Source organism: Polypterus senegalus, chromosome 13 (assembly GCF_016835505.1).
Source record: "Polypterus senegalus isolate Bchr_013 chromosome 13, ASM1683550v1, whole genome shotgun sequence".
NCBI classification, from domain to species: Eukaryota; Metazoa; Chordata; class Cladistia; order Polypteriformes; family Polypteridae; genus Polypterus; species Polypterus senegalus.
The window spans coordinates 114,210,860-114,355,038 of NC_053166.1; positions in this window are offsets into that span (position 1 = coordinate 114,210,860).

Consider the following 144,179-nt stretch of genomic DNA (forward strand, 5'->3'; position numbering starts at 1 on the left):
TTTATTAATATAAACATACGAGTAATAGTCAAAAGGTTTTTAAAGTATTATTATTAGTTGCTGTTTTAGTCGTCTAACATAGTGTAATCGTTTAGAGCGTCACAATGTCATCTTTGACCTCAAGCATTGGTTCCTGAAATCAAAGTCTTTGTGAAAACTGCAGCTGTAGGAGGATCGGAGGTGGCGTGCAATCGATAATGTTTTCTTGCCTTGGGATGTACATTGTGTATAATATATAATGCAAGTACTCGGTAGTATATGTGTTTTTCTGTAAAACGCTCGGTTTCACCTTAAAATTTTCTGTCGTCGGCATGTTTATGTTACCTTTTAAAAGCTGCGTTTATGTCTGGCTTTGTTACGTGGAGAGAACGACATTCAGCGACAATAGACGAGGACAGACTCGGCCAGCATGAACAAAAGCTTTTATTATGCACGTACTTTCACTGTGAATGTATGGCAGCATGATCATCATGCGGATTAAGCATTTTGGGGCGAAACAATAAATGTCAGTTACCTTGTGTGATTTAACAAAAGGTATACAATGAACCCACGTGACACATGGGTTATGTTTTCTTTATTATTTTAAGGATAAATAACTATGAAGTATAACTATTTGGTCTAATGTAATTTAAGGTATTATTGGACTAAGGTAAACATTTATAAAAATGTTTAATTAGTTTGAAAGAGACCCTTTTAGCAAATAAATAAAACAGCTAGAACATGTCATCATGACTTCTTATATTAATTGCTCCATACTGGCGATTTATGAGGAAAGAAACCACGATAGAAAGATATAACACAGTACTTTGGCTTATAATAATCTTCCAAACATGTGTACTCTTTAAATTCATATTTCATTAAAACAATAAAATGGCTGTAATCTATACATTCATTTTCTGAAGCCAGTTATTCTACAGCAGGGTTGCAGAGATCTGGGGTGTCTCCTTCTAAGTTATCAGTCAACTGTCTCAGATAACACTAATTCTTACACTAATGTCTGAGCAATTAAGAGTCATCAATTAAAAAGCACATCTTTGGATGAAGCCAGAATCCCAGGACAATTTCAATACAGACAGACACTGAGTCTGAATCCAAAACCGGAGCTGTGAAGCAGCAATACTAACTGCTATTTTACTCTGCTATAGCTGTTTTTTCCTTGGAAAGATAAATATAATTGTGTTAATTTTATTTTATGAGGTCATCCAGATTAGACACCACTAAAATTGATCATAGCATTTTGTGCCCCAGGTCATGTATGTACCAATAGAGACCACAGGCTGCAGTTAGGTTCATGTGCTGGACTATGTACACATGGGACAACAAAGACTGAACCCCAAGTAGAAAATTCATGTGCCAAAAGGTCATTGACAGCTCAAGCTGTACCCGGTAACTCAGCCCCACTAGAAATTCCAATACCTTGCATGTATTTTCGCAGGCATCCATCCACTAACATATAATACATCTCTCTGTGCTGAATGCATCCCCTAATGCATCTCCCACCCTCCACTTCATATGTGCCCACCTCTATTGAACTGGTACCCTTGATTCATACTGTAATTACCTGCAGTTGAATTCAGGATAGACTGAGGCACTAACTGTTGCTCCTCCTGTTCTTCATTCTCAGATTAGTTTAAAATTATCTTCTGTCTCCCCTGTTATTAAGTCGAGTCTACTTAACCTTGGGGTTATTTTTGACCAGTCCCTGACGCTTGATGAATATGTAAGATCAGTCAGTGGCTTGTGTTTCTTTCATTTAAGAAATCTCGCAAAACTAAGAAATGCTGTTTCAAAGTCAGAATTGGAGATGTTTGTTCATTCTTTTATTTCCTCACGGCTTGATTACTGTAATGCTCTCTTTACGGGTTTGAGCAAGTCCTCTCTTTCACATCTTCAGTTAGTTCAAAATGCAGCTGCCAGGCTCCTAACTCACACTAGCCGGAGTGATCATATCACCCCCATTTTGTACACACTGCATTGACTCCCAGTGTTTTATAGAATTCATTTTAAAGTTTTGGTACTTACTTTCAGAGCTTTGCCTGGACAAGCTCCCGAGTACCTAACCAGCCTGCTCCAACGCCATACAGCTTGTCAGACTCTCAGATCTGGGCAACAGGGCCTTATAGTTGCTTCAAGTACTCAGCTAAAAACCCATGGAGATCATGCCTTTCAGTCTGTGGCACCATGACTGTCGAATAGCCTGCCTTGTGGTCTGTGTGGAGCCAAGTCTGTTGATTCTTTTAAAAAACAACTGAAAAATTTCTTTTTAAACAGGCTTTTAATCAATACTGAGTAGTTCCATTTTGTTTATTGATTGTTTTTATTGGTTTTGTTCATGTTTTCTTTTAACTGTTGTATTTGTACTGTATTTGCTGTTCAGCACTCTGTGACCTTTTGTCTGTGAAGGGCGCTATATAAATAAACTACTACTTCACTGCTGCTTGATATACTATCTTGATGGAAGAGTCTCCAAATAAAGTGGCTATTGCAAATTCCTCACCACTTTGTATGCCCCATAGACTCCTAGGGTGATTATAGTCATCCCCACACTGCAGAGCACTTCTCTATTTTTATTTAATGACCACACTGTAAAAAACTGCCAGCATTTCACAGGAGTTAACTTTTCACAATAAAATTATGTAATGAACAATGCATTGTGTCATCACAGCAGGCTAAGCCATCTTATGTCACAAGACAGCAAATTACTGTAAAATTATGTTTGGACTGGTCCACTTTGCATTATGAGACATTTTTAGTTCTTGCATTTTTCTAGCATTTCACTTATTTGTCTGGTAAGATGGAAGTTAAAAATGAAATCCTGCCTGCAGGGACACTGATGGAGACTTGTATGATATCACGCAAACATTACAACGTTTAAACAACAAGGAATAAGTTACCAAATAGTAAGGTGGAAATAGAGAAGAGGTTTAGGAAGCTTCAGAACTCAGTTTTATGTAAATTGTAAGGAAAATAGGTGGACACATTGAAAAAAAAAAAACATTAATTATATATTTTCACAGTCCAAAATCTGTGATACTGTAAACAGTTAAAACATCCATCCATCCATTATCCAACCCGCTGAATCCGAACACAGGGTCACGGGGGTCTGCTGGAGCCAATCCCAGCCAACAAGGCAGGAACCTATCCTGGGCAGGGTGCCAACCCACCGCAGGACACACACAAACACACCAGGGCCAATTTAGAATCGCCATGTCTTTGGACTGTGGGAGGAAACCCACACAGACACGGGGAGAACATGCAAACTCCACGCACGGAGGACCCGGGAAGCGAACCCAGGTCTCCTAACTGTGAGGCAGCAGTGCTACCACTGCGCCACCGTGCCGCCCACAGTTAAAACAATTATTTGAAATAATTAAATACACATAAACTTAATTTTAATCAGGTGTTTACCAATTCATTATTTCATGGTGCAAGACTATTTGTGTATAATTGTATTGCTGTAAAATCACAAAAGCACAGAAAACTAAATTTGCATAAAGTTAGTATATTTACATAAGTAACGCTCCCATTGCAGCAACACTGTAAATTGTTCCTAATGACTCGCTCACCTTTGGACTGACAGAAACAAAAATTTAAAGATGGCTAGGAAATTCATTTTTATGTATGCTGAAGGTTATTTTTGTAATTATACTATAGAAGAGGATTTCTTTTTTTTTGATAAACTGGAGAACCTGTGGCACACACTCCATTACAAAAGCAACTGTTCCTTTTCCACCAGATGCCATGAAATAGCTTTAATAAATATTAATGTTGTGTCACTGGATAAAACTGACGGCCTTGCATGTCTGACAGCAACATGAGTGGTAACTCAATTGCTACTCATTTAACTAATTATTAATTATTCATTAATTGTTAATTATTTAACATGATGTCCTTACATTGATGGATTAAAGACCAGAGATCCACATGACCATCATCATCAAATTCTTACATGTGAAGCCTGAAAACCATGAGGACTGATTGAGATCATTGATGATAGGTAGAATGCCTAGAGGGGGCTGGGTGGTCCTGTGGCCTTGAACCCCTGCAGATTTTTTTTTCTGTCCTCCCTGGCCATCGGGCCTTACCTTTATTCTATGTTAATTAGTATTGCCTAATTTTAATTTTTTATATTACATCTTTTTTCTCTTCATCCCGTAAAGCACTTTGAGCTACATCATTTGTATGAAAATGTGACATATAAATAAATATTGTTGTGGTTGTTTTTAAACTATTAGGTTACAGACAAATATGTTTTTCTGGTTTTACTGTCTTCTAACTAAAACTGATTTAGTAAATTTACAGATAATTACTGCATACTAAATTGCAGTACTAGTACAGTTAAAATGTAAAAAAACAGAAAATTACTGTAATTCAGCAGCAGCATATTGCTACATTACATTAGGTTTGTGGCCCAGTTTACTGTGAAGTCACATAGTACTGTATTTTTGTTGTAATATGCAGTAATATGATATAGTAAAATACTGTGAAAGTAATGCAATTAGTAGCCAGTAATTTACAGTAAATTTATGGTCAGATTTTTTACAGTGTGGACAAGGACAATATAACATTTACGTGGTTATTCATGTTTCATTAGTCAAGGCTTGTTTGCCAAATGTCCTTCTGGGGATATAACTTTGAGAATGAGCACCACAAAAGGGAAAGCACACCAATGTTCATGCTTTGTCACAAATATCCTGTGCCCTGCACTGTGAAAAAGTTGAATTTGACTCAGTTCTCCTTTAACCAGATTAGCATTGATGGTTTGAGAAACAGGGGGTGGAGAAGCAGGTGGGCTGTTAGCACCTTCTGATGTGCAGCTATACTGGAGGGGGGAGAGGGCTGCATGATCTATTCTGGCATTTTGGGGGTAGGGTGGGGTGGATGAGTAGCTGTGAGGGAGGGAATGGGGGCCGGTGAGTTTGTGACAAGTAAAGCAGGAGCAGGGCAATCGAACCAACTGTAGAATAGATTGAACTCATTCGATCACTCCACATGGTGCTCTACTCTACAGCTGTTCCTTTTTTATAGCTGTATGGTAAAAAAAACAAATAAGCAGCAGACAGAAAAAGGTTTGGGGATGGCCACCTCGTATACTGAAAAATCAGCAAAATAAAAGAAACACCTCTTTACAAAAGTGGAGCTCACAACTGAACTGACTAACAGGTTGGAGATGGATTCTGTGTATTGGAAATGATGCCATCAGGGGTTGCCGGAAGTGAAATCAACAATGGGTGGACCAGTGGTGATGTCATTGGGAGGCAGGGTATTTGGTTGAACTGCAGAGGATTAAGAGGAGAGAGGACCAGGTGAAAGCGCCAACTCCTTGTCTGGCTGATGAGTAACACCTGCACACCAGGGCTATTCAATTACAAATTCCCTTGGGCCAGATTTTCAAACCAAGAAATTTAGCTGGGCCAGACATTTTCAGTGGCCAGTAAGCAGCAGGTAATGACAAATTTTAAATCAACACAAATGAATGTATTTTAAAACAAGTAATGTTTATTCATTGTTTTTTCTTTTAAATTTGGTCACATCTGCACCGGCAATCGTAAACGCCAGAAGTGACTGTAATCTGTTGGACCCTTGAGCAAGGCCCTTAACCTGCAGTTGGTTTGTCCTGGGTATGACATTAATCTGCATTCAGCACTGGAAGCAGGTCATCCAATTGACAAGGAAAACTTGGGTGTTGGAGGCAGGATTGGCTTGTTAAGCATCCCTTACATTTACAAACAGAAGGTCAATTGTCCTGTTTTTTCTGGAGTGGCAATCAACATACTGAAAGAAGGAAGGCAGAGTAGAGTTCAGTGTAGTATGATTGAAATCGCCAGAGATTGTAATCAAAGACTCTGGGTGTTGCATCTGGGGGGTATTCCAGAAAGCTTGGTTAACTTACCATTTGGTAAATCATAACCTCTGGGTTGATTTACCCCAAACCCGCATACCATGAGTATGGCGGTTCCAAAACACCTGAGAAGAGGAAGTTCAATCAACCTCCTACTGGTTACCCAGAGTTAATGCGCGTGCACCGTGCATACATAAAGACGTTTTCAATGGATCGCCGATTTCACGAGTCAAACGGAAGATCAAGGAGAAAAAAGCGGCGGCATATTTCACAGAGGTGGAGTTGGAGGTGTTAATGCAGGCGTTTGAAGAATTCAAGCCTATCATAATGAAAAAAAGTAATACGGCTGCATCGGCTAAAGAAAGAGAGTTGGCTTGGCAAAAAATAACGGACAGAGTAAATGCGTGAGTGTATTAAATTGCAAAATTGACATCGCCTCCCTTTTATTATACTGTAAAATAATGAAACACCCCTTCCGCACCCTTTTCACTGTTAAATCACTTTGAATGCATTCACTTTTCCTGCCATTCATTTCTTTAGGTTAAAATAACAATGTGTATTGACTAGGAATATATGGTTTCTTATTTAATAAGGTGTAATCCGTCTGGATGCAGAAGAACTTTGAGCCAAGTCAAAATGAAACATAAAAACATACTGCAAAAAGGTAATAGTTGATTAATGTTATTAATGTTTTTATGCAGGCTGACTTTATTGAACTTTATTGAACACAAAATCCAGTTCTTACCTGCACATTGATACTATGAATAGATTTCCTATTAACATAGTCTCCCTCATTCATTGAAGGAGCTTTAATAGGAATGTGGGTGCTGTCAATGCACCCAATTACATTTGGAAACCCTGAAATAGAAAGTCATATAGGGAAGTATCAAGTGTGTCTGCAGGATGAATACATCTATAGATATAAATAGTATGACTACATATTAAATATGCGTCATGAATTTTACTACAAAGGACAAACCTGCCACTCTGTGGAATTCCTCTTTAATTACACGCAGAGGTTTATGGCCAGGGAACTGTACAAACGTGTGTAAGAAGTGTTTCAGTGCCAGACATACTGTGCGAATGGCTCTACACACAGTTGCCTTTCCGACATGCTCTGTATCGCCCACATTATACAAAAAATGCCCTGAGGCAAAAAACCGAAGTGCTATGCACAGAATGTTTTCTGTGCTAAGCGCAGACCCGCGGTTTGTGACATGTGCAATATGCGGTGCCAAGAGATGGGTCAAGTAAATTAACGATTCTTTTGAAAACCGATAACGCTCTTTTAAAAAATCATTTGGAAATGAAAAGACATCAATACGCGGTCTTATTACTCTCTCCCGGCGGAAAAAACCTCGGATAATTTGTGCTTCCACGTCCACAGGATCATCATCAAAAGGGCACGCCATGCTCAGTAACCTTCTGAAACAAACATACCCTGGAACATAACCTGCTCGGTGGCAGGTTATCTTCAGAGAGTAAGCTGCTATGGTTACATACATACCCAGAAAGTTACCTCCGTTTTTGGAACCGAAAGTTGAGGTTATCCACTAACTTACCCTTAAACTTACCCGGGTATGTCACATAACCTGCTTTCTGGAATACCCCCCTGAAGTCTTGCAATGGTAGCGACTATGATGTCACACGCCTTCCTTGTGTTCATCCATGGAGGAACATAAACAACAACAACAATGATGGAGTGAGAAAGCTGTCTGGGCATGTAGTATGAGCATACACCCACTGCTAATAGCTCAATGTCCCAACAGCAGATTGTTTCCTTAGTAGTTACATGCCCCGGGTTACACCACCTGATGTTAATAAACAGTGCGAGTCCCCCACCTTTGATTCTGCCACAACATTTAGCATCCCTGTCATCTTTTACAGATGTGAACCACCTAGAATATCAGGAATTCTGTTGGTTAGCTATGTCCGTCAAACACAATCAACTCCACTCTTGATAGACCTGATAGTCTTAAATTATTGCTGCTTGCTCATCTGTCTTGTTGACCAGTGAGTCTATATTCCCAATTACCACAAATGGAATAGATTGTTTATACTGTATTTACTGCGTTTGTTTGCAAGCTTTGCCTTTACCTTAGCGCCGGCCCTACATCCCCAATACCTGAGCCTCAGTATTTCCAGAATGATCTGTACTCTGCCAGGACATCTTTTCATTTGGAGTGTGAGTAGCTCTTCCTTTGTGTAAACAAATTTCCTGCTGCTCACTTGTGTTGGAAAAAGATTAATAAAAGGACCCATATTCAAAGTATACTTAAACAAAAGCACTGCATACGTAGTAGACAGACAGTCGAGAAGGAGGTCTATGCTATAAGAGAGAGAGGTTAGGAGCACACACTGATATAGTGCATTGCTGCACCCACCACATGACAAATCAACTCAGGATTACCAGATTAGGACCCAAGTGCAGCAATGCAGTGGGTTACATCTCAGCACCACACTGCTTCTGATGGAATGGAAGAGTGTGAGGTTTTTTTTAAGGTGGCTAGAGTTCCAATTCTGCCACCAACCCCTAGGTTTTTCGCTGCAGGTTGGAGGGCCTACAAGCAGGGCTGGCTGCAGATTAACATCATACCCAGGACGGAGAAATTGCAGGTTAAGGGCCTTGCTCAGGGGCCCAACAGAGTAGAGTCACTTCGGGCATTTACGGGATTTGAACCGGCAATCTTCTGATTACCAGTGCAGACCCGTACCTCAGAGCCACCACTCCACCCTACGCAAAGCAAAGAAAAAAAAAACAAACAGTGTACGCAGATAGAAATACTGGCTAGTCTGCCAGTCATGTCTGTGCCTGGAGATAAACTCCAAACAGACCCTGGGTCTTCCATGAGGTCTCCTCCCAGTTGGCCATGCCCATAAAACCTCCGCAGGGAGGCATCAACATCAGATGCCCAAACCACTTATACTGGCCCTCTTGATGCAGAGGGTCAGTAGTTTTACTCCAAGCCTCTCTTGAATGTTTGTGCTTCTCTAAGGTAGCCCAGCCACCCTGTGGAGAAAAAGTTATGTCAATCTCACAATCCCTTTTCCCTAACTCATAAGCAAGACTTTGAGATAATTAAATTCCTCCACTTGGAAACAGTCCACCTCTTCTCTACTAAGGATCATGCCCTTAGATTTGGGGGTGTTCATCCTCATCAGAGGCAATTTATACTCAGTAATAAACCATTCCAATAAATGCTGGAGTTCACAACCTGATTAATCCAACAGGGCTAAGTCATTTGCAAAAAGCAGAGATGCAATTCCACTCACCTGGCTGTACCTCTATATGCTGTCCAGAAAAATCATAAACAGGATAGGAGACAAAGCATATTCCCATACCCAATGGAAACGGTGCTGGTCCACTGATCCACTGTTCCACTACCTGGAAAGAATTCAAATTGCTCCTCTCGGATATGAGGTTGCATGACTCTTTTCCAGTATCCTGGCATAAGCCTTTCCAGGGAGACTGAAGAGTGTGATCCTGTGATAACTGGAGCACATACTTCAGTACTCATTATTAAAAATGCAGACCACCACCCCAGTCTGCCATTCTGAGGGCACTGCTTTCAAAAACCACACAACATTGACAAGGTGTTTTAGCCATGACAGGTCAACAATGTCCAGAGCTTTCAGCATTACCAGGCAAATCACATCTACCCCAGGGGCGTTGCCACTGCAGAGTTGCTTAAATACCTCATTGACCAACCTCAGCAAATTGATCATTGATCCCCCATCAGCTTCTGGTACTGCCTCATCCATCCATCCATCCGAGCATGTCTCCATTGGCTTAAGGATCTCCTTAAAGTGTTCTTTCCCATGTTAGATACAAACTTAGTTTGGGTCAGCGTTTCTCCACATTTGCTGAGAACAACCTGGTTGAATCCCTGACCTCTTCTTCTGAATTGTCTGATAGTATATCACAGCCTCTGAGTCCAGTTGATAGTCACTTTTAATGGTCTCTCGGAACTCCTCCCAAACTTGCTTTCTTGACTGCCAAGGCCCCTGCATTTTTTGCCTGTTGGTACCCCTCTGTCGCTTTGGGAGTCTCTCATGCTAACCATACATAGTAATATGTCATTCTTATGCCATTTTTGAGGCAGGCTTAAGAAAATAAAACTATCCCCCAAAAATTAGTCAATCCCTAACACATCCAGTAAATGTTCTAAAAAAGCATAGGGCATTTGGCTAGAGTTCAGTATACCTTCTGCCAGCTTTTGAACATGGACACACTCTTTATTTATTATATGAAATATGTATACTTATATTTTAAGGAGGCTTCCCTACATCTGAGTAAGCGTTTTGCTAAAATTACTAAAAAGGAGAAGAAATAAAAAAATCAAACTCCCGGCTGTATTCTGTCTCCACAACAACAGCAACACTTGTAATATAGAGTGTCATCCTAGCCTGGATGCCAGCCCAACAAATGGACACTATTAAACACATACTTGAACACATGCACATCAGGGTATTTCTAGAGTCACCTGAAAGTAACAAGGTTTTTGCTTTTGTACTGTGGGAAGAAACCAGAGTCCTGGTATTGTGGGAAAAAAATGGAATTACTGAACAGAAATACAAAAATCAGTACTCATTCAAAAACATCTGTCTTAATTGTACAACATTATTTGTCTTTGCTCATTGGGCATACCTAAAAACTACTTTTACGTGTACCTGAGTAGGCTCCACAGTGCTTCAATGCACAAGTGACATTGCTCTTTGGTGTTAACTATGAAGGCTTGATCTTTGGAATCCTATATAGGGAGCACAGAAAACTATGAAGTAACATTGCTGATTTTTGCATTTTCATATAGAGGGGGATAAACACTCTTAGTTCATATTTTTGCACCTGTAAGCTTGGAGCAGCTACACAATAATTTAAATAAAAAAAGGAATGAGAAAAAATATTATGACAGTAAAGATTAAATAACAGACTTTCACTTGTAGCACTCTATAATTTAACTGCTATTATACTTTATTTTAAAATAAAAACACATATCACCTACCTTATGTCCCTATCATGCCATGTTGCTGCTGTTATTTAATCAACAATTGAATAGTTAATTTCTGGTGTCTAATAAAGAACTTCTTGCTGGTCGATGTTTTTACTGTGATTCCATACACCTCTCATGTTGTGTCCTGAGGCTGTGCAGACTGTCCTGCAATTTCCATTTTAAAAGATTGTTACACTCTGAACACTTCACAAAGCCTTTTAATGTCTAATCCAGAGTAGTTCCACAGAAATGACAAACCAAGATGTTTCACATTTACCCGCTACAGGGCACCAGAATTTTCCATCTTTTAATATAAAGCAGCGCTAAGCCGGAGTCATGCCAGTATGAAAATAACACCCCTCACAATCTTGCAATTTAATTGTATGCATTTTAAATGGGCACAGGAGATAACTGAGGTGCTATGAAGCATGCATAATGCACAAAGATTACAGTTTTCACCTCTATGGTTTGTTACATTCTCCAATTTTACTACCTGAGGTGTCAGGCAATTTTATAACCCACACCTGAGGAACACCTGCACTATATTTTCCTAAACCAGTCTTGAACACAGGTGAAAGGTTGAAACCGCACTCGCACCCATGCAAATCTCTGTTTCATGTTCTCCTGAAAGACTAAAGTGTACTCTACCATATTGCTAGCATACAGTATATATCTTAGGGCATAGATAGGCATCATATACTGTAGACTATAGCTGTTCAAAGGCATACTGTCCTCTATTCATAATGGTTGGCTTTGCTCGTGTGGTGATGAAAACATCTGTTTAAGTAGAATAAACATCTCAAAGTATGAAATCTACCTCAGAAAATCACCTTTGTGAGTGAGGTTCTTGGGATGTGGTCAGTCTGGCACTGCAGCCAATTTAATATGATCCTAGATGAACCATGTGTCCTATAAATATCGCTGCCCTAGGGTGCTGCCCAGCTGACTACTTTGAGCTTCAGGCCTGTCATGTCATAAGCTCCAGCATACTAAAAAAATTCCAGGAAGATGATATTCAAAGTGCCATAGATCTTTTTCCATTGACAACAGTTTTGATTTTAGACACTTTGTATAGCATGTTTAACCAGGCACTGCAGAGGTCACATAAAATAAAGCAACTCTGAGACACAATCAGTTGTAACATTAATCTTAAGAAGGACATATAAATCCATTTGAGTCATACTGTTCAGTTCCCTGGATTCCACTGAGAACCAGGAACCATCTTTTTATCCTATAAAGAATGGCTGGAGTTGACCAAGAGTTGCTAGATGACTGAGTAGTACTTGTGTTTGCTATTGCTTTTACCAGGTCACTATAGCTTGCATTATCCCTGTCATCCATCGATAAAGCAATGTGATGTGTAAGGTATCCTAGTAGTCTACTATATACCTGATTTGAATGAATTCTTCAAAATCATTTACAGCAAACAGTTGTTCAAACTCCATTAGCAGTTTTCACCACCAGGTATTTACAATATCTATTATTATTGTTAATTAACAATCTTAACAACCGGAAATGACAGGTTATCATACTGACAACACAATGGCAAGAATAGGATTAACACATTGTGGGTTACACAGTTGACTTGCATGTCCTTAATTCAACAGATGTTTTCTGTCTAAATAGGTTTGGCTGCTCTCTTTTTCTCAGCTTAGTTTTTTTTTTAACTTGTTAAACACACCTTTGGTAAGTGCCAGTTTTCCCAGTAACATACCTTGTCTTAGGCTTGGTTGAACAGAATGGTGATAAACTGGAAAATGTTCTACAGGATGTCATTTATACCAGTAGCACTAGCCAGGAAAGACAACCAAACATGAGGAAGACACCACATATATGCTCTCCTCACTTGCACAAGCTAGTATAGACAACCGGTAAACATTAATTAAATTAATTCTGAGACCAAAATGTTGTCTTTAGTAGTTTGTGAAAGGCTGGTTGTGCCAATTTGCCTTTTAGTGTATTTTTACTTTTCTTTTTCTTATTATGATGGAACGGTTTATTGCATGTGATGCACTAGTTTCTCACAGTTTTGTTTAGTTTCAAAACTATACAAAATATTTATTTCATTTCAAAAATGAAATATGTATATGTTTTGGTGGCTGCCTTTGTGGAGATCTGATAAAAGGGTCCTTTGTGTAATTAAGTGGTAATTGATGATATTTTATACACTGAAAAAAGCATTTAAAGAAGGTACTGTAGGCAGGTGTTAGTAGATTATTAAGGGGAAGAACTGTCACAAACAAATTATCAGGTACAGCATCTCAGCAAAAGTTTTCATACCATACAGTGTTATGAACATATTGACAATTGGCTACCACCCAAAAAAGAACCAGCATATGGTAGTCCTGTGTTTGAAAACAGACCATTAATAAAAGTATTAATGAAAATTGTGCAGAACAGGAGAGATGCCACGGTCAGTCAGTTATAAGCAGTATACAACATTGATGCTGTAAAAGAATGCTCTCTTCCTTGAGTACGTCAGCTGATAACTAAGGTAAGTCTCATTGCCTGTCAGTGAGCAATAAAAAGGCAAAGCTTATGGAGTACAATCACTGTACAGTAAAGGACTGGAACAATATCTTCTGCCCTGATGAATCCTGAAGATGGCCAAAATGATGTGTCCACTAGTCAGTCACACCAAGTGAAGGGAATTTGGGCTAGAGGCGGCAGCAGTATAAAGGTGCTGGTTAAGTTTTCATTGAACATGCTGGGTTCCATTTGAGTGCCACCCTATTTTTTAACATTGTTGCATTGTTTGCATTGCCAGCAATCTTTGCTTCCACTTGGGAGACGGCCATCATCTCAACTCACTGAAAAATAAGTCTTGTAGTCCATATCTGTCGTCCCTGTCTTTAGCATGGGAAAGGCGCTACTAAAAATTATTATTATTATTGCCTGGATTGCGGCAACTATATGGGTATAACACTACTCTCGATGCCGGGTAAGGTACTCGCTGGGCTCATCCTCAATAAGCTCCGTGATCACTTGCTCACCTACCAGCAACTAGAGCAGTCTGATTTTATGCCTAAGAAGTTCACCATCAACCTCATCCTAGCACTGAGGGTTCTCATCAAGCGATATTTGGAAACGTAAATACCGGTAGAGTTTCTTTGCAGCCTTTGCTGATTTTATTAAGTGTTCGACTCAGTTGATAGACCTGCCTTGTGGGATATCCTGAGACTTTGCGGGATCCTCTCAAGGTTGCTGGATATCATGGCCAGTCTGTACACTAGTACTGTGAGTGCTGTGCAGAGTGGAGGCAGGACCTCTGAATTTTTCCTAGTTGATTCTGGAGTTCATCAGGGGTGTGGTCTTGCTCCTACTCTCTTCAATCCTTTGGTGCCACTACTTTTACAGTGTCGAACGAGAGGTTGCTCACAGAGTCCCAAATGAGACACATTCCCTGCATTATGAGGGAGCATCAGTTACAGCACTATGGCCATATGGCACAATTTCCCAAAGGTGATCCAGCTCACAGGGTCCTTATTGTTGAGGACCCGTGCAGCTGGACCAGGTCAAAAGGAAACCCATGCAACATATGGCTGTGACAGATAGATGATCATCTCCAGAGGGTGGGACTGGACCATGTGTCTGCCTTGGGGGCTGCCAACCAGGATCCTGAGCTGTTTTACTATGTGGTGGGTGTGGCAATGCGCTGTACCAGTGCATGCTCCCCATCCTGACCTGACCTGTTGTCAATAATGTTTTATTTATCATATATTGTCCTTGTGTTTTTTCTATGTAGTTTTTGTATGCTGTAACATTGCAGCTTCCACTTTAAATCAACAAAGTACCTATCTGTTCATAACAACACAATATCCATCTTCAACCTGCTTTTTCAGCAGATTAAATTTATATAACATTGAGGTAAAAAAGTTCTGGAACTGCTCCAGTTGTTGAGGAAGAGGAGCAAACTGCATGGAGTAAAGTTTCACCAATACCGTAACACAAAGTGGAAACAGTATGGTCAAGGAATCCTTTGTAGCAATATGTTGAACATTTTTGGATTCCTCTTCAGTAGTGGATGAACAGGAGGATAAATGAATAAACATGTTGTTTATTTAAATACATAGGGCAAAATTATTCCAATATTAATTTTATGAAGGATAGGCAGTTAAACTGTAGTAATTCAAATTGAAGAGAAAATCTTCCCTGATTAAATTTAAGAAATATGGTTTAGAATATAATAAATGCCTGGCATAGGTTTAGTCTGGATTTACACAGTTACATTGACATTTACTGCGTCTAGTTAATGCCCCTTTTGTCATGCACAACTTCAAAATCACAAGCATTCGTTAAACTGGAGCAGGAGTGGAAAGGGATAATATGATTATGATTTTCTCAAGGTTACACAAGTGTAGGCAATACATATTGTTTTACAGTTTATGCAAAAGTGCTTTTTGTCTTTAGTAAAAAATAACTTATTCTTTCATTAATTTGAAATGTCCCATTTGATACTTCAGTGCTGCAGAACAATTCATTTTCATTTTCTCAAGCATGAGCAATTGCACTGTAGCTTAAAATATCAGTGAAGTTTTTGGAATGAAAATTTTGGTGGGAGCAAATGGACTTAGGAGGGAGAAACTGTTAGAAAAAGTGAGGTAATCTTAAGAGGTTGTGAAGAAGGTGTGTGTGCATATGAGTTAGTGAGTGAAAGAAACAGAGGGAGAAAAAGAGAGATGATCAAAGCACTTAAAAAACAGAGGTTACGAGTCCTCCGCTTAAATCCATTAGCCAGTACATAACAGCTCATGAGTTCTTGATCCTGGCTTGGATCAGCTCATGGAGTTCTGGCAAGTGATAGCAGATGGTGTTGTTTCTTGCCACAAGAGCGGGTAATATGAAATTGCAGGCAATGGATGCAGCATAAAGTAAAAAAAACAAAAAAAAAAAATTGGAGCTGCACTGAAGGAACACAGAAGATCATATTGGCAGCAGCGGTGTTAGAGGGAAGCCAAGAAAAGAGATGGCCTTCAATAAACCCCACATGAGGAAGAGAGCTAGGGACACTGCATTTCCCAATGTATTAGGCCATCAACTCTAGTAAAGATAAAATGTCACCTAAATGATGCCATGAAAAATAACAGAAAATAAAGATTTGTTAAAGATACCTCAACATCAGTATCAAATACTCAATACTGAAGAGCAGAGGAATATTCATACATTTCCTATTTTTGTTCAATGGGCAAACTGCTAAATTGTACTGTAAATAAATAATCAATATGATTCATGGTAAAGATAATGGCTGCTGAAAACACACTCCCTTTATACTGCATCCCAAAAAAAAAATCAACCAATGGGTCATTTAAAAGGGTTCAATCCTTCAAGCTCTAAGGTGGGACTGAAAAGTTATTTCTGCATGTGCAAACACACAAGCAAAGGAATGCCATGAACATTGTAGGGTCAAAACGGCTGCCCAACTATCCCAGAAAAAAGTTAGTGGTGCTAGTCACAAAGAAAATGATACCCCAAAAAGGAATATTTTCCTAGATAACACCATGCATTGAGTATATCATAAAAAACTGTAAAAGTTCATTATGATTACTAAGTTTAATTTACTACAAACATTTTAACAATACATTTTATTACTGATGTGGGTTTACGACTTATTTAAATTTTTGCACAACAGTGCCAACTTTTGAGAAATAGGGAGTAGTGCCCATTTGTTCTTAATGTATTATAACAACATTATATTGTTATTGAATTTCTTGTACCAGAGAAGTAATAACAATGAACAGTCACAGACGATGAAAACTATATTTACAGCCAGTGTCGTTGATGAAAGAACTACTATTCATTGAGCTCCACATACTGCAGGTTTTGAGTAAACGCCATCGATTTTGTAATAATGATGAGGTTACTGAAGAGATGAAGTGCCCGTGAGCACAGAATTTAGAATGGTGTAAGATAGGGATACATGTTCTTTTTTCACCAGTTTAAGTTTGTTGAAGCTGATGTAGAAAATGAAGAATATAGAAAATATGTCTGCTTTTTCCATAAGAATATAAACACAATTCTGTAATAAATTAATAACAATACAAATTGTGTTAAAAAAACTTACTGGGCATTCTTCTTACATGACAACAAAAATGTTCAGGAAAGTTTCTCTTTGCTTCAGTTTCTTTGCTACTAAAGTCTGGTTGATCCATGACCAGCAATGTAGAACTACAGTAACTAGCCAAAAACTGTAGTAAGAGAAGATCAATTCAGAATAAAAAAACAGAACCAATTCTTCAGAATGCATGCCCATCTCTTCAGAATTCACTTTTAAATCATTATCATCAGTGTGTAAATTCACTTATGTGTCACTTCATAATGACCATGAGTTATATGTCATCAGAATAAGGACCAATATGAACCGAGTTTGTGATTAAGTATTTTGATTTCTGTCATTATCTAAATTGATATTGTACTAAAATAAACCATCTAATTATACATTTTTTGTTTCCATCCATTTATTCCCCCATTATCTAGGCTGTCTAGATCCATTCCAGGGTTACGGGGTCTGGATCCCATCCCAGCATAACTAGGTTCAGAGTGGGGACCATCCATTTACAGGGTACCAATTTCTCAAAGGGAAATGGATATGTACGTAAGTAAACAATTTTTCAAAATAAAAATTTGTTACATCTCTCTCTCTCAGTGCTGCAGAACAATTCATTTTCATTTTCTCAAGCATGAGCAATTGCACTGTAGCTTAAAATATCAGTGAAGTTTTTGAATGAAAATTTTGGTGGGAGCAAATGGATTTAGGAGGGAGAAACTGTTAGAAAAAGTGAGGTAATCTTAAGAGGTTGTGAAGAAGGTGTGTGTGCATATGAGTTAGTGAGTGAAAGAAACAGAGGGAGAAAAAGAGAGATGATCAAAGCACTTAAAAAACAGAGGTTACGAGTCCTCCGCTTAAATCCATTAGCCAGTACATAACAGCTCATGAGTTCTTGATCCTGGCTTGGATCAGCTCATGGAGTTCTGGCAAGTGATAGCAGATGGTGTTGTTTCTTGCCACAAGAGCGGGTAATATGAAATTGCAGGCAATGGATGCAGCATAAAGTAAAAAACAAAAAAATTGGAGCTGCACTGAAGGAACACAGAAGATCATATTGGCAGCAGCGGTGTTAGAGGGAAGCCAAGAAAAGAGATGGCCTTCAATAAACCCCACATGAGGAAGAGAGCTAGGGACACTGCATTTCCCAATGTATTAGGCCATCAACTCTAGTAAAGATAAAATGTCACCTAAATGATGCCATGAAAAATAACAGAAAATAAAGATTTGTTAAAGATACCTCAACATCAGTATCAAATACTCAATACTGAAGAGCAGAGGAATATTCATACATTTCCTATTTTGTTCAATGGGCAAACTGCTAAATTGTACTGTAAATAAATAATCAATATGATTCATGGTAAAGATAATGGCTGCTGAAAACACACTCCCTTTATACTGCATCCCAAAAAAAAAATCAACCAATGGGTCATTTAAAAGGGTTCAATCCTTCAAGCTCTAAGGTGGGACTGAAAAGTTATTTCTGCATGTGCAAACACACAAGCAAAGGAATGCCATGAACATTGTAGGGTCAAAACGGCTGCCCAACTATCCCAGAAAAAAGTTAGTGGTGCTAGTCACAAAGAAAATGATACCCCAAAAAGGAATATTTTCCTAGATAACACCATGCATTGAGTATATCATAAAAAAACTGTAAAAGTTTATTATGATTACTAAGTTTAGTTTACTACAAACATTTTAACAATACATTTTATTACTGATAAATAGGAGTAGTGCCCATTTGTTCTTAATGTATTATAACAACATTATATTGTTATTGAATTTCTTGTACCAGAGAAGTAATAACAATGAACAGTCACAGACGATGAAAACTATATTTACAGCCAGTGTCGTTGATGAAAGAACTACTATTCATTGAGCTCCACATACTGCAGGTTTTGAGTAAACGCCATCGATTTTGTAATAATGATGAGGTTACTGAAGAGATGAAGTGCCCGTGAGCACAGAATTTAGAATGGTGTAAGATAGGGATACATGTTCTTTTTTCACCAGTTTAAGTTTGTTGAAGCTGATGTAGAAAATGAAGAATATAGAAAATATGTCTGCTTTTTCCATAAGAATATAAACACAATTCTGTAATAAATTAATAACAATACAAATTGTGTTAAAAAAACTTACTGGGCATTCTTCTTACATGACAACAAAAATGTTCAGGAAAGTTTCTCTTTGCTTCAGTTTCTTTGCTACTAAAGTCTGGTTGATCCATGACCAGCAATGTAGAACTACAGTAACTAGCCAAAAACTGTAGTAAGAGAAGATCAATTCAGAATAAAAAAACAGAACCAATTCTTCAGAATGCATGCCCATCTCTTCAGAATTCACTTTTAAATCATTATCATCAGTGTGTAAATTCACTTATGTGTCACTTCATAATGACCATGAGTTATATGTCATCAGAATAAGGACCAATATGAACCGAGTTTGTGATTAAGTATTTTGATTTCTGTCATTATCTAAATTGATATTGTACTAAAATAAACCATCTAATTATACATTTTTTGTTTCCATCCATTTATTCCCCCATTATCTAGGCTGTCTAGATCCATTCCAGGGTTACGGGGTCTGGATCCCATCCCAGCATAACTAGGTTCAGAGTGGGGACCATCCATTTACAGGGTACCAATTTCTCAAAGGGAAATGGATATGTACGTAAGTAAACAATTTTTCAAAATAAAAATTTGTTACATCTCTCTGTTATAAAAAAAAAATCCTGGAGAGAAACAGTAGGGCGACAATACGTGATCTTCACGTTAAGATCACAGAAGACACTTAAAAGACCCGCAAGACTAGAGAGATTGGCCACGGAGCGTCTCTCGGGGACCTTAAACATGAGACTTTGTGCCAAGAGATTGACCCAAGACCGTCTCACGATGACGTAGAACATGAGATTCTTGCAAGACACTCCCTACTTACAAATAAATAAGACAAGGGCAGCCAGCCACACACTCAGTCGTATTTTGACTTTGAGTTCACACAGATCCAGGGCTCTCAGCGCATATAAAGCATATAAGGACAATACGTTATAAATGAAAAGTAGGCGACAAAGCGAAGAAGAAAGCAGCGCGGAGAAAAGAGACTCAAAAGTGTTGGGGAGACAAAACAGAAAAAAATAATCTAGGTGCAAATTCAGAAAATAAGGAAAGTAATTATTAGTCCGGAACAAGTGAAATTGAAAAAAAAGGATGTCCAATCAGGACGTTGGTGCTATACACATGCAGAGCAGGTTAGAGATTATGAAAGTAATGATAAGTAATTATCAGCCCAGAAAAAAAAAAAATCTGTAGGGATTCCAGACCATGAGACCGCCCAGTCCCCTCTGGGCATTCTACCTAATATAAATGAAACAGTCCTCTTTGGATTTAGGATTCTCACGGAAGGGCTTGATGATGATGATGGTCACGTAGACTTCTGCCTTTTAATCCGTCCATCATTGTTTGAGCATCATGAAGCTTTGAAACCGGAAAAAGAAACAGAAAAGAAAGTAGGGGTCAGTACCAATTTTAGAGCCACCCTGAATAGTTATTTTGAGGAGATTGAATATATAGAGTATCAGAATTAAGTTAAATTACGATTAAAATGAAGTTATAAAAAGGCCATGTTAAAGTAATGTGTTTTCAGCAGTGTTTTAAAGTGCTCTACTGTATTTGCCTGGCGAATTCCTATTGGCAGGCTATTCCAGATTTTAGGTGCATAACAGCAGAAGGCCGCCTCACCACTTCTTTTAAGTTTTGTTCTTGGAATTCTAAGGAGACACTCATTTGAAGATCTGAGGTTACGATTTGGAATATAAGGTGTCAGACATTCCGATATATAAGATGGGGCGAGATTATTTAAGGCTTTATAAACCATAAGCAGAATTTTAAAGTCAATCCTGAATGACACAGGTAACCAGTGTAGTGACATTAAAACTGGAGAAATGTGCTCAGATTTTCTTTTCCTAGTTAGGATTCTAGCAGCTGCATTCTGCACTAGTTGCAAACGATTTATATCTTTTTTGGGTAGTCCTGAGAGGAGTGCATTACAGTAATCTAGTCGACTGAAAACAAACGCGTGAACTAATTTCTCAGCATCTTTCAGTGATATAAGCGGTCTAACTTTACTTATGTTTCTTAAGTGAAAAAATGCTGTCCTAATGATCTGATTAATATGTGATTTAAAATTCAGATTACAGTCAACAATCACCCCTGAGCTTTTTACCTCCGTCTTGACTTTTAATCTTAACGTATCCAGTTAATTTCTAATAGCCTCATTGTATCCATTATTGCTGATCACTAAAATTTCAGTTTTCTCTTTATTTAACTCGAGAAAATTACTATTCATCCATTCTGAGTTACTAGTCAGACATTCTGTTAGTGAATCAATAGAATCAGGGTCATCAGGAGCTATTGATAAGTACAGCTGTGTTCAATATATTTGTACTAAGGAAAGAAATGAATAAAAAGTAATGAATTGTTTTATATAGCAGAGGCTACAGAAACAGTAATTATACAAAATGATAATCATCCATGTGCAATAAGACTAAAAGTTACCATTCAGACTTTTTTTTTTAATAAACAACTCCTGCACTTGCAATGACAATAAAATCAACAACACTGCAAAATTTGGTAAAATTATTCTGACTACTTAAACATTAAATGCACCAGTTTTACCCGGCGATTTGTATATGTTGTCTGTGTACAATGAGCCCTTCTGTATTTTCTCTGATCAGTTAATATGTCACATCTTTACTGTTCAATATTCTGAGGAGCTGAACATTGGAACTTTACTATTAGGACACCCATCTCAATAAACTGAGATGAAACAGCAGGCTTTCCAAGTTATTATGAGACTGGAAAAAACCACACACTCTAGTTTTCATTTCCTATATTCACCAGGTATGTGATATCTTCTAAGAATATCAACAAATTCACAGGGACCTCTACAGCAATGTTCCTAGCTTCAAATTTAATAAAGACTGAATTATTCAGGGTAATTCTTGACAGTCACATATTTCCTATTTCTGTTTATGACTTTGGCATCTAACATCCTTAACATGCTGCATGCATCTTAAAAGATTTACAGAATTATTTCAGCTCTGATAAGGGTGTGATGACTTGCAGATTATTTAATACATTTATGCTGAGAGCACTTGTTTCATTTTTTTTAACAGTTCCTTGTTTTGATCCATATCTTTGAGTGATTCAAGTAGCATCCCCACTGAGCTGTGCAGCTTTTCCCAGAGGCCTCATAGCAGGAATAAAGGACACACTGTTTTTACATGATTCAGTCACTTTATTTTGCCACACACAAGTGCTTTGATGTCTCAGGCAGTGCCAGCTGACATTAACAATTGTATATACACAAAAGGAGGAAAGCAGTCAGGTACTGTGACATTGATCACTTTCAGAAAAGAAATGCCTTTCAATGTGAAGTAAATGCCAACTTACCTTTTTTTGTAAGATGATGTGTTTAAATGCATGCATGGTTTAAGTTGTTTGCTTGGGTTTCGTTCTTTCCTTTTATCCCTCAATTCAGAATGTTTTGTGTAAATCAGTGAATCACTGGTGCTTAATTAATCCATCACATAACCAACCAACCAGTTATTCACTCACTTAAGTAGGCAACCAATTGAACTCTGAATGACTGACGCACTGAACCATCCACAAACAATTAAAGTAGCCATCCAATCCTCCATACTCAATCTAAGACTCAAGCAATCAATTAACCATTTAGCCACTAAATGAGCCAAGTAAACAAGTGTACAGGTAATTGAAAATACATAATATGTTACCACTTTGAAAATCACTCATTTGAAAAAAAAAAAAAAATTTTTTTTAAATTGAGAAACAAATTTAACAACTAACCAACCAATCATCTACTCACAAACGAAAATGTTTTGGTCATTCAATTAGTCATTAACAACCAATCACCTCACTCATTTAATCTATTTATTAATCATCAATGGAAATCCAGCCACCAAGAAATTACTCTGTATGAGTTTTTTTATATTGCGTCATACAAATATTACAGTTTTCAAAAAATCACTTCAAAGAAAAGCTCACATCACATTCATAGCTCCATTGTCATGTGTGGCCACCATCAAGAAGTGCTGTAATGTAAAATGTTTCAAAAATATTGCCACTGCTCTTGCATCATTTGCTGTTGGTGAATGGACAAAAATATTCATGTGTAGCAGTAGGAAGACATGTCATGTTTACTTTGAGATTCCCCACATTTAAGAGCATTATGACCTGATTTAAATACAATAATTGCCCACCATTCCTCTGTACCCTTACCCATTAATTAACCTGCCTAATATGATACATTTTTTAAATGGTTGGAGAGAACTGATGAATGATCTGAAAGCAACAAAACAAAGAAGTAAAAAAAAATACACACACAACAGAAACATAACCTAGAAGGTTTTTCATTTACACCTCCCACTAACCTAATTGTTTTTCTTGACATATTCATACTGTGAATACTTAACATGCCTAGTGACATGATTTTAAAGTAACCCATCTGCATTTTGTTCATCAGGTAAGTATTAAAATCTTGTGAACTACACAGATAGATAGATAGATAGATAGATAGATAGATAGATAGATAGATAGATAGATAGATAGATAGATAGATAGATAGATAGATAGATAGATAGATAGATAGATAGATAGATTACTGAAATGTTATGCAATATACTAAACAGCCTATAGCTCAAAAAGTGTCGTCCTAATGCTTTGCAATACAAATCTGATGTAATACAACTGTCATTTATTTTATACTTGTAAAAATATTATTTAGGAATATGCACATAACTATCGAAAATTGTGTTGTCAGTTTTACTACTTGAAAAATCAGCTGACATTCTGTCATGGGTAATTAGGTAACATGAGTCAATTTGATTAGACATAATTTCATTATGTAGAATGTTAAAGGATACATCAATCAATATAATATTAGATCTGTCAATTAGTCAATCTATGTGTTTATTTTATCACTTTGCTAGTGATAAACTGATTATGTCTTGGAAATGAGTTTATTCATACTGAAAATGAGCTGAAAGAATGAAATACATTATCTTGCCTGGCATATGTCAATCTGTCAAATGCTAGAATGAATTTTGAATGGTTTAACATGTTTCTAACTGCCAAAATTTTTCTATTATTACTTTGCAATATTTATTTATATTTCTTTACCTAATGTAAAATAAGGGGTGAAATATATAGCCATGTATACAGTACAGGGGTTCTGGGGTAAAATCAGGCATCCAGTGGCTGACAGTATGGAGTTTATGTACTAAGCATCTCCCATATCTCCCAGTTTTTAATTTGCTTGTACTACTATTTTCTTTTCTAATCCCAATAATATCTGCATGGTTTTCTGATTTTTCTAAGCTGGCAACTGGTGAAAGTGATTATGAGTTTGTGCATTTATGCACTCTGAGAGGTACTTTCACCACAACCAGGATTGGTTTATTCTTTTGTGCTTAATGCTGAATGGATAGATACCGGTCTATCATTTTCCTGAATTGTAGGTATAAGAATGTATGTTTATTATATTACAACATAACATTTTCAGCTCTGCACAATCCAAGGAGGTGATTCTTATCCCAGCAGAATTGGGCAGGAAATAACACTCAACAGCTTGCCAGTTCATGACAATGTCCCACCACACTCACACTCATGTAGGCCCAAAGGGAATCCCCAAATAACCTTATCTACACATCTATGAGGATATGGAAGGAAAACTGAAGCACCTGGAGGAAAACCCATGCATGGGCAGAACATGGAAACTCGAGTCGGACAACAACTCAGCATGGGATTCGAACTTAGGATTCTAGGTTCATGAGGCAGCACAATCCACTGTACTACATTGCAAAATACTATATTATAATTCCGTTGAGTACATGTGGCTTAATCCTAGAAAAAAAAATTGAAACCAAGCATACTATATGTTCATCTTATTAATCACGATGTATACAGTATACTAATACAGTAATAACAAATAAGTATACTATAACGTTGAAATTGTAACTGTTTTAGAGCAATGCTTTCTACAGAATATATCATATAAAATTAAATAAATATGGGTAAAGACCTCTAAATTCCACTGTGACAAGTTGGCTCACTAGTTGAATAGCTATCCTTTGCAAAGAATGTCAGGTTTATTATATGACACAAGCATTCAAAGTCTGAGAAAACAGAATGAGTTCTTTTAAAAAAGCACAAAGAATCAGTATGTTCACTACTTTCTACTAATATCACCCAGATTGATATTGGCGTGCAGGATAAAAACTGAAAATTCATGAAACTCCCCTTAATATTAACCTTAACCTGCCTTTTTCTAATTAAGCACAAGCTGTACTTTGAAAGAGCCAAGTGCTTTATTAGATGGAATGTTAGTAAAAAATAACAGCTGGTATTATCTGAAACCTGGCAATCACATAAGCCATCTATTGGCTTCTGCACATGTGTGAATGTGGACACCAGTAGGTAGCAGAAATAATCAAAAGTCTTGGGAACATTTATAAACTTGCCTTGGCATGTTCAGCCTTTGGTTGACTCTTTAAATTGTTAGTTCAAGATAGCAGGTTTCTGTCTGGCAAATTCAGATCAGCTTTGCTCTCTTTTAAATTTCTTTGACTTTTTATTTTAAAGTTTACATTGGACAGAAAATGGCATCTCTGAGATGTCATAAAGTTCTAGACTTATTATGTTCAATAAGATGATTGTTGTCACACTGTTAAGAGCAGTCAGACAGCCGTCACTAGTCTGGACAGCAGGTGACAACTAGGGAACAACATCCTAATGCATTCATTTAGAAAAGAGGTCTTGATAAAGGGAACTGTGCTGGAAAACTGGTGTGGTTGCTGATTGTGGGCTGTTGTCCACTCTCACCTAGGTGAATAACAGCATGAGTGGACATTGTCTTAGTACAGTGTAATTCAATATAAAATTCTGGTCCTATTTGTAATTAGAGTTAAAGTATAGGTTTGTAATACCCAGCCTCGTGAATATCACATCAGAGGCAGTTCTTTGAAGAAAAGTCTATGGTTCATAGAAATACTGTACATACCCAAATATGATAGTTTTGATATTTATAACAATATAGGATACATCATATTGTATCATTTTTTTTTACTTCTTAAATTTTGTGATTGCTATTCTTGTATGTGTATTTTTTTTCACTCCTTTTTATGTCTGATTCTGACAATGATACTTCTTCATACATATGTGACAGGTGACTAGGTCACAAACTTACAGGTTATCTAACCTAAGCACAGTTAACACTAGAATCCCTGAAGCCTGCCATTAAAGACATAATGCTCGGCCACCTTCAATTTCTTCACACCCCATCTTCATTGTCTTTGTTTTGCAAATGTATCGATTAGCACAAGCAGCCTGCTATCCCATCAACCCACCGATGCAGCTGAAGTTCTCCCAGCTCAAGTCTGTTTATCTGGGTGTGAGGTGTCTGGAATTGTATAGGATAAATAATATATTGTAATTTGGAATATATACATTTCATGTGTGTTCCATGTCTACAACGATCTGATTAAATGTAGGATGACAGAAAATGCGAGGCAAAAAATGAACAAATACTTAAAACAGAAACTTTTTTCATGTAGAAGATAACCAAAGAAAATGAAATCATTCAATTTACATGTTGCTATCAATGAGTAGAAACCTAAGCCAAATATCAATCAACAGAAAGTCAAGATGTATGCTTGGCTGGTGCAGAGGTAAGAACTGTTGCCTCATTATCAAAAGTTTGTGGGTTTGAGCCTGGGTTCTTTTCTGTTTTGAGTAGTGAACTGCTATTATTATTACTATTACATAATAAAACTTATTTGATTTGAGTCTTTAACACCCGGTGTAAATTTTTGCTTCTTATAAAATTTTGTGTTTTTTTTTAAATTCAGTTTTATTATTTCAGTCACGTTCCCGTGATACAATGAACTTGCCTCTCCCTTTCTGAGTTGATGGTGTTTATCTCCGCTCTTTTTTCAAAAGCAGCAATGACCACAGTTGGTCCTGTGGTTAATGCCTAGTCAGAACTATTTGTTGTACCTGAAATCAAAGCTACAGTACCCTGTGACCGCTATCAGATTATCATGTGGCATTTGCACTTTGACAACAAAGACACCCGTGCAGAATGTGTGAAAAATTACAGATTTGCTGCAACCTGTGACATCTGGCAACATTTTGTTGAGAACTGTGTTTTGAGTTACATCCCAGGGCAACATATTACAGCTGAGGAGCAGCAGTTTCCAATCAAAGTCTGTTGTCCTTTCTTGCAATACATCTCAACCAAGCCTAAAAAAATTTGGCATAAAGTTTTGGATTGCAGCAGATTGAGAGACAAAGCACATGTGCAATGTCACTCCTTATTTAGGAAAAGATCCCAGTCATCCCACAGGGAAAGATATTCAAAGATTGTGGTCATAAAGCTTATGGAGCTGTTTCTGGACAAAGGCAGAAGCGTAACAACAGACAAATTGTTCACTTCACTTTTGCTGGCTAATAGACTGCTGCACCGCAACACAACTCTGCTTGGCACTCTAAGTAATGTCTTTCAGGCCCAACCTCTTATAAGTAGCAGAAAGCAGAAGCACAGGGCAGCAGCGAGCAGAAGCCCAGAGCAGAGGCATCTCCCACACGCACATAGCTCTTCACAAACACCTGAGTAAGTTCAACTGGAGTAAAGCCGTCATCAGTCAAGGAGTAGTAACCGTCAGTGAGAAATCAAAGTCAATCTTCCAGGGGGTGGTTGAAGCCGACGGTCTCTTAGTGATTCAGCTGAACGCGGTAAGGGCCACAAGCACCAGTGTTACTGCACAAACAGAGAAGATGATCTCAGCGCTAAACGTAAGTTCAATCTGTTTCCTTCCCCTTCAAGGACATGTTTATATGTTTTATATGTCACCAATTGACCCAGAACAGATTTTCAGCACTCTGCAGTGTGCCTGTGGATCCTGAGAACAACAAAGTGCTCATAATTGGCGATTCCATAGTAAGGAATGTTAGAATTCAAAACTACGTTAAACCAGCAGTTAATGTTACATGCCTCCCAGGAGTCAAGATTTCTGACATAGAGGCCCAATTGGATCATATTTCTGATGATTAAGTATCTACCTTATTTCTGCATGTTGGCACTAATATTTATTTACAGCAATCTGAGGTATTAAAGGGGAAATTCAAATCTATGCACCAAAGCTAAAAGAAAATGTCAGAATTTAATTGTATCTGGTCTCTTACCAAAAATGATATAGAGGGGATGTGATTAATAGCAGATTGTGTTCTCTTCACTGCTGGCTAGAAACCTGGGGCCTCATGTATAAATAGTCCGTATGCACAAAAATGTTGCGTATGCCTCTTTCCACACTCACATTGCGATGTATAAAAACTACTGTTGGTGTAAAGCCACGCACATTCTCACGCCAGCTCAAACCATTACGTATGCAAGATTTCAGCTTGGTTTTGCAAACTGCCGGCACCCAGCGTCAAAGCAGTGCTACTGTTCTGGCGGGGTTTCCAATTATTTTTTACATTCACATCCCTGATGCAGCTTTATAAAATACATTGAAATTAACAGCATATCGTTTATTAGTTTAAGGCATCTGATTGTAATTAACCTGTAACAATATAATGGTCCACGGAATAGCCAAACTTTGTTAGTCTCAGTGCACCACTCAGACTATTTTAACCCACTATATCTAAATGTGGATTCACAGCTCAACAGCTGATCGGAAAGAGGATTACCGGGATACAGCATCTAGCACACGCTGCCTCTGCCATGCGCACAGTGTATTTGAACTTTTCCCATATGGCAAATACTTCAGAGCCTTTGCTGTAGGTAGGGACCTTGCAGTTCAGAAACAGTTTCATCCCAAGAGTTCTAAATGCACTCAATCATTCAATCAAGTGCTCCTGGTAGAACTGCTTATGCTGATAAGTACAATTACCTCACTGTAAACTTGCATTTAGTTGTAATATTGTATAGACTGAGCCACTTTATGAATCATTTCACTGTCTGCATTATATGTACATGTATATTGTACGTAGGCATTCATATTGTATATTTGTCATTGTTTTTTATTGTATTATTATTAATATTATTACTGTTATTTCATCATTTTATAGGAAAATATGTTTATGGAGGATTTACATATTGAATCTCATTGTACAATAACAATAAAGGAATTCAAATCAATTCAATAGAAGAAGGTGCGTATTTACATATGATGATGACTGGCTCCGAAGTCGATTTAGATTTCCAAGCGCTATCTTCTTGGAGCTCTTGATATCATTTTTAAGATGAAATGCAGTAAAGTACATAAATAACATTATACAGATACATTTTGAACTTCATTTTAATAATGTATACTGTTTTTAGGACTGGTGCAACACTGGATGGATAAATGGATGTAATAATTAAACATGTACTATGAAGATATTTCAATGTTCCTGAAAAGTTTTGGAGAATCAGCGTTCTAAGCTTACAGATGGTTTATTATTGTGTGGTGATTGGTTACTCGGAGAAAAAAAGGAAGGACAGGAATTGGGAGTACGCTTGAAATAGACAGTACTGCTGCAATGAATTATTTCATCGAGAGCCATGCAACAAGCAACTTGCCGGAGGCAGGAACAATCCCTGGACTGCTACCACTGTGCCACCACACCCTCATGTTTAACATGCTTTAATTCCTATCATCATGAAAATATCAAGTATACATCTTAGTATGTAAATTATTCAGAGAGCTGTAATATCAAGAATGTAATGTATTCTGTGTCATGTTGACGCAAGAGAAAGCCCATTTAAGAAGTACATAGTGATTCACACACATAGAGTACATAGAAGAACACATAGAATATGAATCATTTAATGTGCTACTTTAGTTACGATGGGATTTGAGAAACTAGTAAATTAAACGATGTTAAGATTAAGTTTATGACGTTCTACTTTAATGACAAAATAAACTATGTGATTAAACTGAAAGTTTCTAGATTAAAGTTGACATTTCAACCTTTTTTTTCAACTGTGTTCCTATTTTTTTCTTTTTTCTCTCTACCTTAATATGCTTCCATATGACACTTAGACGGTGAGCTACAACTCACCTTTTCAGGGCGACTTTGATATCTGACCACTTCTTTTTTTATTTTGGGCACTTTCTGAACTTGAAATTTTGAGTTTCTCCGCCACTCAATGTCACTCGATCAACACCTTTTATTATTTATACAACTGCTTTAACTAAAAAATAGTATGCTTTTTCTCGCCTCCACTTGGTATTCACTGAAATTCTTCTATTTTCCCTGTGCTTTTGCCATTGTCTTTTCACAGAAGGTAGAATTTAAGCAGCTATTTATATTGATTTGCATATTCTGGGAGAAGTTGGGGTGGGGCAGCAGGCGCGTGCATGTGCTTTACATTTCATGACGACCAGATTTTATGTAGCGGAAGGACGTGGAAGGTGGTGTATGAACAGATTTATGCATCTGGATTTTTTTGTGCGTACACACATTTCTATTTTTGTCCTTGAATTCTACACACGGCGTTATACATGAGGCCCCTGGTGTGCAAATAAAACCATTGCCTTTGTGAACAATTAGGACCATTTTTGGGAAAGGCCTGGATTTTTCAAAAGACAAGGTCTTCATCCTAGCTGGAGGGGATATTTTGTATTATCCCAAAATATGGCAGCAACATTGCCTGACTGACTGATTAGAGCATAATCCAGGCCACCATTGTGTGATCTTAAATCAGGAGCTGTTGTTTAGCTCATATGTTACTTTCCAGAAGCTGTTACCCATAATTCCTGTTGTAGGGCATCCAGTAAATTTATTCATGATGCAGACCTTATATTACTTGATAACCAAAAAATAAGGTGCATAATTAGACCAAGAGATAAAACCAGACCTTCCACCGGGGCACCTGTAAAAGAAACTTAATTCAAATCAGTTCAGAAAGAAGTATGCAGTCTCTTGGAAGTAAAGCTGTTTTGGTAAATGATATCGTATTAAGTACAAAATCTGATCTGTGTCTTTCACTGAAACTTGGCTTAGTAAATCTGACACTGTTCCCCTAGCTGAGGTGTCACCAGATGAATACACATTCCTTCATAAATCTAGAGATTCTGGTCGAGGAGGAGGCTTTGGAATAATTCATTGTGGCAAAATTGAAATCACTTCTAAAATGTACAGTAGGTGTGTTCACATCCTTTGAGGCATTCATTTTAAATATTAGAACAGATTTAAACACAAATACAGTGCTAGTCTACAGACCACCAGGGCCATATTCATTGTTATTGTGACTGAATTTGGCAACCTTTTATCTGACTTTGCTATAGTACTAGGGTGTTGTACTATTTTAGCCATTATGAATGTAGTGAAACGTCAAGTAAAACAACACCTTTTATTGGCTAACAAAAAAAGATTACAATATGCAAGCTTTTGAGGCCCGAGTTGCCTCAAAAGCTTGCATATTGTAATCTTTTTTAGTTAGCCAATAAAAGGTGTCATTTTACTTGACTTCTGATTTGGCTATAAATTATGACCATGTACTGTTGATGGGGGATTTTATTGTACAGAATTAAATAGCAAATGTTTTACTTAGTTGTTAAATTTAGTAGGATTTTGTCAGATTGTCAAAGGTCCAACTCATAATCATAACCACACATTAGATTTAATTATAAATGAAAAAGTTGAAATTCAAAATTTAAATATTACTCCATTAAATGAATTTATTTCCGATCACTACTTAATTACGTTTGAGTTGGTTCTGCCTTTACCAATACACTCACAGATTAAAACAAAGACAGTGCGACATTTAGATTGTAATTCTGCTTCACAATTTATAGGTACTTTGTGTAACTCAAGTTTAATTGTGGAAAACCATTTTGATCAGTTAACATCAAATGTAAACATCACATTATAATATGACCTTGAGAGATACTCAGGATGCAGTTTCACCCCTTAAAACAAAAGTGATTAAAGCACATAGAAACTCTCCCTGGTTTAATGAGAACACTTGAGCTCTTAAATTAAGAGTGTTGAAAACTAGAGCGCAGATAGAGAACAACAAAGCTGCAGGTCTTTCAAATTGCATGGACAGAGTGTGTTAAAAATTCAAAAAAGCTCTCTTTAAAGCTCATCACACAACTTTTCTAAAATAATAGATAGCAATAATAACAATCCTTGGGTACTGTTTAGAACAGCGGCTGATTTAACAAATGGGAATTCACATATACAGTGGTGTGAAAAACTATTTGCCCCCTTCCTGATTTCTTATTCTTTTGCATGTTTGTCACACAAAATGTTTCTGATCATCAAACACATTTAACCATTAGTCAAATATAACACAAGTAAACACAAAATGCAGTTTTTAAATGATGGTTTTTAAAAAAATCCAAACCTACATGGCCCTGTGTGAAAAAGTAATTGCCCCCTGAACCTAATAACTGGTTGGGCCACCCTTAGCAGCAATAACTGCAATCAAGCGTTTGCGATAACTTGCAATGAGTCTTTACAGCTCTGGAGGAATTTTGGCCCACTCATCTTTGCAGAATTGTTGTAATTCAGCTTTATTTGAGGGTTTTCTAGCATGAACCGCCTTTTAAGGTCATGCCATAGCATCTCAATTGGATTCAGGTCAGGACTTTGACTAGGCCACTCCAAAGTCTTCATTTTGTTTTTCTTCAGCCATTCAGAGGTGGATTTGCTGGTGTGTTTTGGGTCATTGTCCTGTTGCAGCACCAAGATCGCTTCAGCTTGAGTTGATGAACAGATGGCCGGACATTCTCCTTCAGGATTTTTTGGTAGACAGTAGAATTCATGGTTCCATCTATCACAGCAAGCCTTCCAGGTCCTGAAGCAGCAAAACAACCCCAGACCATCACATTACCACCACCATATTTTACTGTTGGTATGATGTTCTTTTTCTGAAATGCTGTGTTCCTTTTACGCCAGATGTAACAGGACATTTGCCTTCCAAAATGTTCAACTTTTGTCTCATCAGTCCACAAGGTATTTTCCCAAAAGTCTTGGCAATCATTGAGATGTTTCTTAGCAAAATTGAGACGAGCCCTAATGTTCTTTTGCTTAACAGTGGTTTGCGTCTTGGAAATCTGCCATGCAGGCCGTTTTTGCCCAGTCTCTTTCTTATGGTGGAGTCGTGAACACTGACCTTAATTGAGGCAAGTGAGGCCTGCAGTTCTTTAGACGTTGTCCTGGGGTCTTTTGTGACCTCTCGGATGAGTCGTCTCTGCGCTCTTGGGGTAATTTTGGTTGGCTGGCCACTCCTGGGAAGGTTCACCACTGTTCCATGTTTTTGCCATTTGTGGATAATGGCTCTCACTGTGGTTCGCTGGAGTCCCAAAGCTTTAGAAATGGCTTTATAACCTTTACCAGACTGATAGATCTCAATTACTTCTGTTCTCATTTGTTCCTGAATTTCTTTGGATCTTGGCATGATGTCTAGCTTTTGAGGTCCTTTTGGTCTACTTCTCTGTGTCAGGCAGCTCCTATTTAAGTGATTTCTTGATTGAAACAGATGTGGCAGTAATCAGGCCTGGGGGTGGCTACGGAAATTGAACTCAGGTGTGATACACCACAGTTAGGTTATTTTTAACAAGGGGCAATTACTTTTTCACACAGGGCCATGTAGGTTTGGATTTTTTTTTTCTCCCTAAATAATAAAAACCATCATTTAAAAACTGCATTTTGTGTTTACTTGTGTTATATTTGACTAATGGTTAAATGTGTTTGATGATCAGAAACATTTTGTGTGACAAACATGCAAAAGAATAAGAAATCAGGAAGGGGGCAAATAGTTTTTCACACCACTGTACATTGCAAAATTCCAACAGACATTAGTAGTACAGAGTTTATGAACTTCTTTAATGAGAAAATTAATATAAGATCTCAGCATCACAGTGTATACTGCATACTGTCTTGGCAGACCCTGTGTCACATTGCATTCAACACTTTAGAAGTTTTAATCCTGTAACAGAGCAGGAAGTGTTGATTTTAATTTCTAAAATGAAACCTACTATTTGTTCCCTAGATCCAGTGCCAACAAAACTAGTAAAAAGTGCAATGGATGTTCTGGCAGCACCTTTTGTTAGCATTATTAATAGTTCATTTTTGCGTGGCACAGTACCTGATGCACTAAAAGTGTCAGCCATAACACCATTACTTAAAAAGTCAGACCTAGACCCACACATACTTAATAACTACAGACCCATTTCAAATTTACCCTCTCTCTCTAAAATGCTTCAAAAAATAGTCACCAATCAGCTTCAGTCATTCCTTACGCATCATAATTTATTTGAGAAATTCCACTCTAGCTTCCGCACTGGTCATAGTACAGAAACAGCACTAGCGGGTGTTGTAAACAACATTCTGGTATCCTCTGATTTAAGGAACCTCCACTGTAATTACTTCAGCATGGCACTGCTGCTATGATCAAAACATTAACATGGTGAATTGCTCTCGTACTAAAGTGACTTTTGCTCAGAGGTGGGTAGAGTAGCCAAAAATTGTACTCAAGTAAGAGTAGCGTTACTTCAAATAATATTACTCAAATAGAAGTAAAAAGTAGTCATCCGAAAAATTACTCAAGTAAGAGTAAAAAAGTATTTGGTCAAACGACTACTCAAATACTGAGTAACTGTTTGTTCATAATAAATTATTTATTTTTTTTTAGAAATTTTGTAATAAGACAGACAAAAATATAAAATAATGTGCAAATTCTGCTATTTCTAAATAATAAAATAAAAAATGAGTAAAAATAAATAACATATTTACAAAATAAAGATGCAAAAATAACACAAAGTTCCAAATCTCAGTTTTTCACAAAAAAGCTTTTGAAGCCAATACCTACAGTAGGTAACGTGTATGTTTGAACAGTGCAAAATACTAACAGTGACAAAATACACTGTGCACTGACAGTAAAATACTACATATTCACTTGCCCTGCAAATAGCACAGCTGATAGAAAATAACATTAGAACAAGGCAGCTTGTGCATGTACAAGAAGTCTCACTTTACCTTGACTGTCTGTGTCTGTGCATGTTTGGTTAAAACGTGCTTGTTCTTCACTCAGTGAAGTGACGTAAGTACATCAGCATGAGTTGCCTCTCATTTTTCATGTACAAGTGGAACCTTGGATTGCAAGTAACTTGGTTTGCGAGTGTTTTGCAAGATGAGCTAAAATTTTTAATAAATTTTGACTTGATAAATGAGTGAGGTCTTGCACTACAAGTAGTCCATATACGCTTTGTCTGCTGAGCATCACGTGATCACAACTGAGCTAATGGTTCTTCTCTCTCTCGCTGCAGGATTGTGGACAATCGTCAGTCGGCGTGCCTCACTCATATAGTCAACAGCCATACAAGCGTATACTGTTAACTACAGCATTGTGACCATGTGTGTGCTGTGACGTGTGAGTCCCAGTCTTGCACCCCAAAACATGAAGCTGAGTCTCAATACTTTAGCAACACCGTCTTTATTCAGCTTTAAACAGGAACAGCGTGGTTATTTATTGTAGCGGGATCTGCCACTCTCTTATACACAGGCACAGCAGTCAGGCAGGGTCATGCCCAGGTTAGTTGCCAAGTAATACTGTGCCCTGCGTATTTATAATGTTCCTTGTATCACCCATCAATAGCAGGTGCTTATAGCATGACTGCGATCTTTTTGAATTTGCTTTTAAGGCGAACTGCTACATCGCTGGGTGCCTGTGGTTGCATCGGGACAAGAGTTTAGAAACTCACTCCCACCAGCCATGATTCTTTTCAAAGGTAAAGTGCAGGTTAATTTGTTTTATGTATTTTTACTTTATATTTTGTATTAATCATTTTTATATGAATAGTTTTGGGTTGTGGAACGAATCATCTGAGTTTCCATTATTTCTTATGGGGAAATTTGCTTTGATATACGAGTGCTTTGGATTGCGAGCACGTCTCCGGAACGAATTATGCTCACAAACCAAAGTTCCACTTGTATTCTTTCTTTCCCTGTCCGCTGTCTGTGAGGAGTTTGTGCCGATATGCCGCCACAGTTTGTGTGCGGTCATGTGACTGCGTGGCTATGTCTGATTTGTGAAACGGAGCCATGTGATTATTGTTGCTACGTCTGATTGATGAAACGGAGTCTTGTGATTATTATTGCTACATCTGATTGGTGAAACAGTCATACAGTAGATCCCCTGGCGTCTAATTGATATATCTAATGGAAAAAAAGTAATGATTCGAGTGTTGCCCAATGTAGCGGAGTAAGAGTAGCGTTTCTTCTTCACAAATGTACTCAAGTAAAAGTAAAAAGTATGGTGCAGTAAAGCTACTCTTAGAAGTACAATTTTTAAAAAAATTTACTCAAGTAAATGTGGTGCCAAGTGGAGTTGCGTTGTAGTTCAGCAGTCTATTAGCCAGTGAAAATGCTGTGAAGAAGCTGTCTGTTGTTACGGTTCTGCCTTTGTCCAGAAACGGCTCTATAAGCTTTATGACCACAGACTCGTAAAGTCTTTGCCCTTGGGTTGTAACTCAAAACACAGCTCTTCACAAAACGTTGCCAGATGTCCGAAATCGCAGCAAACCTGACTTTTTCACACATTCTGCACGGGTGTCTTTGTTGTCAAAGCGCAAATGCCACATGATAGTCTGATAGTGGTTACGGGAGATCACTGCTCTTGTGAAAATAATGGAGATTAACGCCATCAACTCTGAGTGTGAGAGGCAAGTTCGTTGTACCATGTGTACGTCACTGACAGAACAAAACTGAATAATAAAAAAAGCGCTAAAATTTACCCTGGGTGTTACTGATTCAAGTCAAATGTATGTTTTTATTACATTATAGCAATAATAATAGCAGCTCACTACTCAAAACCTGAAGCACCCAGTCTTGAACCCAGAACATTTTAGTTATAAGGCAGCAGTTCTTACCTCTGTACTATTCAAAAATATATCGGTTGACTGACGTTTGAGCTTGGTTTTGTAACTCAGCAATACGTAAATTGAATGTTTTTTTTTTTACTTTGGTTATATTCTTGAATAAAAGCGTATGTGTTAATTTGATACTAGTAACGGCGTACTGCACGTTTAGCATTCATTTCTTTTCTGCTTCTTCTTTTCTTTCTTCTGCATCTTTTCACGTTAAAACTGATTAAGTCAGTGTTTTTGTTGCAATTACTTAGTATTTTTCATTAATTTTTTACTTAAGCTGGCACTTAAGTCTTCAATCTACCTCAAGAAAGATTTAAGATAGGAAGAGGTAGAGGAAGTGACGGCGAAGGGGGTAAGGATGAGAACGGCGTCTGTAAGCATGCGCCGCACGGCTGCCCTGCTGCTTGCTGCTGAGAGTTGATTCTACAATAAAATAAAGCAAAAATAAAAAGAGGAATAACCTTGGAGGTCAATCATCACCCCAAAAGTGGATAGTAGATGTCATGTAGTATATGTGTTCCAAATTTCATTGGGGTCTGGGGGGCTGTCAAAAGGCACGGACTGTTAAAGCACATTACGGCACTCCTTGTGTGATTTTTGGCTTTACAAAAATAAATTTTATTGTACTGTATTGCAAATAAAGTGGGACTTCTGCATGCAGCTAAAGTCACTTTAGTATGCGAGCAATTCTCCATGCTAGTGTTTAGATCTGGCAATGCCAATCTGACAGTATATGCGCACAAAAAGAATGAATCTGTCTGCATTTTCAGTACCACGCACCATAACAGAAATTGGGCAAGATCGGAAAATAAAACGTGTTCAAATGACAACTCATGTGCAGTTTTCAAATAATTAAGTTTTCATGCATGGATGTGTGTGTGCATGCACAAGAGAGGCAGAAACAGATTTGAAGTCATTCAGGTGATTACTGGAATATAAAATAAACTCTTTCGCAAAGGTATAACAAAACAAGTGTGCTTTTATTCATGAATCTGTATCTTGTGACAACAAGATACCAAAAAGAGATGATTCACCAGCATTTGTGTGTCTGCTTCTATCCCTTCAGCGATATGTTTCATAGGTAGAAAAAATTTACACCAGGTATTACAGACTCAAATCAAATGTATGTTTTTATTATAGTAATAATGATAGCAGTTCACTATTCAAAATGGGAAAGAACCCAGGCTTGGATCCACAACCTTTTGATTATAAGTCAGCAGTTCTTATCTCTGCTCCAGCCATTTTAACTTTGTGCTGATTGATATTTGGACTTTGGTTTTAACTTATTGATGGCAACTTGTAAATGGAATGATTTATTTTTCTTTGGTTATATTCTTGAATAAAAGCACACTTATTTTGTTATACCTTTTGTAAAAGTGTTTATTTGATATTTGAACTTCAGTTTTAATACACTTCATGTCAGCATGTTGTCATTATTACTATAACATGAAAAAAGTTTCTGTTTTTGTTATTAGTTCAGCATTTCTTGCCTCACATTTTCTGTCATCCTACATGTATCCAGATCGTTGAAGACATGGAACACACATGAAATGTCTGTATTCCAAATAACGATATACTGTATTATTTACCCTATACAATTTCAGACACCTTACACCCAGATAAACAGATTTGAGCTAGGAGAACTTCAGCTGTGTAGGTGGGTTGATGGGATAGCAGGCTGCTTGCTGTTGATTGACATATTTGCAAAACAAAGATGCTAATGAGGAGGTTCAAAGGAATTTAAGGCAGCCTTATGACTTTTTTCATAGGCTTTAGGGATTCTAGTGTTAAAATATCCGACTACAACACCCAGTTTTATTAAGATTCTGGGAACTCTTGAAATTTAAAGATAATAGCATACAGGTTTCTTAAAATTGGGTGGTGAGTAAATACACAATGAAAGATACAATAGCAATTTCGTACCAAAAAGATAAAAGTACAAATCGAAAAATATCAGGAGCAAAAACCTTTTAAAAAAGTAAAGCACCAGTTCACACTCTCAAATCCATTTAAACATAACAGTGGAGGATACAACCTTTGATGCTGCAAAGTCCAAGTTGCACACTGTATTAACACAAAGATGTCTGTAGACAGGTTATCTGTGTCAGTCTGAGAGATGCAAACAATCCTCATATCTTGCTATAAAACTCTTGTTTCTATTCAAGCCATGTTGTAATGTATTAAATTTTAACACGAGTTTAACTTCCCATTCTTTTCTCTCTTGCTGTGTTTTGAAGTTGCCCATAAGCACTGTGACTTTAAAGTCCCTCTCACAGTGTCCATGGCTGTTGAAGTGGGCCGCTACAGGAGCATCTGTGTTAAACATGGCAAACCAATATTTTTTTGAAAAACTCATCACAACTTCAAAGGACTTTGTTGGACAGTTATCTTATCCAAAGATCTTGACCATACATTGCTCTTCTCTCTCTTGTTAAATTAATCTTAGCTTGAATGAACCTATTAATTTTTTACATTTAAGATTTTTCATTTAAAGATTTACCAATGTTGTTTCTTGTCCTAGTGTGTGGATATAAACACATGGAACTTCAGTTTCTGTATTAATGATCCAGCAATTTTCAGGATAAGCCATAATGATCAATGTTTGACAATTTATACTTGAGGTCCTGGTTGTTAGGTCTTTATATAGGAAATTGATATATTTTATGGAATATTAACTTTGACTTTGTTCATAAAGGGCTTAATCATATAATACCCAATCTGTATTAAAATTACATTTGTTTTTCTTAATTGATTGACAATATTTGTGTTCTTATACGCTAAAAACTAATTTTGAATTGTTTAACATTTAGGTCGAGAAAAGCCCACTAAGAATTGTTAATAAAAGATAATTCATAAATTGGTATTATAGACCCCCCTTGTTATTGTTCAATATTGAAATTATTTTTCAACTGAATTATGTAAGACCTTATAATGGCTTACTCTCTCTCATGAGTATGTCTGTCACTGCCAACTTTAGTTTGTGGTTGTTTAGCCTGTTTACCGGACCCTTAACAATTCTTTCTATATTCAATGTTTCCTACAAATATTCAATAATAATAACAGAAAAACAAAATCCCTAAAACAAATAACTAAAGATAAATAGATGCAAATAAAAATGTTGAACTCATGAACTGATGATGCAAAATAATAAATTACAATCAACCAAAAACAAACAGCTGAATGGCAAGGTCCAGTTAATCATATTTTAAGGGTGTTTTTGTAAAATATGGAACATAAATAGCAGCTTTAAACTCTACCAGAATAAATATGTGATGGAAAATATCAGTATACCACAAACAGATAAAAATACATATCCCTGATTACATCTATAAACTGAGACAGACCTTTCCCGCTGACAGACTTTATAATAGATGATCTGTATTAGTGAAAATCACAATTTAGACCTGCTGAAAATCCAGTGAGAGAGACAACTCTTTCTTTAGGATTGGAATCCAGTAAATTCTATTGACTTACCCTGGCTTCAGCCATAATGTTTTTTCAGACATGATCACTAACAAACTCAAACAAAACCTTTTCATAAATGTGTCCTGGTCTTTATTAATCCTGATTTTTGCAGTCAGTTCCAGAAGCTATATGGAGACAAAGCTCAACATTTAGGTCCTTCTTTTTAGCTATTATGTTTCATTTTTTTAAAAACCTTAACTATCAAGGGGATACATAAAATCATCACAAAATTAAGTGTAATGTTTTTATGTTATGTCCAACTTTATACTAGTACTATGAAAAAAAATTCTAAACCCAACCCTAAAAAATATTTTACAAGACAATCTGTTTAGCTTAAAAAACATTGTAACCATCTCTCTAAAAAATGACAAATGCCAGCTGCTGCTAGATTGAATTTTCTAGAATAAACCAAACCTATGATCCACATCCACTATAGCGAGTAATAGCTGCTGTCACCCATTGAGATCACATTTTGCAGAGATTTCCCTGGGTACAGCAGGTCATTATGTGATCATATGTTGATGAATGAACAAAACAAACAACAGCATGAAGTGCTACTATATTGAGCTGCTATACACTCTTCTAAATATAAAAATATTTGTTTTTTTATTGCCATACTGATTTCTGCCTTTACTTTATTCATGTCTGGCCCACTATAATGCTATCTCTTACACTTGTCAATGCACAGTGCAGAAGTATTACCAGAAACTTTGGAAAATGAAAATGTCTCATTCCCAAGCAGAAATGTTCTTGAGTGAACTTACTGTATAGTTACTGCTCAAAGTTTTTGATGCCACAGATACGCACAATGTGTGTGCTATTAAAATTGGATAGGGTTGTGCAGCTTGGAAAAATGTGTTAATACTTGTACAGTAATTCCTTTAAGTATGAAAACTGGTTGTTGTTGGTTGCATAGAATAATTACATCTTGTGACTGATCTTGTGTAACCAGCAGAGAATGCAAGAGAAGCTGCTCACCAGTAGGCATCTATACATTGAGTTGGTGGTCTAGAGATAAGTTGACAAATAGCAAGGAATATAAGTGGCCAAATAAAGAACAAGAGAAAGTGAAGAGGCCTGGCTAATTTGTATGGATAAGTGAACAAAACATCTGAAGGGAGCATCATGATTTATAACTAATGCTATTAGCCCTCTTCACACTTCTGCATTTTTTTCCGGGAGGATTCATCAATGCATAAACTCTCTTCTAGTTAACGTAAAAAATGGCTGAACACTAGCAAAGAGCTTCTATAGTATTCCTCTATGTTCAAATTCTAAATGAAAACTCCCTGTCTGAGTTTCTACAGCTTTTCCACTGATGAAACATAGTAAAAAGAACAGATCCACACAATCAAAATAGATAAAAGTCCACTTTTTTATATGCCATTACAGCAATTACAGTATGTTTGTAGTCAGCACTTTAAATCTGATGAGTAAATAAAGTTAACTGGAACAACTTTGGTGTTGTACTGATATCAGAATCAGCTTTTGAAAGGGCAAATGGTTGTCTCAGAGTTAACATATGCGAGTCTGTATTTATACAGGGTGAGCCAAAAAGAAGTACCACATTTCAAACGCTTATCCTACAAAAACGCTACAAGATAAAATACATTTCATTATGACACAAGAAAGGGTATTTAAAGCAGATTTTTTTTTACAAAAAGCAGTGTTTTAAAAATGATGTGTTCAAGGTGTTGGCCATCATTAGCGATACACTTGAGATGATTTCTGAACGCTTGCATGACTTGTTCAGCCATTTCAAGAGGAATAGCGCTGATTTCATGGCGAATAACGTCCTTGAGGGCTTCAAGTTTTTGAGGTCGGTGTGTGTATACCTTCGACTTGAGAGTCCCAAGAAGAATTTGCACGGAGTGAGATTAGGCAAATGTGAAAGCCACCCGACATCACAGGGAAATCAGCTTCCCCGGAAACATCTCTTGCAAAACTTGCATGGATCTCTGCACCATTTGAGCTGTTGCTCCATCTTGGTGAAACCAGGCATCCACCGCATCAATTTCTTCCAGCTGGGACCGCAAAAAGTTCTCTAGAATTTCAAATTAACATTCTGAAGTGACGGTGACCATTGCTCCCACCTCCTCAAAAAAGTAACGGCCTACAATGCCAAATTCTACAATGGCGCACCATACTGCAACATGCTTACTGGGTCTCTGAAGAAGTTCACAAGGGTTGGTTTCAGCCCAATAGCGAAAAATGTACTTATTTACACAACCATTCAAATGGAAATGTGCCTCATCGCTGCACATGACAATGGCATCTTGATGAACGGTTTGCAGAATGTTCGCACACAACTCTCTACGGCTCACCCACTCTCTCTCACTGAGTTCCTGCACTACCATCATGTTACATGGATGGAAATTAAAGTCCTCATGCAGAATCCTCCTCAAAGATGTGTTGGAAATGCCTAAAGCAGAAGCATGTTTGTGCAGTGAATGCCTAGGAGACTGCAAAATTGGTGCCCTTACAGCTTAGATGTTTTTAGGTGTTTGTACAGTCTGAGGATGGCCTAGAGATTTTCTGTTCAATGTTGTACCTGTCAGTACCCGTAGTACATTCAGAAGGCACATTGTGTAGTGATGATGGATTCATTGTTTTTGAAGAACGCTTTGACAACAAATACACAATGGGCACCGGACCAAGGCATGTTGCTGGCTGAAAATATAAGTGATCACATATCAAAGGACCCCCAACCCACTCGGGTGCCTCTACCTCGCGCAATGACCTTTGAGAAATGTGGTACTTTATTTTAGCTCACCTTGCAGAAAAAAACCAGGGGCCTCATGTATAAACAGTGCGTACGCAGAAAAATGCTGCGTAAGAATGTTTCCACGTTGAAATTGCGATGTATAAAACCTAAATTTGCCGTAAAACCACACACATTTTCACAGTAGCTCATACCCTGTCGTATGCAAGTTCTGCCCTCGGTTTTGCAGACTGGCGGCACCTAGCGTCAAAGGAGTGCTACTGTTCCAGTGTGTTCCTTTCTTATTTAAATCCATATCCCTGACACGGCTTTATAAATACACTGAAATTAACCGCATATTGTTTATTAGTTTAATGCATCTGATTGTAATTAACCTGTAACAATATAATGGTCCACAGAATGGTCAAACTATTCTAAATACAATAGCTGCTTTAGCGTTGTTACTCTCACTGCACCTTCTTTTTCTTCTTCTACTTTCAGCTGCTCCCGTTAGGGGTTGCCACAACGGATCATCTTTTTGCATATTACTCTCACTGCATCACTCGGAGTATTTATATCATTGTATCTGAGTGGGGAATCACAGCTGTACAGCAGCTGATCAGAAAGAGAATTATAGGTATACAGCATCTAGCACACACTGCCTCAGCCATGCTGTCTATTGAACTGCTCTCACACGGCAAACGCTTCAGAGCCTTTCCTGTACTGACCTCGTGGTTCAGAAACAGCTTCATCCCAAGAACTGTAACTGCACTCAAACAGTCCATCAAGTGTTTCTTGTAGAATACTTTATACTTATAAGTACAATTACCTAACTGTAAACGTGCGATACAGTTATAATATTGCACAACCTGAGCCACTTTATAAAGTGCGTATTTACATATGGTGACGATATAATTTTTTAAGATGAAATGCAGAACAATATTTTTATTATATTATATAGATAAAACTTTAACTTCATTTAAATCCATATTGTTAATAATTAAACATGTGAGGACACGGTGCAGCAGCATTACATGTGCATTACTTTGCAAACTGACCGGGATTTATGGAGTTGAAGAACGTTGAAGTTGGTGAACGCACTGATTTATGCATCTGAATTTTTTTGTGCATACGCACATTTCCGCTTTTGTCCTTTCACCATGTTACAGTGTGAATTCTACGCAAGGCGTTATGCATGAGGCCCCAGGTGCCTTCCTGATGGAACACAATATGTAAGCAGCACCTGCTCTTAGTCAGTATATAAAACTTAACGTAACTGCAATGTTATTGAATTATTTTTTTCTGACTATAAGTTCAAATGCTGTATGTCTACATATTTCATGTCGGGAATCTAATAACTCACACACATCAACCATGAACAAATATTTGAAAACAATGTGACAAAAAATGATTGCTAGGAAAACATAGTATTAAATATGGTTATTTTAAAACTAATTTATTTTGTTTATTCTACATTGCAATACACGTTTGCCATCTTTGACCAGTTTTGAAGCTTTTATTATGTAGTGCTTCAACAATACCTCTTTTGCAATAATCAGTTATTTGAAGTGAAAATACAGAAGTGGGGTACACTCCATCTATTGTTGGCAAACTATTAGGTTGTAGATTTACCCATTAATGAGTCACTTCCAAATTTTGTGAAATAGACAAATTGCAACTCTATGATTCATTGTTCTTGGAGCTAGAATGCTGAACTGGAAACTGTCAAAAACATTAAGTTATTTACATTATGTTTTGCAATCTTTTTTATATTCATTATTATGTTATATACCAGCCAATCTAAGAAAGGTAATGTTAATTTTAATATTCACACAAATGTTTCCTTAATTTGAATAGAAAATGAGTTTTATATAGTTACTTAGATAATGTTTCTGTAATAATAGAATGTTAATGCTAACACTCCTAGTTGGTGTACCTAAGAAAGACATCCATCAGTTGCAATTAGTCCAGAATACTGCAGCAAGCCAGAAAAACAAAATCTGAGTACATCTCACCAGTTTTAGCGTCATTGCATTGTTTACCAGTGTCTGTTTGAATTGAATTTAAAATACTAATGACACAAAAAGCTTTAAATAATCTTGCTCCTTTTCATAATTTTAGAATGACAAATGAGGGATACATTTTAGTTCTACCCATAAAAAACTATACATGCACAGAATTATCATACTCCTAATGAATGTGCTATATTTACTATATTATCTTTACTTTTCTCTGTTGGTTGGTTCTTCTGAGGTGGTGTTCTGCACTTAAAGAAATGTAATAAGATATTTAAGCCTTAAACAAACATCTTATGCATGTACTTAAACTTATTGTATTATCATTTTTTTATTATGGTGTGAATTGTTTTGCTTTGAATTTTACTAAAACTTTTAAAACAAAGATACATGGATGGTGGAATTATTTGCATATGTGTCACAATCCTAGCCTGAATCATTCTATGCAGTAAACAGAAGCAGCAGAATTTTGGAAACCTTGAACAAACGCAGCTACACTTTATTTTTTAAAAATCCACAAGACCATTTTGTTTGTTTCTTTATGGCCCTGTTATTAAAGGGTTGCCAGCAGAATTGTTGTCATGTGGTTAGCCACCAATGTTACTGTATGTTACAGCCAGAATTTATTCCCTGTTTCATGTTTATTTTCTGCTTTATTGTTGTTTTTGACTTATTATTTTTCTTCTTTTACTGTTATTCCTATTAGTTTTGTTTTTTTAATGTTTCAATGATGTACTGTATTTTTAAATGTACTGCCATTCTGTATACTTTTTGGTGGAACTCCAAGGGGAAGGTCCACCCTGATGTCACTGCTGCTGTGTCCTCCTTCTGGCTTTATAAGTCATCCAGAAACAGGACACAATAGTGGTTCATTGAGATACTACGTATTGCTGTGTATTGGAAGTTTTCCCTTGATTTTCCAAGTTATTTATTTTGCTACCATCTGTTTTTGGATTCTGCTGTTTAAATAGTGATTTTGGTCTTGGTTCCCTGGATTGTCTTTTAGGCATATCTTTTTAGCTCTTTAAGAGTGTTTTTCCTTTTGTGCTCTGTTTTTATGAATACACCTTATTTATAATGATTCAGCATTGCAGTTTATTTCCAAGTCAAGAGTTTTCATGCTTCCTCTTCCTTGTAAGGCATTATTTGTAATTTTTTTAAATTTAAAGAAAGCCTCTGATCTTTAGGCTTGTGCAGGCTATAGCCTGCAAGTAGCAGTTTGGAGACTGGCTGCCTTAGGGTGAGCTTTTTCTGGGCAGAACAGTGACAGTCCTGGCCTGCTTTTTTGATCTATTTTGGAGGCTTCACCCACTTTCATTATGTTTAGAACTCATAATCATAGCAATCAGCACCAAGGTGATGTCACGTCTCCGACTACAGAAGGTGGTGACAAGTAGGATTGACTCAGTTATATTTTATAGTTGAGGGAAATTCTCAGTTGGTTTGGCTACAACCATCTATTTTTTTATCTTGAAATTTAGTGCTGGTACTTTCTGCAAGAGAAGAAAGAAGATCAGAACATGAACATTAAATAAAAAAAGCTTTGCATGGTTGCCAGAGAAATAAAATCTCAGCATTCTTAACAGAGGACTGATTCATAGTATTACACTGGCCACTAAACATAAATACTACACACGACATGATTCAATATTTGATAGGGCACTTCATAATAACTTTAATTACTTTCATTAATAAATTGTTACAATAGATGAATGATTTCAATTTTACACTAGGTACTGTTAAAAGTTCTACCATTAATGAATAAAGGATTTGTAAAGATGTGAAGAACTACACACTTTTTGTTAATGACCTAATAATGATTTATTAAGTGTCATCAATGTATGAATGATCATTTATTGATATTTACAAGTATTTTAATGTTAATGAAATGATTATGTGTTAAGCAATATATAATGTTTGTGGATGAAAGTTACCAAAAAGTGTTATTAAATATTATTATATATCTCAATCATGCAATATATTTCTGTGTAGCTGTGTCTATGGGCTGCATATGCATTTTCATTCTCTGTTCAAAAAAAACAGACAGAATTCTCTTTTAAGCAATTTTCATCTTGATAGAAATGCAAAGGTGACTTAAAAGCAAAGAAAATAGCTGCTTTGGAGTAGTGGAGCTGAGTGGTTTCAAGAGGTATTTCTTTTTCACTTTTCCATACTGTTAGGAGAGGCAAATAGCGAAATGGTGGGAACTGAAAGACACCCTTAATGACAGTACTACTGACTAGTCTCCTGCTAGATGACTGGAAAAATGTAAACAAAGAATAAGCATAGCCAGTGTCCATGTTATAAAGGAGCTGAATACACACAAATACACACATTATATTGATAAGGACTGTCACAGTCAGAGGTGAGACTGAAATCACCAGAGCCTCTGAGGAGAAATCTCAAGTTTGAATAAGTCTGAATGTTTTTAAATAGAGAGAAGAGAACAAATTCAAAAGTGTATGGGTAATAAGGAGGACGTAATGGGATGAATGAACATTGTAATGTCTGGTGAAGCTGATTATCAGAAAGTGAAAAATCTTATTAGTATGAACTAAGCAGGGAAAGTAAATATTTGGGGTCTTGGTTGCGTGTGGTTTTACAGTTCCCTCTTCTGTTATTACCTGCCAAATAAATTTGTGTGGGTGTAGGGGTGTGTGTCAGCTTTGCAGGCCGAGACGGCATGGCGCCGGAAGAAAAGTGGCAGCCGGCCCGGGAGGGCCGGGCGTTTTCTTTCTCAGGCAGGGACATGCTGGCAGCACGGCGGCAGCCGCGAAGGCTTGCTCAAGACTGCTTCATGACCGAGAGAGGCGGGACCAAGGAATATGGGCCAGAGGAGAGGGCCCACAGGAAGTGGCCGATGTCGGAGGCTGCAGCCTTGTGCCCTCCGGGCTGCAGTGCGGGATCTTCTTTACGGGCGGATTTGGTGAGTACAGCCGACTCCGACAGCAATGTCTGCCGAAAATGGCTTTCTAATGGCTGTATGCTTGCTGGCGAGGGGAGTCCGAGAGGACGCAGAATGGACACGGCTGCTTAGTGCCCGGGTCCTAAGCGCGCTCCGTCCCGAGTTGGCTGCGGCCTCGCTGCACTGTAGGGACGCAGACGGGAAAGGGGCTTGTGTTTGTTAATGTTGACGCGTTGCTGGGTAAAGACTCCATCATCGAGAGGGACACGGAAGCGCGGAGAGGGTGCCGAGAACTGCCCGTGCATGGCACGAGCTGGGTGCTTTGGCAGCGGTTCTGCCCCTGTGTTCTCTTTTGTAGGGACGGACCCGGCGGGCTATTCAGCGGAATGATCTCCTGCCGGTGCGCAGCTGCGCCACAGCTGGAGGAGCCTACGGGGAACAGGTGGCTCGGAACAAAGGGCGGAGGTCTCGGAGGGGTGCCGACCGGGAGGCCCGGGTGCCGGTAAAGGGGAGCACAACCTGTGCGAGGCACAGGATGCACCATGGGTTGGTGCTCAGATTGTGTCTCCGCCCCTGTCCCTGCTAGGAGTGCGGGCCGGACCCGGTTATCCTCGGTGGGACCCGTTTGGGACTTTGCTGCCCTCAGGGACGGGTCGCTCTTTAGTGGTCTCGCTGGCTGTGGGGCACTGTCAGGGATGCCAGGGGCCATGACCCGGCCGGGACGCCAGGAGGGACCGGAAGAGGGTCAGAGCCCGGCCTGGATCACGTGGGGTTCGCCTTCCGGGTTGCTTTGGGGGCCACGGGTCAAGGGCATGCCTTGGGACTTGTTTCCCCAGCACTCCTGCCACACCAGGAAGCCACGCTGGGGCGCAACGAAGGTATGCCGGGAACACCAGGTGCTCATCCGGGTCAGCTATAAAGGGCCGTCTCCCTTCATTCAGAGCTGGAGTCAGGTGGAAGTAGGACGAAGCAAGAGGAGGTGTGATGGCCAGGACTGTGACTGTTTTGGGGTATTGTGCACTGAACTGGGTCTTTGTGACCAGTATTTGGGGGTCTTGGTGACCAAAGAACTGTAAATAATTTATAATAAAGTTTAAAACAAGATGTCCGCCTGTCTGTTCACATGATAAAGAATGAAAAGGTACATTTATAGAAAAAGGTGCCGAATGGTCTTAGGCCATCCAGGACCTATTTATATGTTTTTTTATAGTATACTTTTCACATTTTAAAAACCTTTACTCTTGTCATGGTTTACTTAAAATTACTGTAACTGTTTAGATTCAATCTCACAATAAGAAGTAGGAACAAAAACAATAGTTACAGTAAGTATGTGTAAGCCTGCAACTAACAATTCTGCCATTTTGCTAATTGCCTGTAAACCCCAAGCTACCATATTCATTAAAAAGAATTCAATTTTAATTCTATAAACATTCCCAGTTTTCAGCCTTTCATCAATAGATCAGAAGTTGAAGTACATTCTGTGCTTTTCTCACTTATGATATGAAGAATCAGTAGTTTGCAGAATGTTTAGAGTTTTAACCAAAACAAAATGCTGTGATCACATTACCCCTCACTTGGATTTTCTACACTATCTGTCAAATATTCAGTAATTATCTGAACTCTGCCTCTGACTTATAATGCCATTTGCTCCAATCCTCAATGATAATTAGCTTCTCCGTATACAACATATAAACCTGTGTGAAGAGCAAACTGCCTGAAGTGCAATTTAATTCCTTTGTATGTGTTAAAGATGCTAAATTACATATTATGCTGAGCTCCTAAAATTCTGAATAATTGCAACTTTGGTAAAAGCTTCTTTCATATTTTGGGTTGTTATGTTTGAATAAATAATCCTTATGGAAATTATGATTTACCACAAAGAGTGCATTTGAAAGAATTTCACCTTACACAGAACTTTACACTAAAATTAAGTTATAAGTGACTAGAAAGTTTTTCAGAGGATTCCTAATTCAGTCTTGGCCATCTTGCATGGCCATTTATGAGTTTTTCCTGTTTGCTGCTTTCTATTAAGTATGTTGTAGATGTCACATGGGCTGGACAGGCATTCAGGCCGGGAAGGAAACAGGAAGCAGACCCAGAAGAAAGAGTTGGTGGACAGCCCCTGTAAAAGAAGTGATATTGCTGGGGAGTTTTTTTTTAATTTCCCCAGCACGCTAGATGACAACAGTCCTGGGTATCCAGTCCCAGTGGGAAACCAGTAGGGCATGCTGAGAAATGTAGTCTGGCAGTGCAGCCCTGCTGGGGTCACAGGGTGCCGCAAGAGGGCGTTGCAGGGAAGCAAGCTCCCTATTGTGATGATGGACTTCCGTGTGACCCAGAAGTGCTTCGATCAGGCAATCACCCTGGCACTGGAAGTACTCCCGTGTCTGTAATAAAAGGGACTGCACTCCCTTATCCAGGCGAGTCGGAGCTGGGTGGTAGAGAGGCAACACTTGACTGGAGGAGGGCAGTGCGGTGGTGAGAGAATTATTGTAGAGAGAGAGAAACCAGTGTTTTGTGCTAGTGTAACAATTTTTGGAGGTATTTATAATAAAAATCTTCCTTTATTTGCACCTGAGACTGTGCTTGTGTGTTTGTGTCAGGTTTTGGGCTCGCTGGCGCCCTGGTTTCCATCACAATGTATAAAAGACTGCTCTTGTATCACCAAGAGAAAGATTTGAAAGGCACCCAGAGGATGAGAGTCCAAAGGATGCAGACAAGTAGTGTTCCACTTGTAGCGCTGCCACATAAATATAATATGTTTTCTGCTGTCGATCGGGTGTGGTAGGGAATATGCTTACATTCGGAGATTGACAGCGGTGCACCAGAGGTGGAACTTCTGGTTTTACTGTTTTCTTTCGGGAGTCATTTGCATAAAGCGCACCGTTTTTAAGAGAGAAGGGAGAAGCAGAGAAAAGGAAAAAGGAGAATCGGAGAGAAAAAAGTAGATTAGTTACTGCACTGGCCATACAAGAAGTCTAGGAGCTCCTACAGTCCTGGCAGAAGGTGGAAGGTATTCTTTTGATCGAGGAATCAAACGTTCTGCTAATTCCTCCGGACTCGGGTGAGCTATTTCAAAGGACTTATATTGTATCATGGTGCGGGATCTTTTATGACGAAGAGGTGACTGTGATAGTAGTCTGCAATTTCCAGGACACCTCGTTTGGCCTGCCGGCAGTTGCAGGACAGAACATTGGACATTTGTGGATCTATTTATCATCTCTTGAAGGGGAACTGGGGGAATTAATATTGTTATTGTGTAAATATATGTATATATTTGTGGCGCTACATGAATGTTAAAGTGCCCAAACCCTGCTTTATTGCATAGATAATAGTGGAGCCTTTTAGAGTCCATAATTACTCCCCAAAGGTGTGACACTTCCAAACCTGCTCCAAACTCATTTGCTGCCACTCTAAGTGCTGTCTGGGATGTATATCAATAAACAGCAGAGTGCCTCATGTCCGTCTGCTTCAAAACATGCAGAGTTGTATTACAGATGTGCTACATTTGACCAAAGCAGCCTAGAAAGTTAACAGCTTTGGCTACTTGTCTCTGTGTTATTTCACGAAGATTCCAATTGTGTGGGTTTCTCTTTCAGGAAGGGTAAAGTGCAGTGCAATCTTTTAATTTGCCATTCGAGCTGAAAACTTTGAGCTTTATTTGACAAATGAGGTGTAAAATCATTATTTCTATGTGTCTTTTTTCCTTTGCTGTTGTCAGTGAGGTTTTTGTCAGTAACTTTTTTGTTTTGATTATTTATTATATATTAAATTAGGATATATTTCCTCTGCACTTTGTTATAAGGGAGTGTGTCAGTGTAATATGTAGCAGGTAAACTGAACCACTTCTCTTAAACTTTGTCATATTTGCTTTTGGTTTGGGAAAAGTGGGGTTCGATACGTTCGTGTTTCTATTGAGCAATTTTTTTCTCCCTGTACAATACTGTCATTAAAATTGTTTCAAGTGCATGTTTTTTTCTGTCCCTTTGGTAAGGTTACCTTGGATCAGATTGTGGTTTAGGTTCATTATGAGTTTTTAAATAGAGAAATAGCAATGAAAAGTTACATTTCAACGAAAATAACTTGTAACCTTAATTGGAGCCTTCATTTGGGCATCCCCTTGTGCCTGAACCAAGTTATTATGGGGGTGATTCTGTCATAATAAAAATGTCCTATCAAATTGTTCCAGGGGATCCCCACGCCTTTGTTGACTCCACAAAGAAAGTTTGGGTGATCAGGTGCTTTGCCCAAAGGCTACAGTGGATGCTTCTTCTTTTTTCAGCTGCTCCCATTAGGGGTTGCCACAGTGGATCATCTTTTTCCCTATCGTCCTGTCCTCTACATCTTGCTCTGTCACACCCATTATCTGCATGTCCTCTCTCACCACATCCTTCTCTTAGGCTTTCCTCTTTTCCTCTTGCCTGGCAGCTTGTCTTTAAAATAATTTTCCCAATATACCCAGCATCTCTCCTCTTCACATGTCCAAATGAAGGTAATCTCTCTGACTTTGTCTCCCAACCGTCCAACCTGAGTCGACCCTCTAATGTATTCATTTCTAATCCTGTCCATCCTCGTCACAGCCAATGCAAATCTTAGCATCTATAACTCTGTCACCTCCAGCTCTGTCTCCTGATTTTTGGTCAATGCCACCGTCTCCAACCCATATAACATAGCTGGTCTCACTACCATCATGTAGACCTTCCCTTTCACTCTTGCTAATAACTGTCTGTCACAAATTACTCCTGACACTTCTCCACCCATTCCACCCTGCCTCCACTCTCTTTTTCACCTCTTTTCCACAATCCCTGTTACTCTGTATTGTTGTATTTAAACTCATCCACCTTCGCCAGTTCTATTTCCTACATCCTCATCATTCCACAGACCTCTCTCTCATTTACACACATGTATTCTGTCTTGTTCCTACTGACCTTCATTCCTTTCCTCTCTACAGCATATCTCCATCTCTCCAGGGTCTCCTCACCCTGCTCCCTACTATCGCTACAGATCACAATGTCATCAGCAAACATCATAGTCCACGGGGACTCCTGTCTAATCTCATCTGTCAACCAATCCATCAACATTGCAAATAAAAAAGGGCTCAGAGCCTATCCCTGATGTAATCCCACCTCCATGTTAAATGCATTTGTCACACCTACTGCTGACCTCACCACTGTCACACTTCCCTCGTACATATCCTGTACAACTCTTGCATACTTCTCTGCCATTCCTGACTTCCTCCTACAATACCACAACACCTCTCAATGCACCCTGTCATATGTTATCCCCAGGTCAAAAAAGACGCAATGCATCTCCTTCTAGCCTTCTCTATACTTCTCCATCAACACCCTCAGAGCAAACATTGTATCTGTTGTGCTCTTTCTTGTCATGAAACCATACTGCTGCTCACTAATCCTCACCTCACTTCTTAACCAAGCTTCCACTACTCTTTCCCATAACTTCATGCTGTGGCTCATCAATTTTATCCCCCTGTAGTTACTACAGCTCTGCATAGCCCCCTTATTTTTAAAAATCGGTACCAGTACATTTATGCCCAACAGAAGCATTTATGCCCAACAGTGTTTAAATGTAGTACAAGGAATTTGTGCAGTTCCTCACATATTGTTGCCTGTGACCCCAAGTGAGAGGTTCGAGACAGTCAGTGATGTGAAAGTGCTAGAAATGAACATGGTACAGTGAAGATTATTGGCAGTATACAATTAGGTGCTTGATATGTGTGTAACTCTTATGGTTCTCCCACTCCACTTTTATTTTTGTTGTACTTCTATTTCATACTGTTTGGGGGAGAGAAAAAAAAAGTATTGTGTGAAAATGCTGCCCTCAATCGCGAATTCCATGATGGCGGTGGTGGTTCTTTTTCTTCTTCTTCTTCTTTTAAACCGGCCACCCTTTTAGAAGTCAGCCAGCCCTTTTTCTAGTTTATTCCTATTAGTTGCTTATTGTGATGGCATGTTACCTTATTATGTTCTATTTCTGTCATTATCTACTATCTTGTAAGATGTTCTCTTATGATTCTCGTGGCCTGGAACCCCTGCAGATTTTATTTTTTTCTCTAGCCGTCTGGAGTTTTTTTTTTTTTGTTTTTTCTGTCCTCCCTGGCCATCGGACCTTATTTTTATTCTATGTTAATTAGTGTTCCCTAATTGTAATTCTTATTTATTTTGTCTTTTTTCTCTTTCTTCATCATGTAAAGCACTTTGAGCTACATTGTTTGTATGAAATTGTGCTATATAAATAAATGTTGTGGTTGATGTTGATACCTGGGAGATAATGGAGTGCCATTATTGCACTTCATTTTCAACTTGCCATTGAAGTTCAAGTTCATTCTGCAGTTTGCTATAGTAACAGAGTTCTGTGCAGAAGTCAAGAAATCCATCCATCCATCCTCTTCCGCTTATCGGGGGTTGGGTCGCGGGGTCAGTAGCTTAAGCAGAGAGGCCCAGACTTCCCTCTCCCCGGCCACTTCTTCCAGCTCTTCCGGGAGAATCCCAATGCGTTCCCAGGCCAGCTGGGAGACATAATCCCTCCCGGTTGGACGTGCCCGGAACACCTCACCAGGGAGGCATCCAGGAGGCCCCCTGATCAGATGCCCGAGCCACCTCATCTGACTCCTCTCCATTCGGAGGAGTAGCGGCTCTACTCTGAGCCCCTCCCGGATGACTGAACTTCTCACCCTATCTTTAAGGGAAAGCCCAGACACCCTGCGGAGGAAACTCATTTCAGCCGCTTGTATTCGCGATCTTGTTCTTTCGGTCACTACCCATAGCTCATAATCATAGCTGAGGGTAGGAACGTAGATCGACTGGTAAATTGAGAGCTTTGCCTTACGGCTCAGCTCCTTTTTCACCACAACAGACCGATGCAGAGCCCGATCACTCCGGATGCCGCACCTATCCGCCTGTTGATCTCACGGTCCATTCTTCCCTCACTCGTGAACAAGACCCCGAGATACTTGAACTCCTCCACTTGGGGCAGGATCTCTCCCCCAACCCTGAGAGGGTACTCCACCCTCCACCGAGGACCATGTTCTCAGATTTGGAGATGCTGATTCTCATCCCAACCGCTTCACACTCAGCTGTGAACCGTTCCAGAGAGAGCTGATGAAGCAAACAGGACAACATCATCTGCAAAAAGCAGTGGCCCAATCCTGAGTCCACCAAATAACACCCTGGCTGCGCCTAGAAATTCTGTCCAATAAAGTTATGAACAGAATCGGTGACAAAGGGCAGCCCTGGCGGAGTCCAGCTCTCACTGGAAACGGTCTCGACTTACTGTCGGCAATTAGGACCAAGCTCTGACCCCGGTTGTACAGGGACCGAACAGCTCTTATCAGGTGGTCTGGCACCCCATACTCCTGGAGCACCCCCCACAGGATTCCCCCTAGAGACACGGTCAAATGCCTTTTCCAAGTCCACAAAACACATGTAGACTGGTTGGGCAAACTCCCATGCACCCTCCAGGATTCTGGTAAGAGTGTAGAGCTGGTCCACTGTTCTGTGACCAGGATGAAAACCAAACTGTTTCTCCTGAATCCAAGGTTCGACTATCCGACGGAACCTCCTCTCCAGAACCCCTGAATAGACTTTTCCAGGGAGGCTGAGGAGTGTGATCCCTTTGTAGTTGGAACACACCCTCTGGTCCCCCTTTTTAAAGAGGGGGACCACCACCCCGGTCTGCCAATCCAGAGGCACTGTCCCCGATGTCCATGTGATGTTGCAGAGACGTGTCAACCAAGACAGTCCTACAACATCCAGAGCCTTGAGGAACTCCGGGCGTATCTCATCCACCCCGGGGGCCCTGCCATCAAGGAGTTTTTTGACCAGCCCACCTCAGAGTCCCCAGGCTCTGCTTCCTCATTGGAAGGCATGTTAGTGGGATTGAGGAGGTCTTCAAAGTACTCCCCCCACCGACCCACAACGTCCCGAGTCGAGGTCAGCAGTGCACCATCCCCACCATATACGATATTGGCACTGCACTGATTCCCCCTCCTGAGATGCCGGACGGTGGACCAGAATCTCCTCGAAGCTGTCCGAAAGTCGTTCTCCATGGCCTCTCCAAACTCCTCCTATGCTCGAGTTTTTGCCTCAGCAACCACCGAAGCCGCATTCCGCTTAGCCTGCTGGTACCGATCAGCTGCCTTCAGAGACCCACAGGTCAAAAAGGTCCAATAGGACTCCTTCTTCAGCTTGACGGCATCCCTCACCACCGGTGTCCACCAACGGATTCGGGGATTGCTGCCATGACAGGCACCGACCACCTTACGCCACAGCTCCGTCAGCCGCCTCAACAATAGAGGCACGGAACATGGCCCATTCGACTCAATGTCCCCACCTCCCTCGGGACGTGGTTGAAGTTCTGCCGAGGTGGGAGTTGAAGCTACTTCTGACAGGGGACTCTGCCAGCCGCTCCCAGCAGACCCTCACAACACGTTTGGGCCTACCAGGTCTGACCGCATCTTCCCCACCATCGAAGCCAACTCACCACCAGGTGGTGATCAGTTGACAGCTCCGACCCTCCCTTCACCCGAGTGTCCAAGACTTATAGCCGCAAGTCCGACGACATGACCACAAAGTCGATCATCGAACTGAGGCCTAGGGTGTCCTGGTGCCAAGTGCACATATGAACACCCTTATGCTTGAACATGGTGTTCGTTACGGACAATCCGTGATGAGCACAGAAGTCCAATAACAAGACACCGCTCAGGTTCAGATCGGGGCCATTCCTCCCAATCACGCCCTTCCAGGTCTCACTGTCATTGCCCACGTGAGCATTGAAGTCTCCCAGCAGAACGAGAGAGTCCCCAGAAGGTATGCCCTCTAGCACCCCCTCCAGAGACTCCAAAAAGGGTGGATACTCCAAACTGCTGTTCAGCGCATACACACAAACAACAGTCAGGACCCTTTCCACCACCCGAAGGCGGAGGGAGGCCACCCTCTCGTCCACCGGGTAAACCCCAATGCACAGGCTCCAAGTCGGGGGGCAATAAGTAAGCACCTGCTCGGTGCCTCTCACTGGGGGCAACTCCAGAGTGGTAGAGAGTCCAGCCCCTCTCAAGGAGATTTGTTCCAGAGTCCAAGCTGTGCGTTGAGGTGAGTCCGACTATATCTAGCCGGAACCTCTCGACCTCGCGCACTAGCTCAGCCTCCTTCCCTTTCAGAGAGGTGATATTCCACGTCCCAAGAGCCAGTTTCTGTAGCTGAGGATCAGACCGCCAAGGTCCCTGCCTTCGGCCACCACCCAACTCACACTGCACCCAACCTCCTTGGCCCATCCCATAGGTGGTGAGCCCACGTGTTTGAGGTCAGGAAATCACAAAAGAAATAAGCAGGGGCCTCATATAAAACCTTGTTTAGATTCCATACTAAAATTCTTCTTATGTTAGAAAGATAAGAACAGTGTATGCACAAAAACAAAAAAAATCAGGTGTCACACAAAGTACCTTTATAAACCTCAGATCAACTTAAAATAAGCATGCATGTATGCAATTTTAGCCACTCACTGTCACCTCCTGCCAGTAACCATGTTTGGCTTTTTTAAAAAAAAAATCATGATCTAATCATTATAGTAATCATTATGTACATTTGGCCATGTTCCTGTGTGAAATTTTTACTTTTAAGCAATTGAAGAACATGGATTAAACTTAAGTAAATTTGAACTTGAGGCATTACTGATTTTTCGCAGAGGTGAAGGAATAGCTGGGGAACTCCCCCTAGAAAGCAGGTCAGAGTTAAAGTATTAGTATAGTATAGTATAGTATTGCTGTCTTATAGTAAGCAGTTTGTGGGTCACACCCTGGGAGCTCCATGGGAAGCACCATATTTCACCCCAGTTTCCTCCAACTATCCAAAGACGTGCAGCTTAGGTGAACAGGCAATGCTAACTCATCCTCTGATGTGTGTGCAAGTGTGTGTGAGAGTATGCCCTGCAATAGACTGACACACAGTCCAGAGCTGGTTTGTGCATTCCGCCTAATATTGAGGCTCAGGCTCCTCAAACTCTAAACTGAATTGAGTGAGTTTGAGAATATGTCAACATATTATAAAGCAGAACAAAATCAAAATAAAGCCAACTCTTGAATGCATATTTGGCTAATTATATTGTTTAAGTTATGTGCTCCTGAACAAATTTTGTGAAATATTTATTTTTATGCCTTTGAAAGAAGTGCTTTTGTTTGATGGGCAATAAACTTAATTGTGGATTACAAAAAAACAGAAACATTTACAGGTAGTGGAGCTCTTTAAAAAAGGAATATGCAGAAAATAAAATAAAGAAAATAAAACGATTGCAAATGAACCCTCCACTGAGTAAAAGAACATCATCAAGAGTATTTACTCTATATTTCACCTTTAAGGGTGACTACTATGTCAAAGTACATAATCAAACATTACGACAGATTTGTGCATCATGCCCCCATATGTACATTGGTTTAAATGAGTAAAAGCTCATTGATATGAAAATTTATGTAACATAGGGCAATAAATCAGACATGTAACTGTTTTAACTGTTTCATAGATGGCACAAAGTAGCAAAATATAACAGTCTTCAATCATTCTATTGACTTCCCGTGCAATACTGAAGGAAACATTTAAATCGTCAATACTTAAAATATTGAAGTACAGTACATAAACAATTGCACTATGCAAAATTATCTTTGGATAAACACCACTTCCAAAATAATCTGAGTAAATAGAATACATTAAGTTTAATTTATATAATTATTTTAGAGTGCACAATTTATTCCACATATTGAATGTAAATGGGTGATCTGCTTATGCTCATACAGGGTGGTTTATATGGGATACAAAACCATAAAAACTAGAAAGGAAACAACACAACTCCAACACAGAAAAGGTACAGAAAAGAAGCCTGCATTTCTAAAGCATGTTACTTGTACTGTTCTCAGATTTTAGTTTAACAAGTAAAACAGACCCTTTGACTCCTTCTTTCACTTTAACAGCAGGTCTAACTGGGAAGCAATTTAATATAGTCTTTGGATTTCATCCTAGGATGACAAGTCACAAAAATTCTTCTCAGATTAATGTCAGATGACATCTTTTCAGTGATATGTATTCTGTAAGTATGTCTCTGTATCATTGTAGCAAGCAGGTGAAACCACATCAAGTTCCAGAAGTCTCCCCAGGGGTTTCTTTTTATTAACATCAAGATGGCTATTTTGGGGGGATTTTGATGGATGTTTATACATATAAAGTGTTTTACAGAAAAATCCAAAGATATATACTGTTTCTGTTCAAAAACTCAGGCTTCATTCCGAATGCTTCTCAAAGCCCAACAAGTTAAACAGCCATATGTTTGTCATGCTGTCAGCATTGAGCTGAAGCCCACAAAAACATTTGCTGCTAGACTTTGTCTTTGCTGCAGGATTTGGCTTGGCTGCTATCTCACATAAATCTGCTGCATTGCAGATGGACTTGTGATGGGGGCTGCAACCCGCAGAACACTAAGGCAGGCCATTCTCTGTGTATATATTAATATTTATTTTTCCTAACCACGAATGAGTTACTCAAGCAAACATGCAATCATTGAATAAATGTTAACCTCGTAATAAATTGGATATCTTCTCTGTTTGTCCAAAATATTGCTCCACAGGCCATATCCTTAAGTTTCTGCACGTGCCATCTGCATATTCAGAATCTACTGCAAATCCAAGTATTCAGCTCTGAGCTCAGTTTCTTTTAACAAACAGCAGCAATTCTTACCCATTGACATTTTTTCACATTGTACTGCTGAATGGAGGGTTTTATAATTCAAAGATCAAACTTATTTAATTTAATAATGCCTAATCACTACTTTATACAGATTGAAGAACTCAGACTGCAAATATAGAGACACCTAAAAGACATGCATTAGGAAGCATGGACACCCGTTTGCAAGTAAGCAAGCATAGGCATATACTGAAAAAGAATGGCAACAAAGGCAAAAAACATAAATTCAACAATCATGGGTAAACATAAGCAACTGGTGTCTGTCAGGTTCAGGAAGGCATTGCAACTTACTTACTTTACACATTCATTTAGGTTGCTTCAACAGGAACTTTGCAAATGGGAGTGTTTGAATGAACAGTGGAGCTTATGCTTATAAGCTGTCAAGTCTTCTTTGTAGAACAATGTGTTTCTACAATATGGACATTGGTAGATGAATATTTCACACTAAGAGCCGCAGGAGATGAGTAGTCTGACATCTTCGCTAACACTTGGATGCACAGCCAATGGCACTCTAAGTTTTAGTTAAAATTAAGTTCAGGTTTATTGACACATGAATACAGCACAATGATATTCTGACTTTTATTTTTCCATTGAACTAATGATAATGGTATGACACAAACAACAGAAAATGAATACAAAACTGTCTTTAAAAACGTCTGATAAAAGATGCAGTATGTTATATGCAGAGCGTGAAAAAAACAACAATGATGTGAGAGTTTAAACAAGAGATAAAAGCATAAAATGGGCCACAGTTTTTGCCGGGACTCCACCCCTGATTTTTGTTTAATTTTTTTTAGCATCTGATTATTCCGAGTGGCAGCATGATCCATGATGATGAAGAGTGCTCACAACAGACCCACTGTTCCCTTTACACTTGACAGTAAGTTAGAATTGATCAGATTACACTACATTGAATTTTTTTATTAAAGATTTTACTTTTTGAAAGAGTCAAAACCACCTGCACGTCGATGCTACACACTCAGCATTACACACTTTCTGTGGTATGTTGTGTGTGCTGTGGCAGGTGGCTGGATGTGGTCACCAATCAGCCACCTACTTAAGGAGCTGCCGCCCTGCAATCAACGCTGGAGTCAGGTGAGGAGGAGGACGATGTCGTGGCAGAGGAGGCGAGGAGAGGCCCGAGTGTGTTGTGGGACAAGAAAGTGGCTAGTGAGAGCCTGGACTTGGGAAGACAGTGGCTGTTGAGAGCCTAGACTTGGGGGGGTTTGGTGGCGGTGCACTTGACTATTTGTAAATATAACTGTAAATAAACGTGGGTGATGAGTGAAACGGTGTCCACCTGTGTGTGTCTGGGCCGCTATATTTCACAGTGCGTAATAAAATACAATACTGGGAAAATAAAAATGGCAGATAATGCAAAAGTGCTAAGCCACAATGAAAAAGATTGAAGTGCCACAAAGATGTTTTGAAATTTTATGGTTCATGCTGAGCTGCTCCTGCTGAAGAGATGGTAATAAAAGAATAACTGATGACATCATTTTTGAGCGAGATAAAAATTAATAAGAAACTTTCATTGTTTCTTCTCAGTAGACATGACTGAAATAAATGCAACAGTAACAGTGCATGCAGGGAAGGATTGTAAATGATTGTAAATGTCACGTTTATTTCAGTGATTATTAGTCAAGTTGTCTATAGAACAGAGACAGCTGTTCACTCCAGACAGCAAAATTCAATAATGTCAATTTTAATGGCAGCAGGATAGAATTTTTTGAGGTGAAAAGAATATATTAGAGCAATCCACATCCCTGGTGCTAAAATATTGCAGAGGAGGTAGACAATAAAATGGCTGACTCTCGGAAAATGTTTTGCTTTTCCCCCCTCCTAAACCAACATTAATATGCTGTTTTACAATATGAATGTGATCTCAAGATGGAGATCAATATTCGATAACATTTCTTGGTTTGGAAAATGGACATAGTCGGTACGTTTTAAGGTTTTTGATATCATGTTTTGATACCTATTTTATATCACAAGAACAGCATTAATTTATTTTAATGTATAAAAGATATTTCACTTTAGAACAGTTTCATTTGGCAAATTAATACATACAATAATTGTGAACAAAAAAGTTTGACTGAGGATGTTCTTAAGCTTCTGTAAATGCCTACCATTGCATTAAAGATCACTTCCGTAGCAAATCATAAATAAAAAATAAAGCAAATTCAATAATTAGAAGTTCTTCTCAGTCACTTCCTGAGACTTAAGATGATGATCTGAAGTAACTAATTTGTTAGGTATGTTGAAGTTTATGGGACACATAATATACTGTATATATACAATATTATCTAGGGTGAATGGTGTGAAATTGTTGGGTGGGCTCAGATTTTATTGGTGATTATGTCTGGTTATAAAACTCTAGTGCACTACTTGACTTACTCAATCATAAAATGCGAAAATAATGTCTAGGATTTTGAATGGGTCACCCATTGTTTCAAGCCTAGATAAATGATAAAAATGATCTTCGAATATAAAATGCTGAATTTCAGCTTTCTATAATTGTATACATGGTGTCTTAGTGATAAAAATAAGGTTATAAAGCTCAAGGATGATGGATCAGTCCTTATTACATAATTATACTCTGACCCGTAAAAACACCTATTGAGCTTGGTAATGCCTATTAATCACAATGTACAAATGTGTGGAAAATGCATAAATATGAAAAGTCTATTGTCATCTTATAGATAACAGAAGCACTAATCTGGTATCAGGCCTTTATTTTAAAATTCCAAATAATACCATCACCATTGAAAAAGAGACCCTTTTAGAGAACAGATGGTATGGATTTTGATGTATTCACTATCTGGATTTAATTAACTATATTTATACATTTCTGAACAATTTCTTTTTTGAAACTCTCGGCTAAGTAAATTGTATTAGCTACAGTGGAATAGTGTGCAGTAATTAAGTGCCGATGCCTCACAGCTACAGAAAACTGGCTTCAAATCTCAGGTTGGTTAGTGTGTGCGAAAGTTGCACCATCTTTCTGTGTATATATTGATCTCCTCCAACATTTCAAAGATGCATGTGCTTGGTATTACAGTGTATTCAGAAAGTATTCAAACCTCTTCACTTGCTGTACTCTTTATTACATAGTATATACTAATAGGGTGTTGTACCGTGTTAGCCATTATGAATGTAGAAAAAAGCCAAGCAAAATTAATCCTTTTATTGTGAAGAAGGGGCCTGAGTTGCCTTGAAAACTTGTATATTGTAATCTTTTTAGTTAGCCAATAAAAGGTGTCATTTTGCTTGGCTTTTCTCTACTTGCATAGTACATTTAATTTTAAATGGATAAATTTGCCAGTTTTGTCCCTCAATCTACACTCAAGCTATAATGGCAAAGTAAAACATGTTTGCAGAAAGTTTTGCAAATGCATTGAAATACTGAAAATCAAAAGTGAACTCTTTCATTCATTTAAGTATCCAGACCCTTAATCCAGTACTTTTTAGACATCTTCTGGTTTTTCTACAGATATTTTATCTCAAAAACAGATTTGTCATTTAGCCACTTCATCATTGTCTTGGCTCTACGTCTGGGTAATTGTTATGCTAAAAGGTGAACCTAGTTTGGTGCCCTAGTTTGAGGTAATGTGCACCCTGGAATAGACTTTTCATCAAGGTCCTCTCTGTATTTGACTAGATTCATCCTTCTCTTAATTCTGACCAGTCTCTCTTCCACTGCTGCTGAGTAGCACCATTATAGCACAATGCTGCCACCACTATGCTTGATTGTAGAGATGGTATCAGGCAGGGGATGAATGGTGCTTGGTTTTTGTCAGACAAAGTGCTTGGAGTTCTGCCCCAACAGTTACATTTTTGTGTCATCAGATCAGAGAATCATTTTCCTCATGCTCTCAGGTGTCCTTTAAATGTCATTTGGCAAGAGTGGCTTCCATCCAGCCAGATTGAGTTGAGTGCTGATGAGATGGTTGTCCTTCTAACAGGTCCACGCATCTCAGCAGTGGACTTCATAAGCTCTGTTAGAGTGACTTTCTGGTCCTTTGTCACCTCCCTAACCATGGACCTTATTGCCTGGTTACTCAGTTAGGGTTTGAGTACTTAAATAAGTAAGAGATCTCAGTTTTTGATTTTTAGTACATTTGCAGACCTTTCTGGAAATATGTTTTCATTCTGTCATTATGGGTAATTGAGTGAAAATTGATCGGTAAAAATGCCTAATACTGTATATCCATTTAACGTTAAATCTATGACACTATAAAGTAAAGGGGTCTGAATATTTTCTGAATTCACTGTAGCTCAATCTAAGTGAGGAAGTCCTTCCATATACTGCTATCATGTCCAGAGTTAGTTCCTGCCATAGAATCATCAAAGACAGAAAGTATAAGGAAGGACAAAGTGAATCCATTGCGATTCCCAGCCAAAATAACAAACATTTATCATCATTGTGTTACAAATCTAGTTCCTGGGTTACATTTCTCTTTCTTCATTCTGTATCAAATTAGATTTAAGAGCACCTACTTAAATAACAGAACACAAAATGCTGTTCATACACAATGCCAGCTGTCTGTGGTCATATTGATAAAATCATAAGTACAGTATATTACAGGCAGGTGATCTTATTCTAATTCAAGATATTTAATACCTACCAGTTTCAACAAATGAGTGTAACAACATAAGTTTGAGAGATGGAAGCAAGAATTACATAGGTGAGACTGCCAGGGCTGAGGATGCTGTCTGCAGTTTAAAAGCAGAGTTTCAATTCTATACTATGCACCAGAGAAAAAAAAATAAGTTCATCATCTGTGCCACGTGCAAAGTTCTCATTTGACTAATGACATAGTCAGATGGCTAACATACCTCTCATATTTATATTACACCAGTGAATCATTCTTTACTCTTTTTAGATTCATTCCATTGTCCTATTATCAGCACCCCTCATGGTGTGATAGAGGAATAATAAGATAAAATAAACAATTGGCTTGGATTAATCTGTGAATTACTGTGACCTATAGAATAATTTTAAGGCATACATCACTTGAAACCATCACTAACCCTTTTGCCTAGAACGGATCAATTATTAATTAAAGAAAAAAAAAGTCCCTGCCATTGGAGAGCTGCTTAATATAGATAATAACGTGCATTTTATTTCCCATTCCTCAGGCCTGCTTAAATTAAAGTATCTGCCCCACGTATTATCCATCTTCCCCATACAATTTCTACAAAGTATTTAAGGCTAATTGATGACAGAGTCCTTGTCTTCTGCAAATGGCAGGTACACATGATTGCCTGCACCATAATGACTTTATCAATTTGTCAAAGAAAGCTTTATAAGACAACTGAATACAATGGCTAAAGTATCGTATGTAAGAAAAGAAGTTATAATCGCATTGACAGCAAGGCTATAATTTTATTTTTGAAAAGAGCACATGCTCTGTTAAGTCTGTTAACAAAAAAAAAACTAGGAATAAATAGCCTTATGTAGCAAACCAGTTTACAATTCAGAGATAAAAAATGGTTTGTACATTGTTTTGACACTTAGTCCATCACTAAAGTAACATCTTTAATCTGACAGGTTGTCGCTGCCAAGTTAGCAAAACTGGTGGACTTCTAAATGCAAAAAGAAAGCTTTAAATTATCCTAATGGGTTACTGTGTATATTTATGCCTGAATATGTGTAGGGAAATATGATTTTATTACGTAATAGAAGTTTGGTAAAAAAACATTTTATGGAGAATAAGTGTAGAGTACAACTGTGACATTTACTTTGTTTATTTTACTTGAATTTGTGATTTCTGTAGCTTGCCTAACCGCAGAAAGAGGAGGTGTTAGTAGAGACAGAAGACAACTTAAAAGTATAAAAACAAATGAAACTTATTATTGCAAAAGGTTGTATCAGTCTATTATTGAATCAGTCTAGAAAGATTATATTGTTTAAATTAAGAAATCCTCCTTTTTGAATTTACTGTATATTACAAGAATGCTCAGTCACCTTGAGAAATAACTAAGCTCCTTTTATTGATGTGTGTCAGCAATGTTTTCATTTTGTACCATTTTCATTTACAATCTGGTTTTGAAGAAAGATTTAAAATGTTTTTTTAAATATTTGACAAAGAACTTGACTTTTGCAACTGGACTTTCTGACCAGTAGACCTCAGCATGTACAAATTTAGCAGCATCATTGTTTTCACATAGAGCTTCAACACAGGCACCCCTCAGTTTAGTGTACTGAGCCGCCCTCTCAGCATCCTTCTGTTTAGGACATATATAGCACACACTACCTTGGAAAGGCAAACAGCATTATTTAGGCAACAGACATCCTTGACAGTCACTTTTCTTATTCCTCACTTCTGGCTAACGGCACAGGTCTATTCAAACTTGTAACAGTATATTCAGAACACTTTCCATCCACTGTTCGCAAGTTTACTGAACAGCTAGTCGTATTAACAAAAAGGGTTTGTGTTCTTGTACAAATTTGTATATATAAATTTGTACATATGTATAGTATATAACAGAGGTGATGTTAGAATGTGATGATTTTTGAAAGAATGGTATAAATAGTTGGAATGAAAATGGAAATAAAATAGTCAAAAAAAATTACATAATCTATGCAGTTTATTTGCCTTGTCTTATTTACTGTTCTTAAACAGTATAAAAATTGGCAAAGCTTTTTATTTATCTACATGTTCATTTTTCTTTTGATTTTGTTGTCCCTTTTTACATTGCATATGACTACCATGGGGCAACCTGAAGTTGTGATGCATGACATCACCATTGCAGGTCAGATTTTTGCAGTTCCACATTGTCCAAGATACTGGATTTTAAAAAAATGAAGCAATTTACATGCTAAAGAAAAGTGCATGAATTTCAGGGCTTGTGTCTTTTTTTGTCTTTCACATTAAATGTTGGGTTTAGTTCTTTTTTAGTATTTCTTTAAACACTATTAGAAGTTTGCTAGTTATTTAACCATAAATTTGGGCTCATCCATCTCCTGTTCCTTTAGGATATCTACATCCATGGCAGAACAACATCTTTCTGAACATTATTACAGTATTTTTTGTGATGTCCAATACACTACCAGTCGATTGAAATTTATTTAAACCTATTTAAAATAGCAAAAATGAATTCTTCCTTGACAAAGATTGTTTAGCTTAATACAAAACACTCTTTACACCTCTGTTAGATTTGGATTTACTGTATGCCTAAACAGTAAACATAAAATGGGGCATCGATCAACTGTGTATGGCCACATAAAATGTATTTAGTATATAACATTAACAAACCACTATATCTATACCCTCATTCTATTTACTCACCCCCACAATACAATGAAAAATATCACATTCTTGAGCTGAACCCATTATATCTTGTATTCTACAGCATATATATATGTTGATGTTTTGTTTTGGATTTTTATGTAAACGTTTGTGCACCCTTTGTTGCTATTCTATCAGTGTTGCTATTCTGAACAGACATACAAATAAGAACTTTACTCTTCTATGTGCACATGACAATACACTTCAACATGGCGTCAAACAGGTCATTTCTTTTTCATTGTAAAAGTTCTACTTACAAGAAAACTGACTTAATGTATAGCTGACCAAAACCACTGTCCTTACGTGTTTTGAAATTTTTATGATTCTGCAAATCTCAATTTTTTTTTTTTTGAGAAATTGAATTAGGGTTTTAAGGGGTTTTGGATGGTGAAGAATTCAAATTTGTCATTAGATTTCTAGTAAGTGGTCTCTAGAATAATCTTACTTTTTCAACATTATTTTTTTGTGTTTACCGATTTTGGAAAACCCGTCCCATTGTGCAAAGTCCTGTGGCTATGGAACAAAACACTGAAAGTTACACCTTGTGCAATCTTCAGTGTGAACATAAAAAGGTGACTTTATACTACAATCAGTTGAAAAAGGGAAATGACCTCCATTGAACTAATTCTGTGACTTCTAAAACTTGTCATATTAAATGGGGGAATATATGTGCAGTCAGTTATTTTGTGTTTTATATTTGTAATTATTTTAGGCCGATTTCCAGAGATCTGTTTTCACTTTGATATTAAGAGTCTTTTTTTCTGTTGATCAGTGACAAAAATCAAAATTAAATCCACTGTGATTCAATATTGTATAAAAATAAAATGTGAAATTTGCTCAACCAAAATGCTCAACAATTATCCAAGGAACAACATCTTTGTACATCTAAGCCAACCAAATAAAGTCTATGTGGAAATGATTAGAAAACACAGGCTTAGCACATATAATGATTAACTGGGATTAGACTGGGCATTGACTACATTTTTAATAGTGGCTTTCTACAGTAAACATCATCATTGAAAATTTATAGTAAAGAAATGTAATGAATTTGATTGCTAAAATATATATTTAACGTGTCTGACAAGAAGAATGCTTTGGTGTTTTTTGTGTTTGTTTTCTTTTTTTCTTTCCTAACACATATTTCATAGAGCAGGAGAAAGCTGTTTTAGAACTTAGAAATTTTTCAATATTGATAAATTTCCTTTTCTGAAAATATCCAAATTTTTTATACCAGAGCAGATTAGTAACTTTCAGTCCTTTGCCTCTTTTCCTCACTATTGCTTCCTAATTATTTTGTTAAAAGGGGCTCTTTTTGATGAACACACAGAAGTGTAAATGGTGCAGGTTATCGGGTGATATATGGAATCTTTGCTATTTGCATCAATTTGTTAATTGGTAGGTTCTTAAGACAAAAAGCAATTAAAAACTGTGAAAGCAAATGAGTAAGACTAAAAGAAGTAATTCAAGTTTTGAATCTTAAAAAGAGAGTGTAAGAAAATTAATCCTAAAATTCATTTCTATGAAATCATGTAGAATGAAATCCTGCAAGTCATACTGAAATATTCTTAGCCCCCAGGTTCCAATACTGAGAATCTTTAGTTATGATTCAGATCACTCATCTTTTATAGCAGATTTCAAAACCAGCTATACTGATTGTTTGTCTGAATGGTTGTGTTTTAATGTCAAAAGGTGATGCCAACCTTCAAGATATTCTTTATCATGCAGCAATTAAAAATCAGCCTGCATTTAGTTAGATGACTCAAGAAAGTGAAGGCATTCTTGCTTTTTTTAAGGTACACCTTCACTGTTGGGTGTACAAGGCAATTTATTAGTAAAGCTGCTACTCAAAAAAGTATATATAGTGGTGCAGATAATACTTAGTAAATAAAATAAGTCTTGAGTCAATGCTATAAATTCAATCCAAAGATGTCCTTTATTTAAACCAACTGGTGGAGGCACACTATGTGAGCAGCAAGGTTCTCCACAGCAAGTCTGATTAGTCTTAAGAGAATAGCTTCTGTTATCAAGGAGGTCCCTTTACATATAGTAGCTAGTAAATGTTTCAATCCCACCAATGAGCAGCCAGGTAAAAGGTACATTCTACCAATACCCTTTTGCCATTAAATAACATCCAAAAGTCCCAAAATAGTCAATGATTAAAAATCTTGTCTAAACATTTGGTTTATAGACTTCTTATATGTAAACTGTTATCACAGAATAAAGCACAAAGTTAAATGTTATATACAGTATGTTATCTTATTTCCTAATACTGGAACAAATTAAGTCATGATGTCCTAGTTTAACAGACAGGCAGTCTCAAGCACTTTTTTTCTTTTTTATTTCAATACCATGTGCATAAAAATAAAATATATATAAACTATAGACTCACTCACTCAATCAATCAATCATTAACAAGCTCACTCTTTCCCATTTAGTTAAAAACTGAAATTTGGTAGGATGGTACATTTAGGGTATTGGAAAAGAAAGGACATTTCATTATATGAATATTTAGGGTAATTAACACCCACCCTCCCCACACACACTCTTACAATAGAAAAACTAAATCTCAAAAATGCTTTGATTGACTTGATTTAACTTTGGTGACATTATAGCAAGAAAAATAGCCAGACGGTGTTTTTTTATTTGTCGACTTTTCAGTAATAATGATGTAGCAAATCAGCTATTCTTAGGCACCCTGTCCTTTATTCGCCTCAGCACTGAAAGTGATCACGCAGAGAAATGAGGCTTGCAGTTCATGCAAATGAATACCACAAGCAGCAAATGTTGTTGGCAGTGAGTGTAAAGGGGCAGGTGCCCGGCATAAGAAAAAGAGACGAGGCGGAAAGCTGCATGGAAAAATGAGCTGTGAATGAAGGAAAGGAAAGTCAGATGAAACTCTTAAGAAAACATGGTTAGCAAGTAACCTCCTACTATATGACAAGATGATTGATAATTTGCCATATTGTCAGGTTTTTGCAATACAGTATAAAGTACATAAAATTCAAGTTGGATTGGATTGTTGATCATGCTTATATTTCTAGTTATTTAATTTGTCTAATTACTTTTGATCCCCTGAAATAAAGGGATTGTGTTAAAAAAATACTTTAGTTCTCTCACATTTTTATGCAATCGTTTTGTTAACCCCACTGAATTAAAGTTGAAAGTTTGCACTTCAACTGAGTTGTTTCATTTAAAATTCATTGTGGTAATGTACAGAACCAAATTTAGAAAAAAGTTGTCTCTGTCCAAATATTTATGGACCTAACTGTATATAGATTCACACCCCAAAACATGATGCTGAATCTCAGTACTTTAGCAAAACCAACTTTATCCAGCTTGAAACAAAAACAGCACGGTTATTTATCGTAGCAGAATCTAACACAGTGTCATCAGGCAGCGTCATGAAGAGGTTAATGGCCAAGTAACACTGTTCCCTGCAGTTATAATGTTCCTTGCATCACCCATCGACAGCAGGTGCTCATAGCATGACCACAATCTTTTTGGATTTGTTTTCGTGGTGAGCTGCCACAGCGGTGGGAGGCTGCAGTTGCCCCTGCAACTGACAGGCTTTCTTCCATAGATCACAGATCAAACTTTGGGATGCTCTTCGCCATGTCATCTCATTGGAGGGAGTCCCAAAACAGTTTAGAAACCTTACCTCTCTCAACTCAGCTTTGTCCCCACCATGGCAGGCTCGCCAGGCGGGAAAGGACGTCCGCATTGGCATGTGCAGCCCAGGGGACAGTGGCAAACATCAAAAGCAAACGTCTGTAAATTAATAGATCACTGAGTGAGCCGAGCATTTGTATCCTTCTATTTGTACAGCCATTGTAGCGGGGCATTGTCAGTCACCAGGGTAAACTGTCATCCCTAGAGATAATAACGGAGGGCCTCTACCGCCCACTTTAATTGCCAAGCACTCTTTTTCAATAGTGGAATAATTGTGCTCCCTGGGTCGTAGCTTTCTGCTGAGAAACGTGATGGAGTGCTTTTCCCTCTCAAAACATTGTGACAGCACCGCTCCTAAACTGAAAGTGGTAGCATCTGTTTGCAGAATAAATTCCTTTGAAAAGTCAGGATTGGGCATGAACCAGGAATGATGATAGGCATTGGTCCATACAACAATATGATTCTTTCTGCCTTTTGTCAAGTCTGTAAGGGGGGGCGGCATGATAGACAAAATTGGGAATGAACTGCCTGTAACACCCCGCAAACCCGAGGAAGGCACAAACCTGTATCTGTGTTTCGGGATGGGGATATGCAAGCACCTCCCCCACCTTGTCCTTTTGTGACCTGAGTAAACCTTTCCCCATGGAATTTCCCAGATAGTGGGTTTCTGACATACCCAGCTTGCACTTCTTAGGGTTAGCCGTCAAACTGTCAAGTGCCGCCCAAAGGCAGACATGATCAGATTCCCAATCATTACTAAAAATGACCACATCGTCAAGATAGGCACCCACATACGTGGAATGGGGACTCAGGATTCGGTCCATCGTTCACATACACTCTTCTATCACTGCCGGTCCTTGCCATTCTGCCCAAAATTTATGTGGATCAGATGGGATCAACACCAGCATGTGATCCCCCTTCTTAAGTTTACTCATCTTGTCATAATTATGTTTTTGCATTTCCTGCATGTGCTGCTGATGTTCCACTGCAATAGAGGACAGTCTGGCAATCTGTTCTTGCAGAGAAATGACTCGGTTGATAACCCCACCCCGGGTTTGCTTTGCAAGTCCCCATCCATTCATCCCGAAAAATGTCCAACACCCCACCAAATAATAGTTTGAAAGGACTCATGCCAATGCCAGCATGCAGGGCCTCCCAGACAGCAAACAGGAGGAAAGGTACTACAGTGTCCCAGGAAGTCAGATCGTCATGGGCTACCCGACGAATCATCTATTAAATTGTTCAGTCAGGCTGTTCATTTGCAGATAATAAACCATGTGTAACTGCTTATTTCTAAAACTTTTGCATAATTGCTTCATGACCGCAATCTTTTTGGATTTGTTTTCGCGGCAAGCTGCCATAGTGGGAGTCAGTGGGAGCTCGCAGTTGCCCTGAAAACTGACAGGCTTTCTTCCATAAACATGGTGATTGCACAATGGGATGCTCTTTGACTTGTTGTTCCATTAAGGGGACCCCCAAAAGAGTTTAGATACCTTACAATATATATATATATATATATATATATATATATATATATATATATATATATATATATATATATATATATATATATATATATATATATAATTTAAAGAACAGAGTTAAGGAAGATACCATGGTGGAAAAATGCAATATTGTACAGAACTGGGGTAACCCATTTAAGGTCAGACTGTGATGTCCTTCACAAAGCACAAAAAGGGAAGTGGCGGTAGTGTGTACCAGCCCACTTCAAGTCTTGGGTACCACACTAGTTAGGAGAGTAAGCATGCCTTGGCCAGTTTAGACATTTATGCAGTTCAGAAAAGGAGCTCCTCTACAGACAGAACATAGAGGAGTTGGACACTGTACATAGTTCATAATATTATTTCTTTTCATCAATTTTTTTTTCTTCTTGACAATGCTTAAAAAGTTCAATGCAATACATGGGCAGTTACAAGTGTGCAGTCTGTAAAAGCCAATGTGGTATCGATTCAGTGGTATATTGCTTTTGATCTAAACCCTCCAAAACTTTGTAATGGTACAAGATTGCAGATCAAAGTGCTACATTCAAGTCTGAAGAAACTACCATTTCTAAAGGATGTGTTACAGGGTAAAATATATTTATACCCAAAAATTCTTATTATTCCTATTAAGTACATGCTTGAATTCAAAAGAACACAGTTTCCTGTAAAATTGTGTTTTTTAATGGCCACCAAAAAAGCCAAGTCACTTTAAAAAGCAAGAATTGTTCTATGGCAGGAAAATTTTACTCAGGGGTAATTGTATTTAGGATGTTTAAGAATAGTGAGCTCCATTTAATTAATAATATTAGCCCCTGGGACAATAATAATAATAAAACATACTCAGTTAGTTACATAGTACTTCTGATACAACCGATTATCCATTGTCATTAGCCCCATTGTCTTAGAAAGTTTTCCACAAATAGCTGGATAACACAGGTAATTATTATATAAGCAATAATATAGACATATGACAATACAAGTAGAATTATGGTAAGTTATTTATGGTATATTATACAGTGCCCTCAATAATGGTTAAGGCAAAGTCACATTTTTCCTTGATTTACCCATTTGCTCAGCATTTTAAAATTACAAATCAAACCATTCAGACATGATTAAATTGCACATTGCAGACTTAAATTTAAGGGTATTTGAATACATTTTGGTCACCCCAAGTAAAAATGGCACCACCATTTTAGGCCACCATAACATTAGGGACAATTGGTAACACGTGTGTTTGTGATAGCTCAGTGCAGATTAGTGCAGAAAAGAGCTGCACCAGTGAAAGTCAAAGAACCCTTCAAGACTGAAAAACAAGAATAAAACAATTAGAGACCTCTGTAAAACCTTAAGATTGCCAAAATCAACATTCTGGAATATAATTAAAAAGAAAGAATGTACTAAAGAACTCAGTAATCCCAAACGTGAACTCAGTAATCCCAACTGGACTAGTAGGCCAAAGAAAACCTCCACTGCTGATGACAGAAGAATGCTGGTAATGAAAAAGCCCCCAATGCCTGTCCAACAGATTATAAACAGTAGGTAGTAAGTAAATGTGTATGTGTCAGAGATTACTATCTGCAGAAGACTTAATGAATAGAAATACAGAGGTCACACTCCAAGACGAAAACCAGTAGTTACCCACAAAACAGGATGCTCAGATTAACGTTTGTGAAAAAAGTACTTAGAATTGCCTGCAGAATTCTGGTAAAAGGTCTTGTGGATAGACATGACCAAGATACACCATTATCAGAGTGAGAGCAAGAGCAAAGTGTGGAGACAAAAAAGGAACTGCCCAAGATCCAAAGCATACCACCTCAACTGTTAAACATGATGCTGGGAGTGTTATGGCTGGGGCTTGTATTGCTGCCACAGGTACTCACGCACTTCATCTTCATTGATGATGCAACTGTTAATGGCAGTTGCACAATGAATGCTGAAGTGTATAAAAACATCTGCTCAAGTTCCAGTAAATGCCTCCAAACTCATTGCATGGTGTTTCATCTTCAGAATCAGAATAACAATCACTTTTATTCGCCAGTGCTTAACAAGAATTTGACTCAGTAGATTTGGAGCTGCTTATAACAGAACTTAACATCACATACAAATAAAATAAACAGCATACGTTAAAAAGAAAAACTTCAAACAAAGTTGCAGAATAGTATATTTATAAAGGAGATGTACAAATGATGATGTCCAAGTGAAAGTGTGATTGTATAGTGTGTGTGCACATGCAAACACATACATTTACATACAATGTAAACACACACGCCTTCATATAAAATATGACAGAAATGCATGACTATACAAAGAAGACAGGGTAAATTACTGATTTGAGAGGGCTATGGCCCTGGGAAAGATACTCTTATGGTATCTGTTAGTTTTAGTTTTAATTGATCTGAAGTGTTTACCATAGAGGAGATTTTGGAATAAGTGATGACCTGTGTGAGACAAGTCCATGGTAATCCTTTTTGACATGGTTAGTGACATGATGTTTACAGGTCTGCCATAGATGGAAGAGCACAGCCAATTAATTTCTCAGCAGACCTCACAATACACTGAAATTTAGATAGATAGATAGATAGATAGATAGATAGATAGATAGATAGATAGATAGATAGATAGATAGATAGATAGATAGATAGATAGATAGATAGATAGATAGATAGATACTTTATTAATCCCAAGGGGAAATTCACATAATCCAGCAGCAGTATACTGATACAAAAAACAATATTAAATTAAATAGTAATAAAAATGCATGTAAAAGCAGACAATAACTTTGAGTAATGTTAGCATTTACTCCCCCGGGTGGAATTAAAGAGTCGCATAGTGTGGGGGAGGAACAATCTTCTCAGTCTGTAAGTGGAGCAAGACAGTGACAAAAGTCTGTCACTGAAGCTACTCCTCTGCCTGGAGATGACACTGTTCAGTGGATTCTTCATGATTGGCAGGAGTTTGCTTGATGCCCGTTGCTCTGCTACAGATGTTAAACTGTCCAACTTTACTCCTACAGTAAAGCCTGCCTTCTTAACAAGTTTGTCCAGGCGTGAGGCATCCTTAATCTTTATGCTGCCTCCCCAGCACATCACCGCGTAGAAGAGGGTACTCGCCACAACCATCTGGTAGAACATCTGCAGCATCTTATTGCAGATGTTGAAGGACGCCAACCTTCTAAGAAAGTATAGTCGGCTCTGACCTTTCTTACACAGAGCATCAGTATTGGCAGTCCAGTCCAATTTGTCATCCAGCTGCACTCCCAGGTATTTATAGGTCTGCAACCTCTGCACACAGTCTTCTCTGATGATCACGGGGTCCATGAGGGGCCTGGGGCTCCTAAACTCCACCACCAGCTCCTTGGTCTTGCTGGTGTTTAGGTGTAAGTGGTTTGAGTCGCACCATTTAACAAAGCGATCTAGGGAGAAGGGCCTTAGTCAGGGAGGTGACCAAGAAGCCGATGGTCACTCTGTCAGAACTCCAGAGGTCCTCTGTGGAGTGAGGAGAACCTTCCAGAAGGACAACCATCTCTGCAGCAATCCAACAATCAGGCCTGTATGGTAGAGTGGCAATACTGAAGCAACTCCTTAGTAAAAGGCACATGGCAGTCCACCTGGAGAAGGCACCTGAAGGACTCTCAGTCCATGAGAAACAAAATTCTCTTGTCAGATGAGACAAAGATTGAACTCTTTGGTGTGAATGCCAGGCGTCACGTTTGGAGGAAACCAGGCACCGCTCATCACCAGGCCAATACCATCCCTACAGTGAAGCTTGGTGGGGCAGCATCATGCTGTGGGGATGTTTTTCAGCGGCGGGAACTGGGAGACTAGTCAGAATAAAGGGAAAGATGACTGCTGCAATGTACAGAGACATCCTGGATGAAAACCTGCTCCAGAGCGCTCTTGACCTCAGACTGGGGCGACGGTTCATCTTTCAGCAGGACAACGACCCTAAGCACACAGCCAAGATATCAAAGGAGTGGCTTCAGGACAACTCTGTGAATGTCCTTGAGTGGCCCAGACTTGAATCCGATTAAACATCTCTGGAGAGATCTTAAAATGGCTGTGCACCGATGCTTCCCATACAACCTGATGGAGCTTGAGAGGTGCTGCAAAGAGGAATGGGCGAAACTGGCCAAGGATAGGTGTGCCAAGCTTGTGACATCATATTCAAAAAGACTTGAGGCTGTAATTGCTGCCAAAGGTGCATCAACAAAGTATTGAGCAAAGGCTGTGAATACTTATGTACATGTGATTTCTCAGTATTTTTTATTTTTAATAAATTTGCAAATACCTCAAGTAAACTTTTTTCATGTTGTCATTATGGGGTGTTGTGTCTAGAATTCTGAGGAAAAAAATGAATTTAATCCATTTTGGAATAAGGCTGTAACATAATGTGAAAAAAGTGATGCGCTGTGAATACTTTCTGGATGCACTGTAATTTCTTTAGTTGGCATAAAAAATACAATCGCGGCTGTGACTTTTTAGTGATGGAAGTGGTGTTAATCTCCCAGCTGAGAGTGCACTAGATTGTTGGAAGCACACCAAGGCACAAAACAAGGCACATTTTTTCTATAAGGTATGTTGTTGCCATTAGTAATTTGACCAATAATGGTGGTGTCATTAGCAAAGTTAATGATTTAAACTGAAGGATCAGTGGACCTGCCATTCATTGGTGTACATGGGGGGTACACAGCCTTGAAGGACACTTGTACTAAAACAGAGACAGTCTGAGAGGTGGGACCCACACAAATGTATTGTTTCCAGTTTATAAGAAAACTATACATCCATTAACAGATGGAAGGATTCAGATCGGTCTGTAAAGTTTAGTTAAAAGCTCACAATGGACAATGGTGTTAAAAGCTGAACTGAAGTCAACAAACAGTATTCTGACATAAAAAAACTGTATTTTGGCATAGATTGATAATGATCCCAAACATACTGCTTAGATAACACAGTTTTTCATAGCGAAAAATGAAAAATACTTGAATGGCCAAGCCAGTCACCTGGTTTAAATTCAACAGAGCATGTGTTCCATAAGCTGAAGAGAAAACATAAGACAAGACCCCGAAACAGGCAGGAGTTGAAGGTGGCTGCATTAGAGGCTTGGCAGAGAAGATACTCAGCACCTAGTGATGCCAGTAAATTACAAATTTCAAGCAGTCATTGCATGCACGGGATGCAACAAAGTCCTAAATATGACTGCTTTAATATACAGTACCTGTAATTTCTACAGTATATCCCAACCATTATAGTGCATTAAAATGGGGGTAATCATATAGAAAAAGTGTTGTCATTTCTAGACGGTGTGACAGAAATGCATGCAAATACCCTTAAAGTAAAGTCTGTAATGTGCATTTTAATCATGTCTGAATTCTCTGATTTGTAATATTTTACTGTGAAACACAGGATAAATCAAGGAAAAAATGTGTATATTGTTGAGGGCACTGTATATGGAACACTGCATACATTGTTGCCAGCAAAAGGGGGCAAAAAGCTAGTTTAAAGTGGGTATGCAAAAATGTTTTTGGCCCCATAGCAAGGTCACTCAGGTAGTGAGGAACTCCCCTTTGAAAAAACAGTGATGTACTTTAGACAGCCACAACCTGAGGGAGTAGAGAGTTGTGCCATAAACTGCTGTGATTTTTCCCCTTTAACACAGAGCACCATACTTTAATCTGCTGTTATCAAGAGGACAGGGTAGCTACAGTATTTATTGGCACCCACCATTATGGGCATGCTGCACAACCTCTACCTCTCCCCAAGTTGAGCTCCTGGGGCCTCATGTATGAATGGTGCGTACGCACAGAAATGTTGCGTAAGAACTTTTCCATGTTCAAATCGCGATGTATAAAACCTACACTTGGCGTAAAGCCACGCACTTTTCCACGGTACCTCATACCCTGTCGGACACAAGTTGCCGCCCAGCATCAAAGCAGTGCTACTGTTCCTGTGTGGTTACTCTTTATTTTCCTGAAGCGGCTTTATAAATACACTGAAATTAACCGTATATTGTTTAATAGTGTAATGCATCTGATTGTAGATTACCTGTAACAATATAATGGCCCATTGAATAGCCATAGTATTCTAAATACCATAACTGCTTTAGTGTTTTTACTCTCACTGCACCATGTTCTTCTTTTTCTTCTTTCATCTGCTCCCTTTAAGGGTTGCCACAGCGGATCATCTTTTTCCATATTACTCTCACTGCACCACTTGGAGTATTTTTATCACTGTATCTGAGTGGGGAATCACAGCACCAGCTGATCAGAAAGAGAATTATCGGTATTATAGCATCAAGCCCCCTACGGACCTTGTGGTTCAGAAACAGTTTCATCCCAAGAACTATAAACGCACTCAATCAATTTCTCCTTGTAGAACTGCTTGTACTTATAAGTACAATTACCCCATGTAAACTTGCACTACGGTTATAATATTGCACAACCTGCACTACTTTATAAAGCGCATATTTACATATGATGACGATATCATTTTTAAGATGAAATGCCACAAAATATGTTGATTATATTATAGAGATAAAGCTTTAACTTCATTTAAATAATTTGTATTGTTAATAATTTAACAAGTGAGAACACAGTGCCGCAGCGGAAGCTAGTTCACGTATTGTTCCTGCCTTGCACGCTGTATATTTACTGAGGCTGGCGCGACACTGGAAGGATAGATGGATAGAATAATTAAACACGTACTATGAAGATATTTCAATGTTTCTTAAAAGTTTTGAAGAATCGTCGTTGTAAGCTTACAGATGACTTAACGTCTATTACAGAGCTGATTGTGTGGCGATTGGGTATTTGGGGAAAGAAAAGTAAGGACAGGAATTGCAGGTTAGTACGTTTGAAAGAGACAGTGCTGCTACAATAAATTATTTAATCAAAGGTCGCAGCAGCATCTTGTGTGAGACATGACCAATCACTGCACCATCGTGTTCCCATGTTTAATAACATGCTTTCATTCTAATCATCATGAAAATGATACCACGTCTACATCTCAGCATTTTAATTATTCAGAGAGCTGTAATATCACAAATGTAATGGATTCTGTGTCCTGTCGGAGAAAGAGAAATAACGGAAGCACGTAGTGATTCACACACATAGAGCACATTGAAGATCAAATACAAAACAAAGCATTTAACATGCTACTTTAGTTACGATGGGATTTGAGAAACTAGTCAATTAAATGAATTTAAGATGAAGTTTATGATGTTCTACTTTAATGACAAAATAAACTACATGATTAAAGTGGAAATTTCGAGATTAAAGTTGACAATTTGTGCTTTTTTTCCTACTGTGTGCCTTTTTTTTCTCTGTACCCTAATAAGCTTTCATATGTAACACAGACGGTGGGCTACAACTCGCCTTTTCACAGTGACTTTGATATGTGACAACTTCTTTTTTATTTTCGGCTCTGTGAATTTGTGAACTTGAGCTTTCGAGTTTCTCCAACACGCTATGTCAGTCGATCAGCTTTCTTTTGTTGTTTATACCACTGTTTCAATCAACAAATAGTACGTTTTTATTTGCCTCCAATTGGTATTTGCTGAAATTGTTATATTTTCCCCCGTTCTTTTGCCATTGTCTTTTCACAGAACGCTGCGCTTAAGAGCTATTTATATTGATTTGCATATTCAAAGAGGCGTAACTCTGGGAGGAATTGGGGCAGGACAGAAGGCGCGTGCATGTGCGTTAGTTTTCACGTTGACCGGGATTTATGGAGCGGAAGAATTGGAAGTTGGAGTACGCACAGATTCCTGCATCTGGATTTTTCTGTACGTAAGCACATTTCGGCTTTTGTGCTTACATCATGTTATAGTGCGAATTCTACGCATGGCGTTATACATGAGGCCCCTGGTTGTCAGTATCCATCCATTTACTGAATAAAGTCTGGGTCACTATTAGCTAAAGCTTTTCCTAGCACTATCCATCACAAAGCAGGAGCCAGCCCAGAACAGGATAGAACCTCAATAAAGGGGCACAGACTAACACACACCTTCAATCACCCATCCCAACCAATCTGTACTTTCTAGTCTTCTTAGCCTACACCTCTTAAACATGTGGAAGGAAACCCGAGAAGGCAGGGAGTAAAACTGCCACTCAGAAACAGCACAAATATTACTGCCAATATTCTATTTCATTCTTTAGAAGATGGGTATCAATCATCATCAAATTCTGCTTTAGGTGATTTCTTTTTTAATCTACTCTTTACTTTCCATTGTTTAATGTAAAACACCTCTAGAGTGTGTGTTTTGATTGCTAGGATGTACTTGTGCAAGTGTCTAATTAAAAATGTTTAATTCACCTAACTTTATTGCATATCTTCTGTATTCACACTAGCAAGCTATTTCTGCCTAAATTGTATCTAAAGAAGAAATTGTTAAGAAGTGCATCTGTCTGTTATGCAAATGAGCAACTGTTAAACTGTGAAACACTCCTCCTCATTTTACTAATTACGAATTATAGGGCACTAATATAAAAGTAAAGAGCTGCTTACTAAAAGACCACAAAATAAAAATCATATATTCTTAATCATTACAGTACTGAATATGAAATTACACCTACTTAGAGTATGGATACAGAAAATCAAAATTGAATTATTAAGAAAAGAAATTGATTCAAGGTAAAAATTAGCCTCTAATTGGCAAAGTGGCCATAATGAAATCCAGCAGCCTAAGTATCCCTGAGGGTCTTTAAGCGCTGTGACTTAGTAAGTATTTGTTAAATACAAGTTAGACTTTTTCCTCAATATAAATTGTTATGATTAATATATTATAATTTTGTGTGATGCTTGGGCCTGTTACAGTTTAATGATGGCATTATTCCTACTATCTAAGGTGTAGTAGTTTATTAGTTGAACCAATTACTCCATTGGGCAAATAATTAAATGGCTAGAATTTGATCCCAGGTGGGTGGCTAAGTGACTAAGAATGAAACCAGCATCAGATAGTTTCATTTGAAAAATAAATTTGTTTTAAAAAGTATTCAGAAGTAATATTGATAGTACTGTCTTTTAAATACAGCGTCATATTGTAATATTACATCATTACAATATATTAGTTTTTGATTTTTATCATTTATATACATCTACTTTATGTATTAATGAAGGAAAAACATGTAGTTACTATTAGCCTGAGGAACCAGCAGGTCATCTTTACCCACTTTAAATAATTACATGTCTTTAACACATTTTCTTGCTTTCTTTCATAGATGGCACATCCTCCCAAATTTCAAGATCCCTGATCCCCTGTAGACATTAGTTATAAGCTCTGGGTCAAGGGTTATCCCAAAATATAATAATGTAGAGTGTAGTCTCCCTTTACAGCTTCAGTCAATCCAAGCAGCACACAATCGTCAGCAAGGTATAAAAGTGCATTAAGTTGCTGACGATTTATACAATATGCACGCACACATGAAGCAGCAGTCTAATGCAAAGTGAGCCTATCTTTTGTATTTCAACTCATGCTAAACCAGTAGAATGCTATTCAGTTTTGTCATTATTTTAATGTACAAATTATACACACAGATGAGCTAACGAAAGTGTAATTACTTGTTCAAATACAGCTTCTAATGACTGGTGCATCTGTCTCCTTTTCTAATACCAGATGCAACCAATATGAGTACAAGTGAAGGGATCAGGATAGTATATGAAAGCATTAACAAAAAGAGGAGAGTAAAACTGAATGCAGGTCATTCAATGAGGATGGGAAAATTCTGACTGTGTTACCAACTTGCTGAATGACCTTCAAAAAGACACATAACAGTTTTTGCTTCATACACAAAAATTAATATGAAATGGGTTGTGACTTTACAAAACTGATTGATGGATAGTTAATATTCCAGCCAAACACAGTACTGCAGTGTGACCTATAGTAAAGAATGCATAATTGGCATCCTTGATCCCTAAGGACCAAGAGCCCAGCCATTTACAGAATGTCTGTTTGTAATCTGATAATAGAATTTTGCTGTGTGTTCTTTTGTTTTAGAAAGGTATGCCACCTTTAGTAGTTCTATAGTTATTGAAATGTGTTGCAAGTTTATCCTTGGCTAAATTTTTATAGGAAAGAAATTCTTTGTTGATGGCTTTAGTATTGATTCTCTTATTCAAACACTAAGAAAGATTCTAATATTAATAAAATTCAAACTGCTTTTATAAAATGCACGTATAGTTTATAGTTAAATTAAAACTCAAAACATGATTGACATTGCATACAGAAATTTAAAGTTCTTATATATACAGTTTGTATAAAACTATTAGCAAATCTTTGATCCATTGCAACATTTAGACAAACTCAGTTTCAGTACTGATGATTTGATGGCTTATTTCCATAGATGCCGTTTCATACTGTGTAATCTATATACTGTATAACTGACAAAACTAAAAGAAACACCTACAGTAGGGCAGCACGGTGGCGCGGTGGTAGCGCTGCTGCCTTGCAGTTAGGAGACCCAGGTTCTCCCGGCATGGAGTTTGCATGTTCTCTCTGTGTCTGCGTGGGTTTCCTCCGGGCACTCCGGTTTCCTCCCACAGTCCAAAGACATGCAGGTTAGGTGGATTGGCAATTCTAAATTGGCCCTAGCGTGTGGGTGTGTTTGTGTGCGTCCTGCGGTGGGTTGGCACCCTGCTCGGGATTGGTTCCTGCCTTGTGCCCTGTGTTGGCTGGGATTGGCTCCAGCAGACCCCCGTGACCCTGTGTTTGGATTCAGCGGGTTGGAAAATGGATGGATGGATGGACACCTACAGTATAAATAGTGCCAAAACAACTTGAATCCATTCTATCAACAGAAACTACCATTTGGGGTGATGGTGGATGAGAGCAGAGCTTCATGTGGCTTTGTCTTTAGCACTAGAATCCCTGAACCCTAGGTAAAAATGTTTAATCCTGGGACACCTTAAATTCCTTCACACCTCTCCATCAGCATCTTTTGTTTTATAAATGTGTCGATCAGCACAAGCAGCAAGCTGCTTGATATCCCATCCCCTTCCTCGATGGAGCTCAACTAGGGCAAAAAGCTCTCCCAGCTCAAGTCTTGTTTATCTGCATGTGAGGTGTCTGGAGTTGTATAGGGTAAATAATATATCGTTATTTGGAATACATGCCTTTCATGTGTGTTCCCTGTCTGCCGGTTGAAGCTCCTGTCGCACTCTACATAACTGTGCCTGATCTTATGCAGGAAAAGATCCCAGTCACCCCACGGGAGAAAGACTTTCCGAGACTAAGGTCATAAAGCTTCGACACATTTACAAAATAAAAGACACTGATGGAGAGGTGCGAAGGAATTTAAGGTGGCCCAGGATTACAATTTTCTTCATAGGCTTCAGGAATTCTAGTGTTAAGAGCTGAATGTGGCTGAGACCTTCAGACTGTAGCCATTGTCATTTTCTTTGGACATTTATAAACCAAATTGGATGGGGGTGGGATAATCCTAAAACAGATCTGGTAAAATCAAAATCAAAATGCTTCACCACTTGATCCATGTTATAACTTATAAAGATTTTGATTTCATTGGCACATGCATTGCCCAGAAAATGAATAGGTAGACCTAAACCATGCCAGGAATTTGCACTCTGCCTATAATGGTGTCACGAGAACCTGTCTGTTCAAGAGAGCATGTCAGAGTTGTCAGATTTCTTGCAAAGGACTATGGAGTAAGTGGGAGAGAATCAATTGCAAATTGAAACAGAGGTCTTCTGGGTGCATGGCACTTGGACAGTTTGTTTAATACAAGTAAGTGTACATTGGCAAAAATGAAAGTTGCTCTTTTTTATAGATTTGTTTTATTTAACATTTGAAAATGATGGTGAAACAGGTAAGTTTTAATCAGGTGTATCAAGGTTACTTTATTGTCATCAGCAACTGTGTACATGTATATAGTGAGATGAGACAACATTTGTCTCTAAACCCCAAAATAGGTTCCTTCTACATGCTTCCTAAGATCCACAAAGAAGGAAACCCAGGAAGACCTATAATCTCAGGAACTGGTTCTCAAACAGAAAATGTTTCAGGATGGGTGGAGAACATCCTTATACCCCTCACCCACAATACAACCAGCTACACCATTGATTTCCTAGAAAAAAAAACCTCTTTGCTGTAGGCTCCTTACCTGGGGGAAACTCACAGATGTTGAGGTGCTTGACACAAACATCCCACATCATGATAGCATATTGGCATATGAAACATACCCATTAACATCATGGTTTATGAATGGAGTCAGTCATACAAATGATAAAGTTCACTCTGACACACAATTTGTTCTCATTTGAACAGAATTTCAACTTGCAACAAATGGGGATTGCAAAGGGTTGTCAGTTAGCACCTCACTACGTGAACCAATTTATAGCAAAATTGGAGGAGGATTTTATGTCAACATGAATCTTAAAACCAATGTTGTATCTTCGTTACATAGATCACTTCTTTATAATCTGGACTGCTAGTGAGAAGGGCCTCCTCCCTTTTCATAATGAATATATTTCTTTCCACCCCAACATAAAGCTGAAGGTTAATTACTCAAAAACAGCTTCCTTGACACAACTGTTCACCTGAAAGATAACACCCTTGTGACCTTTGTTTTTCACAAATCAACAGACAGACAGACATACCTGAGAGATGATAGCTTCTACCCCAGACATATAAGGAGCTCCATCATTTTCAGACAAGCAATACATTACAATTGTGTTTACTCATACCGGACAGACTGGGATAAAAAAAATTGCAGGAGCTTAAACAAGATTTCATTAGACATGGATATACTCCCAAAACAATGGATACTCAAATAAGAGGAGTTACTGTCATACCCAGAGACAATCTTCTGGCATATAAAATAAAGGACAACAAGAACAACATCCCCCTTGTTGTCACCTATAACTCACATGTTGAACAGAACTTTATCTGATACTAAATAATGATGACACACTGAGATATGTATTCCTAGAACCTCCCCTCCTGGCATTCAGACAACCACCAAACCTGCAGCAACTAACTGTCTAAGACTGCAAAAAAGTGAACCAAAAGAAAATTCACCCTGTCTACAGGAAAGATGTAAAATGTGTGCTCACATTTATAATACCGATCATGTAGTTATACCATATTGCAAACAAGGACATCTCATAAAGGGATCTTCTCCTGCAGATGTGGTCTACCTAACTTTGTGTATGAAATATCCCAACACTGCACTCTGTGTGGGAGAAACTGGACAAACATTCCAGCAAAGAATAATGATGTTTCTGTAGGAGGTCACTTAAGCAGCAATGGACACATTGAGAAGGACAATAGAGTCATAGTGCTTGTGGGCAAATTCAAGACACAGCAGGAGGGAGAGGAAGGGGAAGTTAAACTGATGCTAAATTTAACATATTACAACATTATTTAAATAAAGAGAAGAGTTTTATGACAAGATATGAGACCTATTTACATCTCTCTGACTGATGTAGCATATTTGATTACACATCCACATTGTAAGGAAAATTCATCAAAAACATTTAGGATAAGCCACTAAAAGGTTTTGTTTCTTTCCTAGCGTATATATTGTGAAAGTCAACCCTGGCACAGACAAATGCAGGAGACACAAGTGCAAGCACACAGTACTTTTATTTTCATTCTCCCTTGTGGGAAACATCTTCCCCATCTCCCACATGCACAACACAGTCCCCAGCACACAATTCTTTTGTTCTATTTCTTTTTCCCTTCGTCTCCCTCCTCTCAACTCTGGCTCACTGAGTAGTGTCTGCTGGCCCCTTACATAAGGCACCTGTAAGTGCTTCAGGTGGTCATTGATGGATTTCCAGCAGCACTTTCGGATGTGGTGGAAGAGCTGCACTCCAGGGCTCAGTGTCTGCTGCAGCACCCCTGCCGGTGCCCACGGTGCCCAACAGGGCTGTATCAAACTCCAGCTCCCATGGAGCTCTGCGAGAATCCGTGGCACCACTGTCAGCCAGGGCAGTTTCCACCTAGTGCTCCTGGAGAGGTAAAGTTCTGGCCACCTTTCCTCCCCTGGCTGGGCTAGGGCACCATAAATCCAAGACAATTTAAACACAGGGAACTCCAGTTTCTGTATTAAAACTTGCCTGAAAAAGGTGCTTTGAAAGCATGCATATACTAATATGTTCAGTTAGCCAATAAAAGGTGTAATTTTGCTTGACTTCTTAATGGTACTTCTATAAAATGTGGTGAGGATTGTTTGGAGGGTCAATCTTTTGAGTCTTTGCACAAAATACAGACACTGCCGAGCCCACTTGGTTATGGAGGTGGAGTTGAGGGGCCAAGAAAGATGAACCGTGATGTGGACTTCCAGGAACTTGCCATTTTTGACCCTCTCAACAAAAGCACTGGTGGGTGAGCAGTGTTGGAATTCCTGAAGTCTATTATCATCTCTTTTGTCTTTTAAAAATTAGAGATATTGTTGCAGTTACACCAGGCAGCCACTCTCACCACCCATTCCATGTATGTTGAAACATCTTCATTCCTAATGACACCTACCACCCCCATGTTATCTGCAAACATGATGATCTGGTTTGAACTAAACTCTGCTGAGCAATCATTCAGCAGCATTGTAAAAAGCAAAGGGCTAAGGACACTCCCTGTGTTGCTCCTGTGCTCAGTGTAATAGTGTAATAGTTCTTGAGGTGTTGCTGCAGATACAGACTGACTGAGGCCTTTTCTTCAGGAAGTTTAAAATCCAGTTTACAAGGAGGGTGTTGAGACCCAGCCTGCTCAGCTTAGTGAACAGTCTCTGTGAAATGATAGCGTTGAATGCTGAGCTGAAGTTGATGAACAGCATCCTTACATGAGAGTCCCTCTTGTCCAGGTGAGTAGGTAACAGATGAAGTGCAGTGGTTATGGCGTCATCAGTAGACCAGTTAGGGCGGTAAGCAAACTGAAGGGGGTCCAGTGACCTGGGGAGGATAGCTTTGATGTGGCTTATGACTAGTATCTTGAAGCACTTCATGATGGCTATGTAAGTGACACAGAGCAGTAGTCATTCAGGTAGGTTACAGATGATTTCTTTGGAATAGGGATGCTTGTTGTAGTCTTAAAACATGCTGGGTTTGCATACAGTTTTGCAAAACACAATTGTGAAAAATGTAACTCACTAAAGCTTTTTTGGGTGTTTTAAATGCTTTAATGTAAAGCACTTTGGCTACAGAATTATTGGTGTTGTTTAAAAACCTTTGGCTACAGCATCATTGATGTTTATTTAAACGTTTTCTATAAATAAATTGACATTGTTTCTTTTTTTTTGGAGAGAATAAGGAATATTGCTTTCTATAACTTCATTCACTGTTTTGTGTTTACCTGTGCCCTTTTCTGTAGCTAGGCAATGCATATAATCCATACGACACTTGGAAAATTAATTCTATTTATCCCTGTTGTTAACGTCAGTGTGTAGGAGTGCAGTACATTTTTTAAAAGCATAATATGATGCATATTTTCCACATAAAGGTACACCAAAACACATCCTTGTGCACAATGGGTACAATTTATTTTCATCTGACTTGGGGTTGTAATTCTACTACACTATTCAGCCTGCATGGATTACTTACCGCAGACATTACCTGTTTCAGTGACTTACCTGAACACATTTATCTACCACCCATCTTCTCAATGATTATTAGCACTATTTTTAATACAGTAACTTGTGTTAATAGCCCTGGAGCCAGAGCATTTCCACAAATTTTCATTACAACTGCCAAAATGTGTGTGTGTGTGTGTGTTGTGTATGTGTGTGGGGGTGGCAGTGGCACTATATATTGTCTTTTTTTCTTTTACTGGCAGGGGGCGACTAAATGCCCAACTCCCCTGAACTCCACCCCCACTCAGTACTCAAGAAATAACTGACCGACTATGTCACAAAGTAAGGGAAGGGAACTAAGACCCAAATTAGCTAAACTCTTAAGTGCTGCTAAGCACAGGTTCTTTATATACAGAGATGAGCAACCACCACATCGGATAGACAATCTTTTTAAACAAAAATCACAATTTCTAATAAAAAAATAAAAACACAATCACCAACATCTAAACAGAATAAATCAGAGTCCAATGCAGCGCTTGCATAGATGCTCACGAGTTCTCGCCTCTGTCGATTATCTTCGTATCAGTATAAAACCCTGGAAGTTAAAAGGTCCGCAGACTTTCCTCATTCAGCTTGATACTGCATCCACCAAAGGTACTCCACATGGGCTTATCTAAAGGGACAGCATCCCACGCTGCTCCATCAGCTGCTAAAATGACACACACATGGTGCCGGACAGGGCTCTCCTCTCTAATCATCTTGAATGAACACAAGTAGTTAAGAACAGAGTCTAAATCACCCCAGTTAAAGACAGAATTGAAGGTACTCACATCTTCATGGCTTTGACTAAGTCGAAATCCAGACAGCATGAAGTCAATTGGACACACCAGTCAGATAATTCCCCGATTTCTTCTCACTCACTGCGCCTGTCTCCTTCACGCTGGTTGCACCATTCGTCCTGGATCCTGTCAATTTTAAGGCAATGCACCTGCTGCATGTATCAGGCATAAAACAATCTCTTCCAGCTGTCTCCGCTCGTTTGGTATGGTCAAAAGTAGCACTCGCTCTCAGACTATTGTACACAAAACCTCCAAGTTCAAACCAGAGTCCCAGCCTCTCCAAATACTGCTGGCCGATCATTTAAAGTAGAAGTCCTGCCTCCCAATTAGTCCCAATGTGGAACAGATGACACAGGCTAAATTAAATCCCAAAGTGATAGTGGTGAATGTCACTCCAAAGAAAGAATACAAGAAACACAAACACCATAAACTAGTGATAAAACAAAAAAAAAACACATTTGAAATAATCCCTACCTTACCATCCCATAATATAGTGACAAAAATGGCAAAACATATTTAAATAATCATCCTACATAATGAGATAAAAAAAATTCCAAAAAAGAAAAATATCACACAAATCCCTTACATCTCCCCAGGGTCACATATATTCAGTAGAGGGCAGTGGTGAGCAAGGCTACTTTAATAGTATGTCACTGATTCAACTTGTTACAGCAGAGTGCTTGTCCAGTACTACAGGAACATTAAAAGTACTTATGAAACTCAAGCCAAACCTCCACTGGGTTCCTCAGATCATAATTGTGTCCAACCTATTCATATCTATAAACCAGTCTTTAAAAGAGAAATGTCAGAAATTAAACACATGAAAATCTAGAATGAGGAGTTTGTTGAGTAACTGTATAACTGGACTGTGTTTAAAAAAATCCAGTGCTGACACTGATTTAATGATGAAAACCTTAAGTCAAGTCAAGTCAATTTGGGCAGCATGCACTGGTACAGTGCATTGCCGTACCCACTACACAGCGAAACAACTTGGGATCCCGGTTGGCAACCCCCCAGGCAGACACATGGTCCAGTCCTACCCTGCTGTGTTACGTGGGCGACCCTTTGGCCTGGTCCAGCCACTTGGGTCCCCAACAATGAGGATCACCCTCAGGGAAACGTGCCACATGGTCGTACTGCCGTAACTGACATTCCCTCACAATGCAGGTAATGTGCCTCAATCGGGACTCCATGAGCTACCACTCATTCAACACGAAGTCAAACCAATGGTACCCAAGGATTTTCCAGAGAGACACAGTAGTAAAGGAGTCCAGTCTTTGTCTCAGGTCACTGGATAGCGTCCATGTCTCACAACCATATAGCAAGACAGGAAGCACCAGGACTCTAAAGACTTGGACCTTCGTCCTTTTGCATAGATATCGGGAGTGCCACACACCCCTTTCCAGCAACCTCATGACCCCCATACTTTCCCAATCCTTCTACTGGCTTCACAGGAACAGTCACCAGAGACATGAATGTCACAGCCAAGGTAAGCAAACCTCTCAACAAGGTGAACACTCTCTCCCCAGACAGACACAATGCTGATGGCTGTGCCCAAGAGGTCATTAAAGGCCTGATCTTGGTTTTTATCCAGGACACTCACAAGCCCAGACACTCAGACTCCTCACTCAGTCTCTCGAGTGCCCCGATCAGAGCCACCATTCACTCCGCGAAGATCACAGCATCGTCAGCAAAGTCAAGATCCATGAATCTTTCTTCATCAACAGATGCCTCACAGCCGCTGGACCCCACGACCTTGCCCAACACCCAGTCCATACAAGGATTGAACAGAGCAGGAGCAAGAACACACCCCTGACGAACCCCAGAATCAACTGGGAAAAACGCAGAGGTCCTGCCTCCACTCTGCACAGCACTCAAAGTACCAGTGTACAGGACAGCCATGATATCCAGCAACCTCGAGGGGATCCTGCAAACCCTCAGGATGTCCCACAGGGCAGCTCGATCAACTTAGTTGCACGCTTTGCGAAAATCGACAAAGGCTGCAAAGAAACTCTGCCGATATTCGCGTTTGCGCTCTATGAGAACCCTCAGTGCCAGGATGTGGTCGATGGTAGACTTCTTAGGCGTAAAACCGGACTGTTCCGGTCCTATTGAGGATGACCCTACCAAGGACCTTACCCAGCACCTGGAGCAGTGTTATCCTCCTGTAGCTGCTGCAATCCAGGCGATCACCCTTCCCTTTCCATATAGGGATGACAAGTGCCATTTTTCAGTCAGTTGGGATGATGCCAGTCTCCCAAATGGAAGCAAAGATTTCTTGCAATGCCAGGAGGACAGCCTTACTACCAGCCTGGAGAAGTTCACCCTGGATACCACAGATCCCTGCAGCTCTCCCTCCCCTCAGCTGGTTCACCACCTGTGCAATCTCAGTGAGATTGGGTGGTTCACAGCTAATTGGAGGATCAGCCTCAAGAACCGTGGACCCAGAGATATCCAATGTCCTAGCCCAGGGGTCCTCAATCACGATCCTGGAGAGCCGCAGTGGCTGCAGGTTTTTGCTCCAACCCAGTTGCTTAATAAAAAGCACTTATTGCTAAAGTAACACTTCTGCTTCACTTTAGTGATTTTGAGCCCTTATTTCTTAATTTTGTCTTAAACAGCTATTTTAATTGCTCCTTATTATCAATAACATGCAAATGACAAGAGAGAGCAGCATTTCTCCATTTAGCTTATTTACATTTACACCTGTGTGTATTTATCTGCACTATTGGGTTTAATTAAATACTTGGAAGAAAAATGAAGAGAAAAAAGTGAAGGACTGAGAATTACTCGTCCATTTTAGCCTTCAAATCATTTGCATGATAGAAAGGGAAAGAAAATCTAGGATATGAGAATGACCTGACATAGCAGAGTTAATTTAATTTCATAGCTTGTTAGTGCTTTATTGGCAAGAATTGCTTTCTAATTAAGCAACCAGGTCAGAACAAAAACCTGCAGCCACTGCGGCTCTCCAGGACTGGGATTGAGGATCCCTGTCCTAGCCGGAGGATCAACTTTGAACAACTGCTCAAAGTAGCCAGCCAAGCGAGGCACAACTACAGTGTCATTCATAAGGACCGTTCCATCAGCTGCTCCTCTCTGAGGAACAGATTCAGATGTGCGTAATGCTTTGATTCCTCTGTAAGCAGGATGTGGGTCGTTAGACCACAAATGGTGTGTCACTTGCTCACAGATTCCTCTAACAAATGGCTCTTTATCTAACCTCAGAGCCCTCACAGCTGTCCTTCTCAGTTCCCGGTACAGACCAGAGTTGTCATTGAGCCATGTGCTGCAACTCCTCTCAAAGATATCCAGGGTGCCCTGCGATATGAAACACCTCCTTCTGGGAACACTTTTAACACCAACACAACCCTCAACAACCTTCAGGGTCTTGTCGCGAAAGGTCTCCCACATCACATTAGGATCAGTAGTTGTACCCAAATCTGAAAGTTCCTCACACAAACTGCATGCAAACTCATTAGAAACAGCCTGGTCTTGGAGTCTGGCCAAGTCCAGGATCATTTTCCTAGTAGGTGGTAACCAACTGAACCTAAGCTGGATCCTAAGAGTAGCAACAACAAGTCTGTGGTCAGAATTCACAAACTGGGCACTTCTGTAGACCCTGCAGTTTTGCAAGAGCCTGCAGCGTCTGCCCACGAGGATGTGATCGTTCTCCTTCACCGCACCACCAGTATTGGAGTACCAAATCCAACGATGTGGTTCAGGGTGCTGGAACCAGGATCCAGAGATTCGAGGCCCTTACCTTTTTCAAAGTCAAGGAACATGGAGCCTGTGTCATGAAATGTCCTGGGTATGACGTTAAACTGCATCTGTTCTCCAACTTGCAGGGAAATCCCTGGGGGTTGGTAGCAGGATTAGAACTCTAGCCACCGTAAAAAAAACTTCACAAAGCTCTGAGACTACAGAAAGGAAAAACCTTAAGCAGCTATATAAAATACTGCCCCACCAAATTAGTCAAAATATACACTAACAACAAACCACTGACTACTAGAGATTTAAAAGAACCAATAACCAGAAAAACAGGGCATTTCAATATGTAACATAAAGTGAACAGAAAGAACTACAGAATCAGGTGAAACCTAAAATAAAGTGTGTAAGGACAAAACTGAGAATGAACTGTGAACTGATAACTAAGGTTTATTATGGATTTGTGTGGAATTGGTAGGGGTTAAAACTATTATTTAGCTTAAAAAGTCAATGAATTCTATTCAAAGTCAGAGGCACAGGATTTTGCTTTAGAAATTAGTTTGCCAAAAATGACTCAGGTCTGGAGGCAGGAATCAGTTCTTTGTTGACCAGAATGATGTCAGAAAGGTCCTTAACACTAGAATCTCTGAAGTCTGTGAAATATTTGTAATACCAAGCTACCATAATTTTACCTGCACTTCCTCATCACTGCATTAACTGAGCACCAATGGCGCATTTGCTTTGCGAATGTGTCATTTGGACATAGACAGACAGCCTTCTATACCATCCCCAACTGAGGTAGTTGAAGTCTGTTCATCTGGGAGTGAGGTATCTGGAATTGTATGGGAAAATAATATATTGTTATTTGAAATACACACAAATAGAACAATCTGTATAAATGCAGCATAAATGAGGAGGTGTGAATAAAATTAAGGTGGCACAGCATTACAAATATTGTCACATGCTTCAGGGATTCTCTTGTTAAGCAAACTAAAAAAGATTGCAGCCACGCAGAACAATGGGCATCTGCTTCACTTCTGTACAGAATATCTCTGCCCAATATTCCACTCCATATTTGAGATGTCCATTGATTTACAATAGGTGCCCAGACTATGGAAACATGAAAATTTTATTTTATCAAAATTCACATCCAAAAAGATTAAGTTACTTCAGACTGGTGGCCTTATCTTTCCATTTCATGAAATCTTTTGAGAAGTTAATTAAGACACCACTACTTCACAAAACACAGGCCTATCTGAACCCTTACCAATTTCCATACAGAGCAAAGAGAGGGGTGGGGTATGCCACAGCAGCACTTCAGAATTTTCTGCATGAGCATTTGGAAGGACCAAGAAACACAATGCAAGACTGCGGTTTATAGATTTCTTGTCAGATACAATAAAGACCTCCATTTCAGTTGACAAACTGCATGATCAGGTCTTGGTGGGGTGTATTCTGGACATTTTAGCTAACAAAACGCAAAAACTAGGGGCCTTACATATAAACAGTGCATTCGCACAAAAATGTTGTGTACGCCCTTTTCCTCGCAAACTTTGAGATGTATAAGAACTAAACTTGGTGTAAAGCCACCTACTTTGCATTGGAAAATTGCAAAGAAAGAAAGAAAGCATGTTCAGCCAGATACACAGTAGAACCTGACAATTTTCATTTTAGGCAAATAATATGTGGCTATGATCAGCTCCAGTACATTTCAAAGGTCTCTAATTTTAGTACTTTTTAATCCATGAATATCGTAACACTCCTTTGCAACATCCCAACGACCATCTTAATTAGATTTAAATTAAGACCAAAATGTAGTCTTGAAATATAATCATTACATGGATCAAGTATTATTCATTACTTTCCCCAGAAACTCTTTTTCATTGTTACACTGAGATATATACTCATAAGCCAGTGGCTTAACAGAGAAGGCAGCCAAGGTAATAGCTTAAAAAACAATTATCCACATCTGTTTCACCGCACTGAGGCTGACAATTTATTTTTTTCTAAATAAAGAAGAGCTACACCTTCATTTGTGTTGTATAAGCCATTATAGTTCTTCAACAGGACCAGAGAGTTTGTGTGATTTTTTAACAATACATTAAATGGAGATCTAGGAACACCAAAAACAAGTTGGGCTATTGAACACAACCTAACCCCTGAAATCTTAATCTCAGCAATGCCTTACTATTTGTATTTTCTTAAATGAATTAACACAATCACTGAAAAATGAAATGTAAAAAAAAACAGAAAAATATCCAAAAAATTAATTATAGTCAATAACAGAAAAACAAAGCTTTGTAATACTGTTTAATGATTAAAAACTCCTATCAGAGTAAAGTAACCAGAGATGAAAGGAAGAAACAAAGGAAGACATAAAATATAAAAATTATCCTGAATCCCTGAAAAGTATTTCAAAACAAAACAAATCCCTTGAAACAAATGAAAAAATAGAAGATCATACACAAGTAATTAAATATTACACAAATCTAGATCTGAACAGCAAATCCTAAATGAAAACTGGAGAGAAAAATAACCAAAAGAAATAAACAAATAGATAAATAAATGACACAAGAGCAAAAATGAGCACAGTTAAGAGCCAACAGCTGCTGGCAAATACAATAAATACCCCTTAAATTAAGCAGTGCCCCCCCACACACACTAATTGCAAATGTCTGTGAAAAATAAGGAAGACCAATGACAGAAATTCTTAGTGCTATGAAAGTGCTTGACTTTAATATATTAATTAAATGGGTGCCAACATGAGTTTTAAACAAACCCAAACTGAATAATAAGAAAGAGGTGGAGGGCAGGGAAGATGGAAAGGGCAGAGCTTTGGGCAAATCATGAAAACCAGGTATTCTATTTTTTTTTTACTCTGGCCAGTAGATGGTTAAACCAACTGTCACTTCAAGAAGCTGGAAGCAAATTAGTTAGATGAATGTAAAATTAAGCCCATTTGGCTTACTGCAAAGTGTAATATTCAGGTCTGTTTTTCTGCACTATTCTGATTTAAGAATTATCTAAGCATTAAAGTAAAGCAATTATACAGGTGGCACAACATTGTCAAGAACAGATGTACATCTGCACTCTGGATTAGCAAGCTGAATATCAAAATAACAACAATAATAAAAAAATAAAAGTCTGACAGCACTGGCCAATTTTAAACCACTAAACTGAAGGCTGCCTTAAACATTGCTAGAGAGCATAAGGCTGAACAACGCTTTCAGGCATGGATTATTTCCCAGGAAGCCTGCAGCGCTGGCAGGGTTTTTTATTTTAGGATCTATTCTGCTTTACTTAATGAAGTGATAGACCACTGCAAGTGATTAGCCATCTGACAATACAGTCATCATCGCTGTTTTTTCTTTGTTTTTTTTTTTGTAATTGTCATTGCCTGTTCATGTAAAGCCCCAAGATGGAACATCTGTTTCACTAGCAAAAAACGTATGACTCCCATTTCACAAAAAAGCAAAATTATATCCTTCGCAATTATATTTGAATGCACAATAATTAAAGGATGCTGAAATAGGAAATTAACATCTGTCTTACTCAGTATAGTTTAATCAATAGTTTATTATGAAATCTTATTCCAGCAATTTTGTAATAGATAATGATCATACAATCTTATGTCAACCCAGTATAAAAACTTAATTTTGGATTGCTGCATAATTTGAGAAACTTTTTTCATGAGTTAACTTATAGGAAGGAGCAACATCAGACTGTAGAATAATATGAAGAAGAAGAATGAAAAAGGATTCGATGTTTTCTGAATTTTTATGTGTAAGGTAAACAGTCTCTACTGGAAGTAATATCCAGCATAATAGCATGTGTCAAGATTAATTGGCACATTTCTAATGCTTATAGATGAGAAACCTGCTCTCCATTTGGTATTTCTTCTTGATACGCTGTTTTTCTTTTGATGACTAATTTATCTACTTACCAGTGAAGATGTCAAACTGCTGTAATGTGGATGAGTACCAATTGTTATCTAATCAATAGAGTACTGTTGTATAGTAACAAAGTAGAAACATTTTATTACTATATGAAAGAATGTTTTGAGAAAATGTCTGCTTTACCAGAGTATAACATTTTCTGTCTACTTTCACTTTTACTTTTTTTACATTTTCCAATGGAAAAAGATACTTTTACTCAGATATATTTTGTTGGAATTTGTTACTGTAATATCAAACCAAAAACAAATGGCCTATGTAAACACAATTTGTTCTTTAAATTATTAAAAGTACATGTAGAAATGTAAATAAAACCAAATTTTTAAAAAGCAAAATTCAAGAAATATAAGGAACAAAAATATAAAATGAAGCTTTAGCTGGTGTAAACAATGTCTTGCAAAAAAGAAGTCTCAGAAGATCTATGATCACAATTTGTTTATTTGCATAAACATGGAAAAGATTACAAAGTGTTTTCAAAGAGTTTAGGTACACATTAGTCCACAGTTAGACTAATGATGTATAAATGCAGACAATTTAATAATCCCTAGAAATGGGTACCCATCCCAGATGACTCGTTGGACACAATGCACAAGGCTCAATGAAGAAAACAAGAATCCTGGAGTTATAGCTGTAGGATTAAAGGAACTACTGGAACAAGTTAGCATCCCTCTTCATACATACACAACACCCTTAACAGGCATGGTTTTCATGGTAGGACACCAAGGTTGAATCCCCTGCCCTCCAAAATAAAATCACTGCAAAAACCATCTTGACACTTCACAATGCCACTGAGAAAATGATTTGTGGACTGATGAATCTAAGGTTGAATTGCTTCTGAAAAAAATTCAGCACCACACCAGGAATTGCTGCAGGAAGGTCATCAACCAGTACCTGGAGCACATCTGGATGCAACATAAAAGGGGCCGCCTCACACCATTCAGGGAGCTGGGGTAAGGAGGCAATGGACAGAGCTTGTAGGAGAGGAGTGGAGGCGGCAGAGGAAAACGAGAGAAGAAGAAAGAAGGGATTGAGGTTTGTTGTGGCTGATTTGTGCACAGTGTACGGAAAATGAAATAAATCCTACATGGGTCCGGGCTAATTCCACTCTCTCTCTCTCTCTCTCTCTATATATATATATATATATATATATATTACGTGGGTGGGGTCCCCTGCTGCACCAGGCCGTCCACAACAAATTTGTTGATTACAGGTCCCCGCCTTGTAACAGGCGGAGCATCCTGCCGGCTACGCCAGATGTGGAGCCAACCCGGACACAGACAGGCGAACATGTTCTTAATCACCACCACACGTTTATTATTTACAATATTTACAATAATTTCTCTGGTCACACAGACCCAAATAATGGTCACTCAGACCCAAATAATGGTCACTAAGACCCAGTAGTGCACACCTTCACCCCAATACAAAGTCCTGGCCACAAATGCCTTTCTTCGGGCCGCCTCCACACCTCCTCTGTGCTTCGTCCTTCCTCCTCCCGACTCCAGCCTCGAATGAAGGGAGACGGCCCCTTTTATACATGACCCGGATCAGCTCCAGGTGCTTCCGAAATTCCCCCGTTGGCCATGCCCCAGCGTGGCGGAAGTGTCGGCTGTTCTCCCGGCAGCTCTCCGGGTATCCTCCAAAGTCTTCCCCTCAGCACTTCCTGTTGTGGCGGAAGTGCTGGCGTAACAGGTCCCCAAGGCATTGGGGCGCCTCCTGGCGGTGACCACGGGCCCCTACAGGGTGGAGCTTCCATGCCCTGTACCCGTGGCCCCCAGAGCAACCAGGAAGGCGACCCCCACGTGATACAGGGTGGGTGCAGACCCACATCCGGTCCCTCATGACGTCCCGGCCGGGTCATGGCCCCTGGCATCCCTGACACTATATATATATAAATATATATATATATATATATATATATTCTATCAATGTCATTTCAGAGGCTGCCATTATTTTAAAGTGCATGACACTAGTGTCACCTGTATATTGTTTTTCTGGCTGCAAATGATGCACGATGTGCATAGAATGAGTCCAAAAATGAACTGATCATTACAGACAAAGATGGAGGCTTTAAAGGCCCGTAAAGAAAGTGGTGTCATCAAAAGGGCTGGAATCGGAAGTGATGTCTCCTGGACCGGTTGAGATGTCAGCAAAGGGCCCAACACCGGAAGTGATGTCTTCTGGTCCAGAAGTGACATCAGCAAACGGGTCGGCACCGGAAGTGATGTCTTCTGAGGCTCCGGAACCTTGCAGGATTTCCCTGGAAAGGTCTGTAGGTAAATTAGAAAGACAGTCAGCGCACTCCAGTGCCCCCTAGTCGGATGTTTTATTACAATTACTCAGGCCCTTTAGCTGCCTCCTGCTCGCAAGTCTGTGACAAGGCCCCCCTCTCAGCCCAGACCCATCGGGTCGGGCGTCCTGCACTGAGAGGTCGTGGGCACGAGAGAGGGAAAAACTTGTAAGGTTGGAGGTCAATAAACCACCTGGTGCCCCATGGATTCGACTCTTTGTGAAGCGCCATCCACTATAGGGGTGCATGATCCGTCACCAAAATAAACTCCTGGCCCAAGAGGCAAGGGCTTCCCTTTCCACCACTGCATACCTGGTCTCCCGATCCAACAGTTTCCGGCTCAGGTACATAACGGGGTATTCAACACCATCAACGCTTTGGCTCAGCATTGCCCCCAGGCCTGTGTCCGAAGAGCCTGTTTGGAGAATAAAAGGGAGAGAAAAATTAGGCGCTTTTAATATTGGTGCTGAAGTAAGAGCCTGTTTTAAGTCACAGAATGCAGCGTCTGTGGTATCAGTCCATACCACATGATTAGGGGCCCTCTTTTTTGTCAGATCAGTCAAGGGCGCTGCTCTCTCCAATAACTGAGTTACGAACCAGCAGTACTACCCAGCCCGGCTCCCGGACTAAAACCTCTGGTTCAGTCACTATGTCATGCGGAATCAGAAAGGTCCTTCTGGGTTTTTCACTCACCACCTCAGAGACGGACAGGATAGCTGATTCCAGCTCCCGTCTTTGTCTATAAGTTAATTCCTTGCCGAAATTAAGGGTGTCTATGTGAGCAAAGGATGAGCAGGGCTGAGCAGAGGAAGGATCTGAATCTGTCTCTTTCTATGGCTTCAGCAAGTTCCCATGATAAACCCGCTCGCTTGGTCTACGATTGGGTTGTTTCATCAAATAGTCGGCCAATTATTTTCTCTCCTTAATTTCATAAGCGCCTTGCCAATGGGTGAGTAATTTAGAATGGGAGGTGGGAACTACTTCTCGGAGCATTGTGCCATGGTCATAATAACTGGCCTGTGCTATTTGTGCCTCTTCTATATGACTTTTTAGAATAGTTTGAATTTTTCCAAATCTATCTCATAATTCTGCGATATATTCCAAAATATTTGTAGAGGGAAGAGCCTCTCCTTCCCAGCCTTCTTTCAAAATATCCAATATACCTTGGGGTTGTCGTCCGTATAACAATTCTAAAGGTGAGAACCCCGTAGGGACTTGTGGGACTTCTCGATTGGCAAAGAGAATGAGGAGGAGGAGTTGATCCCACTTCCTCCCATCCTCACTGACCACCATGTGAAGCATCTGCTTGAGAGTCTGGTTAAATCACTCCACTAGACTGCTGGTTTGAGGATGATACACTGCGGTCTTTAAGTGCTTTATTTTCAGTAACTTGGGTAAGGTAAAAGGTGTTCCTTGGTCCGTTAGGACTTCTTTAGGGATGCCAGATCACGTAAAGACCCCTACTACCCCTACTGATTGCTTTAGATGTAGCGGAGTGCAAGGGAACAGCTTCCAGATATCGGATTGCATAATCCACGAGGACTAATATATATTTATGTCCTCGGGCTGAGGGATCTAAGGGTCCTAAAATATTGACCCCAATTCTTTCAATTGGGACATCAACTAAGGGAAGGGGAATGAGAGGAGCATGATCCCTCCTAGGAATTTGCCGTAATTGACATTCCAGACAAGAAATACAAAAACGGCGAACCTCCTTGTTAATTCCCGGCCAATAAAATCGGAACTTGATCTGCTGTAAAGTTTGTTCGGAGCCAAATGGCCTCCAAGGAGGTGGGCGTGTGTTAATTCACAAACCTGCTGCTGGTAGGTTCATGGGATTAGCAATAGTTTCCAGATATCCTCATTTTCCGCGGCCCGATATAATAGATCATTTTCTATTACAAAGTGAGGTCCCTGTGGCATGGGCTGATGTGTACGTTGGCCGTTGACAAGGACTACTGCATTTTTTTACAAATTTTAGGGAGTCATCATTCCACTGCTCCCTTTTAAAAGAAGCCGGCGTTTTTTTAAATTGAATGTGTATGTCAGAGAGAGGGTCCGGTTTGACTTCAAGGGGTGGGGATTCCACCTGACCTGTTGAGGTGCGGGTGGATGACATATTCGCCTGTGATGGTCCAGGAACCTCCCTGTCTTCCTTGTGGGCTTCTGTATCTCTCTCCACTGGCTGTGTACACAGAATGAAGACAGCTTCAGATTAGTTATCCCCATCTATAATGAGGCCTAAGTTTTTATCGGGAGTAGTCAATAGTTTACCGCATTTGTTATTAGACCAGTCCCATCTCAGAATCACTGGAAAAGGTGTATTAGGGTGGATTGCCATGGGAAATTTTTTTAGCGATCCTCCCTGACTCATGAAACATAGGGCGGTACTGTACATATGGATGTCTCTGTGAATACATTTAATACTAGTCTTTTCTTTAATTCTTTATCGCTGCAAGACATATCGGCAATCAACAATGGAAATGTTGCTGCCGGAATCAAACAAGGCATCGAGTTTGTAACCATTAATGACTACAGATCCCGTATTCAATAATGTCAGGGGGTTGGCAAGAGCGCACAAACCATCTCCTCCCCTCCACCTACATCCTGCCTCGTTCCCGGGTGGGTCGCACACCTGGCGGCCCAGAAACTCAGAAACAGGCTCTGATTTATGTGGAAGAGACTTATTTTGTAGGATGTAATCTCTAGGAAATCCACTAGAGGACTGTTCTGCTCTCCCAGATTTTATGGCTGGCATGGGTGGTTTTATGAGCTGTATAAGCTCTTCCATAGAATGGAAATCTCCCCAGTCCAGCTGGACAAAGTTTTTGGGAAGGCCCTTTAGAAAAATAAAGCAGGCTACCTGCTGCACTATTTGGCAGGTGGTCAGTTCAAATGGCCTTAGCCATAAGACCACCTGCTCCCAGAGGGTCATAGCCAGTCCCTGGACTGATCTCTCTGGATCAAATTCCCATTTTTTTATTATTCTTGCCTGCTGGACTGGGCATAGCCCATATTTAGCTGGGACCTCAGTCCCAATGGGCGGCTTAGCTCTCTCCTCCAAGAGAGCATAATACTGTAAGCCCTTTTTGTTTCATCCCCAGAAACCAGCCTCCGTCTGTGTGTCCCTTTCACACTCTCCACATGTTAATTTACAAGCCCGAGTTTGTATTTTGGGAGCAGAACCTGTACAAAGTCCTTTCTGACCCCCAAACGCACTCCCGCCCCAAGAAACTTGGCCCCAGTACTTTCCTACCTGGTTTGTTACACGTTCATGTCCCAGTTTCTTCTGGGACTTCGTCCTGCCGACTATGCCACTGTGATAATAAAGCAACACAGACATCATAAAGATTTGGGGCAGCCACCCATATATTGTTTTGCTGGTTGCAAAAGTTGAGGTTTTGAAGCACGATGTGCATAGAACAGAGTCCAAAACAGAACTGACCATTACAGACAAAAATGGAGGCTTTAAAGGCCCATAAAGGAAGTGACGTCATCAAAAGGGCCGGAATCGAAAGTGATCTCTTCTGGACCGGATGTGACTTCAGCAAAGGGTTCGGCACCACAGTGATGTCTTCTGAGGCGCCAGAACCTTGCAGGATTTCACAGGAAAGGTCTATAGGGAACTGAGAAAGATAGTCAGCACACTCTGCCGCCACCTGTTCGGAAGTTTTATTACTCAGGCCTTTTAGTTGCCTCCTACTCACACGTGTGTGACACTTTCTTACTCAAAATTTCAAAAACTAAATTAAATACTGTATATTTAAATATAAAAATGTAACAAACTACAGTATATACAATATTCAACACAAAGCATAATTATCTTAAACAAAAATAACAGCACAAAAGTTAAAATACACATGGAGAACCAAGAAGGGGAAAGATAATTCTGACTAGATTAAGAATCAGACACACAATGCTAAATAATTCACTTCATATCAAATAAGAAAACATCTATTCGAATTTTGTAGGCACTGTGATCTGTAAGAAATAGTAGATGTATCATTTCACTGTGAAGTATACAGTACAAAAAGGAAAGGAAACAACTTCAGGCAGCAATTCAAGAAATGGGGGTTAATAGTTTTACTTTGAAAGATTTAATTAGTTATAAGAATAACTGTAGCTTGTGTCAAAGGGCAATTTTTCTGTATTTAAAATCAACAGGGCTTTATGGGGAAATTTAGTTGGAGTTCTAAACTGAGTTTTTTTTCTCTCCTTCATATTCTGCACCACACTACATTCCAATTGGTGAAAGTAATGCACCATAAGTGGGTCTGCCAACTGCCATTAAAGACAGAAGAAGAAGAAGATTCTGTTTGGCCTGTTACTCAACCACAAGCCTATGGAACCACGGAACTGGAAAATGTGCCATAATAAAAAAAGTAAGAAAACTTATCATAAAAAATATCCAATATTAATATAACTTATGTTTAGTTTGTTTTACAAAAGTGATTTAAATACCCTAATTGATTGCATTTAAGATCCACTAAATAAAATGCTAAGTTAAAGATGCACTTAATAAACCCTGATATAGATATAAATAATAACAATTTAAAAAGGGCTTAATAGTGCATTTTTTGTGTAGAAGCTTGGCTGTCTGTCACAGTTCACATCAACAAATATACCAAAGTAAATCATAAAAAACAGTAAAATTAATAAAGATTAGATAAACTAAAACCTGGGAGGAAATCCTGCGTAAACCAAAAAACCAGGTCTTCTAAATATTCTAAGGATAAATTAGACTAGTCTCTTTAACTTTATGGATCTCCTTCCAATCTCTACCAATATATTAGAACACTTTTGATTTCTCCATTTAAATTAAGAAGGAAGACTTTTTATTTCAGAATAGAGCAGCTGCTGAGGCTGTTCGTATTACTTTGTAATAATTGGAGAAATTGCTTGAATAAGCTGTTACAAAAAATTTATTTTTCTATTCTTCTTGGCATCCTATGGTGGCAGTCTGTATAAAAGCCATCTTCATTTGTTTACCTGTTTTGGCATTGTAATACTATGAGTAATGTATCGTCCCCAATGACCAACCTAAAGTTGGACATTAGTCATATTTTACCTATACCATGAAGTTTTGTTTTGAGTCTAAAAGACCAGCTGGTAAAGTATAAATTGAATCTGTAAAGACTAAATTTTGTTTTTTTCATGGTCAAATGGGCCTAGTAAATGTGTAATTTTCCAGTTAGTTATACATATTTATTTTATGTGTATTAAAACAATAAATTCTAAAAATTATACATTTTTACAAATGTATTTTGACCTTGTTGAGGGAGGGGTATAGTTGGTGTGTTGGTGAGGGGAATCTGAGAAAGAACTCTTGATAATAGGCATACCTTTTTTTTTCATTTTATTGCAATCATTCCATACAAATCAATCAATTTTTACAAAAAGTAAAATTAAGAACAAGTTGACCCCCACCCCTGTACACAGCCATACTAATCATAATAAGCTGCTCCGTATTTCATCCATCCATCCATTATCCAACCCGCAATATCCTAACTACAGGGTCACGGGGGTCTGCTGAAGCCAATCCCAGGTCACAAGGCAGGAAATGAACCCTGGGCAGGGTGCCAGCCCACTGCAGGGCACACACACACACTCACACGCCAAGCACACACTAGGGACAATTTAGTATCGCCAATGCACCTAACCTGCATGTCTTTGGACTGTGGGAGGAAACCAGAGGACATCCACAAAGACATAGGGAGAACATGCAAACTCCACGAAGGGAGGACCCGGGAAGTGAACCTGGGTCTCCTAACTGCAAGGCAGCAGCACTACCCACTGTGCCACCCTTCCATCTATATATATAAAATTCTTTTCACATTTGAAACGGAAATTACTTATGACCACGTGAAACGGAAATTATGTATGACCACAGAACATATTATAATACAGGATCTAATCGCTTCATTTGTGGACGCCATATTTATGTTGTCTTTACGAATTGTTATTATTTGTGTGAGAGTTATTTTACTGATATTGAAAACAAGTTAGCACAAACATGCCGATCTATCCCATAGAAGTGCGCACTGTGTTGCCCTCTCCCAGCCCTCCTCTATGGACTCCAGCGCTCAGCCGTCCGCCGCCAAGCACGTTCTAACAGAGAGGTTATATTTATTCGTCCACAAATTGCCACATTATAACTTTTTTTTTTAATTGGCAGTACTTGATAGTAGAAGAGATGAGGAAAACAGCTTCTTTCTACTTTTTAACTGCACCGAGCTGTAAACAATGTGAAGACTACACCTCCTTCAGCGGCAAGGGGTCGTGAGAACAAAGTGGACGCTCTGAGGCGTGGAATGTCGGGCTGCTCTGCCGGGTTGAGAGCTTCGCAGTTTCAGGCGGTGTCCTCTCTTCTCGCACTGTTTGTGACACTTCGAGTGCCCTGTCGGCTCCTGGGAGAGTGGAAATCTGTGCGAATGAGTGTGATTGGCGCCATCGAAGCAAAAGTCTCTTTGTAAATTGTGCTGCATGACTACTTACTGTCCATTAAGGTGAGTTCAGGTCACTAAAAGCCCGCAACATTCAAGGTTGCTTTTGTGATGAATTCTTTTAAGACGATGGAGGGTTTACATCTAAGAAGATGTACCAGCCTCTTCATGTTAAGTTTTGCACTTGGGAATTGTTTGGACCTTTTGCCCGTTAAGCACCGAAGGGCAGCGTCCACATTTCTCAGAATAATTTTTCTCTTAAATCACAGGCACGTAGTGCAAGGTTGTCAGGCAGAAATTTGCAGGGTCTCATAGAAAATGTAATTTCTATACGACAGCGGTCGTGTAGCACCTTTCACAAAGGATCAGCTACTGAGAGATAATCCAAATACATTTAAGCTGCTGTTAGTGCTACTTATCTGTTGTGTTATAGTGCCTGTAAAATGTACTTTACCCAAAAGCACTCCAGTACTGCTCAATGTATCTTTACTTTTTACATGTTAATGTTTTACTGTTTAATAATTTATATACTACATTTTAGTTTTTTTCCTTGCACTCAGTGAGCAAAGCCAGTGGGTAATCAGTTACTGTTTCATAAAGCACAGTTCCAAGTCTTTTGACAACTTTTCTGCACTCTTATAATAACAGTTCTTTTTACTTCCGTCCAATTTCAGGTTGCACTGTACCTTTCAAGAAATATTAAAGTCTCTCTCTCTCTCTTTATTACCACCAGATTAGAGCTTGTCTCTTCCAAGAATACATCCACCACAGGCTCAGAGTCCTTCCTTGTGTTTTCTTACAGTAAATTGACCTCTTCCAGTTTTCTCTTTTATGCTCTTGCTCTGAGTCACATAATCGAAAGTCCTTCCGGCCCGGTTTCCTTAGGTCCTACTTGTTGCAGTCTGTGGTTACAGGTTTCCAGTCCTCATCTGGGAAAAAAAGAACATGTTTGGAGGTGTCAGAAGCTCCTTGCCAAAACCTCTAACTTACACCCCCCCTGCCCCATCCTATTTTTCCAGCTCTGGTGTCATAAGAGGCAGAGTAAACTAGGACATTATGTATACTGCACCAATTAGTGTTAAGTACTTCAGTTAGCCTTGGTACTTCACTAGTCCTGAATTCTAGATTCAAATCTGAATGTGAACACTATCTATTGAGGTTTCTATCGGTACTCCAGTATGTGTTAACTTGGTGACTCTGAAGTCTCCCATAATGAGTTTTTGTATGAAATGTGCCCTGTGATTGATTTTTGTTTAATCCATGGTCGTTTTTAATCATTAGCAGTCACAGTAGACTCTTTTAAACTGGAAATAGATTAATCTTGTAGGATAATGGATGGATGTATTTTTTGCTTTTTATTACATCTTATTTTGTGGTTTCTTTTAAATATATTGTATTTGTACATCTGTATGATGCACTAAGCTAATAACTAAGGAAAGTGACAAATGTGTGAAATAGCATTAGGTATTTACAGGTAGTAAACATTTATTATCAGGGATAAGTAAGGTAAAAAAATCAGATTTTATCTAGGGTGACCATTTTCAGATACACATTTTATATTTCTTCTTTTATATCATTGTATTTTCTAACTCATAACATAAATGGGTGAAGAAACTACTAAAGTATTAAATTAATAAAGAACTCTAAAAGTTTTTTGGTGTACATTAATTGCCTTTCAAACTTTTTGCATTAGGCTTTAGGATGATGGAGCATTTGCTGATCTACTATATGAGAAGGAGAGAGGAATTTGTCATCATTGTTTCATGTTTTGAATGTGATACTTGTAAGAAAAGTACTATATAAGATGGATGTTTTGCTTACCATTAGCACCTGATTATTAGAAGTCTTTTTTCCTTCTCTGGAAAATCCTTGAAGCTTTGTGCTAAAGTGTACTGCTTTAGAGCGGAGAAGATTTTGCTTTATAAGTAGCTTCTTAAATCACATTGATTCAGAAAATGTTTACAGCCTACTTCTTCTATAAACATAGGTGTCTCTGAAGAGAAAAGCATTTTTAAATTTCCCATGACTGCATGTGGTCTGTCGATTTTTTTTCTCAAGTATTCTAAGTGCAGACAATGAAAAGATTTGTCAACAGAAATCAAGTATTATCATGTAATTTGAGCAGCACATCTGCTTTGAGACATTGTAGTCCTGACAGATGAAAAGGCATACAGAACAGTTCATTTTGTGTTTACTATACCTGGTAAGGTCAGGGCAGCATGAAAATGTAACGATTTTCGTAGTGATGTGGGGATGGGGGGTACGTCAGTATGGTGGAGGTACTTATTGAGTTGTGGCTAAATGTAGTTTCAATGGTCACCTAGAAGTGGTTGGTGCCTCATTGTGTGCTCGCCATTATGGCATACATTGACTCTACAGTATGTCTGTAGCAGAGATGCAAAGATTTTCTATTAAGTTTAACATGCCTCAGCATGGATTAATTCCTTCTCTTGATACTATTTAAAAGTGGTTCAGTAAATGTCAGTCTGATGAAAGTGTGAAGGACATGTTTGTAGAACCACTGAGAACTGTAAGTAATCCAGAAAATATGAAAAGGGTGAGACTAGTTATAGAGCAGAGCCAATGACAATCAGCACAATGTCAGTCAAGAGCATTAGACATCTTAAACTGAACCCTTTTGCTGAAAACTTCATCAACATTTATTTGATCACTTACAGTATATAAAATACAAATACGCATCTTCCATCCATCCATTATCCAACCCGCTATATCCTAACTACAGGGTCACAGGGGTCTGCTGGAGCCAGTCCCAACCAATGCAGGGCACAAGGCAGGAAAGAACCCCTGGGCAGGGTGCCAGTTCACCGCAGGCACACACACACCAGGGACAATTTAGAATCACCAATCTACCTAACCTGCATGTCTTTCGACTGTGGGAAGAAACAGGAGCACCCAGAGGAAACCCACGCAGACATGGAGAGAACATGCAAACTCCATGCAGAGAGGACCCGGGAAGCAAACCCGGGTCTTCTAACTGCGAGGCAGCAGCGCTACCACTGCGCCACTGAGCCGCCTAAGCTATGCAACTTAATCTAAATAAATACTAAATAAAAGCCAGGATATACTGAACAATTTGCAAACTCACTTAGAAGGATGTATTGTTAATGCTGGAGCTCATCTTCTTCTTCTTCATCTTTACTCACTTTTATGTGGGGTCAATGTGCCTGATCAACCTTTTCCATATAGCTCAGTCCTGCAATGCTGGAGCTCACCTAAAGAATTATAAAAAAGTAACTTAAAACAAATTAATTAAAGAGCCTCAATTCAAATTTTTGGACCTGTTTATTCTTTATTATCATCTTGAGTCAAGTATTCAAGTTATGTCACAATTCATGCCATCCTTTCAAAAATCATTACACCCTAACACTGCAAAAGCTTACTCTAAGCATTAGCATTTGTTATATACCTCAGGAGCCTATTTTCTAAATGATAACTGTTGTTTTATTAACGTTGTTGGAGCTGTGTTTGTCCAGAATTACCAAAGTTTTGCAGCTTTCAGTTTATTTCATAGAACAATTCAGGCAATAGTGTGATGCATGTTCAAATAATTCCACAATCTAAATATCTTCGTTTTAAAAGTTTTAATAAAATTCAAAGCAAACAGTTTTCACAAAAATAGAGAAAAAAAATGATATTACGAGGAAAGGAAATGTTCTTATTTAAAGAAAGTTCTGTTTAAGGTTTAGTTATCTTGTTGCATTTGTCTTTATGTTTGGTCATACAGTCATATTATGTGTAGAGCAGTCAGCATGGTCAGAAAACGGAATGCCAATGCTCTATTTCTAAACTAAGTAAATTAACAGTTCATGCTACCAGTGAGACTATTTCCTAACTAACTTAATTAACACTCTGTTTTACAGGTGTAGATAAGAGAGTTCTATTTCATGCTAACATACAGGGGCCAAAAGATTATACCATAATTTAAGTAACTGTGAGAAACTGATATTCCATTGAAATTAAGCAGATACTTATGTGTATTTAATATTTTCTATGATTGGCTCTTATACTTATGTTTGCTTTCCCCTTTTCTCTTCTGGTAATATTCATGTGCGAAATATGCTGGAATGTAAAAATGTTTTTAATTAAATGGCCATTGCTACTTGTCCATGTATGATAATAATCCTAATTCTTGGGTTGAAGTATGATCACAATATTCTTAGAAATTGCCTTAGTCAATGGGTGGGCCTCTCTGGCAGTGTCTTAAATTGGTTTGAGTCTTATCTGGCATGTAGAAAATTCTTTGTTAGTTGGGGTAATTATACTTCAAAGACACATTATATTCTATATGGTGATCCACAAGGCTCTATCCTGGGTGCACTGCTCTGTTTGATTTACATGCTTCCATTAGATCAGATTATCTCGGGGCATAACATGAGCTACCACAGCTATGCTGATGACACACAACTGTGTTTATCAAAAGCACCTGATGACCACGACTCTCTTGATTCTCTGACACAATGCCTTATTTCATCCATCCAATCATTCTCTTCCGCTTATCCGAGATTGGGTTGCGGGAACAGCAACTTGAGCAGAGATGCTCAGATTTCCCTCTCCCCGGCCACTTCTTCTAGCTCTTCTCAGGAAATCCTGAGGCATTCTCAGGCCAGCCAAGAGATATAGTCCTTCCAGCGTGTCCTGGGTCTTCCCCGAGGCCTCATCCTGGTTAGATGTGCTCTACTCTGAGCTCCTCCCAAATGACTGAGCTTCTCACCCTATCTTTAAGGGAAAGCCCAGACACCCTGCGGAGGAAACTCTTTTCAGTCGCTTGTATTCGCGATCTCATTCTGCTGGCAATGCAGAACAAGCTCTGACACTGGTTGTACAGGGACCGAACAGTCCTTATCAGGGGGTCCGGGACCCCATATTCTCGGAGCACCCCCCACAGGATTCCTCAAGGGACATGGTCAATTGCCTTTTCCAAGTCCACAAAACACATGTAGACTGGTTGGGCAAACTCCCATGCACCCTCCAGGACCCTGCCAAGGGTGTAGAGCTGGTTCACTGTTCCGCGACTAGGACAAAAACCACACTGTTCCTCATGAATCCGAGGTTCGACTATCTGACGGACCCTCCTCTCCAGGACCCCTGAATAGAATTTTCCAGGGAGGCTGAGGAGTGTGATCCCTCTGTAGTTGGAACACACCCTTCGGTTCCCTTTCTTAAAGAGGGGGACCACCACCCCGGTCTGCCAACCCAGAGGCACTGTCCCAGATGTCCATGCGATGTTGCAGAGGCGCGTCAACCAAGACAGTCCTACAACATCCAGAGCCTCCATATACTGTAATGACGTTAGCCGATGGCCGTGGGGGGGCGGAGCTGTGTGTGACATCATCATGCCTCCCACGTAATCACGTGAACAGACTGTGACCGCAGTACGTAGAAAAGAAGGAAGAGCTCCCAAAGAGCGCTGAAGAAAAACGCTGAATGCATTATTCGCGAGATATAAACGAGACTTTGGATCACTTTGTAATGGAGTTAAAATTGCTGTAGCGAGAAACTTTTAAGTGCCGGGTCTTAGCTAACATTAAATAAAGCCGTGGACATCGCAACATCACACAAGAGAGCAGCTCACGTGAACTGACTGAACGCAGTACGAGTGATCACTTCCATGCATCAAACCTGTTCAAAAAACGCATTACACAATTGACAAGGTAGGAAAAGAATATGTTCTGAGTTGAGCTCCACAGCTAATGCGGTCTTGCGGAAGCAACTTCGTCAAGCTGCCACCAAATACTCACAGAAAAATCCACAAGTTAATACACATGTTGTCTCTAGAATTTCTCCACACTCAATGTATTCCTCGCATCCCATTTATACCCTCTGATCTCCCATTTCAATTCAGATGCCTCCAATTTTCAGTAAGGCTCTGCTGCACGATGACAAGTAATAAGTCTCAGGGACAGACTCTACAAAACGATGCCATTGATTTCAGGCAAGATTTCTTTTCTCCTGGACAACTATACGTTGCATTCTCAAGAGTGAGCTCGCACAGCTTCGTCATATTACAACCAGAGTGCAGCCAGAAACTTTTAAGTGCCGGGTCTTAGCTAACATTAAATAAAGCCGTGGACATCGCAACATTACACAAGAGAGCAGCTCACATGAACTGACTGAACGCAGTACGAGTGATCAGTTCCATGCATCAAACCTGTTCAAAAAACGCATTACACAATTGACAAGGTGATGGCTTTATATGTCGTTCGTTTATAAAACGGCAGAGAAGCTGTGTAAAGGCTGTTTCACAAAAAAACAGCGGAGCGTCTTATATGAGCAGGAAGTCAGCTAAAGAAGAGAATCAATAAATATCTATAATCGTAATAAACGAACAAAAAATAATGTACAAGCCGCGGATTAAATAAAGGAAATGGGTACCGGAACAGTAAAGTAAGTCTCGAATTGCTACACAATAACTATAAGAATTGTAATAAACCAGTACACAACCACGAAGCAAGGAGAAACGATGGCCTTATATGGCGTTCGTTTATAAAGCAGCGGAGAAGCTGTGTGAAGGCAGCTACACAAAAAAACAGCAGAGCGCCACACCCTGAATGTATTCCTGGCATCACCGTTATACTCTCTAATCTCCCATTTCAATTGAAATGCCTCAAATTTCCAGTAAGGCTCTGCTTTGCAATGACAATTAATAAGTCTCAGGGACACACCCAACAAAAGGTTGCCATTGATTTGAGGCAACATTGCTTTCCTCCTGGACAAAACTATATGTTGCATTCTCAAAAGTAATCTCACTGCACAGCTTGGTCATATTACAACCGGACTGCTGATCTGACAACATGGTATACAAAGAGATCCTTAACAGATAGTTAGTGGTATATTATCCCTCAGTTTTAAAAGGTTTTCTTTTCTTCTTTATAAAAATTTAAAAGTAGTTCCCCGACTTGGGCAATACTTCTCCTCGGCCACGAGAGGGCAGCCACCCGGGTCTATTTGGGGGCCACAAGGATTGAGCTGGGACTCTCGTGAGAGAACGTGGCCACCGACAGGGGGCGCCCGGACAATGAGGGAATCCTGGATGGCAGCACTTCCGTCACACCAGGAAGTGCTGCCAGAAATAATTCCAAGAAGACCCGGAGTACTTCCAGGTGCTTTCCTGACACTTCCGCCACATCAGGAAATGATGTCAGGGAGAGCGCCAGGGGCTCATCCGGGTCATAATAAAAGTTGCCGCCTCCTTCCAGTAGACAAGCCAGAGTTGGGAGGAAGGAGACAAAGCTTGTGAGGAGGAGGAAGGAGGTCGAGAGAGAGAGAGAGAGAAAAGAAGAAGACGACAGTGGAGAGAGTTGGTGTAAGGACATTGTGGTGCAGAAACATTTAGAAAATAAAGAAGTGTGTTTTGGACATCCTGGTGTCGGTCTGTCTGTGTCTGGGAGTACGCTTTCCACACTATATACAGTACTAGCAAAATACCCGCGCTTCGCAGCGGCGAAGTACTGCCTTAAAATATTTATTAAGAAGAAAATTAAACCTTTTTAAACTGAGTGAAAATATGCTAATAATTATTTAAGGATCTCTTTGTATACCACATTGTCAGTTCGGCCCTCCGGTTGTAATATGACCAAGCTGTGCGCTGAGCTTACTCCTGAGCATGCAACGTACAGTTGGCCATGTGAACAGTAATCTTGTTTCAAATCTCACAGCTTGGATTGCTGCTGTCATAATCGGTTTGAGTTTCATGGTATGCTTCAATTATGACAGTATTTGCAGGACTTGTGTTGAAGTGACATTTGGCAACTGTCAAGAGTTGTAAGTATACAACTTGTTTCATCGATAACTTCACATCCAGCTTTTGAGAGTTTAAACATCCATAAACATCAAAATGTCTATTACTCAAATCGTCAGCTGTGAACCTAAGATGTTTAAGAGGCATTGGCGGTAGTCGAAAGGTGTAAAATATTTGGCCATTTCGGTACACCTGAAAGCGACAACCGAACAATTCAGCAGAAGCCATCAACTCACATGCAGAACCATAGGTGAAGGGCTTAAGCATTTCACTCTTATAGTATTCCTGTGTAGTATAATTATCTCCTGTACCGCCATCAGTCTACACCTTGAACCTGTCCCAGTCATTCAATACATAAGACACAATGTTCCTCCGGATATCAAGAGTGAGCCTGATATGGCCATGCAATATGTAACAAAGAGAATGGAAAAGGTAGGTGCCATCTCCGGGCATGGAAACCACTCGGTAAGTGACAGTTCTTTGATCGATGGTGATCACCTCGATAGACATGTTAATGGGACTACGGCTGGAATGATAAAGGAAATGGGTACCTGAACAATGTAAAGTAAGTCTAAAATACCTACACAATAACTATAATCGTAATAAACGAACAATAAAACAGCGGAGAAGCCGTGGATTAAATAAAAATGCTGTAGTTATCAGCAGGGAGACATGAATCCCGTGTTGAAGCAAGGAAGGGAATGTAGAGATCGGAGCGACGGACGGCCTTATATAGGCAGGCAGCCAACAACGTGGGAGGCATTGGGATGGGGGACCCAACGCCGCCTCACACAGTGACCGAGCTGCAGGCTATGGATGTATATATGTACATAAGTAGGATTCAGTTAGCGTTGGGAACCCGCGTACCAAATTTCTTGAAGATGGGCCCATAAGTAACAAAGACCGTTGAAAAGTTCAATATGGCGGCTGACAGTGGCATCATACCACCAAAATAAGTACGTACATTGGTTTCGGTTAGCGCAGGGAAGCCGCCTACCAAATTTCATGAAGATGGGGCCATAAATAAAAAAGTTCAACGTGGCGGACATTGTTGACCGTAATGACCATTATGCGTAGAATTTCGAAATGAAACCTGCTTAACTTTTGTAAGTAAGCTATAAGGAATGAGCCTGCCAAATTTCGGCCGGGAACCAATGAGCACGTCCTTCCCCGGCACGTGCTCCGCTGAGGAGTGCAAAGGCTTCTGGGCCTTGGAGTTCTCAGAGGGCTGGCTGCTTCTCTCTCCTTGCCGCCGGCCGAGCGATGTGCCCTCCGGGCGGAGACACTGGACTCGGGAGGGATGGCAGTGCCGTTGGGTCGAGAGCCGCAGGCAGGAAAGGATCGGCGCACTGCAGGAGCTCCTGGACGGAGAGGTACAGCGTGGAAGGTTGGTGAGACCGACCCTGTAAAGCTCCGGACGCCAGCGGGGCTGGGTCTGCGCTCTTACAATGAGCAGATCCTCGCCGCCCGGCGTCCCAAAGTAGAAGGAGGAAGCGGCTTGGGGAAGCCAGTTCCTCTGACATGAGAGGATGTGTCACTGGGTGCGCGCATCCCGCGAAGGGCTGGCCTCTGCAGAGGCAGAGGAAAACCCTGCAGCGCGGGAGGTGGACTTACCGCATGGGAAAGCCGAAAGAGGGAGCAACAGAGGGCCGATCGGAGCGGAGAACGTTGGCCCAATTGAAAGGACGAGCCGAGGGGCTGTGTCAGGGCAACGTCCTTTGTTTACAGGTTCGGCCCTACCCTACAATGTGCGGAATGGTCCGCTGGTACCGGGAGGTCCCAGCTAGCGGGGGAGTACTGTTGCAGGTGGCTGGGTGTGGTCACCAATCAGCCACCTACTTAAGGAGCCGCCGCCCTGTAATCAAGGCTGGAGTCGGGTGAGGAGGAAGACAAGGTTGAGGCAGAGGAGGCAAGGAAAGGCCCGTGTGTGTGAAGAAAGTGGCTATTGAAAGCCTAGACTTTGGAGTGGCTATTGAGAGCCTAGACTTTGGAGTTTTAGTGGCGGTGCACTTGACTTTATATATGATTGTGTAAATAAATGTGGGTGATGGAGCAAATGGAGTCCACCTGTGTGTGTCCGGGCCACTATCTTTCACAATGTATTTATATATATAGATATGTGTATGTGTAGATATGTGTATATGTAGATATGTTTATATGTATATATGTATATGTATATATGTTTATATGTGTGTGTGTCTGTGAGTGTGTGTGTGTGTATCTATACTAATAAAAGGCAAAGCCCTCACTGACTGACTGACTCACTCACTGACTCATCACTAATTCTCCAACTTCCCATGTAGGTAGAAAGCTGAAATTTGGCAGGCTTATTCCTTACAGCTTACTTACAAAAGTTAAGCAGGTTTCATTTCGAAATTCTACACGTAACGGTCATAACGGTCAACAATGTGCACCATGTTGAACTTTATTATTCATGGCTCCATCTTCACGAAATTTGGTAGGCGGCTTCCCTGCGCTAACCAAAACCAATGTACATACTTATTTCGATGGTATGACGCCACTGTCAGCCGCCATATTGAACTTTCCAACGTCACTAATTCTCCAACTTCCCGTGTAGGTAGAAGGCTGAAGCTTGGTACTTATTTCGGTGGTATGATGCCACTGTCGGCTGCCATATTAAACTTTTAACGGAAACCGATGTACGTACTTATTTCGTTGGTATGACACCACTGTCGGCCGCCATTTTGAACTTTCCAATGTCACAAATTCTCCAACTTCCCGTGTAGGTAGAAGGCTGAAATTTGGCAGGCTCATTCCTTACAGCTTACTTACAAAAGTTTAGCAGGTTTCATTTCGAAATTCTACGCATAATGGTCATAACGGTCAACAATGTCCGCCATGTTGAACTTTCTTATTTACGGCCCCATCTTCACGAAATTTGGTAGGTGGCTCCCCTGAGCTAACTGAAACCAATGTACGTACTTATTTCGGTGGTATGACGCCACTGTCAGCCGCCATATTGAACTTTCCAACGTCACTAATTCTCCAACTTCCCGTGTAGGTAGAAGGCTGAAGCTTGGTACTTATTTCGGTGGTATGATGCCACTGTCAGCCGCCATATTAAACTTTTAACGGAAACCGATGTACGTACTTATTTCGTTGGTATGACACCAATGTCGGCCGCCATATTGAACTTTCCAATGTCACAAATTCTCCAACTTCCTGTGTAGGTGGAAGGCTGAAATTTGGCAGGCTCATTACTTACAGCTTACTTACAAAAGTTAAGCAGGTTTCATTTCGAAATTCTACACGTAACGGTTATAACAGTCGACAACATCTGCCATGTTGAACTTTCTTATTTACGGCCTCATCTTCACGAAATTTGGTAGGTGGCTTCCCTGTGCTAACCAAAACCGATGTATGTACTTATTTCAGTGGTATGATGCCACTGTCGACCGCCATATTGAACTTTCCAATGTCACTAATTCTCCAACTTCCTGTGTAGGTGGAAAGCTGAAATTTGGCAGGCTCATTACTTACAGCTTACTTACAAAAGTTAAACAGGTTTCATTTCAAAATTCTACGCGTAACGGTCATAACGGTCGACAACATCCGCCATGTTAAACTTTCTTATTTATGGCCTCATCTTCACGAAATTTGGTAGGCAGCTTCCCTGCGCTAACCGAAACCAATGTACGTACTTATTTCAGTGGTATGATGCTACTGTTGGCCGCCATATTGAGCTTTTCAACGGTCTTTGTTACTTATGGGCCCATCTTCAAGAAATTTGGTACGCGGATTCCCAACGCTAACTGAATCCTACTTACGTACATATATACGTCCATAGCCTGCAGCTCGGTCACCGTGTGAGGCAGCGTTGGGTCCCCCATCCCAATGCCTCCCACGTTGTTGGCTGCCTGCCTATATAAGGCCGTCACTCGCTCCGGTCTCTACATTCCCTTCCTTGCTTCGCCACGGGATTCACATCTCCCTGCTGATAACTACAGCCTTTTTATTTAATCCACGGATTCTCCGCTGTTTTATTGTTCGTTTATTACGATTATAGTTATTGTTTAGGTATTTTAGACTTACTTTACATTGTTCAGGTACCCATTTCCTTTATCATTTCAACTGTACCCCCATTAACATGTCTATCAAGGTGATCACCACTGATCAAAGAACTGTCACTTACCGAGTGATTTCCATGCCCGGAGATGGCACCTACCTTTTCCATTCTCTGTGTTACATATTACACGGCCATATCAGGCTCACTCTTGATATCCGGAGGAACATTGTGTCTTATGTATTGAATGACTGGGACAGGTTCAAGGTGTGGACTGATGACGGTACAGGAGATAATTATACTACACAGGAGCACTATAAGAGTGAAATGCTTAAGCCCTTCACCTATGGTTCTGCATGTGAGTTGATGGCTGCCGGTGAATTGTTCGGTTGTTGCTTTCAGGTGTATCGAAATGGCCAAATATTTTACACCTTTCGACAACTGCCAGTGCCTCTTAAACATCTTAGACTCACAGTTGACGATTTCAGTAGTGGACACTTTGATGTTTATGAATGTTTAAACTCTCAAAAGCTGGATGTGAAGTTATCGATGAAACCGGTTGTATGCTTACAACGCTTGACAGATGCCGAATGTCACTTCAACACAAGTCCTGCAAATACTATTGTAATTGAAACAAACCATGAAACTCAAACTGATTATGACAGCAGCAATCCAAGCTGTGAGATTTGAAACAAGATTACTGTTCACATGGCCAACTGTAAGTTGCATGCTCAAGAGTAAGCTCAGCGCACAGCTTGGTCATATTACAACTGGAGGGCTGAACTCAAAATGTGGTATACAAAGAGATCCTTAAAAAATAATTATTGGTATATTTTCCCTCAGTTCAAAAAGGTTTAATTTTCTTCTTAATAAAAATTTTAAGGCAGTACTTTGCCGCTGCGAAGTGCGGGTATTTTGCTAGTTAGAAATAAACTTGATCCAGTAGGATTAAAAGTCAAAATGGAGGTAAAGAATTTAGGGGTAATTATTGACTCTAACCTGAATTTTAAATCACATATTAATCAGATTACTAGGACAGCAATGTTTCACTTCAAAAATATAGCAAAAGTTAGACCTCTTATAACATTGCAAGATTATGAGAAATTAGATCATGATTTTGTTTTCAGTCAGCTAGATTACTATAACGTACTCCTCTCAGAAAAAAAAAAATACATCAATTGATTGCAACTAGTGCAGAATGCAGCTGCCAGAATCTTAACTAGGAAAAGAAAATCTGAGCACATCACACCAATTTTGATGTCACTATATTGGTTACCTGTGTCATTTAGAATTGACTTTAAAAAGTGCTTATGTTTAACAAAGCCTTAAATAGGAGGTCCATCCTATATTTCAGAATGTCTTTCACCAAATCGTAATCTTAGATCTTCAAATGAGTGTCTGCTTATTATTCCAAGAGCTAAACTTAAAGAAATTGGTGGGGTGGCCTTCTGCTGTTATGCACCTAAAATCTGGAATAGCTTGTCAATTTGAATTTGCCCGATTAATACGGTGGAGCACTTTAAAAAAACTGCTAAAAACACTAACATGGCTTTCTCATAGCTTCATTTTAGTTTAATCATGATAATCTGTATATGCATTTAATTATCATTATCATTCATTGTGGCTCTGCTATCCGCACTAACCCCTACTTTCTCTTCTGTTCTTTTCCTGGTTTTTCTGTGGTGACGATCTGTGCCTACACACCTGATCAAAGCACCATAATGTCCCTACATTGATGGATTAATTTAAAGGCCAGAAGTCCACATGACCATCAACATCAAGTTCTTCCATGTGAAGCCTGAAAACCATGAGGACTGATTGAGATCACTGATGTTAGGTAGAATGCCAAGTGGGGGCTTGGTGTTCCCGTGGCCTCTGAACCTCTACAGGTTTAGTTTTTTCACCAGCTGTCTGTAGTTTTTTCTTTTTTTTTTCTGTCCTCCCTGGCCATCGGGCCTTACATTTATTCTATGTTAATTAGTGTTGCCTGATTTTATTTTTTATATTCTGTCCTTTTTCGCTTTCTTCATCATGTAAAGCACACCGAGCTACATTCTTTGTATGAAAATGTACTATATAAATAAATATTGTTGATGTTGTTGAAGTATGGTAGCAAACGTAGATAGATAAATAGACAAACTTTACAGATGTTATGTTATGTTTACCTTTCACTAAATTATTTAGTACAACATGCTTCCATTACCTTTGAATCCCGTCATCTTCCCACATTTTTCATTAAATGTGCTTATTTGGATTACTTCCATTGCAATTACTGCAGACAGCTGCTGCTCTCACTTATTATTTAAAATCAGTTAGGGTAAGGAATTCTCATTGACCAGAAGACAAGTTCAACAGTGTATAACCTTCCAAATATCTATAAAAAGAATGTGTCTAGTAGCGCATGTGAACAGTGTAATTTATGCTCAATAAATCAGGGTGTCAGACTGTTTGAAAAGAAGCACCTTACCTCATACGTATCACACTTTTAAGATAGAAAAGTACACAAACACTGATTAAATAAACAAAACTATAAAATGCTTCTTGAGTTTTTACATTTTGATTTGGTGATATTTTCATATGCTGTTCACATTCAACAAACATTCCGATTATTTGTTCTGCAGTGTGCGGAAAAGTATTTTAAAAACATTCTCACGTAGTCCAAGTGATTATTATGAGATTTGTCCTTAACATTCATCCATTTTTCTGAGTTATTCATTCTATTTCATGGAATGGGCCGTGTTCTGGTAATGAGACTACCCCATAGTTATCCATCAATGTAAAATATAAAAACTCACACTGAGAAGAGGAGAACATGTAAAATCCACACATTGCTTCTTGCTTTCTGGACTTTGAACTAAATTTAATGTGCTCAAGACATGGATGGATGACTAAGTAAAAAGCATGCTAAATTGGTGACAGAAAATGAAACAACTACTGTTAATTAATAAATAACATTCACTTTGATATTCACTTTTGCCAGATCAATATTGCTTCTTTTCTCATCTCAATACATTTTGTGGTTGAGTGAGGAACAACAAGCCAGAGATAATAAATGTTGGGGCTCCAACCTGGCCAACCCCATTTACTTCTGTGGTTGGATAAATGGAGAACAAACGGGTGCTCTATGGCACATATGTAAATCAAAACAAGCAACCACAGGTAGCCTGATAGGGCTCAAAAGGTCTGTATCGTGTATGAAGGCCAAGAGGTTGGCGCTCCGTCCTGCTCTTATCACAGAATGACACCTCCTTATGGCTGACTTGAGACTTATAGCTAGAGAACTTAAAAGAGCCGGAGTCACCTGCCCTCTCTGGGCATCTTCTTGGCAATGTGGAGGGAATGGAAGAGCATATGATTAGCAGCAGTGCCACCTTTCATCACAGATGAGCCCGGAGGGTGATCCTCTGACATGTACACATGACAATATGAATGTTGCTTTTTTTGGAGCATCGTGTCTTTGTATATGAGTGTTGCTTGTGCATCACTGTAAAGGATTCTATTTATAACACAAATGACATTTATTCACATAAGAAACTAAGAGGCCAAATGTAGATATTATATGATATTAGGGAAGAAAAAACTTTGACTCATCACAACTACAAAGCTTGAGTTTATCCACTACACTTTATTCATCAGGTGGTACCCTTAGATACCTCGGTGTAATTTATTATTAAAACTGATTACATAAATGTTCATCAATCTATTCAATATTAACCCTTCTTAATTAAGTTCTGGGTAACTCAACCACAGTTTCTCTAGCTGCATTAGACGCATGGCAAGAACCAGCTCTAAACAGAGTGCCATCCTATTGTAAGGCATATTCATACTCATTTGTTCTGGGCCAATTCACAGATGTCATTTAAGCTAACCTGCATATTTTTTATATTGTGGACCTGCATAAACCTGCATAAACATTAGGAAAATATGCAAACTTTATAAGGATGGTGACCTAGCTTGAATTCTAATCCAGCCTCGTTGGGCTGTGAAGTAGCATACCAATTACACTGTCATGTTGTGCTTATATAAGTGCGCAAAACATAATTAAATATTGTTTTTAGTTAGAGATCTTTTGACACAGTTGAGAAAAATATTTTTCAGTCATTGAATTTCACTTGTTGTTTGAGTTTAGGAAAACTTTATAAATATATGGATTAAAATTTTCACCTGACATTTCAAACTGCTTGCATCCTCTGATATCCATCCATCCATTTACCAACCCACTGAATCCGAACACAGGGTCACGGGGGTCTGCTGGAGTCAATCCCAGCCAAATCCTCTGATATTGTATATGAAATATGAATTACGTAATCTCATATTATCAATGTGTGCTGGGCACTGGATTTCATTTTTATTGCATTTTACAGTCCCTTAGTTCTAGCAATTCAGCCCTCGTTTTATGTCTGTATTTATTTGTTTGGTGATGTTATTACAGTTTTAGTGTTTAATGGCACACAGCCATCTAATAACACTAAAGCATTACTCACTTTTTTTATTTTTTTGAACTTATTTCTTTTGTGTCTGCTTTTATGTTGTATTCACTTTTTAACATTTCTTTGCTCCAAGATTTTAGATTAATGTGTTGACTGGGGTTCAAACGTCAAATGACTTAATTGTCGCATCACTTTACATGAAAATTTGTGTGGAAGGTCCTCAGCAATAGAGCAATATAAATTTGAGCGCAAATTTATACAGTAGAGTATACACATAATAAATACACATAATTTAAATATGCATTTGTCAATCACACACTGCAGAAAATAAACTCATTACATAAATTAGGCATGAAGACAATTCATACATTATACAATGAATATTACTAGCACAGAATAGAATGGAATGTAGGTATGAGGGAACAGCAGTATGAAATTGGGTTGATAAGGGTTAGTACCAATAAATAGTTCAGCATCTTAACATATTGATGAAAGAAGCTGTTTCAGAGCCAGCTAGTCCAGGACCAGATGCTATAGTATCATCTGCCTAAAGTTAATGATGTGAACAGTTCTTGACTTGGATGATTGGGGTCATGGAAGATTTTCCTGGCTTTCCTTAGACATTGTCCAACACATATGTCTTGTAGGTAAGGAAAATCAGTTCCAGAATATATTATATTATTATCATATTATAATTATTATGTTTGCTTAGGGTCGCACGGTGGCGCAGTGGTTAGTGCTGCTGCCTCGCAGTTAGGAGACCTGGGTTTGCTTCCCAGGTTCTCCCTGCATGCAGTTTGAATGTTCTCCCCGTGTCTGTGTGGGTTTCCTCCCAAAGTCCAAAAGCATGCAGGTTAGGTGCATTGGTGATTCTGAATTGTCCCTACTGTGTGCATGCCCTGCAGTGGGCTGGCGCCCTGCCCGGGGTTTGTTTCCTGCCTTGCGCCCAGCGTTGGCTGGGATTGGCTCCTGTGACCCTATAGTTAGGATATAGCAGGTTGGATAATGGATTGATGGATATTTGCTTAATATAATTTCTTATCTCAAAAAATGTTGCTTTTGCAGTATGTGAAATGATGCTCTTGCCGGGTGCCATAAGCATTTTTCTATTCATATGACATGCTCTATTGACCCTGCGGTTTTGTAGGTTTACTATTGATGGGGTTGAGCCACTTATTCTCAGCATTGAAATGAGGACCTCCTTTTTTATTATTTAAATTGTATATTTGCACTTCCAGTTGGAGGTGTTTCCAATGACATCTATGCAGCACAAGCCAGCGAAGAGTTATGAAAAGTCCAGTACCATTTGGTTCCTTACCCTCCTTGGTGTTAACCCCAAGTGTTTTTCAGGCTCAGAAATGTATATAGAAATGGTTAAATCCAAGTGTCTCTCGGGTTAAGCTGTTAAGATCCGATGTACAGCATTAAGGCCTGAATAAAGCTGTGGGGAGTATTCTTTTGCAATCTAGTGGATAAAATAACATCATGTGAAAAAAGTGCTTTTTTCTTCTCTGTGCTGCCTCATCAATATTTGGTATTGGGGACAATTTTTTCATCCAAAACATATAATACTGTATAAATGAAAAATTGTAAAGCCAGTTTTAGAAAACATAATGATGACAATGTGAATTGGTCATCAGGCATTGACACGGATAATGAAACTGCTGCATATAGCACCTTATGTCCGAAGGCTGCAATGGGGTGTAGTATCTAGGTGGCAAAAAGGCAAAATGATTGTGAATAAGTGTGAAAGACATTATGCCCATATGCTCTGTTCTTAATACAGCAATTGTCAATTATGTTTGCTTAGGGTGGCACGGTGGCGCAGTGGTTAGCGCTGCTGCCTCACAGTTAGGAGACCCGGGTTTGCTTCCCAGGTTCTCCCTGCGTGCAGTTTGCATGTTCTTCCCGTGTCTGCGTGGGTTTCCTCCCAAAGCCCAAAAGCATGCAGGTTAGGTGCATTGGTGATTCTGAATTGTCCCTACTGTGTGCATGCCCTGCAGTGGGCTGGCGCCCTGCCTGGTGTTTGTTTCCTGCCTTGTGCCCTGCGTTGGCTGGGATTGGCTCCTGTGACACTGTGTTCGGATTCAATGGGTTGGAAGATGGATGGATTAAGGCTTGCACTATGGTAGCCTACAATAACGCAATGAGCATGTCCATTGTGGGGTTTAGGCTTTGACATTCTACCCTCTCGTGTGCAAGCAACAGAAAAAAATATTACAAAAAAAGTGAGCAAAGAAGCACACTTCTTCTGTCCCAATGGTAATATCAGGCTATGCAATGGTGACTGTTTCAAAACATATCACATGAAGGACTTGTACTAAATCTACATCAGTACAGCAGTGGACAACAGACGATACCTTTCTTACTCTTTCAATGTTGACGTTTTGGTATTTACATTTTTCTTATTGATGAATTCAACATTTTTGGCCATTATTCCAGGGATAAACATGACACTAAGGAAAACAAAAAGAAAGCAGAACTTACACTGATCAGAATGGTGCTGAGCAGCATCATGATTATTGACCTCTACTAAGGATGAATTCCTTGTGGTGGTATATTTATTAAAGCAACCAAGGAAGCCATAAGTGTTCCTTCCACATTATAATAAAGAAGCCAACAGTATAATGCTTGTCCAGAAAACACCCAAATGCACCCCAGAGACTTGTGTTCAAGGCATGCAGTGTGTATAGTTGTGTGTTCTTTGTTAGCTACTGTGGGCTGCCCTTTTTACCTCAAAACCATTCCACTCTAAACTTGAGGTGCTGTTTAAGGCTGTTGATTTGCTTAACATTTAAATCTATATTGCTGCTGCTTTTTTAGTTGACAATGTTGGGGAGCATCACAATGATTTGATGCCAATCTAGAAAGACCAGCCACCAGCATCCCCTTGTTTGACTGATTTTTTTCTTTTGTTAAATGGTGTATGAAACTGCATGTCTCGCTAGTCATTAGCAAAAGTGAGACAACTATTAATTCGGTAAGTTTGTGTTACTATTACAGAGGTCTGCACACATAAAAAAGTGGTATGACCTCACGATATTTTCATGTCAAAAATGCCACTGCACAAACATTTAAAGATGCTGTTTTCTTATAGTAATTTTCATTGAACTTCAAGATAATGACAATTAATTAAACTGAAATGAACTAAACTGAATTCCAATATTAACCATATGTGTTTCTAGTCACATTGAAGCAGTGTCTTTCTAAATGCTGTGTCTGTGTAGAAGTATCCTTCTATAAAAGCATTGAAAAAATGTATCAGAAGTCTAAATTTCACAGGATGGGAAAATAAACATAAATGCAAATTTAAAAGAAAATTCCATAAATCATTCCTTTGTACCTTGAAAAAAAAAAAGTACTTTACGCAAGTAGTTATTCTGCACAAATGCCATACAAGCGGCATATGTCATTTTTGAATTATTAACTGTAAAATTTCTGGTCACAAAAAAGTAAACATAAGCCTCAAAAAATGATAAATTACAGTATGTTTCAGTTACTCTTGGATGGCAATCATTTCACGTTTGCACCATTACAAAAGCTGTTGCCTAATTGTACTCTGTCATTAAAAAACAAATGTGTGAGGCTCTTATGCAACAAATTATCTGATGTCTACTAGTAATGCACAATGCTTCCTACTTTGCAGAAAAGGCACCTTGTAAATCAACCACTTACTTCATACACCCTTTTGCCCTAATGTAATTCTCATTATTTTCAATTCTAGCAGCACTGCATTTGTCATTAACAGATAGAAATCTGACTGGCTTAACCCATTTTTACTCGTACAAATGATAAATTGTCAATATCTCTGTAAAGAAGCACATTTCTTAGAAAAGAATACATTTATAAGTTTTAGTAAGTGAAAATAAATATAGCATATACATTTTATTGGTGTTTGATAATGATAATAGATGTTATTGATCTACTTATGCACTATTAGATAGGTCCTTCTGTCTCAGCTTTTAGAAGCTAGACTGGAAAATTATTGTTTTATCTTTATGGATGCTTGCTAGACCTGACACTGAGACCATTCACATTGCCTTTTGATACAGCTTTTTAATAAGTCTATCAATTATTTTCTTTGGCACTTTTAAGTCTTTCTAAGTTGGCCAGCATCCTGCAGTGTCAAGTAGTGCAAACTGGAGTGGATGTGTCATTGCCCATGATGCCCACCAACAGACCCTGGTAGTATTCTACTGTAATCATTATAATTTACCTTTATTTTATCCTCAGTGTGGAGTGCCACTGACCTAGAATAGTGGACTCTGACATTAATAAAAGGAAAAAAGAAACATCAATCCATCCTCCAAACCTACCTATGTGGAGCAGGGCCACTGTGAAGCTGGAGCTTATCCCAGCAAGTATTGGGTGGAAAACTGGAACATTCCAGTCCAGTGCAATGTGAACATGTACACAAACATACATTAGGGCCAAATTAGCATTGCCAGTCCATCTAACCTCCATGTCTTTGGTCTATTTTAGAAAACTGGAGCACCCAGAGGAAATCTGGACATGGCAAAAGCATGGGAACACCACACAGGGAACAACTCTGGTCTCCTTTTTGGGCCAATGTGCTGCCCAAGAAAAAAATATTTGAAACTTAAATATATTTATTAGTGTTATAAATATGTACAACATGTGTACAGTCTTAAGTACACACTTGTAACAATAGAATCCCTAGAGCCTATGAAAAAACTCCTTAACTCCACCTTAAGTTCCTTCTCACCTCTCCATCAGCAACTTTTTTGTAAATGTGTCGATCAGCACAAGCAGCAAGCAGCCTGCTACCCCATCCTCCCCATCTCTAGAGCTCAACTCGGGCAAAAAGTTCTTTCAGCTCAAGCTTTGTTTATCTGTATGTGAGGCGCCTGGAGTATGTATAGGTAAATAATATATTGTTACTTGGAACAAGTGTGTTCCGTTTCAACAATGGTCAATGTAAATGTAGGATGGCAGGAAATGCGAAAAACACAAGAAATGTTGAACAAATACCTAAAATAGAAACTTTTTTCATGTTATAGTGCTAACCACAACATTTTGACATGAAGCGTATAATGTGTCAAGACTGAAGTCCAAATATAAAATAAAAACACTTTCACAAAAGGTACATGTATAACAAAATAAGTGTGCTTTTAATGAAGAATATAACCGAAGAAAAAGAAATCGGGTTAGGGTACGACGCAGATACAACCACTGGGGTGGTGCAGCAGTCAGAAGTGCTGTCTCATAATCAAGAGGTGACGGGATTAATTCCTGGCGCTCTCCAGAATTATCATTTTGAGTAGTGAGCTGCTCTTATTGTTTCTATTGTACAATAAAAGCATACATTTGATTTGAGTCTGCAACAGCCAGTGTAAATTTACGGTACTTGTAAAGGTTTATTCAGCTTTGTTCTCTCAGTCATGTTCATGCTCCCCTCAATCTGCCACTGCTGTTTCCAGATAAAGACATGCTATAACAAAGGTGAACTCAGATGAGGGTTCTACATCATAGAAAGAGAACAGGAGCCCTGCTCGCAAGAAACATCCAATCACACATAAGAACAACGCAGCTGCACCAGTGCTGCAACTGCATTTGCCCTGTCACTGAGTCATAGAGGCTCAGAGCTCCATATTACTCCTTAGCGTGTCTTGAGTGAATGCCGACTTCTGGTAGAACTCGCAAGTATTCAGCTGTCTGGGAAATGATGTCAGTGGGCTGGGCTGGGCTTTTCTCTTTCTCCAGCCTAAGGAGACAGACAAAACAAAAATTAGCAGTGGTGTCACACTTTATTTCTATTCCTGTATTTGCCCAGAACAACCATATTGTCACGCTTGGGACACAGATTTGCACAGAGACACAGGAGGTCGTAGAAACAAGAAGGATTTTTATTCAAACACTGCAAACACATGAGCTTAAACGTGCTCCATGACAAGTCAGAGATGACAGTTCCACTAGGAGCAGAGAGAGATAAAAGCAAACAATCAATTCCCAAAACTGACAGGCGCTGCGCAAGGCTTATAAGTCGGCGGAGTACCACGCGAGGCTTGTATTACGCGTTATAGTGCAAGGATAAGGAGCAATGTGAGGGTGGTGAGTGTTTCAGGGTTTGTGGTTTTCCCAGGGGCGTCTGTATCTATTTGGGGTGCGATCAGCCCTCCAGCTCACAATATAAACACTGTCAATGCCCACATGTCTGCACTTACTTTTTCACATGACTAATTTTTTTGTACATAGTGCATGTTTTTTTCTGTTATGTGTTACATTTTAACTATACAGTAATACCTAAGTTAACAAATCCTCTGAAAACGAAGTTCCTTAATAAAGTCATGATGCATGCTTCAGCACACATGCAAGTTCAGGTTCTTGACTGGTAGATCTGAATGGTAGGCATTGTACATCCTGCCTAAATTAAATAGTCTATTGTAGAAGATACTGTTGAACATGAAGCTATTATACATATGTGATTAGGTACTTCACCTCATTTTATTTATTTAACAATTTTTTGAAGTTCTAAATATAATTTACCCATTATGTCAAAAAATCTATGGTGATATTCTTAGAAATTAAAATACACATTATAAAGAGGTTAGAAGCTAGTGATCTCATCTCATAAAGGAGAATAATTGGGTGTTAGCAGCCGGCCATGAAAGGAGCCAGCATAGACTGTGGAAGAAAGGGCACAGACAGAGCACAGTTACCTGCACTCAGGAAGGATGTTGATTCTGATGATGATGGCCTGGGTGAGTGATCACTGTCTTTAAGCATGCTGACTTCAAACCATTCATGGAGTAAATAAGTAAGTAAGTGAAGAAGGTGTTGCCTCTGATCCCAATTAGCCTATTTCACACTTACCTTAAGTTTTCTTCTGTGTGGCCTCATTGACAGGTAAACACACTTCCAGATATTCTAAGCAATAACAGAATCATTAAAGAATAGCTTCTATAGTGTTCCTCTGTGTTCTAATTTAAAGGAAAGACAGCCTTGCCTGTGTTTCAACAGCCTTACAATTGATCAAAAATAGTCAAGAAAATGGATCCAAGAAATTAAAAGAGAAAAGGGACCGATTTTTTTTGCCATGGCAGCACTTTAAATCTGATGAGTACATAAAATTTACGTGCAGCCTTATGATTGATGCTGTGACTTTTCAAATGGAATAACTTTGTTGCCGTACTGACATGGGAATCAGCTTTTGAAAGGGCAAATGCTTATCTCAGAGTAAACATGTGAGAGCCAGTGCTGAGAGAAACAGCACAGCAGGTCCCTTCTCAATGGAATACAACAATTCAATGGCACCTGCTCCTGGTCAGCATACAGCAGATTCAGAAAGTATTTAGACTACTTCACTTTCTGCACATTTTACTGTGTTGCAGATCTAATTATTCTGCACTCAGTATCCTAAAATGACAAAGTGAATACATGTTTTCAGAAAGGTTTACAAATGTATTAAAAATCAAAAACTGAAATCTCTCATTCATGTAAGTATTCAAACCCTTAATTCCTTACATTTTAGAAGACCCTTTCGCAGCAACTAAAGCTTCAGGACTTCTTGCCTGAGTCTCTGCACACCTGGATTTGGGCATTTTATCAAATTTCTTCCTGGCAGAAGCTCTCAGGCTCTGTTACACTGGATGGTAAGCATTTATGAACTGGCATCTTTAGGTCTCTCAGTTGTTTTGTACTGTTTAAATCTGGGCTTTGGCTGGGCACTCAAGGAAATTTACAGACTTTTCCTGGCTGCGTGCTGTTTGTCATTGTCATGCTGAAAAGTGAACCATCATCTTCTATGGTCCTTAACTCTGGAGGAGGATTTCTTCAACAGCCTTTCTGTATTTTACTGTATTCATCCTTCCTTCAATTCTGACCAGTCTCCCTGTTCCTATTACTGAGAAGTGCTCCAATAGCAAAATGCTGTTACTACCATGCTTCACCACAGGCATGGTATTAGGTAGATGATAAGCAGTACCTGGTCTTTGCCAGACAAATTAGAAAAGAATTCAGTTTTACTCTAATCAGATTAGAGTTCTTTAAATACTGTCTTGCAAACTCCAAACAGGCTGTCATATGTCTTTTACCTAGGAGTGGCTTCTTCATAGCCTGTCTGTGATATAGTGGTGGGTCCACGGCTCCAAAAGAATGGCAGAGTTTTTTTTAAATAATCCATTGGCCATATCAGTCTCAGTGGGTGCTTTAATGCAGCTGCAGGGGGCTGATGAGGTATTTTAAGGTGAGTCACACCTGAATGTGAGGGTGCAAACTTTCTCAATTGCTTTATTGGCTTCCTGCGGTGCGTGATTGAGACGCTGCACCCACAAAGCCTTATAAGTACGGGCTGGCACAGAGGAAAAAAAAATGAAAGAGGAAAAATGAAAGAGAAAGGCTTACAGAACGACAGTGTGGCATTGGGGCAGAGAAAGAGATGAGGCAGTGCGGTCAGATGTCCCGTGATGGAGCGAGGGATCCGCACTGTAGGTATGGATCATATCCAATGATTGTGCTGAGGAGTGGGTGTGATTGAGGTGGTGTCCTCTCCAGGGATCTGAGGGACAACTGCATGGGCGTGAAGGATGACAAGAGGATAACTAACCCTGAGCTGTCTGGCAGATGCCAACGGCTGGTGAAGTCTCTATAGCTGAATGAGCAATGGGTGAGCTAGAAGACTTGGAAGAAGTTGGGCTTGGCTCAAATAGCCCAGTGACTGGTGGTTTTAGTGTGTTTCACTGTTTTTATGAATTATTTATGAACTTGGGGAACTGCACTTTTGGACACAACTTGTTTTGATTTTTTTTATTGTTTAATAAAAGCACTGCACACTTTACACCTTCCCCATGCTCTTTGTGTGATTTTGTCCTCATCTGCCAGCTCATTCGGTTATGTTATCGACGGTGTTGGGTTCAAGAGGTTCCCATAACAGGAAGAAAGAGCATGGAGCAGGACTTGCACTGTCTACCGTAAACACCTGATTGACAGAGTGCTGCTGAGATGGCTGCCCTTCAGGCAGGTTCTTCCTCCTCAACAGAGGCCTTCTGAAGCTCTGTTAGAGTTACCACTGTGTTCTTGGTCAACACTCTGACCAAGGCCAATCGTGCCTGGTTACTTAGATAGGCTAGAAGGCCAACTCTTGGAAGAGTCCTGGTGGTTCCAAACTTCTTCCATCTCACAATTATTAAGGCCACAATGCTCCTGGGAACATGCATTAGAAATGGTTTTATACCACAGTTTTATCTTAGAGGTCTATAGAGAGTTACTTGAAATTCATGGCTTGTTTTTTGTCCTGACAGACAGTGTGAATTGTGAGACCATATATACACAGGTTTGTGCCTTTGTGTACAATCAAATTAAATATACCACAGGTAGGCTCATGTTCTAGACAAATCTCTAGAACAATTAAATCAAACAGGAAGCATCTGACCACCATTTGGAGTGCCACAGCAAAGAGTCTGAATATATAGTCTGAATAATTGTATGAATGAGAGATGTCTATTTTTGATTGTTCTTAAATTTGCAAAGCTTTCTGACATAATTTTTCACTTTGTCATTATGGGTTTTTAAGTGTTAGTTTATGGGCATAAGTGGCAAATTTGCCCAATCAAAACTAAATCCCTAATACAATTGATTTTATATAACATAACATAACCCCAATGTCATTAAATTCATTTTTTTCTGACTAACAATATTGGCCATAAGTTTAACTGCTGTATGTCTGGGGGCTTCATTTGAGGAACTTGATAATTCACTTACAAAAAGCATGAAACAACTTTGGAAAACAATGGAAAGGTAGATGGTAAATCTACCCAAATTAACAAACTTACCTTGCTAATTATAAAGGAATTTTGCCAGAAACATTTTAGAGCCTTTGTTCAGTTTTTGCCTTTGTTGTAAATCGTTTTTCAACAATACCTCTTTCAATGCAAAAATTGAAATAAAAAGTGGAGATGTAGAAAACATACAACCCATTGCTGGGTAATTAGCAAAAAGTAGATTTACCTGTTGATGTGTAACTTATGAATTTTTGTAAAGGGCTAATTGAGGTGTGGCAGTGCTGGACATAAATCTGCAGGAAGTGGACAAAGTATATGAAAAAGGGGGGTGCCATATCTAAGGAGCTTTGGAAGATCAGGACAGCAGCAGCAATAAAACTGTAGGATGGGTGAAGAAGGAGACAGAAGTTTAATAAATAATGCGTATATCCCGCCACCATCACTGCAATACATATTTATATTCCTCCAATGGAACACTTTCATTCCTGTCTTTCTGTGGTCATCTAGGAGAACCATTTATCCATTTTGAAACACACTTGATCTAATTTTTTTGGTTGCTGGAAGTCAGGGCCGTTCCTCAGTGGGATGCAAGTTCATCACAGGGTAAACTCTCTGCACTCTCAGAAACCCAGACAACCTTTACAACCAAATACCCTGTGTCTTTGTATTATAATTTTTTCCATATACATTGGTATTCTTCCCAAACTTCAAATATGCTGATATTCAGTTAAACAGTCACTCAAAATCAGCACTTTATGACTTAGTGACTAATAGGGTGTGCTCTGAGTGGTGTTTTTATTCCATCCTGGATTAGTTCCTACCTTGTGCCTAATACACCTGGAATAGGCTTCAACACCCCACAACCCTAAATCAAAAATAAATAGATGGATGTGTCTTTTAGGAGCTAGTTAGCCACAAAGCACTAGGACAGCTTTTACAGTCTACCAAGTTCATTACCACAAACTCTTCACAGCAAATCTTTCTTTTTTTTGATGCTCCTTTGAGTAAAAGTAAAAGAAAAGCAATGAATATATTTATACCAAAAGCAGTGCTTTAATCTGTTCTGCATTCTCCACCCTAATTATGTTCATGCAATTATTCATGAACTGCATTAATTGTTAATATTGCTATGCTGATTACAGACCTGCACACAAGCTGTGGGGTTAGATAATGAGCTGAAGTTGCAAATGCAATGGTGCGCCTGTGCTGCTAAAATTGAGCTAAATGGATTTTTAAAATATCATCTTGGTTTAACCCTAAGCCATCCAGCTGGCACATTTCAGAGACTTCAATTCATTTTTTTATAAAGTATACTACTATGTGTGAAGAACTCAAAAATACAGTGTACATTTTCTGGTGGTGGCTTTATGGTGAATGATTCAGTTGGAATACAGGAAGGCTAGGGGAGTACAGTAGAGTGATGTGTCTATCTATTTCTTCAGAGTCTTAAAGTCTCTGACCCAGAAGAAACCTGTGACCCATTCCTGACTCCACCTCTTGGTAGCCATAATAAAGGAGGAAATGACCACTAACAAGGTTTTCTCAGACCTGGAAGAAAGCAATTCTCAATCTCCCCTCAGTGATAAAGCCATTGCAATTATCAAGTATTTCCTTCTTGAATCTCTGTTCTGTAAACATGAATAAATAAATAAATATGTACAAAAATTTTAAAAATTCAGTTTTTAGCTACAAATATATACTACAGAATATTTTTCATTTCTTAAAGTCGTTTTAAACCAGAGAGCTGCGAGGGAGTAGTACCAAAATAGCTTTCTGTCAACCTGACAAATGCTTTACTCCAAGTGTTTAACTAATGTGGTACTGTAACTTTACAAAGACTGCAGCATTGCCTTACTTTATTGATGTCATTTGGTCTGTTGCACTTTTGTTTGCTTTTAAATGATTTTTAGATATTGACAGTAAAGGGTACTGCATAAAATATGAAGATGATATTGGAGCAAAGGATACTATTAGGATTCTAATAATGTTACTGCATGTTTTTGCTTTAGTGATATAAAAAAATACATTTAGCCTAACATTATGAACAATTAAATGATTTCCAGGATTGGAGAAACTTAGTTGACTTTTATCATTTGTCAATATAAATACTTTTAAAACAACAATTTCAATGACAAAATTAGTTATGTTGCAAATGTGGGAATATTTGATTGACAGAGTTGCCTATTTGACTTTAGTGTGTTACAAATACACCACTTATCCACTTTCATGGTCTTACCCGGCCCTCATCCAAGACACATATCAGATGTCTCTAACCTTCACAATTTCAGCAGGTCTGTCAATCGTTCATTATTTCTGATTTTTGCATTTTTAATATTTTTTTGCCTGCATTTCTTTTGCCTGCATATTCTTGCTTAGATTTTTTGCTCGTGAACAATTGGCTTAGTATCCTTTTTCTTTTCATATTGTCATGTCCTCCTGCTGTTGGAATTAAAATAATTGGATTCTACAAACAAAATTGCTAAAAGCTCTAATTTTTCCATACTAACAAAAGCCCTCTCTGCCCTTTCATCCCAAATGGCTCAACTTTGAAAATAGACTATGCAGGTTGAGCAATATGTAAAATGCCCAACACAGGCTGATGGCATGAACATTTGGCAGCATGACAAAAGTTCTTTATTCATGTCAGCTTTCAGCCTTTATTGTATAAAGCTATTCTGCTGATGGTTACATACTAAACATGCTTTATATTAATGTACTTTAATAATACTTATTATTCTATTTTTTCATTAATTCCATATTTTCTTCAAATGATATAGTATAAAAAATACAGTATATAAAATTCCATGATCTATTCAAATTAAATAGGAGTAACCAGACCACCAATGCCTTATAAGCTACTTAGTATTGCATTACAATAACCTCTAAACAACAAGATGCTTATATTGGAAATATTACTTGTCATGGGTAATGTTGAAAATGGACATCAGATGATATATGCTTGAGACCAAGGGATACATGATTCTGGTTTACTGTAATGTCTGAGGGGCTAACAAAAAATACTTGACTTAATTCAATTTATTTATATAAAGTATGTTATCACTTCAAAAGCCTGGTATGCTATATACTATTCGAGGTATAAAATATTTTGACTTTTATTTGAGTTAACTGGCAGATGGCACAAGGAAAGTAAAATTCTCCTAACATGCAGTTAACATGCTAACCTTTTCAGCTGACAGATTTTATGTGATTGGCCTTAACACTAGAATTACCAGAACCTACGAAAAAACTCGCAGATCCGTCCCACCTTAAATCGCTTCTCACCTCTCCGTCAGCGTCTTTTGTCCTTTAAATGTGTTGATAAGCAGCAAGCAGTCCGCTATCACATCCCCCCACCCCGCACAGTTTTCTTAGCTCAAGTCTGTTTACCTGCGTGTCAGTTGCTTGGAGTTGTATAAAGTGAGAAGTCAGTCAAAATCACACCTTTTATAAATACTGTATCGTTATATGGAACAACAACAACAACATTTATTTATATAGCACATTTTCATGCAAATAATGTAGCTCAAAGTGCTTTACATGATGAAGAAAAGATAAATAAAAGACAAAGTAAGAATTAAAATAAGACAACAATCATTACAATAGAATAATAGTAAGGTCCGATGGCCAGGGAGGACAGAAAAAGCGAAAAAAAACTCCAGATGGCTGGAGAGAAAAAATAAAATCTGCAAGGGTTCCAGACCATGAGACCGCTCAGCCCCCTCTGGGCATTCTACCTAACATAATTGAAACAGTCCTCATTGTATTTAGGGTTCTAATGGAAGGACTTGATGATGATGGTCATGTAGACTTCTGGCTTTTAATCCATCAATGTAGGAACATCATGGTGCTTTGATTAGGTGGTGGTGGTGCAGGTCGCCACCACAGAAAACCAGGAAAAGAAACAGAAGAGAGAGTAGGGGTTAGTATGGATTTTAGAGCCACCATGAATAGTTATGATAATAAATTGAATATAGAGAGTATCAGGATTAAATTAAAATGAAATTATGAGAAGGCCATGTTAAAGTAATATGTTTTCAGCAGTTTTGTAAAGTGTTCCACTGTATTAGCCTGGCGAATTCTTATTGGCAGGCTATTCCAGATTTTAGGTGCATAACAGCAGAAGGCCGCCTCACCACTTTTAAGTTTCGCTCTTGGAATTCTAAGCAGACACTCATTTGAGGATCTAAGGTTACGATTTGGAATATACGGTGTCAGACATTCCGATATATATATATATATAAGATGGAGCGAGATTATGTAAGGCTTTGTAAACCATAAGCAGTATTTTAAAGTCAATTCTGAATGACACAGGTAACCAGTGTAGTGACATCAAAACTGGAGAAATGTACTCAGATTTTCTTTTCCTAGTTAGGATTCTAGCAGCTGCATTCTGCACTAGTTGCAAACGATTTATGTCTTTTTTATGTAGTCCTGAGAGCAGTGTGTTACAGTAATCTAGTCAACTGAAAACAAAAGCGTTAACTAATTTCTCAGCATCTTTCAATGATATAAGAGGTATAACTTTTGCTATGTTTCTTAAGTGAAAAAATGCTGTCCTAGTGGTCTGATTAATATGTGATTTAAAATTCAGGTCACAGTCAACAGTTACCCCTAAGTTCTTTACCTCCATCTTGACTTTTAATCCTAATGCATCAAGTTTATTTCTAATAACCTCATTATATCCATTATTGCCCATCACTAAAATTTCTGTTTTCTCTTTATTTAGCTTGAGAAAATCACTATTCATCCAATTAGAAACACAAGTAAGACATTATGTTAGTGAAACAACAGAGTCGGGGTCATCAGGTGCTATTTATAAGTACAGCTGTGTGCCATCAGCATAGCTATGGTAACTCATGTTGTGCCCCGAGATAATCTGACCTATTTGAAGCATGTAGATCGGAAAGAGCAGCGGACCCAGGATGGAGCCTTGTGGAACACCATATAGGGTATCATGTGTCTTTGAGTTGTAATTACCACAACTAACAAAGAATTTTCTATCTGCCAGGTAGGATTCAAACCAATTTAAGGCACTGCCAGAGAGGCCCACCCAATGACTAAGGCGATTTCTAAGAATGTTGTGATCAATGGTATCAAATGCGGCACTCAAATCTAAGAGGAAGAGAACAGATAAATGGCCTGTGTCTGCATTTACCCGCAAGTCATTTACTACTTTATAACGAGTACAGTTTCTGTACTGTGATTTGTTCTAAAACAACTGAAATTTATCAAGAATAGCATGTTTATTGAGGTGGTCATTTTACTGCATAATGACTGTCTTCTCTAGGATTTTACTTAAGAAAGGCAGGTTAGAAATGGGTCTAAAATTTTCAAAAGCAGAGGGGTCAAGATTATTTTTCTTGAGTGAGGGTTTAACTACAACAGTCTTAAGACAGTCTGGGAAGACCCCTGTATCTAACGATGACTTTACTATGTCAAGAATATTATCAACTAGCAGAATACCCGCGCTTCGCAGCGGAGAAGTAGTGTGTTAAAGAAGGTATGAAAAAGAAAAGGAAAAATTTAAAAAATAACGTAACATGGTTGTTAATGTAATTGTTTTGTCATTGATATGAGTGTTGTTCTCATATCTATCTCTATATCTATCTATCTATATATTATATATATCTATCTATCTATATATATATATATGTTGTTCTCATATCTATCTATATATATATATCTCTAACTATCTATATATATATATACCCGCGCTTATATATAGCAAAATACCCGCTTCAGCAGCGATGTCATGTGTTAAAGAAGTTATGAAAAAGAAAAGGAAACATTTTAAAAATAATGTAACATGATTGTCAAAGTAATTGTTTTGTGTATTTGGTGGCAGCGTCACAAAGTTATTTTTCTAGTTGCATCAGAAAATGTACCACGACGTCTAAGACGCCTCCTTTTTACTGTTTTCTCACAGCTTGGATTGCTGCTGTCATATACACACACACACACACACACACACACATACATACATACATACATATATATACATACATATGTTCATATCTACATATCTATATACATATCTACATATACTGTACACATATATATATATATATACACATACATACCTATCTACATCATATATACACACACATACATACACACACACAAATTATATATATGTGTATGTATGTATGTATGTATGTGTGTGTGTGTGTATATATATATATACACATACATATACTTGTGTGTATGTTTGTATGTGTCTATATGTGTGTGTATAGGTTTGGTCACTGAGTGCAAGGGAAAAATAATAAATTATAGTCTATAAGTTATTAAACAGTAAAACATTAACGTTTTAAGAAGTACAGGTATATTGAAATTACATTTTCTATGTGAACGTTCAAATTTGTGCCTCTGGTAATGTGCCTTACCGGCATTTAAAGAAAATTAGTTTTGTGTCCTCTGCAGTGTTAAGAGAGAAAGGCTTTGGTTTGGGATAAAAGGAAAAAAGGTGTAAAGAAAGGAAAGTTGCCTTTTTCTTTTATATAGTATAGAGAGATGTGTTCGCTGACGTTATGATCGCCTTTTGGGACAGTCGCGGTGGGTCTTCTGTAGACTGGTGAGACGTCCCGCCATTAATCGGCTGTGATGGCACTGTCAGTCCTCCACTCCTGTGCGTGTCTTCATAATCCGAGCTGAGGACCTCATAATCGTATACGTGCAAAAGAAAGTGTGAATCGCCTTAATATTATTTTGCCGTGGTGTAGAAAAGGGGTCCCGTGTTTGCACTTGTCTGGGCTATAGCGCAGGGGGAGGATGAAAAAAATTAAAAGTGCTCACTTTGACTTAAGGCAGAAGCGCAGTCAGCGTCTCAAAGGCCGGCACAGCTATGCACGCGCTGGCTGCTCGACTTTTGCTGGGCAGGAGACCCCAGTTTTGCAGACACGTTCATGATATCAAAAGTCTCAGCGCTCTTTGGAGGTCATTCATATATATATATATAGCAAAATACCCGCAACTCGCAGCGGAGAAGTAGTGTGTTAAAGAAGTAATGAAAAGAAAAGGAAACATTTTAATAATAACGTAACATGATTGACATTGTCATGAGTGTTGCTGTCATATATATGCCTGCCTAAATAAGTCACCCTCGCTTTGCTCTTACTTTTTTACCGTTCATTTAATCATGGCTAGTGGTGGAAAAATTATAAAATGGAAGGAGGATGGCTTTACCAAAACAATTATTGATGGCTTAATCGATTATTCATAAAGCTTGAATTGGTGATCTGTTTTTCTGTGTTAACCTCATATTTTTCATACTTCTCAAACTAAGGTGGTGCGAGGGTAAAATGAATCGGGATCGCTGATCAATGTAATCGTGTACCAGGAAATCATGCATTGACAAAAGCTCCCTTTGCTTGTAATGCAAAGTGTGATTAAATGCATTATTTTTTAACGCGTTATGGAGCACATGCATCGAAGCTTCTCAGCTGTGCTTGTGCTAAGAAAAGGAAAGATTTTAAAAATAACGTAACACGATTGTCAATGTTACCTTTTGTAAGTAGTGCCTGGAGGATTCAGTGTGTAGAAACTCTAGAGACAGCGTGTGTATTAACTTGTGGATTTTTCTGTGAGTATTTGGTGGCAGTCTGACGAAGTTGCTTCGGAAGACGGCGTTAGCCGCGGAGCTCAGCTCAGAGCGAAATGAGATGAATGGGAGGGGAGATGATGACGTGACTCCCCACCCGCCCTAACTGTCAATCCCCACAAACACAGTCTCGAATTTGCATAAGCACACCCTTCACCTACAATTTTAACTTAGTTACAAAGTGATCAAAACTCTCGTTTATATCCTCGCCCTCTCATTAAACTTGTATCCCGCATTACCTGTGGGCATGTGAAACGCCAGCGGTAGCCTGTCTATGAACTTAATTTAAAGTTTAGGTTTACACCTTGCTTTCTTTCCGAGGTAGCAGCACTCATGAATATGGTAGTATATGTCACTCGCTCGCTTCTTATTGTTTCGCTGCCTTCTCAATTATATAATGCATGTTTTCTTAAGCGCTTTTGGAGGTCTTCCTGGTTTTCTACGCACTGCATTGACAGTCAGTTCACGTGATTAAGTGGGAGGCGTGATGATGTCACACGAAACTCCGCCCCCACGTCTTTCCAGCTCAACTCTATTACAGTTAATGGAGAAAAATACCTTCCAGTTATGACCATTAGGCGTAGAATTTCGAAATGAAACCTGCCCAACTTTTGTAAGTAAGCTGTAAGGAATGAGCCTGCCAAATTTCAGCCTTCTACCTACACGGGAAGTTGGAGAATTAGTGATGAGTGAGTGAGTGAGTGAGTGAGTGAGTGAGTGAGTGAATGAGTGAGGGCTTTGCCTTTTATTAGTATAGATTAACACGCCCGATACTTCTTTGAAAAAACTTGTTGGTATTGGGTCAAGGACGCAGGTGGAGGGTCTCAGTTGAGAAATTATTCTATGTAAATCAGGTAATTCTATCCTGGTGAAATAATTTCATTTTTTTATAATGGAGTACTGGGGCTTAGAAGGATACGCAGTGTTGGGGAGATATACTATATTATTTCTAATATATATTTTTTGATTGAAAAATCCAGCAATAACCTCACAGGTTTCACTGGAAGTATTTTGGAGGCATTCCTTTGCATTACCTGGGTTTAGCAGACGATCAATTGTAGAGAATAAGATTCCGGGATTTCTAGCATTGTTATTTATAATCTTAGTGAAATAGCAGCACTTCTCAAGACGGACTGTGTTATTGTATTCTGTTATTTTAACCTTCAATATCTCATAGTGGATAGTTAGTTTAGTTTTTCTCCATTTACGCTCAGCTCTATGGGATGTTCTCTTTAAATCAGACACACTTTGGGTCTTCCATGGTATAACAATGCTAGAAGATTTTTTAACTGTCTTTTCAGGTGCAACTATGTCAACAGCAGCTCTCACCTTAGTATTAACATTAACATTTACATTATCCTCGCTATTATAATAGCACTATAAACGGACTGATTCCTTAGAATGTTTGTAAGTTTTAAAGCTGCTGATGAATCAAAGAATTATTTTTTAGCAATATGATTCTCATAAATGTTTTCTATCAATAGTTCTATATTAAATATTAAAAGAAAATGCTCTTATAGACCAATATCAATAATCTGCTTTACATCCTTTTAGTCCTTTGGTAATTACTAAGTCTAACGTATGACCTGCTTTATGTGTAAGCTGATTAACGAACTGTCTCAAATCAAAAGAGTCCAGGAGGTTCATGAATTGTTTTACTTTTTGGTCACACTGATTATCAATATGAAAGTTGAAGTCGCCGACTATTAAGAGTGTGTCATAGTTCATAATTATAATTGACATTAAGTCTGAAAATTTCTCAAAGAAAGACGCATTAAATTTTGGAGGTCTATACACGAATAATACTAGAAAGTGAGAATCTCCATGAATAAAAACAGCAAGATACTCAAAGGACTTGAATTTACCAAAACTGACATCTTTACACTTTAACTCAAGTAAGTAAATGTTTGGTAAGCAGCCGCCTTTCTTACCTTGGCGATCCACACGAGTAAAACTGTAATTCAGAAGTGTAGATTCGATTAAAACAGCTGCGCCATCTGAGCTAAGCCGAGTTTCACTTAGTGCAATAAAATCAATTTTTCTATCACTAATAAGATCGTTGATGAAAAACGTCTTGTTGATTAATGCTCTAACATTTAATAGTGCCATATTTAATGTTTCGGAGGAGCATTGCTGATTTCTATGTGCGTTATTGGTATTTTTGTTAGCGCCGCTCTGTGTGAATTTTTTATTTAATCTATAATCTGTTTTTATAGTTTTAATACATTGTTCATCTAAAGTAGTAATTGTAATTAAATTATTAGCGTCTATGCCACACTGCCTAGATTTTTTACGTGCATTGAGATTAGTTATTAGGAGTAGAGTAGTAATGTAGTGCACTTTAGCGGAAGACTTTGTTAAAGAATTGTCATGTCCTAGCAAAGCATTAGCATTACAGAAGGGGTTAAGAGTAGAAATAGACAGTCAAGAGAGACGAATTACCTTAGCGATGTTTTCGGAGAGGACCCAGGCGCCGAATCTGTTCGGGTTGTAGACCATCCTGCTTGAAGAAACGTGGCCTTTCCCAGAAGAGGTCGATGAACCCGATGTTTTGATTCTCGCAGAAGCCTTTCAGCCAGTTGTTTAATCCCAGCAGACAATTGTAGTATTCGTTTGATCTTCTAACGAGGGGTAGTGGACCCGAGATGAAGATCCTTGCCGATGGGGTCCTCTCCTTTGTGTATTCGATTAGAGCTGCAAAATCAGCCTTGAGGATCTACGACTGTCGGTGCCTCATGTCGTTTACTCGGCGTGTAATACAGTGGATCCTACTGCTCTGTTCTTGTGATTCTTGTAGACTGTTGCCGCATGTCTCAAAACATCTCGGACACGAGCACCGTGAAAACAAGAAACAAAAGTTTTCCGATTAGGGCATGCAATACAATTGAATCACCCATCACAATTACATCACCCGGGGTTGAAGGCAAACTGGGGGCGCGGAGACAGTCAAACTGGTTCTGAGTCGAGATGCTCGCCTGTGCCGATGGAGGTGTTCTAGCCTTGAAACCCTGCCTGCATAGCTGAAACACACCGAGGTCTTCATCAGTGGCGACGTCACTCCGACGAGGCACGGGGGTGAAGCTCACTTGTCCTTGGAGGTCAGCAGCACAACGTGGAGCTGATGTTACTGAAACCTGGCATGTTACATCGGTTTCAGATGGCAAGGATGGTTTTTCCAGCAGCCGAGCATTCAAATCCCTAAGGTATCTTCGTCTGGATAAGAGTTTCTGGATCTGATTGTCGAGAGCCTGGACTTCTTCTACGACGACAGCAACGCGATACATCTCACTGTCGGCCATTGTTTGCTTCTGATTCCGCTTCGTGCCCTAGGAAAGAATGAAAGGGGTTAGAGCTTCAAAGGTCCATATCAAGGAACACATGCATTTCATGTGTGTTCCGTGTCTACAGCAATCTATGTAAACACATTGTTAAAAAAGAAACGTTTTTCATGTTTTAGTAATAATTGACAAAATGTAGACATGAAGTTTATAATGTGTGAAGCATGAAGTCCAAATATCAAAGAAACACTTTCACAAAAGGTACAAATACAACAGAACAAGTGCGCTTTTATTCAAAAATATAACTGCAGAAAAACAACACGCATTAGGGTGTGACATTGAGACACATTTGCTATCACTGCTTTGGTGGTGCAATGGTATCAACACTTGACTGGTAATCAAAACTTCACAGGTTCTATCCCTGACAAGTCTTTTTTGAGAAGTGAGCTGCACGTATTCTTACTATTTTAGAATAAAAACATACATTTGATTTCAGTCTGTAACAGCTGGTGTAAATGTAGGATACTTGTAAAGGTTAGCTTTTTTTTTTGATTATTCAGTTTCATTCTCTCAGTCGCGTTCATGATCCTTCCATACCCTACCCCCTCCCATCTGACACTGCTGTTTTCACTTAAAGACGCGCTAAAGCTCTGCACTCTGTAGGAAGTAAGTAAATACATCAAAATAAATAACATCTGGATAGTGTATGTGCTCTAAAAAGAAGTCTGACTGCATTCTCGTACCAATGCTTGCGAACTGAAGTGTCTTAGTGCACTTTTCGTGGCATTACACGTGTATTTTTTGAGCATGCCCGTGTCGCTCAAAAGCTCTCTAGTTTACTTGTGAGTTTCTTTTTTCTTTGGTTATAGTCTTGAATAAAAGTGCACTTGTTTTGTTATACTTGTACATCAACATTTATATGTTACTTACATAAAAGCTAGATCAAATGTTATTTACTTACCTTATTTTACAGGTGTTCTGATAACATGATTAAACAAGCTTGTTTATAGCTGTGGCTATATATATGAATGATGGTCTACTGGGATATACACCAATTTGAAGACAAGATAGAAGAGTGGCTCAAAACCTGGCTAAACACAGAGGAGTGTAAAGCAATTTGAATTTTGCTTGCCAAAATCCTTTAGGTGTTAAATGATTTAAAACTGCTGTTGACATACATAACACTGTAACATCCTGTCAGTTCTTTGACACCAGTTTCCTTTTTGGTGAGTCTGCATGCCTTAGTGTCACAGGCGAACAGAGGCCTTGACAGATCTGAAGATTACATGGAAAAGTTGTACAAGTCTTCAAATAAATGTGCATGAGATTATTTGACTTTAAATTTTGAAATATATTTTCACATTATTTGAGGTGAAGTGAATAAGTCATGCTAATCATTATAATTTTTTGAATAGACATATGCAGTTGAACATGAGCAAAAAGGATTTTTGGTTACTCTATCTCAGTTATACTGTCAGCTATTGTTATTGTTTCCTTCTTTACAAGACTCACTTAAAAAGTTTACTTTCAGTTTCACATGTGTTCTCTGTGTTCTCTCTGTAAAACAGTGAGTTATTCATCATTATAATAATATTGTCTGTTACACTGTAATGTTTCTGTTCTCTTCACATTGAATAACTTCTTAAGAAATCAATAACAGCAAAGAATTTGCGTTCGGTAACAGTGGCATGATCTGTTCATATTAAAATATCGAAAATGATTAAAAAACAGAGGCATTTGTCTTTGGTGTCCACTTTGACCTTCAGAGAAGTAGTAATTGGCTAGATGGTAGCAATTCCCTCCTCCTTTTCTGTTTTATTTTGTGACATTTTGCCATTACCCAATACCCCAGAGTAACAGTACATGCCACTTGTCCTGTAGAGCAGAAGGGAAAACAAGTTTTTATTTAATGCCTTCTAGCAGTTTAATCTGCCCTGTCTTTTTGTATGAGGGTGATAAATGGTCTTGGCATTATTTTGTTAGCTTGGAGAGGATATTGCACAGAGTCATCACAGGACCTGAAGTCATTTAGATTCTTTTTATGTAATCGCCCTGCCTAGTTGCTGTCAAGTGAAGTGTATAAGAATGATAATGATTAAGGAAATATCTTATAATAACCATTAGTTTGAGTAAATATGTACATTAGGTGTTTATTAATACTTAAATAAATAAATAAATAAATAAATAAATAAATAAAGCATACCAAAAAAGATTTTTCTACACCACTTCTGGAATCTCTTTCTTGAAATGAAGGTTACATTACTGCTATCCCTGATCTCACACATTCTCCCTCTTGCTTCTGTGTTGGGGAAACAACCATGTCTCCATTTATTATAGGTATGATGTGATGGGTATCAAAAAACAGAAGAAAATGTATGATATTTCAAGAAGGCAATTTATAGATCTGGTTGACTTCAGCTTGTGTTTATTGAGAGATTTATCTTTTCTCTCTGTCGTTCTGTTTTTGCTTTGGTGGGTGTCCCATTTAATTTC